A 144,179-nucleotide genomic window follows, 5' to 3' on the forward strand; every position below is an offset into this window, starting at 1 on the left:
ACCTTGAGCCAAAAGGGATCACAAAATATACTAACAAGCACACGAACATAGCAAAAACATAATCAGTTTTCAGACTTGGTGAAAACTGGGACATGCTGAAACATAACTCACGGAGGCATGTTTACGAGCTGGATGCACTCACTACGGTGCAAGTCATGGCAAGACAAGCATACATCCCTTAAGAAGGCACAAAATGCAAGCTAGACATGGCAAGAACAATGGCATAGCATGCACGGAACAACTACAATAACATCGGCAAAATCGCAAACAAGTTGACGATCTGCCCAGATTCACAACGAAGCAAAAGTAGAGCTCGATTGACTCAAGCTAGGGTGCTCCATAATTGCAAACAAAGACATGGATGGATAGAGCACTACAATATTAACAAAACTCCCTTACTGATCATCCTCAAAAGAGGCACGGATCACTAGGAAACAACAAGAACATATGGTATCATGAGATGAACAATCCCAGGACTTAGTGAAATCACAAAGTCCCTGAAAACAGAATTAGCAAGTGCACCACTTTGCAAGCTTGCACAAGTCACCACACACATCCTAAAAATACATGGGTTGCACCTCTGGATAATGAAAAAACCCTTAACAAAACATATGAAGAACTCACGGGCATAGCATGCACACAATAATCATGGCAAAAATGACAAAAGTGCTAAACGGAGTAACAGATCTGACAATTAACTCAAGTAGCCCTCTTCTAACAGCATTTCGGGCATCAAGATGAGCTCAAATGAAAATGATGCAATGGAATGAAATGATGTACTCTCTGAGATGAACATTTTGATATGCTATACGCCCAAATCGGAGCTACGGATGCAAAGTTACGGAGCCTCGAACTGGAGCACTTGAACTAAAAATTCCGGGGACTTGGGAAAAAATCAACCTCCGGATCTGGATCTAGGGTTTGCACGGAAACCGAGGCGCGGCGCGGCACTGTAGCTGTTCGAGGACCGTCGGAAGAAAAAGAGCCGCGGCGGCCGGAGCTCTCGCCGGAGAGGCCGCCGGCGACGAGGAGGCGGGGCGGCGGAGCTTCACGGAGGCGGGGCGCGGGGCAGCCCGGTGACGAGCTTGGCGGCGGGGGCGGCGAGGCGAGGCGGTGGTCGCCCCGCCGGTGCGACGGGGCCGGCAACAGCGCCGGCCACCGGACGTGGGGACGAGGAAGGCGCGAGGGCGCGGGCGGCGCGGGCCGGGGAGGGTCGGCCGCAGGCCGCGTCGGGCTGGCGGTGGAGGCCGCGGGCGCAGCCAACGGGGCGGCGCCACGTGGCGGCGGCGGGCGGTGGCGGACACGTCCGGCCCGAATCGGATGTGTCCGTCGGCAGGAGGAGCAGTTTTAGGGTTTCGGGGAGGACGAAGATCCGAAAACGGAGGGGTGTATGTATAGGCCTAGAGGGAGCTAGGAGAGTCCAAATGAGGTCCGGTTTTCGGCCACGCGATCGTGATCAAACGCTCTAGGACATGGAGCAGAGTTTGGTGGTTTTTGGGCCAAATTGGAGGGATGTTGGGCTGCAACACACACGAGGCCTTTTCGGTCCCTCGGTTAACCGTTGGAGTATCAAACGAAGTCCAAATGGTACGAAACTTGACAGGCGGTCTACGGTAGTAAACCAAGGCCGCTTGGCAAGTCTCGGTCCAATCCGGAAATGTTTAATCCCCACACACGAAAGAAAGCTAGAAATGACCACCGGAGGAGAACGAAGCGCCGGAACGCAAAACGGACAACGGGAAAATGCTCGAATGCATGAGACGAACACGTATGCAAATGCAATGCACATGATGACATGATATGAGATGCATGACAAAGACAACAACACACGGAGACAAAACCGGAACCCGAGGAAATAAATATAACTTAACGCCGGAAACGGCAAGAGTTGGAGTACAAATAGGGAAAGTTACATCCGGGGTGTTACACTTTATATGAGGGAGGGGCCATCTTCTTATTATCACTATCAAAACCCGGCTGGTACTTGTCCACATTGGTGTCATCTCCAAGACTAGTTGCTTGAGGCCGAACTTCGCGGACGCAGGCTAAGAAGTCATCCTGATCAAAAGGAGACCCGTCCTCCTTCACGGTAGGATAGCCCCTTGCCACGTCCGTCGGGTCTAGGTCTGGCACCCAAGGCTTGGAGCGGCTTAGGGCAGTCAAAGCTCCGGCTCGCGCGCAGGAGCGTTTTACTTCTTGGAACCTGGCAGGAAGGATGGATAACTTCTTCAGGACGTCACTGAGCCGGTTAGGTCCTTGATTAGCAGGAGAGATGGCAGCCAGAGCCCGTTGTGCACCGATATACAATTGTTCAACTAAAGTGTATACTGCCTTCAGCTTAATCAACGGGTCTTGGCTCAGATTCTTACTTCGCGGACCTGCATATATTTTTAACAGAGTCAGTTGGCGGATTATACTCCGGTTTGGCAAAAAATATATGAAAGGTCAAATCAGGCAGCTTACCAAAGATAGCAGCGACCATCTGAGACACCCTGCCCTTTAAACTGTTCAGCTCTGTTGAAATTTCTTTCAGAGCTGTTTCGGCTGTCTCAGCTCGTCGGGTCAGAAGTGTTTTCTCATTTTCCCAAGTCTTCTCCTTGGCAGCAAAGCTGGTCTTCAAATTTTCCGTTGCAGAAAGGCTTATTTGCAGTTTGGAGGTGGAAGATTTGATTTCTGACTCCTGACTCGCTAGCCGGGTCTTTGCGTTAGTCAATTGAGAGTTCAATTCAGACAAGGCATTGTGTGAAACGTTCCGATAAGTCAAGACTTGGTTTCAAATTCAAATATCCAAATTCAAGATTCAAGTCTCAAGTACTTTACGAATAAACCACTTGACACTTGGGGGCTAATGTATGCCAAATCAAATTTTTATGACTCTACAAACATATTTAAAGTCCCAAGTCCCTTACAAAGTAACATCACTTGGCACTTGGGGGCTAATGTACGCAGTTCAGCAAGTTTATCAAGGTTAAACTAGAGTGTTAAGTACTTTGAAGACGGTTTTAAATTCTAAAGTACCAATTCATTAATGATCAAAATAAACCGGTCCTTGGGGACTATAGGTGAAGTTTTGTTCTATCAATATCAGGCAAAGATTCAGAGGTAAAAATCTCGGCCTATATTTTAAGTCTACAGGTTATTCCGTTTCTCTTATAATCTGAAGACTTGGGGGCTAAAGGAATATTAGTAAACCAGAAACAACGTACCTCATACTTCAACTGAAGCTGCTTGACCATCTCGATCTCAGACTCATGACTGGAGTGTACATGACTGAGATAGCCGGATAAGATATCACTAGCATTGAGACAGTCATAGTTGGCAACATCAAAGCGAACCTTCTGCCTCTCCAATGCTTCTTGCTTTGCTGTGCACCGAGCCAGCACTGTTGGGTTCCCTGGCTCAACAAAGCGACTCCCAGTAATTTGAACATCTTGAGCAGGTGGAGACGGCGGGTTGGTTGAGCTTGACGGTCCAGCTGTAGAAGGATTCATAATGGCTTCGTCAAAAGTCGGCTCAGGAGGGTTTGCCTCATTATCAATAGGCGGGTGTTCTGGAGCGTTAGCCAATGGAGAAGGCGGCCTAGCCGGTTCAGATGCTAGCACTGGCGGGTCTTCCACTGGTTTAGCCGCCTTCGTCTTCTTGGATTTAGCCTGACCACTAAGGAAAAATATTGCAAGATTGTCAGCATAAAGATACAATTGAGCAACCCGGAAGAAAGGAGGATTTCTGATTACCCAGGAGCATTCTTGAAAGCCGGAAATTGTGTTTGTGATGAGTCTCCTGAAGAACGAGACACCTCTTGAAAGGATAAAATAAAAGAGTTAAAAGAAATACAAGGAGCAGGATTCATTAAAACGAGTTAAAGACAGTAATAAGTAAACCTCGTTCGGGCGTTTCCGAGGGGTCTGTTGAAGGACGACAGCCGGTTCATCTTCAGTCCCAACTTCATGTCGGCTTTCATGTTGCTGCTTTTTCAAATGAAAGTTGGGATCCAAGTGAGCTAAGGGGTTAGAAAACCTTATTTATGGACCACTCGTCGAACTTTGTGTCTTGGTAAGGGATCTGAGTCGGAGGAAATGATAGTTACGTCTGCTTCCCGGCCTGACTGGCCCCAGTGTCATCCTGGTAAGGATCAGTGTCAATAAGATTGTTAAAAAATTGGCCAAGGGAATCAAGGGCTACCTCCGAGTCAGACGTGTCATCAAGTTTCATTAAATCTTCAGCAGTGGTTTTCTTTTTCTTCTTCGATCTCCGGGTCGATTTCTTGGCGTTCATGGCGGCGAGTTTCGCCTTCTTGGCAGCTTCGTGATCATATTTCACTTTCCAAAAGTCAGAGTTGGCCTACAAAGACAAGAGGAAGGATCAGTGATAAACAATACGGCTGGACAAAATACAAAGGAAAAAAGATCAGAATATCCTTACTTCTGGTACCGGATTAAGTTTACAGAAGGGATTTAACCCAACAACACTGCAATCTTCATACTTCACATTCACCAGAAGGTTTGACATTGAGACAATGTCCTCCTCGGTTAGTTGAACCGGGGTATGACGAAGAGAGTCGTCCGGGTCTCCACCATATTCATACATCAATTTTGAACGATGGCTTAATGGAATAATCTGCCATGAGATCCAGCAGCGGGTTAGATCAACTCTGGTTAAACCGTTCCCCAACAAACCATTGATTCTTCTAATAGATGGAAGCAGCTTCTTGCGTTCAGCAATGGTAAGTTTATCTGGCAGTGCGAACTTGGAGTCAAGACGATCGGGGCGGTAACCCGGCAGTGGCTTCTCATTGGCGGGTGAGATGTCCTGACAGTAAAACCAAGTTTGGTTCCAGTCCTTTGGGTGACTTGGTAAAACTATGAGAGGGAAGACAACACCCTGCCGACGCTGAATTGAGATGCCTCCAAGCTCTAAGCTAAGGCCGTTGGTGCACTCGTTCTGCCGGTTCAGATAGAAATATTCTCTAAATAGCTCCACACTCGGCTCTTGCTAAAGATATACCTCACATAGCACTTGGAAGTTACAAATATTGGATATGGAATTGGGCCCAATATCCTGAGGATGGAGTTTGAAAAAGTGAAGAACTTCTCTGAAGAACTTTGAACCGGGCGGTGAGAAGCCACGGTTCATGTGGTTAGTAAAGACGATCACTTCGCCGTCTTTCGGATTGGGTCACTCTTATTCCGGGCCAGGAGCACGATAAGACATGATGCTTTTTGAGGGCAGAAACCCAATGAGGAAGAACTCTTTTAAACCATCCTCGGTTATGGTTGAGGGGGCCCAATTACAGATGATGGGTGTCTTTGACGGTATGATGTGCAAGGAACTGAAAAAGAAATAACAACATGCCGATTCAGTTTACGGTCAGGATAACAGTTAAAGGCCGAAGATGTAAAACAAGTAATGGCGGCTTAACTAAGGGCTAATGACATATAAGGAAAAGAAAGCCGGAGCAGTAAGCCACCATGACTACAATTGTTTTCAGAAAGCAGATTCAGCTAAGTGTTGGCATAAACAAGTTTTACCAACCTGTCATTATTATTTTGGATCAAATGGCCGTTCTGAAAAGAAAAATATTCTAGACCTAAAAATCTAGTACAAATGAGTTCGTCAGCTATAACGAAGCATCTATACAGGAAAAAGGGATCTTCTGCTATAAAAAATGGACGCAAAACAACTACCGCACGAGTTATATCTCCTCTTTGGATCAAGAGAGGCCGCGGAGGAAGAACTACTAAGAAGGTTCATGAAGAACGGTGAAGAACACCGATGAACTCGCAACCCCTAATGGAGATCTAAAAAGTTTGAGAAGATAAGACTTACGGATGCAGATTCGCTGTGGAGGGTCGTCGCCGTTTATCTGGACAGTTCAGGGTGATGCAGCGGCTAGGCTTGAGGACGACGATGAGCGTTGCAGTGGCGGCGGATCTCGAGCATTAGCGGAGATGGCGAGAGGAAGAAGATGAAGAAGAGGGGAGAATGAGAAAAACCGGCCGCATGCCTATTTATAAGGGCAGATGCGAACAGACGGGCGCAAAAATCAAGGGAGAACCAAATAATGATTATCCAGCTATATAGATGCCTCGATTCTCGGGAAGCATTAAAGATAAAAGATCCGTTGGAAGATGACGTCATTAAAGTTTTTTGTGTTTTCAAAAGATGACGTCATGGTGGGTTACAGAGTTTTTCAGACAGAAGATGGATTTCATCGAAGTATTGAAGATTGACCAAGAACAAAGTTCAAAGTCAACCTGGGGCCTAATGTTGGGGATATTACTACCAGTATGACCCGCCCAGGAGGGGCCGGGTCAACCGTAATGGCGGGTTACATAAGAAGCCCAATATACATTCAAGATGATAGTTTATTAAAACATATAGAAGGCCCAAAGGCCTGGGGCCGGCTTAAGGCCCGATATTGTAAACTGCCGTATGTAAGGAAACACTTGTAAAGAAAGGCATGCAAAGGAAGTCACCGAGCCAGACACGGTTATGAGCCGGCCGAGACTCTGTAGGCCACCAGGCGTCAACCCATGTATATAAGGGGACGACCCGATAGCGGCTTAGGGAAAGAAACAACCAAATCGATAACCAAGCCGGCGAGTTGAGCCCCTTGGAGATGGAAACTTCAGCAATACCAATCCCAACTAGATGTAGGCTTTTACCTTCATCGTAAGGGGCCGAACTAGTATAAAAACTCTCTCGTGTGTCCCTTGTCCCGATTAACCCCTTTAAGCTTCCTAGTGCGATGGCCCTACGACTAAGTCCTTGCTCCAGGACATCTGCCGTGTCAACTCCACGACACATTCCGTTAGCTTAGAACTTGATCATTTAGTTAGTTCCTATTGCTTTCTTCATGACTTATACATGTTCCTATGACTATGAGATTGTGTAACTCCCGTTTACCGGAGGAACACTTTGTGTGCTACCAAACGTCACAACGTAACTGGGTGATTATAAAGGTGTTCTACAGGTGTCTCCGAAGGTACTTGTTGGTTTGGCGTATGATAACCCACAAGTATAGGGGATCGCAACAGCTTTCGAGGGTAGAGTATTCAACCCAAATTTATTGATTCGACACAAGGGGAGCCAAAGAATATTCTCAAGTATTAGCAGCTGAGTTGTCAATTCAACCACACCTGGAAACTTAGTGTCTACAGAAAAGTGTTTAGTAGCAAAGTAATATGATAGTGGTGGTAGCGGCAACAAAAGTAAAGACAGCAAAAGTAATGTTTTTGGTATTTTGTAGTGATTGTAATAGTAGCAGCGGGAAAGTAAATAAGCGAGAACCAGTATATGGAAAACTCGTAGGCACCGGATCAGTGATGGATAATTATGCCGGATGCGGTTCATCATGTAACAGTCATAACATAGGGTGACACAGAACTAGCTCCAATTCATCAATGTAATGTAGGCATGTATTTCGTATATAGTCATACGTGCTTATGGAAAAGAACTTGCATGACATCTTTTGTCCTACCCTCCCGTGGCAGCGGGGTCCTATTGGAAACTAAGGGATATTAAGGCCTCCTTTTAATAGAGAACCGGAACAAAGCATTAGCACATAGTGAATACATGAACTCCTCAAACTATGGTCATCACTGGGAGTGGTCCCGATTATTGTCACTTCTGGGTTGCCGGATCATAACACATAGTAGGTGACTATAGACTTGCAAGATAGGATCAAGAACTCACATATATTCATGAAAACATAATAGGTTCAGATCTGAAATCATGGCACTCGGGCCCTAGTGTCAAGCATTAAGCATAGCAAAGTCATAGCAACATCAATCTCAGAACATAATGGATACTAGGGATCAAACCCTAACAAAACAAACTCGATTACATGATAAATCTCATCCAACCCATCACCGTCCAGCAAGCCTACGATGCAATTACTCATGCACATCGATGAGTATCATGAAGTTGGTGATGGAGGATGGTTGATGATCACGACGGCGACGAATCCCCCTCTCTGGAGCCCCGAACGGACTCCAGATCAGCCCTCCCGAGAGGTTTTAGGGCTTGGCGGCGGCTCCGTATCGTAAAATGCAATGATTTCTTCTCTCTGATTTTTTTCTCTCCGAAAGCAAATATATAGAGTTGGAGTTGGCGTTGGAGGGTTTCCAGGGGGCCCACGAGGTAGGGGGGCGCGCCCTAGGGGGGGCGCCCCCACCCTCGTGAGAAGGTGTGGGCCCCCTGGTCTTCATCTTTGGCGAGGATTTTTTATTGTTTTTTTTAAGATGTTCCGTGGAGTTTCAGGTCATTCCGAGAATATTTGTTTTCTGCACATAAAACAACACCATAGCAATTCTGCTGAAAACAGCGTCAGTCCGGGTTAGTTCCATTCAAATCATACAAGTTAGAGTCCAAAACAAGGGCAAAAGTGTTTGGAAAAGTAGCTATGACGGAGACGTATCAGCGTATTTCGAGATTGGGATTTGTCACTCCGATTGTCGGAGAGGTATCTCTGGGCCCACTTGGTAATACACATCACTTAAGCCTTGCAAGCATTGCAACTAATGAGTTAGTTGTGGGATGATGTGTAACGAAACGAGTAAAAAGACTTGCCGGTAACGAGATTGAACTAGGTATTGAGATACCGATGATCGAATCTCGGGCAAGTAACATACCGATGACAAAAGGAACAACGTATGTTGTTATGCGGTTTGACCGATAAAGATCTTCGTAGAATATGCAGGAGCCAATATGAGCATCCAGGTTCCGCTATTGGTTATTGACCGGAGACATGTCTCGGTCATGTCTACATAGTTCTCGAACCCGTAGGGTCCGCACGCTATTGGCGAGGATTTTTTATTGTTTTTTCTAAGATGTTCCGTGGAGTTTCAGGTCATTCCGAGAAAATTTGTTTTCTGCACATAAAACAACACCATAGCAATTCTGCTGAAAACAGCATCAGTCCATGTTAGTTCCATTCAAATCATACAAGTTAGAGTCCAAAACAAGGGCAAAAGTGTTTGGAAAAGTAGATACGACGGAGACGTATCAACTCCCCTAAGCTTAAACCCTTGCTTGTCCTCAAGCAATTCAGTTGACAAACTGAAAGAAAGAAAAACTTTTACAAACTCTGTTTGCTCTTGTTGTTGTAACTATGTCAAGCCAGCATTCAAGTTTTCAGCATAGATCATAACTAACCACATTAGAAATAATTCTCAGGTCTCACAATTACTCATATCAATAGCATAATCAACTAGCAAGTCATAATAATAAATCTCGGATGACAACACTTTCTCAAAACAATCATAATATGATATAACAAGATGGTATCTCACTAGCCCTTTCTGAGACCGCAAAACATAAATGCAGAGCACTTTTAAAGATCAAGGACTGACTAGACATTGTAATTCATGGTAAAAGAGTTCCAATCATAGTCATACCCAATATAAATTAACAGTGATGAATGCAAATGACGGTCGTGCTCTCCAGCTAGTGCTTTTTAATAAGAGGGTGATGACTCAACATAAAAGTAAATGGATAGGCCCTTCGCAGAGGGAAGCAGGGATTTGTAGAGGTGCCAGAGCTCGGTTTTGAAATAGAGATAAATTGTATTTTGAGAGGTATACTTTCATTGCCAACGTAACAACTAAGAGATGGCGATATCTTCCATGCTAAACACATTATAGGCGGTTCCCAAAAACAATGGTAAAGTTTATACTCCCCCTCCACCAACAAGCATCAATCCATGGCTTGCTCAAAACAACGAGTGCCTCCAACATACATCAGGTCCTAGGGGGAGTTCTGTTTGCAATTAATTATGATTTAGTTTGCATAAAGCATGGGACTGGGCATCCCGGTGACCAGCCATTTTCTCGTGAGTGAGGAGCGGAGTCCACTCCTCTTGAGAAGAACCCGCCTAACACGGAAGATAAGGACATCTTTTGTTGATACATGAGCTATTCGAGCATACAAAACAGAATGTTTATTTGAAGGTTTAGAGTTTGGCACATACAAATTTACTTGGAACGGCAGGTAGATACCGCATATAGGAAGGTATGGTGGACTCATCTGGAATAACTTTGGGGTTTAAGGGATTGGATGCACAAGAAGTATTCCCGCTTAGTAACAGTGAAGGCTAGCAAAAGATTGGGAAGCGATCAACTAGAGAGCGACAACAACCATGTACATGCATTAAAATTAATAAACATTGGATGCAAGCATGAGTAGGATATAATCCACCATGAACATAAATATCGTGAAGGCTATGTTGATTTTTTTCAACTACATGCGTGAACATGTGCCAAGTCAAGTCACTTAAACCATTCAAACGAGGATACCACCCCATCATACCACATCATAATCATCTCAATAGCATGTTGGCATACAAGGTAAATCATTATAACTCATAGCTAATCAAGCATGGCACAATCAACCATGATCTCTAATTGTCATTGCAAACATGTTTATTCATAATAAGTTGAATCAAAAACGAGGGACTCATCATATTTACAAAAACAAAAGAGGTCGAGTTCATACCAGCTTTTCTCGTCTCAGTTAGTCCATCATATATCATCATAATTGCCTTTCACTCGCACGACCGAACGGTGTGAATAATAATAAGAGTGTACGTGCATTGGACTAAGCTGGAATCTGCGAGCATTCAATAAACAGGAGAAGACAAGGCAATATGGGCTCTTGGTTAAATCAACAATAATGCATATAAGAGCCACTTCAACAATTTAATTATGGTCTTCTCCTACCGACCCCCAAAGAAAAGAAAAGAAATAAACTATTTACACGGGAAAGCTCCCAACAAGCAAAAGAAGAACGGGAAATATTTTTGGGTTTTCTTTTTAATTATTACTACTACAGCAGAAAAATAAACTACTACGATTTTTTTCTTAAGGTTTAACAAACACACAAGAAGAAAACAGGAAAAAGAAAATAAACTAGCATGGATATTACAGTGAAAAAGTATGAGTACCGACATCTACCAATGAGTGTGTGTGAACATAAATGTAATGTCGGTGAGAAATACGTACTCCCCCAAGCTTAGGCTTTTGGCTTAAGTTGGTCTATGGCCACGGCTGGCCTGGCGGATATCCATAATAATAGTTGTTGGGGTCGTACTATGATGAGGAGGAATAGTTGGGATCATACTGTGTTGAAGAAGAAGACTCTGATTGCCACTGGCTGACAGTCATCTCTGGATCCCAAGAATAAACAGATTGTCGTGGAGGCTCATCTTGTGGCTCCTGTCCCGTGGCTGGTGCAGGATTCTTGTAAGCTTGGACGGCAGCCCATGTGACGAGGTAGGGTCCTACAAAATTAAACAAAGAAGGAGCAGGCAGGGTAATAGTCTCAGGATGATGTTTGTTAAAGAACAATTGATATTTAAGCTCTCCTGCCCTATTCTTAACAATAAAATCATGTGCCACCATACTTTTATGATCTAGATAAACACGGGGCAGCACCTTTTCTTCCTTCTCAGCATGCCTAATAGGTATGTTAAAATGTGCAGCTAGGCGTGTGGCATAGACGCCTCCAAAGATGGGACCCTTAGTACGGTTCATACTTGACCGTCTAGCAATAATACCGCCCATACTAAAAGTGTTATTACTGTATAAACCATGGTGCAAAATAATTATATCAGGGATACTCAGGTTTCCACTGTTTCCGTGTCCAATTAAACAACGACGAGCAAATAATGCAAAGTAGCATAATACAGGAAAATGTATGCTAGTGATTCATGCATCGGAAACCTTTCTAGTTTCTCCTACAGTGATAGTATCAATAAACCCAGTCACATCATCATGATGTGGCTCTTCTGTCTTGCCCTCAAAAGGGATTAGAAAAATCCGACAGAAATCATAAAGTGACATCTCCTAATGCTCATCATATAAATGAAACTCCACCGTAGGTGGTGAGTTCCTAGAATGAAAATGAAAGTTTTGCACGAAAGTATTTGTGAGCAAGAGATACTGATCGCATTGGTCGTGGAGGAAAGCGGTGAGGCCTGCATTGTGAGCCAATTCGTGAAAATCTTCATAGATACCGGCTGCTCTCAAGAAATCTTCAGAAGGTCATTCACACGCCTGAATCTCCGCGGTGCGCGGCAAATTATACTTAGGCTTCGGTACCTTTTCCTTCGAGCTTTGGCTCGACGAGCCCCTCAAAAATCTCCTCATTATTTTTCTGAAACAATCTGAAATTTTTAGTAACTTCAAACAAAAATGAACCAACATCAATAATATTGATAGCAACTACTCCTACAAGTGCCTAGAGCCTATATCAAGCATTAGAACTACTTGGAACCATATAAATTTGACATGCAAGCTCAAGAACATGGTCACCTACGCATCACAAATCTGCAAAGAATAAAGCACTAGAACAAAAACTAATTGGACCAATGGAGGAGTCACTTACCAAGGAACAATCTCCCCAAGTGGTTTTGCGAGAGGTGCTTTGAGCAAGGAGATCGAAAATCGCAGCAAAAGTGGCTGGAACTCGTGTTTGAGTTGGTTTTTCGGGTTTGTGTGAGATAGAGGAAGAAGATGGGTGCTGGCATAAGTGGAGGAGGGCCACCATGGGCCCACGAGGCAGGGGCGCGCCCTAGGGGGGCGCCCACCACCCTCATGGCCAGGTGGCAGCTCCTCCCGCGGTAATTTTTGCACAGTAAATCCTCAAATATTCCTGAAAAATCATATTAAATTGGCATGGCATTCTGAGGACTTTTATTTTCGGGATATTTTTATATTGCATGGATAAGTCAGGAAACAGACAAAAAAAATACTATTTTTACTTTATTTAATATAAATAACAGAAAGTAAAAGTGGGGTATAGAAGTTTGTGCTTCTAGTTTCATCCATCTCATGCTCATCAATAATAATCCACTAACAAGGTTGATCAAGTCTTGTTAACAACTCATTCCGATAATCATGAAACCGGAGAAATTTCGAATAACACTAAGTTACCTCAACGGGGATATGCACATCCCCAATAATAAGAATATCATATTTCTTCTTGACAGTAGGGAGAGGAAATTCAAAACCTCCAAATATAATCGATGGAATTTTCCCAATAGAATTGATACTATGAACTTGAGGTTGTTTCCTCGGAAAGTGTACCGTATGCTCATTACCATTAACAAGAAAAGTGACATTGCCTTTGTTGCAATCAATAACAGCCCCTACAGTATTAAGAAAAGGTCTTCCAAGAATAATAGACATACTATCATCCTTGGGAATATCAAGTATAACAAAGTCCGTTAAAATAGTAACGTTTGCAACCACAACAGGCACATCCTCACAAATACCGACAGGTATAGTAGTTGATTTATCAGCCATTTGCAAAGATATTTCAGTAGGTGTCAGCTTATTCAAGTCAAGCCTACGATATAAAGAGAGAGGCATAACACTAACACTAGCTCCAAGATCACATAAAGCATTTTTAATATAATTTCTTTTAATGGAGCTAGGTATAGTAGGTATTCCGGGATCTCCAAGTTTCTTTGGTATTCCACCCTTAAAAGTATAATTAGCAAGCATGGTGGAAATTTCAGCTTCCAGTATCTTTCTTTTTTTAGTAATGATATCCTTCATATATTTAGCATAAGGATTTGGAGAGAGCACATCAGTTAATCTCATACGCAAAAAGTTAGGCCTAATCATTTCAGCAAAGCGCTCAAAATCCTCATCATCCTTTTTCTTGGATGGTTTTGGAGGAAAAGACATGGGTTTCTGAACCCAAGGTTCCCTTTCTTTACCATGTTTCCTAGCAACAAAGTCTCTTTTATCATAACGTTGATTCTTCGATTGTGGGTTATCAAGATCAACAGCAGGTTCAATTTCTACATCATTATCATTACTAGGTTGAGCATCATCATGAACATCATCATTAATATTCTTACTAGGTTCCTGTTCATTACCAGATTGTGTTTCAGCATCAGACATAGATATATCATTTGGATTATCAGGTGGTTCAGCAATAGGTTCACTAGAAGTTTGCACAATTCTATCATTTTTCTTCTTCTTCTTTTTAGAAGAACTAGGAACATCAATATTATTTCTTTGAGAATCTTGCTCGATTCTCTTAGGGTGGCCTTCAGGATACAAAGGTTCCTGAGTCATTCTACCAGTTCTAGTAGCCACTCTAACAGCATAATCATTTTTCTTACTATTCATTTCATTAAGCACTTCTTTTTGAGCCTTAAGTACTTGTTCTACTTAAGTGGTAACCATAGAAGCATGTTTGCTAACAAGTTTAAGTTCACCTTTAATATCAGCCATATAATCACCCAGGCGTCTAATCATATAAGCATTTTCTTTTAATTGTGTACCAAAATAAGCATTGAAGTCGTCTTGCTTAAACATAAAGTTATCAAACTCATCCAAGCACTGACTAGCAATTTTAGTAGGAGGGACTTCAGCTTTATCATATCTATAGAGAGAATTTACCTTTACTACCCGTGTCGGGATATTGGGATCAGGAGGTTCTTTAGTAAATAAAGAATTGAGATGATATGTTTCTTCAACAGGCGGTATATTAAGACCATGTATTTCTTCAATAGGAGGTAAATTCTTAACGTCTTCAGCTTTAATACTTTTTCTTTCATAGATTTCTTTGCCTCTTGCATATCTTCAGGACTGAGAAATAAAACACCTCTCTTCTTCGGATTTGGTTTAGGAATAGGCTCAGTAATTGGAGCAGGAGTTGGCTCAGGAGCTGGCTCAGGAGGTGCCCAATTATTTTCATTTGTCAACATATTATTCAATAGAATTTCAGCTTCATCCGGTGTTCTTTCCCTGAAAAGAGAACCAGCACAACTATCCAGGTAATCTCTGGAAGCATCGGTTAGTCCATTATAAAAGCTATCAAGTATTTCGGGTTTCTTAAGAGGATGATCAGGCAAAGCATTAAGTAACTTGAGAAGCCTCCCCCAAGCTTGTGGGAGACTCTCTTTTTTAATTTGCACGAAGTTGTATATTTCCCTCAAAGCAGCTTGTTTCTTATGAGCAGGGAAATATTTAGCAGAGAAGTAATAAATCATATCCTGGGGACTACGCACACAACCAGGATCAAGAGAATTAAACCATATCTTAGCATCACCCTTTAATGAGAATGGAAATATTTTGAGTATATAAAAGTAACGCGATCTCTCGTCATTAGTGAACAGGGCAGCTATATCATTTAACTTAGTAAGATGTGCCACAACAGTTTCAGATTCGTAGCCATAAAACAGATCAGATTCAACCAAAGTAATTATATCAGGATCAACAGAGAATTCATAATCCTTATCAGGAACACATATAGGTGAAGTAGCAAAAGCAGGGTCGGGTTTCATTTTATCTCTAAGTGATTCTTTGTTCCATTTAATTAATAACCTCTTAAGCTCATAATCAGATTCAATATTTTCAATCTCTCTAGCCCTAGCAAGTCGTTCTTCTAGAAAATCACTAAGTGGCACAGTAGTATCAGGCATAAAAGTAGTTTCATCATAAGTATCATGCATAGCAGAAGTGGCATCATCAATAACATGCGACATATCAGAACGAATAGCAGAAGAAGGTGTAGGTGTCGCAAACTTACTCATAACAGAAGGTGAATCAAGTGCAGAGCTAGATTATAGTTCCTTACCTCCCCTTGTAGTTGAGGGATAGATCTTGGTTTTTGGATCTCTCAAGTTCTTCATAGTGTCCAGCAGATATAAATCCCAAGTGACTCAGAGAATATAGCTATGCTCCCCGGCAACGGCGCCAGAAATTAGTCTTGATAACCCACAAGTATAGGGGATCGCAACAGCTTTCGACGATAGAGTATTCAACCCAAATTTATTGATTCGACACAAGGGGAGCCAAAAAATATTCTCAAGTATTAGCAGCTGAGTTGTCAATTCAACCACACCTGGAAACTTAGTGTCTACAGAAAAGTGTTTAGTAGCAAAGTAATATGATAGTGGTGGTAGCGGCAACAAAAGTAAAGACAGCAAAAGTAATGTTTTTGGTATTTTGTAGTGATTGTAATAGTAGCAGCGGGAAAGTAAATAAGCGAGAACCAGTATATGGAAAACTCGTAGGCATCGGATCAGTGATGGATAATTATGCCGGATGCGGTTCATCATGTAACAGTCATAACATAGGGTGACACAGAACTAGCTCCAATTCATCAATGTAATGTAGGCATGTATTTCGTATATAGTCATATGTGCTTATGGAAAAGAACTTGCATGACATCTTTTGTCCTACCCACCCGTGGCAGCGGGGTCCTATTGGAAACTAAGCGATATTAAGGCTTCCTTTTAATAGAGAACCGGAACAAAGCATTAGCACATAGTGAATACATGAACTCCTCAAACTATGGTCATCACTGGGAGTGGTCCCGATTATTGTCACTTCTGGGTTGCCGGATCATAACACATAGTAGGTGACTATAGACTTGCAAGATAGGATCAAGAACTCACATATATTCATGAAAACATAATAGGTTCAGATCTGAAATCATGGCACTCGGGCCCTAATGACAAGCATTAAGCATAGCAAAGTCATAGCAGCATCAATCTCAGAACATAATGGATACTAGGGATCAAACCCTAACAAAACAAACTCGATTACATGATAAATCTCATCCAACCCATCACCGTCCAGCAAGCCTACGATGCGATTACTCATGCACATCGATGAGTATCATGAAGTTGGTGATGGAGGATGGTTGATGATCACGACGGCGACGAATCCCCCTCTCTGGAGCCCCGAACGGACTCCAGATCAGCCCTCCCGAGAGGTTTTAGGGCTTGGCGGCGGCTCCGTATCGTAAAATGCAATGATTTCTTCTCTCTGATTTTTTTCTCTCCGAAAGCAAATATATAGAGTTGGAGTTGGCGTTGGAGGGTTTCCAGGGGGCCCACGAGGTAGGGGGCGCGCCCTAGGGGGGGCGCCCCCCACCCTCGTGAGAAGGTGTGGGCCCCCTGGTCTTCATCTTTGGCAAGGATTTTTTATTGTTTTTTCTAAGATGTTCCGTGGAGTTTCAGGTCATTCCGAGAATATTTGTTTTCTGCACATAAAACAACACCATAGCAATTCTGCTGAAAACAGCGTCAGTCCGGGTTAGTTCCATTCAAATCATACAAGTTAGAGTCCAAAACAAGGGCAAAAGTGTTTGGAAAAGTAGCTACGTCGGAGACGTATCAGCGTATTTCGAGATTGGGATTTGTCACTCCGATTGTCGGAGAGGTATCTCTGGGCCCACTTGGTAATACACATCACTTAAGCCTTGCAAGCATTGCAACTAATGAGTTAGTTGTGGGATGATGTGTAACGGAACGAGTAAAGAGACTTGCCGGTAACGAGATTGAACTAGGTATTGAGATACCGATGATCGAATCTCGGGCAAGTAACATACCGATGACAAAAGGAACAACGTATGTTGTTATGTGGTTTGACCAATAAAGATCTTCGTAGAATATGCAGGAGCCAATATGAGCATCCAGGTTCCGCTATTGGTTATTGACCGGAGACGTGTCTCGGTCATGTCTACATAGTTCTCGAACCCGTAGGGTCCGCACGCTTAAAGTTCGATGACAGTTATATTATGAGTTTATGGTTTTTGATGTACCGAAGGGAGTTCAGAGTCTCGGATATGATCACGGACATGACGAGGAGTCTCGAAATGGTCGAGACATAAAGATCGATATATTGGACGACTATGTTCGGACACCAGAATGGTTTCGGGGAGTTTCGGGCATATACCGAAGTACCGGGGGGTTACCGGAACCCCCCAGGGAGACTAATGGGCCTATTGGGCCCTAATGGAGAAGAGGAGGGGCGGCCAAATGGCAGCCGCGCCCCCCTCCCCCCAGTCCGAATTGGACAAGGAGGGGGGCGGCGCCCCCTTTCCTTTCCCCTCTCTCTCCTTCCCTCTCCTCTCCTACTCCCACATGGAAAGGGGGAGTCCTACTCCCGGTGGGAGTAGGACTCCTCATGGGGCGCGCCTAGGGTGGACGACCCCCTCCTCCTCCTCCACTCCTTTATATACGGGGAGGGAGGCACCCCTTGGAGACACAACAATTGATCTCTTTGATCTTTTAGCCGTGTGCGGTGCCCCTCTCCACCATAGTCCACCTCGATAATATCATAGTGGTGCTTAGGCGAAGCCCTGCGATGGTAGAACATCAACATCGTCACCACGCCGTCATGCTGATGGAACTCTCCCTCAAAGCTCGGCTGGATCGGAGTTTGAGGGACGTCATCGAGTTGAACGTGTGCAGAACTCGGAGGTGTCATGCGTTCGTTACTTGATCGGTCGGATCATGAAGATGTACGACTACATCAACCGCATTGTGCTAATGCTTCCGCTTTCGGTCTACGAGGGTACGTGGACACACTCTCCCCTCTCGTTGCTATGCATCACCATGATCTTCCGTGTGCGTAGGAATTTTTTTGAGGTTACTACGTTCCCCAACAGTGGCACCTGAGCCAGGTTTTATGCGTTGATGTTATATGCACGACTAGAACACAAGTGAGTTGTGGGCGATACAAGTCATACTGCTTACCATCATGTCATACTTTGGTTCGGCAGTATTGTTGGATGAAGCGGCCCAGACCGACATTACGTGTACGCTTACGTGAGACTGGTTCTACCGACGTGCTTTGCACACAGGTGGCTGGCGGGTGTCAGTTTCTCCAACTTTAGTTGAACCGAGTGTGGCTGCGCCCGGTCCTTGAGAAGGTTAAAACATCACTAACTTGACGAACTATCGTTGTGGTTTTGATGCGTAGGTAAGAACGGTTCTTGCTCAGCCCGTAGCAGCCACGTAAAACTTGCAACAACAAAGTAGAGGACGTCTAACTTGTTTTTGCTGGGCATGTTGTGATGTGATATGGTCAAGACATGATGCTATATTTTATTGTATGAGATTATCATGTTTTGTAACCGAGTTATCGGCAACTGGCAGGAGCCATGTGGTTGTCGCTTTATTGTATGCAATGCAATCGCCCTGTAATTGCTTTACTTTATCACTAAGCGGTAGCAATAGTCGTAGAAGCAATAGTTGGCAAGACGACAATGATGCTACGATGGAGATCAAGGTGTCGCGTCGGTGACGATGGTGATCATGACGGTGCTTCGGAGATGGAGATCACAAGCATAAGATGATGATGGCCATATCATATCACTTATATTGATTGCATGTGATGTTTATCTTTTATGCATCTTATTTTGCTTTGATTGACGGTAGCATTATAAGATGATCTCTCACTAAATTTCAAGATAAAAGTGTTCACCCTGAGTATGCACCGTTGCCAAAGTTCGTCGTGCCCAAACACCACATGATGATCGGGTGTGATAAGCTCTACGTCCATCTACAACGGGTGCAAGCCAGTTTTGCACACGCAGAATACTCAGGTTAAACTTGACGAGCCTAGCATATGCAGATATGGCCTCGGAACACTGAGACCGAAAGGTCGAGCATGAATCATATAGTAGATATGATCAACATAATGATGTTCACCATTAAAAACTACTCCATTTCACGTGATGATCGGTTATGATTTAGTTGATTTGGGTCCCGTGATCACTTAGATGATTAGAGAGATGTCTATCTAAGTGGGAGTTCTTAAGTAATATGATTAATTGTACTTAAATTTATCATGAACTTAGTACCTGGTAGTATTTTGCATGTCTATGTTTGTTGTAGATAGATGGCTTGTGCTGTTGTTTTGTTGAATTTTAATGCGTTCCTTGAGAAAGAAAAGTTGAAAGATGATTGTAGCAATTAGACGGACTGGGTCCGTAACTTGAGGATTATCCTCATTGCTGCACAGAAGAATTACGTCCTGGAAGCACCGCTGAGTGCCAAACCTGCTGTAGGAGCAACACCAGATGTTATGAACATCTGGCAGAGCAAAGCTGATGACTACTCGATAGTTCAGTGTGCCATGCTTTACGGCTTAGAACCGGGACTTCACCGACGTTTTGAACGTCATGGAGCATATGAGATGTTCTAGGAGTTGAAGTTAATATTTCAAGCAAATGCCCGGATTGAGAGATATGAAGTCTCCAATAAGTTCTATAGCTACAAGATGGAGGAGAATAGTTCTGTCAGTGAGCATATACTCAAAATGTCTGGGTATCATAATCACTTGACTCAACTGGGAGTTAATCTTCCTATTGATAGTGTCATTGACAGAGTTCTTCAATCACTGCCACCAAGCTACAAAAGCTTCATGATGAACTATAATATGCAAGGGATGAATAAGACAACTCCCGAGCTCTTCGCAATGCTAAAGGCTGCGGAGGTAGAAATCAAAAAGGAGCATCAAGTGTTGATGGTCAATAAGACCGCCAGTTTCAAGAAAAAGGGCAAAGGGAAGAAGAAGGGGAACTTCAAGAAGAACAACAAACAAGTTGCTGCTTAGGAGAAGATACCCAAGTCTGGACCTAAGCCTGAGACTGAGTGCTTCTACTGCAAACAGACTGGTCACTGGAAGCGGAACTGCCCCAAGTATTTGGCGGATAAGAAGGATGGCAAGGTCAACAAAGGTATATGTGATATACATGTTATTGATGTGTACCTTACCATAGCTCGCAGTATGTAACACCCACGATGCGGCTATATCTCCCACGTGTCGGAGCACGACTTAGAGGCATAACCGCATAGTAGGCATGTCGCAAGAGGGGTAATCTTTACACATCCCATGTACTGAATAAGAAAGGGATAAAGAGTTGGCTTGCAATCGCCACTTCACACAATACATAAATATAACATTACATCATCCAGAATACAACCAAGGTCCGACTATGGAACCAAATAAAGAAAGACAACCCCAAATGCATAGATCCCTGATCGCCCCAACTGGGCTCCTCTATTGATCGTCCGGAAAGGAAACATAGTAACATCCCGAATCCTCGTCGAACTCCCACTTGAGTTCGGTCGCGTCCCCTGCATCTGGTTTTGGAAGTAATCTAAGAGTCACGGGGACTCAACAATCTCACACCCTCGCGATCAAGACTATTTAAGCTTATGGGTAGGAAAGGTAGTGAAGTGGAGCTGCAGCAAGCACTAGCATATATGGAGGCTAACTTACGCAAATGAGAGCGAGAAGAGAAGCAAGGCACGGTCGAGAAACTATAATGATCAAGAAGTGATCCTGAAACTACTTATGTTCAAGCATAACACGAGACCGTGTTCTCTTCCCGGACTCCGCCGAAAAGAGACCATCACGGCTACACACGCGGTTGATTCATTTTAATTAAGTTAAGTTTCAAGTTCTCTATAGCCGGACATTAACAAATTCCCATCTGCCCATAATCGCGGGCACGGCTTTCGAAAGTTCAATGCAGGGGTGTCCCAACTTAGCCCATCACAAGCTCTCACAGTCAACGAAGGATATTCCTTCTTCCAGGAAGACCCGATCAGACTCGGAATCCCGGTTACAAGACATTTCGACAATGGTAAAACAAGACCAGCAAAGCCGCCCGATGTGCCGACAAATCCCGATAGGAGTCGCACGTATCTGGTTCTCAGGGCACACCGGATGGGCAAGACGTCGGGTTGGCATAGCCCCTGGTTGCCCAGGGGGCACCAGACATCGCCCAGGTTGGACCAACACTTAGAGAAGCACTGGCCCCCAGGGGGGGGGGGGTTAAAATAAAGATGACCCTTGAGTCCACGGAACCCAAGGGAAAAATGCTTAGGTGGCAAATGGTAAAACCAAGGTTGGGCCTTGCTGGAGGAGCTTTATTCAAGGCGAACTGTCAAGGGGTTCCCATTATAACCCAACCGGATAAGGAATGCAAAATCAAGGAACATAACACCGGTATGACGGAAACTAGGGCGGCAAGAGTGGAACAAAACACCAGGCATAAGACCGAGCCTTCCACCATTTACCAAGTATATAGATGCATTAAAGTAAACAAGATATAATAATGATATCCCAACAATAATCATGTTCCAACAAGGAACATACTCCATCTTCACCTGCAACTAGCAACGCTATAAGAGGGGCTGAGCAAAGTGGTAACATAGCCAAACAACTGTTTGCTAGGAAAGGTGGGTTAGAGGCTTGACATGGCAATGTGGGAGGCATGATATAGGAAGTGGTAGGTATCGCAGCATAGCAATAGAGCGAGCAACTAGCAAGCAAAGATAGAAGTGATTTCGAGGGTATGGTCATCTTGCCTGCAAAGTTCTCCGAGTTGACGAAAGCTTGATCCTCGTAAGCTTACTCAACGGGTTCCTCGAACATGCACTCGTCTCCCGGCTCTACCCAAAGCAAGAACATAAGCAAAGGACCAACAATCAAACACAGCGCAATGCACAATCAACATGATGCAAAACATGACATGACATGCGGGATGTGATATGCAATGCATATGCGTGCTCCGGAAGGAAAAATTATGATCAAGGCATCAAATTGGCAAACCAAGTGTTCCTCTAGAAAGATGAGTTGATTTCGGTCGAAATCGATATAAAGATCACCGGAATCGGATGCACGGTTTGCAAATGGCAACCAAAACAATAATGGCACAATTCTGCGATTAACAGCACGATGCCATCTAGAATGCAACAAGAAACTAAGGTACTGCACTCCAACATAGCAACAAAGCACATGGCAGTGATCTACTCAAGATGCTTGACAAAAGATGAACACTGAGCTATGGCTAAATCACACAATAGCAGGTTCAAACAAGCATGGAAAAAGTGCAAAAGATATCAGCATCACAGACTTGGTGAAAATAACATGCCAGGAATTAACATCAGGAAGCAAAGTTTAGAGCAAGATAACAACATGCTACAGGAATAGAACATAGCAAACAAAGGTATGGCATGAATCTACTCAAAGCATATAACAAAAGTCCCTTACTAACCATAAGCCAAAAAGGATCAGAAGATATGATGGCACCCATGTAAACATAGCAAGTTTCGTTAACAGATTCAGACTTAGCAGAAAACTGGACATGGCAAAAACAGATTTATGAAGGCCTCTTTGCGAGCTCGATGCACTGAACACAAGGCATTGCATGACAAGATACGCATAGACCAGCAAGAAGACATGTTCATGAAGCTAAGCAAAGCAAGAACAAACTCATAGCATGCATGGATCAACTACATCAACCTTGGCAAAATTGATTAACATGTAAACAATCTGCCAGAAACATTTTATAGCAAAAGTAGAGCAAGATTGAGTCATGCTAGGGCACTCCATAATTGCAAACAGGGACATGGATGGAGAGAGCACAACCATATGTCCAAATCATCCTTACTGAACATACTCAAAAGAAGCATGGATCTCACTGTAACAACATGAACACATGGCAATAAAATAACAGCAGGGAAATGACTTAGTGAAATTCTAAGTCCCTGAAATCAGCAATATCACGAGAGCTACTTTGCATGCTTGTGCTAGTCACCAAATTGATCAAAAAAATATATGGCATACACCCCTGTAAAGATGGCATGGCATATCCCAAAACACATGTAGAGCTCATGCTCATATGCAGTACACAATAAATGTAGCAAAAATGACAAATGCTCATAATCTGATAAGAATCAGCACCTAACATTTTATAGCACTCTTGCATCAGTCATTTGGGCATCAAGATGGACTCAAACAAGCAGGTCACAATGGAACAAAATGAAGAGCACATCCAGATGAACATTTTGATATATTTCACGCACAAAATGGAGCTACGATCACAGAGTTATGATGCAATGAACATGGGCTGAAAATGCAATATAAATGACTTAGAGGAATTTCGAAGTCAACCCTAGGGTTTGTCTGGACTGGATCTGGATCTGAGCCACGCGGATGACGAGGTTTGCCGGAGAAGGAGATCACCGGAGTCCTCGCGATGGCCGGAGCAGAGGAGGGACTTGCCGGATCCGGGTCGGGGATGGCGAGCTGCGGCGCGGGCGAGGTTTGCCGGAGTGCGGGTGGCGACTGGAGGCGGTGGACGGCGGGCGGACGCTGACAGCGGCGACCGGACTTGCGGTCTCCGGGCGACAGTGCGGATGAGCTCCAGGGCGCGCGGGCGGTGGGGAAGGCCGGTTGGCGCGGACGAGACGCTCCGGGCCTGGAAGGCCCCGCATGGGCCCCGGCGGGCCGGTGCGCGGGTGGCGGCGCGCGGAAGTGGGCGCGTGCAGCGGCGAATCAGGAGGCGACACGTGGCGGCGGCGAGGGAGCTGGACACATCCGTTGGTGGGGGTTTTTGTCCGGCGGCGCGAGGTGGAAGGAGGTTAGGGTTTCATCCGTGAAATTTTCGGAGGGAGACACATATATATAGGTAGAGGGGGGGTAGGAATGTCCAAATGGAGTGCGGTTTTCGGCCACGCGGTCGTGATCGAACGGCCGAGAGGATGGAGGAGGTTTGGATGGGTTATTGGACTGTTTTGGAGGGGTGTTGGGCTGCAACACACACGAGGCCTTTACGGTTCCCCGGTTAACCGTTGGAGTATCAAACGGACTCCAAATGGCACGAAACTTGACAGGTGGTCTACCGGTGGTGTACCAAGGCCGCTTGGCAAATCTCGGTCGATTCCGAGAAAGTTTAACACCCGCACACGAAAAGAGGCAAAAGGGGACGCCGAAGGACATAGGAGTGTCGGATTGCAAAACGGACAACGGGGAAAATGCTCGGATGCATGAGACGAACACGTATGCAAATACGATGCACATGATGACATGATATGAAATGCATGACATGGACAAAAAGCAAAACAAAGATAAGAACCCAACCACAAATATCATAACTTAGTGCCGAAAATGGCAAGAGTTGGAATACAAATATGGAAAGTTGTATCTGGGGCGTTACACAGTAGCACCTGGGTATTTGATACTGGTTCTATTGCGAATATTTGCAACTCGAAACAAGGACTATGGATTAAGCGAACACTGGCTAAGGACGAGGTGACAATGTGCGTGGGAAATGGTTCCAAAGTCGATGTGATCGCCGTCGGCACGCTGCCTCTACATCTACCTTTGGGGTTAGTTTTAGACCTAAATAATTGTTATTTGGTGCCAACGTTAAGCATGAACATTATATCTTGATCTTGTTTAATGCGAGATGGTTATTCATTTAAATCTGAGAATAATGGTTGTTCTATTTATATGTGTAATATCTGTTATGGTCATGCACCCTTAAAGAGTGGTCTATTTTGATGAATCTCGATAGTAGTGATACAGATATTCATAACGTTGAAGCCAAAAGATGTAGAGTTGGCAATGATAGTGCAACTTATTTGTGGCACTGCCGTTTGGGTCATATTGGTATAAAGCGCATGAAGAAACTCCATACTGATGGACTTTTGGAATCACTTGATTATGAATCACTTGGTACTTGCGAACCATGCCTCATGGGCAAGATGACTAAAACGCCATTCTTCGGAACTATGGAGCGAGCAACTGATTTGTTGGAGATCATACATACTGATGTATGTGGTCCAATGAATGTCGAGGCTCGCGGCGGGTATCGTTATTTTCTCACCTTCACAGATGATTTAAGCAGATATGGATATATCTACTTAATGAAACATAAGTCTGAAACATTTGAAAAGTTCAAAGAATTTCAGATTGAAGTTGAAAATCATCGTAACAAGAAAATAAAGTTTCTACGATCTGATCGTGGAGGAGAATATTTGAGTTACGAATTTGGTCTACATTTGAAACAATGCGGAATAGTTTCACAACTCACGCCACCCGGAACACCACAGCGTAATGGTGCGTCCGAACGTCGTAATCGTACTTTACTAGATATGGTGCAATCTATGATGTCTCTTACTAATTTACTGCTATCATTTTGGGGTTATGCTTTAGAGACAGTCACATTCACGTTAAATATGGCACCATCAAAATCCGTTGAGATGACACCTTATGAACTATGGTTTGGCAAGAAACCAAAGTTGTCATTTCTTAAAGTTTGGGGCTGCGACGCTTATGTGAAAAAGCTTCAACCTGATAAGCTCGAACCCAAATCGGAGAAATGTGTCTTCATAGGATACCCAAAGGAAACTGTCGGGTACACCTTCTATCACAGATCCAAAGGCAAGACATTCGTTGCTAAGAATGGATCTTTTCTAGAGAAGTAGTTTCTCTCGAAAGAAGTGAGTGGAAGGAAAGTAGAACTTGATGAGGTAACAGTACCTGCTCCCTTATTGGAAAGTAGTTCATCACAGAAACCAGTTCCTATGACACCTACACCAATTAGTGAGGAAGCAATGATGATGATCATGAAACTTTAGATTAAGTTACTACCGAACCTCGTAGGTCAATCAGAGTAAGATCCGCACTAGAGTGGTACGGTAATCCTATTCTGGAGGTCATGTTACTAGACCATGACGAACCTACAAACTATGAGGAAGCGATGATGAGCCCGGATTCCGCAAAATGGCTTGAGGCCATGAAATCTGAGATGGGATCCATGTATGAGAACAAAGTGTGGACTTTGGTTGACTTGCCCAATGATCGGCAAGCCATCGAGAATAAATGGATCTTCAAGAAGAAGATTGACGTTGATGGTAATGTTACCGTCTATAAAGCTCGACTTGTTGCAAAAGGTTTTCGACAAGTTCAAGGGATTGAATACGATGAGACCTTCTCACCCGTAGCGATTCTTAAGTCTGTCCGAATCATGTTAGCAATTGCCACATTTTATGATTATGAAATTTGGCAAATGGATGTCAAAACTGCATTCCTGAATGGATTTCTGGAAGAAGAATTGTACAAGATGCAACTGGAAGGTTTTGTCGATCCAAAGGGAGCTAACAAAGTGTGCAAGCTCTAGCGATCCATTTATGGACTGGTGCAAGCCTCTCGGAGTTGGAATAAACATTTTGATAGTGTGATCAAAACATATGGTTTTATACAGACTTTTGGAGAAGCCTGTATTTACAAGAAAGTGAGTGGGAGCTCTGTAGTATTTCTAATATTATATGTGGATGACATATTGTTGATTGGAAATGATATAGAATTTCTGGATAGCATAAAAGGATATTTTAATAAGAGTTTTTCAATGAAAGACCTCGGTGAAGCTACTTATATATTGGGCATCAAGATCTATAGAGATAGATCGAGACGCTTAATTGGACTTTCACAAAGCACATACCTTGACAAAGTTTTGAAGAAGTTCAAAATGGATCAAGCAAAGAAAGGGTTCTTGCCTGTGTTACAAGGTGTGAAGTTGAGTAAGACTCAATGCCCGACCACTGCAGAAGATAGAGAGAAAATGAAAGATGTTCCCTATGCTTCAGCCGTAGGCTCTATCATGTATGCAATGCTGTGTACCAAACCTGATGTGTGCCTTGCTATTATTTTAGCCGGGAGGTACCAAAGTAATCCAGGAGTGGATCACTGGACAGCGGTCAAGAACATCCTAAAATACTTGAAAATGACGAAGGATATGTTTCTCGTTTATGGAGGTGACAAAGAGCTCGTCATAAATGGTTACGTTAATGCAAGCTTTGACACTGATCTGGACGATTCTAAATCGCAAATCGGATAAATGTTTTTATTAAACGGTGGAGCTGTCAGTTGGTGCAGTTCTAAACAAAGCGTCGTAGCGGGATCTACATGTGAAGCGGAGTACATAGCTGCTTCGGAAGCAGCAAATGAAGGAGTCTGGATGAAAGAGTTCATATCTGATAAAGGTGTCATAACTAGTGCATTGGGTCCAATGAAAATCATTTGTGACAATACTGGTGCAATTGCTTTGGCAAAGGAGTCCATATTTCACAAGAGAACCAAGCACATCAAAAGACGCTTCAACTCCATCCGGGATCAAGTACAGGTGGGAGACATAGAGATTTGCAAGATACATACGGATCTGAATGTTGCAGACCCATTGACTAAGCCTCTTCCACGAGCAAAACATGATCACCACCAAGGCTCCATTACTGACTCTAGTGCAAGTGGGAGACTGAAGGAAATATGCCCTAGAGGCAATAATAAAGTTATTATTTATTTCCTTATATCATGATAAATGTTTATTATATATGCTAGAATTGTATTAACCAGAAACACAATACATGTGTGAATACATAGACAAACAGAGTGTCACTAGTATGCCTCTACTTGACTAGCTCGTTGAACATAGATGGTTATGTTTCCTGGCCATAGGCAAAGAGTTGTCATTTGATTAACGGGATCACATCATTAGGAGAATGATGTGATTGACTTGACCCATTCCGTTAGCTTAGCACTTGATCATTTAGTTTGTTGCTATTGCTTTCTTCATGACTTATACATGTTCCTATGACTATGAGATTATGCAACTCCCGTTTACCGGAGGAACACTTTGTGTGCTACCAAACGTCACAACGTAACTGGGTGATTATAAAGGTGCTCTACAGGTGTCTCCGAAGGTACTTGTTGGTTTGGCGTATTTCAAGATTGGGATTTGTCACTCCGATTGTCGGAGAGGTATATCTGGGCCCACTCGGTAATACACATCACTTAAGCCTTGCAAGCATTGCAACTAATGAGTTAGTTGCGGGGATGATGTGTTACAGAACGAGTAAAGAGACTTGCCGGTAATGAGATTGAACTCGGTATTGAGATACCGACAATCAAATCTCGGGCAAGTAACATACCGATGACAAAAGGAACTATTGGAAATATGCCCTAGGGGCCATAATAAAATGGTTATTATTATATTTCCTTGTTCATGATAATTGTCTATTGTTCATGCTATAATTGTATTAACCGGAAACCATAATACATGTGTGAATACATAGGTCGTAATATGTCCCTAGTAAGCCTCTAGTTGACTAGCTCGTTGATCAACAGATGGTCATGGTTTCCTGACCATGGACATTGGATGCCATTGACAACGGGATCACATCATTAGGAGAATGATGTGATGGACAAGACCTAATCTTAAGTGTAGCACAAGATCGTGTAGTTCGTTTGCTAAAGCTTTTCTAATGTCAAGTATCATTTCCTTAGACCATGAGATTGTACAACTCCCGGATACCGTAGGAATGCTTTGGGTGTAACAAACGTCACAATGTAACTGGGTGTCTATAAAGGTGCACTACAGGTATCTCCAAAAGTGTCTGTTCGGTTGGCACAAATCAAGACTGGGATTTGTCACTCCATATGACAGAGAGGTATCTCTGGGCCCACTTGGTAATGCATCATCATAATGAGCTCAATGTGACTAAGGAGTTAGCCACGGGATCATGCGTTACGAAACGAGTAAAGTGACTTGCCAGTAACAAGATTGAACGAGGTATTGGGATACCGACGATCGAATCTCGAGCAAGTAACATACCGATTGACAAAAGGAATTGTATACGAGATTGTTTGAATCCCCGACATCGTGGTTCATCCGATGAGATCATCGTGGAACACGTGGGAGCCAATATGGGTATCCAGATCCTACTATTGGTTATTGGCCGGAGAGATGTCTCGGTCATGTCTGCATGGTTCCCGAACCCGTAGGGTCTACACACTTAAGATTCGGTGACGCTAAAGTTGTTATGGGAAATAGTATGTGGTTACCGAAGGTTGTTTGGAGTCCCGGATGAGATCCTGGACGTGATAGGGAGTTCCGGAATGGTCCAAAGGTGAAGATCGACATATTGGACGAAGGGTATTGGAGTCCGGAATTGTTCCGGGGGTACCGGGTGACAACCAGCGTGTCCGAAAGGGGTTTAGGAGGGCCGACAAGCATTGGGGGGCCTTATGGGCCAAGGGGAGGGGGCACATCAGCCCACTAAGGGGCTGAGCTCCCCTCCCACCCCATCTCACGTAACCTAGAGAGGTGGGGGCGCCTCCCCTAGGGCAGCCAGCCCTCCCGGCTTAGGGGCAAGTTTCCTAGGGGTGGGGGCGCCCAAACCCATCTAGGGTTTCTCCTGTGGCTGCCGCCCCTTGTAGGATCGAAAGTATGTCTAGAGGGGGGTGATTAGACTACTTGACCAAATAAAAATCTAGCCTTTTCCCAATTTTTGTTCTTGGCAGATTTTAGCAACTTTGGACAAGTCAAGCAATCTTAACACAATTCAAGCAAGCATGCAAAGAGTATATGAGCAGCGGAAAGTAAAGCATGCAACTTGCAAGAATGTAAAGGGAAGGGTTTGGAGGATTCAAACGCAATTGGAGACACGGATGTTTTTGTCGTGGTTCCGATAGGTGGTGCTATCGTACATCCACGTTGATGGAGACTTCAACCCATGAAGGGTAACGGTTGCGCGAGTCCACGGAGGGCTCCACCCACGAAGGGTCCACTAAGAAGCAACCTTGTCTATCCCACTATGGCCATCTCCCAGAAGGACTTGCCTCACAAGTGGTAGATCTTCATGAAGTAGGTGATCTCCTTGCCCTTACAAACTCCTTGGTTCAACTCCATAATCTTGTCGGAGGCTCCCAAGTGACACATAGGCAATCTAGGAGACACCACTCTCCAAGAAGTAACAAATGGTGTGTTGATGATGAAATCCTTGCTTTTGTGCTTCAAATGATAGTCTCCCCAACACTCAACTCTCTCTCACGGGATTTGGATTTGGTGGAAAGAAGATTTGAGTGGAAAGCAACTTGGGGAAGGCTAGAGATCAAGATTCATATGGTAGGAATGTTGGAAATATGCCCTAGAGGCAATAATAAAATGGTTATTATTATATTTCCTTGTTCATGATAATTGTCTATTGTTCATGCTATAATTGTGTTATCCGAAAATCGTAATACATGTGTGAATACATAGACCACAACATGTCCCTAGTGAGCCTCTAGTTGACTAGCTCATTGATCAACAGATGGTTACGGTTTCCTAACCATGGGCATATGATGTCATTGATAACGGGATCACATCATTAGGATAATGATGTGAAGGACAAGACCCAATCCTAAGCATAGCATAAGATCGTGTAGTTCGTCTGCTAATGCTTTTCTAATGTCAAGTATCCTTTCCTTAGACCATGAGATTGTGCAACTCCTGGATACCGTAAGGGTACTTTGGGTGTGCCAAACGTCACAATGTAACTAGGTGGCTATAAAGGTACACTACGGGTATCCCCGAAAGTATCTGTTGGGTTGGCACGAATCGAGACTGGGATTTGTCACTCCGTATGACGGAGATGTATCTCTGGGCCCACTCGGTAGGACATCATAATAATGAGCTCAATGTGATGAAGGAGTTGTTCACGGGATGATGTGTCATGGGAATGAGTAAAGAGACTTGCCGTAACGAGATTGAACAAGGTATCGGTATACCGGCGATCGAATCTCGGGCAAGTATCATACTAATAGACAAAGGGAATTGTATACGGGATTGATTGAATCCTCGACATCATGGTTCATCCGATGAGATTATCATGGAGCATGTGGGAGCCAACATGGTTATCCAGATCCCGCTATTGGTTATTGACCGGAGAGTTGTCTTGGTCATGTCTATGTGTCTCCCGAACTCGTAGGGTCTACACACTTAAGGTTCAGTGACGCTAGAGTTGTAGAGATATTAGTATGCGGTTAACCGAAAGTTGTTCAGAGTCCTGGATGACATCCCGGACATTATGAGGAGTTCCGGAATGGTCCAGAGGTAAATATTTATATATAGGAAGTCCAGTTTCGGCCACTGGGAGAGTTTCGAGGGTCATCGATATTGTACCGGGACCACCGGAAGGGTCCCGGGGGTCCACCGGGTGGGGCCACCTATCCCGGAGGGCCCCATGGGCTGAAGTGGCGTGGGAACCAGCCCCTGGTGGGCTGGTGCGCCCCACCCAAGGGCCCAAGGCGCCTAGGGTTGGAAACCCTAGGGGGTCGTTGCCCCCGAGGAGGCATGCGCCCCCCTGGTTGGAAACCCTAAGGGGGCCGTTGCCCCCCGAGGGCCCCCCCTCTAGATGGGATCTCCAAGGTGGCATGCGCGCCCCTAGCCCCTATATATAGTGGAGGGGAGGGAGGGCAGCCGTACCCTAAGCCCTGGCGCCTCCCTCTCCCTCCTGTGACACCTCTTTCTCCTCCAGTAGCGCTTGGCGAAGCCCTGCTGGAATCCCGCTACTTCCACCACCACGCCGTCGTGCTGCTGGATCTCCATCAACTTCTCCTCCCCCTTGCTAGATCAAGAAGAAGGAGATGTCTCCGCTCCGTACGTGTGTTGAACATGGAGGTGCCGTCTGTTCGGCGCTAGGATCATCCGTGATTTGGATCACAACGAGTACGACTCCATCAACCCCGTTCTCTTGAACGGTTCCGCTCGCGATCTACAAGGGTATGTAGATGCACTCCTCTCTTGCTCGTTGCTAGATGACTCCATAGATTGATCTTGGTGATGCGTAGAAAATTTTAAATTTCTGCTACGATGCCCAACATCGGCATCATGAGCTAGGTCTATGCGTAGTTTCTATGCACGAGTAGAACACAAGTTGTTGTGGGCGTCGAGTTTTTCAGTTTACTTGCCATTACTAGTCTTATCTTGATTCGGCGGCATCATGGTATGAAGCAGCCCGGACCGACCTTACACGTACACTTACGTGAGACAGGTTCCACTGACTGACATGCACTAGGTGCATAAGGTGGCTAGCGGGTGTCTGTCTCTCCCACTTTAGTCGGATCAGATTCGATGAAAAGGGTCCTTCTGAAGGGTAAATATAAATTGGCATATCACGTTGTGGTTTTGGCGTAGGTAAGAAATGTTCTTACTAGAAACCTATAGCAGCCACGTAAAAATTTGCAACAACAATTAGAGGACACCTAACTTGTTCTTGCAACATATGACGTGTGATGTGATATGGCCAAAAGGATGTGATGAATGATATATGTGATGTATGAGATTGATCATGTTCTTATAATAGGAATCACGACTTGCATGTCGATGAGTATGACAACCGGCAGGAGCCATAGGAGTTGTCTTAATTTATTGTATGACCTGCGTGTCAATGAAAACGCCATGTAATTACTTTACTTTATTTCTAACCGTTAGCTATAGTAGTAGAAGTAATAGTTGGCGAGACAACTTCATGAAGACACGATGATGGAGATCATGATGATGGAGATCATGGTGTCATGCCGGTGACGATGATGATCATGGCGCCCCGAAGATGGAGACCAAAAGGAGAAAAAATGATATTGGTCATATCATGTCACTATTTGATTGCATGTGATGTTTATCATGTTTTTACATCTTATTTGCTTAGAACGACAGTAGCATAAATAAGATGATCCCTCATTAAAATATCAAGAATTGTGTTCCCCCTAACTATGCACCGTTGCTAATGTCCGTTGTTCCGAAGCACCATGTGATGATCGGGTGTGATAGGTTCTAACGTTCGCATACAACGGGTGTAAGCCAGATTTACACACGCAATACACTTAGGTTGACTTGACGAGCCTAGCATGTACAGACATGGCCTCGGAACACGGAAGACCGAAAGGTCGAACATGAATCGTATATAAGATATGATCAACATGAAGACGTTCACCGATGATGACTAGTCTGTCTCACGTGATGATCGGACACGGCCTAGTTGACTCAGATCATATATCACTTAGAGGACTAGAGGGATGTCTATCTGAGTGGGAGTTCATTAAATAATTTGATTTGATGAACTTAATTATCATGAACATAGTCTAAAACTTTGCAATATGTCTTGTAGATCAAATGGCTCATGCTAATGTTGCCCTCAACTTTAACACATTCCTAGAGAAAACCAAGCTGAAAGATGATGGTAGCAACTACACGGACTGGGTCCATAACCTGAGGATTATCCTCATAGCTGCCAAGAAAGCATATGTCCTGGAAGCACCGCTAGGTGATGCACCTTTTTTCCCAGCAACTCAAGACGTTATGAACGCCTGGCAGTCACGTAGTGATGATTACTCCCTGGTCCAGTGCGGCATGCTTTACAGCTTAGAACCGGGGCTCCAAAAGCGTTTTGAGCAGCACGGAGCATATGAGATGTCCCAAGAGCTGAAAATGGTTTTCCAAGCTCATGCTCGGGTCAAGAGATATGAAGTCTCCGACAAGTTCTACAGTTGTAAGATGGAGGAGAATAGTTCTGTCAGCGAGCACATACTCAAAATGTCTGGGTTGCACAACCGCTTATCTCAGTTGGGTTTTAATCTCCCGGATGATGCGATCGTTGACAGAATCCTTCAGTCGCTCCCACCTAGCTACAAGAGCTTTGTGATGAACTTCAATATGCAGGGGATGGAAAAGACCATTCCTGAGGTATATTCAATGCTGAAATCAGCGGAGGTGGAGATCAAAAAGGAACGTCAAGTGTTGATGGTGAATAAAACCACTAAGTTCAAGAAAGGCAAGGGTAAGAAGGACTTCAAGAAGGATGGCAAGGGAGTTGCCGCGCCCGGTAAGCCAGTTGCTGGGAAGAAGCCAAAGCATGGACCCAAGCCTGAGACTGAGTGCTTTTATTGCAAGGAAACAGTCACTGGAAGCGGAACTGCCCCAAGTACTCAGCGGATAAGAAGGCCGGCAATACCAAAGGTATATGTGATATACATGTTATTGATGTGTACCTAACCAGCGCTCGTAGTAGCTCCTGGGTATTTGATACGGTGCAGTTGCTCATATTTGTAACTCAAAACAGGAGATGCGGAATAAGCGGAGACTGGCGAAGGACAAGGTGACGATGCGCGTCGGGAATGGTTCCAAGGTCGATGTGATCGCCGTCGGCATGCTACCTCTACATTTACCTACGGGATTAGTTTTAAACCTCAATAATTGTTATTTAGTACCAGCTTTGAGCATGAACATTGTATCTGGATCTCGTTTAATGCGAGATGGCTACTCATTTAAGTATGAGAATAATGGTTGTTCTATTTATATGAGAGACATGTTTTATGGTCATGCCCCGCTGGTTAATGGTTTATTCTTATTTAATCTCGAGCGTGATGTTACACATATTCATAGTGTGAATGCCAAAAGATGTAAGGTTGATAATGATAGTCCCACATACTTGTGGCACTGCCGCCTTGGTCACATTAGTGTCAAACGCATGAAGAAACTCCATGCAGATGGACTTTTGGAGTCTCTTGATTATGAATCATTTGACACGTGCGAACCATGCCTCATGGGCAAAATGACTGACTCCATTCTCCGGAACAATGGAGCGAGTAACCAACTTATTGGAAATCATACATACTGATGTGTGCGGTCCAATGAGTGTTGAGGCTCGTGGTGGTTATCGTTATGTCCTCACCCTCACTGATGACTTAAGTAGATATGGGTATGTCTACTTGATGAAACACAAGTCTGAGACCTTTGAAAAGTTCAAGGAATTTCAGAGTGAGGTTGAGAATCAACATGACATGAAAATAAAGTTCTTACGATCAGATCATGGAGGGGAATATTGGAGTCACGAATTTGGCACGCACTTAAGGAAATGTGGAATTGTTTCACAACTCACGCCGCCTGGAACACCTCTACATAATGGTGTGTCCGAACATCGTAATCGCACTCTATTGGATATGGTGCGATCTATGATGTCTCTGACCGATCTACCGCTATCATTTTGGGGTTATGCTATAGAGACTGCCGCATTCACTTTAAATAGGGCTCCGTCAAAATCCGTTGAGACGACACCGTATGAATTGTGGTTTGGGAAGAAACCTAAGCTATCGTTTCTGAAAGTTTGGGGATGCGATGCTTATGTCAAGAAACTTCAACCTAAAAAGCTCGAACCCAAATCGGAAAAATGCGTCTTCATAGGATACCCTAAATAAACTATTGGGTATACCTTCTACCTCAGATCCGAAGGCAAGATCTTTGTTGCCAAGAATGGATCCTTTCTATAGAAAGAGTTTCTCTCGAAAGAAGTAAGTGGGAGGAAAGTAGAACTTGATGAAGTATTGCCTCTTGAACCGGAGAGTAGCGCACCTCAAGAAAATGTTTCTGTGGTGCCTGCACCGACTAGAGAGGAAGTTAATGATGATGATCATGAAACTTCAGATCAAGTTGCTACTGAACTTTGTAGTTCCACAAGGACATGTTCCGCACCAGAGTGGTACGACAACCCTGTCCTGGAAATCATGTTGTTAGACAATGGTGAACCTTCAAACTATGAAGAAGCGATGGCGGGCCCGGATTCCGACAAATGGCTTGAAGACATGAAATCCGAGATAGGATCCATGTATGAAAACAAAGTATGGACTTTGACTAACTTGCCCGATGATCGGCGAGCCATAGAAAATAAATGGATCTTTAAGAAGAAGACAGACGCGGATGGTAATGTAACCATCTATAAGGCTCGGCTTGTCACTAAGGGTTATCGACAAGTTCAAGGGGTTGACTATGATGAGACCTTCTCACCCTTAGCGAAGCTAAAGTCTGTCCGCCGCATTCTATGATTATGATATATGGCAAATGGACATCAAAATGACATTCCTTAATGGTTTCCTTGAGGAAGAATTGTATATGATGCAGCCGGAAGATTTTGTCGATCCTAAGAACGCTGACAAGGTATGCAAGCTCCAACGCTCGATCTATTGGCTGGTGCAAGCATCTCGGAGTTGGAACATTCATTTTGATGAGATGATCAAAGCGTTTGGGTTTACGCAGATTTATGGAGAAGCCTGTGTTTACAAGAAAGTGAGTGGGAGCTCTGCAGCATTTCTCATATTATATGTGGATGACATACTATTGATGGGAAATGATATAGAACTCTTGGAAAGCATAAAGGCCTACTTGAATAAGTGTTTTTCAATGAAGGACCTTGGAGAAGCTGCTTACATATTAGGCATCAAGATCTATAGAGATAGATCGAGACGCCTCATTGGTCTTTCACAAAGCACGTACCTTGACAAGATATTGAAGAAGTTCAATATGGATCAGTCCAAGAAGGGGTTCTTGCCTGCATTGCAAGGTGTGAGATTGAGCACGGCTCAATGCCTGACCATGGCAGAAGATAGAGAAAAGATGAGTGTCATCCCCTATGCCTCGGCCATTGGGTCTATTATGTATGCCATGTTGTGTACCAGACCTGATGTAAACCTTGCCATAAGTTTGGTGGGAAGGTACCAAAGTAATCCTGGTATGGAACACTGGACAGCGGTCAAGAATATCCTGAAGTACCTGAAAAGGACTAAGGATATGTTTCTCGTTTATGGAGGTGACGAAGAGCTCGTCGTAAAGGGTTGTGTTGATGCTAGCTTCGACACATATCTGGATGACTCCAAGTCACAAACCGGATACGTGTATATTTTGAATGGTGGGCAGTCACCTGGTGCAGTTGCAAGCAAAGCATCGTGGCAGGATCTACATGTGAAGCGGAGTACATGGCAGCCTCGGAGGCAGCACATGAAGCAATCTGGATGAAGGAGTTCATTACCGACCTAGGAGTTATTCCCAATGCGTCGGGCCCGATGACTCTTTTCTGTGACAACACTGGAGCTATTGCCCTTGCCAAGGAGCCCAGGTTTCACAAGAAGACCAGTCAAATCAAGCGTCACTTCAACTCCATTCGTGAAAATGTTCAAGATGGAGACATAGAGATTTGTAAAGTGCATACAGACCTGAATGTCGCAGATCTGTTGACTAAACCTCTTCCATGTGCAAAGCATGATCAACACCAGAACTCTATGGGTGTTCGATTCATCACAATGTAACTAGGTTATTGACTCTGGTGCAAGTGGGAGACTGTTGGAAATATGCCCTAGAGGCAATAATAAAATGGTTATTATTATATTTCCTTGTTCATGCTATAATTGTGTTATCCGGAAATCATAATACATGTGTGAATACATAGACCACAACATGTCCCTAGTGAGCCTCTAGTTGACTAGCTCGTTGATCAATAGATGGTTACGGTTTCCTAACCATGGACATAGGATGTCAATGATAACGGGATCACATCATTAGGATAATGATGTGATGGACAAGACCCAATCCTAAGCATAGCACAAGATCGTGTAGTTCGTCTGCTAAAGCTTTTCGAATGTCAAGTATCCTTTCCTTAGACCATGAGATTGTGCAACTCCCGGATACCGTAAGGGTACTTTGGGTGTGCCAAACGTCACAACGTAACTGGGTGGCTATAAAGGTACACTACGGGTATCCCCAAAAGTATCTGTTGGGTTGGCACGAATCGAGACTGGGATTTGTCACTCCGTATGACGGAGAGGTATCTCTGGGCCCACTCGGTAGGACATCATCGTAATGAGCTCAATGTGATCAAGGAGTTGTTCACGGGATGATGTGTTACGAGAACGAGTAAAGAGACTTGTCGTAACAAGATTGAACAAGGTATCGGTATACCGACGATCGAATCTCGGGCAAGTATCATATCGATAGACAAAGGGAATTGTATACGGGAATGATTGAATCCTCGACATCGTGGTTCATCCGATGAGATTATCGTGGAGCATGTGGGAGCCAACATGGATATCCAGATCCCGCTGTTGGTTATTGACCGGAGAGTTGTCTCGGTCATGCCTACATGTCTCCCGAACCCGTAGGGTCTACACACTTAAGGTTCGGTGACACTAGAGTTATAGAGATATTAGTATGCGGTTAACCAAAAGTTGTTCGGAGTCCCGGATGAGATCCCGGACATCACGAGAAGTTCCGGAATGGTCCGGAGGTAAATATTTATATATAGGAAGTCTAGTTTCGGCCACCGGGAGAGTTTCTGGGGTCATCGGTATTGTACCGGGACCACCGAAAGGGTCCCGGGGGTCCACCGGGTGGGGCCACCTATCCCGGAGGGCCCCATGGGCTGAAGTGGTATGGGAACCAGCCCCTGGTGGGCTGGTGCGCCCCACCCAAGGGCCCAAGGCGCCTAGGGTTGGAAACCCTAGGGGGTCGTTGTCCCCCGAGGGGGCATGCGCCCCCCTGGTTGGAAACCCTAAGGGGGGCGTTGCCCCCCGAGGGGCCGCCGCCCCCCTATAGATGGTATCTCCAAGGAGGCATGCACCCCCTAGCCCCTATATATAGTGGAGGGGAGGGAGGGCAGCCGCATCCTAAGCCCTGGCGCCTCCCTCTCCCTCCCGTGACACCTCTTCCTCCTCCAGTAGTGCTTGGCGAAGCCCTGCTGGAATCCCGCTGCTTCCACCACCACGCCATCGTGCTACTGGATCTCCATCAACTTCTCCTCCCCCTTGCTGGATCAAGAAGGAGGATATGTCTCCTCTCCGTACGTGTGTTGAACGCGGAGGTGCCGTCCATTCGGCGCTAGGATCATCAGTGAGTTGGATCGCGACGAGTACGACTCCATCAACCCCGTTCTCTTGAACGCTTCCGCTCGCGATCTACAAGGGTATGTAGATGCACTCCTCTCTCCCTCGTTGCTAGATGACTCCATAGATTGATCTTGGTGATGCGCAGAAAATTTTAAATTTCTGCTACGATCCCCAACAAGGAATGGAATTTCTTGGTCTCAACACAAGTGTAGCTGGTTCTCTCTCAGAAAAAGTAAGTTGGAAGTGTAGGTTCGTTCTAATGGCTCTCTCCACGAATGAAGAGGTGGTGGAGGGGTATATATAGCCTCCACACAAAATCTAACCGTTACACATAACTTCCCAAACTCGGTGGGATCGAATGCTTAAACTTGGTCGGACCGATTTAGAAAAGCTAGTGACCGTTAGGGTTTTCGGTGGGACCGACATGCAACTCAGTAGGACCGATATGATTAGGGTTAGGGCATAACATAATCTCGGTGAGACCGATTACACAAACTCGGTAAGACCGATTTTGGTAATAAGCTAACCAAAGAGTTGGTCAGGTAAACTCGGTGGGACCGATTGCTCATTTCGGTGAGACCGAAACGTTACGAAGGGAAAACAGAGAGTTTACATTGCAATCTTGGTGGGATCGATCGCTCATCTCGGTGAGACCAAAATGTTACGAAGGGAAACAGAGAGATTACAACCCCATCTCGGTAAGACCGAGATCCCTATCGGTGAGACCGATTTGCCTAGGGTTTGTGGTAGTGGCTATGACATTTGAAACTCGGTGGCGCCGGATAGGAAGAATCGGTGGGGCTGAGTTTGACTTTTGGTTTAGGTCATATGTGGATGTGAGAAAGTAGTTGAGGGTTTTGGAGCATATCACTAAGCATTTTGAGCAAGAACCTCATTAAGCAACACCTCATCCCTCCTTGATAGTATTGGCTTTTCCTATAGACTCAATGTGATCTTGGATCACTAAAATGGAAAATGTAGAGTCTTGAGCTTTGAGCTTGAGCCAATCCTTTGTCCTTAGCATTTTGAGGGGTCCACTTTTCTCATTCATGTCATGCCAATCATTGAGCTTTCCTGAGATATTAATCTTGAAATAGCATTAGCTCAATGAGCTATATGTTGTTAGGAATTACCAAAACCACCTAGGGATCGTTGCACTTTCAATCTCCCCCTTTTTGGTAATTGATGACAAAATATAGATCAAAGCTTCGACAAATGATAATAAGAGTGAAAAACATTGTCGCTCTGAGAAGTATGTGAAAAGCAAGAGCCCCCCCTAAATTTGTGCATAGTTTAAGATTTGCTTTGGACTGCAAATGCACAAAGAGTTAGTATCATGGGTTACTCTTCCATGTCACATACATCTTGGTGGAGCGCTTAGAATGATAATAATTAAAATATATGCACTCATCACCAAGAAAAGTGAGTGATCATATAAAAGGATAATGTCATCCAACAAGCATTAAGGTAGCATATGATCAAACACATGATGATCTAAGCAAGCACAAAGTATGAAGTATCTCAACCAAGCAAATAATAAAGTTCAACCACCAAGGAGAAACGCAAGAGAGAACAAAAGCAACACTCTCTCTCGAAGCCTACGATCTATACATGTTCTCCCCCTTTGGCAACAAGTTACCAAAAAGTTCATAAAAATGCATAGTGCTAAATCGTCACTCAGGCTTGGTCTTCAGGTGGTGGTGTAGGCATAACTCCAAGGACGAAGGCGTCAGTCGATGTAGATGGAGCTGGTGGAGTAGGTGCTGGAGCTGGTGGCACTAAAGCTGTAGTTGGTGCAGATGAAGTTGCTCTGGTGTCTGTGACAGGCATAGCAGCAGACCTCTGACCTCTGGGCACTCTAGCAAAAGCATCAGTGGTTGTCTTGCCCTTCTTCTCCTGCACTTCCTCCTGAAGTTGCTCAACAACAGACTGTATCTCAGTAACCTTCACATATAAGTCATAGAACTTCTGCTCCACGATCCTCTCCAAGCTCTCCTAGTTTTGAGTCAGGGTAGCCAGTCCCTTCTCAATCCCCAGAGTGGAGGCAATCAAGTAGCCAAGCTGATCTTGCTTGCTCTTCAGAAGATACTGACATGCCTCATCCATGGTTGGCATCTTTGCAGCCTTTTCAGCCCTTGCCTTCTCTTTCCTGGCTTGTGTGTGCACAGAATATGGTTCATTTTCATCCATCACCACAGTGTTGTCCTCAAAGTCTGGGTAGATGGGCAGGTGCTCTTTGTCCAGCAGATATTTGCCAGTGCCCATCTTGGAGTTGATCAGCTCCCGGATCTGTGGGGCATACCCACAACTTCTCTTCTGATCTGTAGCTGTCCTCTTTATGGTTTCCACAATTACGCTCATGACCTTGAACTTTTGAGGAACATAAAAAATGTGCAGCAAGTTGATGGAGTGACCTCTGGTCATCTTGTGATCACCTGACTTTGGCAAGAGAGTGTGCCTGAGGATTCGGTTGATTGTTGGCAAGCCTGACAGAAGGTAATGTACTGATCCAAACTTGTGTGTCTCAAGAGCAACATCTGGGATCTCTTTGTACAGGTGCGCCATGGTGTTGTGATCCTTCTTCTTCTTCTTGGCATAGACATCCAAGTCATCTTCTTGTTCTTCTGGGGCATTGATCAACTGAGCCCATTCTGTAACTGTTGACTGGTACCTAGTGCCTTCAGACATCCAGACAATCCTTCCATCTGGGTAGAAGTGAGCTGTGGAGTAGAACTGCATGATGAGCTCATCATTCCACTTTGTGAGCTTCTGAGCCACAAACTCATCGACTCCACACGCCTTGAAGCTGTCATATACACCAGGGAAGTGATCCTCATTTTCCTCAATGAATTTCTAATCAATCCATCTCATGTCACACACTATGGGCTTCTTGTCAAGTAGGACAATCTCATAGAAGTCCTGTTGTTCCTTGGTATGGAACATGTAGTCCACAGCAGTTCTTCTTCTGGTGGCATATGGATCTGACTCTCTCCATAGCCTCAATCATGAATCCTTACTTATCTTCATGTTCTCAGCTACTAGATGAGCATCATTGTGATGTGGAATTTTTGGCTTCAACTTCCTCAAGACATGTGACTCATCATCTTCTCCTTCCATTGCAGCTTCAGGCACTGGGGCCTTGTTCTTCTCCTCAACAGGGATGTTCCTGGTGCTCCTCTTTGGTTTTGGCTTTGGAGCTGGAGCAGCAGTCTTAGGAGTAGTCTTAGGCTTAGATGGAACAGCCCCTGCCCTTATAGCATCTCCCATAAGCTTTTGAGCTTTGGGTGCTGGTGCTGCATTCTCTTCCTCTTCTTCAGAGTCTTTCATTATTAAAGATCTCCCAAGCACTCTGGCAGTGGTCTTCTTGACCCTCTCTTTCCTTTTATTTTCTGCCACAACCTGCTCTTTGGGTGCAGATCCCACAGTCTCTTGAGTGGATGTTCTGGCTTTTGACATGGGAGCTCTCTTAGTAGGAACCTTTTGCTTCATCCATGGCTTAGTGGCAGAAGCTGTGCCATATTCCTTTTTCAGGACTTTCCTCTTTGAGGTGGCCTCTTCCTCAGCAGCCACATAGTCCTCATCCTCTGAATCTGAGGTTTTCTTCTTTCTGGTCCTGGTGGCTGCCTTAGGCAAGTTACTGGGTGTGCTCCTGCTTCCATCATCTGAGCTACTGGAGGGACTAGTGCCCTCACTTATGTTAACCTGCTCCTCAGATTTTTTTTGACTGTCACTCTGATCTGACATGATGCAAACACTGACAGCTGACCCTGTGAATGGATTATAGATGAGGTAGAGTGGATGAGCATCACACAGTGCAGAGGTTTTTGCAAAAGAATGAATCAAAAACTTAGTTTTAGTTTTCCACAGAAAGCATTTCGGATCTACCGATTTGAAATCTCGGTGACATCGAAGCAGCTGTTGGAACCTAAACTAGTGAACTCGGTCAGACCGAGTCACAGTTCGGTGGCACCGAGACTACTAGGGTTTCACAAAGACTCGAACTCGGTCACACCGATTTGCAATTCTCGGTCAGACCGAGAATCACATGTGCAATGGCCTAAGCCAAATCGGTGTAAGCGATTTCAACAACTCGGTCGGTCCGAGATGGTTTCAGCGGAAACCTAACCCTAAAGTTTCAATCCACAACTAAACTACGGAGTGTTTTCATTGGATAGAGTGATCTCAATCGTGGCAAGATACATGGAAAAATAGTGTGCTGGGGAATCGGAGTGAGAACAACACAAAGATCAAGTCCATACCCTGGTTTGGCGATGGACTTGCTACGGTGGCAACGGCGGAGACGATCCCGTTGACGGCGGCGGAGACCGGCGACTGGAGGCGGCTGGCGATGAGGAGGACGATCCGGAGACCCAGGGAGGCAGAGCAGGCTGAGCACGGGCGAAGAGGTTCGGAAAGTTTTCCAAATTTTGGCCCATGGGTATATATAGCCTGATCCTGTCGGTGTGACCGAGTGGAACAACTCGGTGGCACCGAGATGCATAACTGCAAGCAGTTACTGCAACTCGGTGTGGCCAAAAAGTTCAAATCAGTTGCACCGAGATTAAAAACCTAGATCGACTTAGTGATCTCGGTATGACCGAAATGAATGAATCGGTCAGACCGAAATGCACAAAGAAGTTTTGGAAGTTTAAGTATATGATGAACCGGGGACTCCGAGTGCTCCTCACACAGAGTGGTTTGAATCTGACTTGATCAAACTTTGTGATGCAACATGAATAGAGTTTGAGACGAGAAGAGCATAGATAGCTAGAGAAGGTTCTTAGGCATTCTTGTCCATCCACTTGGTAAGAGAAAAGGAAACCAATCAATCAAAACAACAAGTGGATGCCCTCGAATGAGTAAATTATGCAACCAACATGCTCACACAATAAAATAACAAGTGAAATATGTGGCAAAGCATGCACAAACAATTCTAGCATCTATCAAGCAATTGGCGATGACTAGGTCATCTATATATGAGTATATTGACTTAGGAGTCAAATGAGAACATTTGATCATAGGTCATACTCATCGTTTAAGCACAAGTGGGGTTACCACTTTTACATAAAGCATTGTTGTGTTTACACCATTAGAGTTGCTTTAGCTCAATTCTTAAAGCAAAGCTCCCCCTAGATGTGAGATCCCCCCTAAGAGGGATGAACTAACCTTGGGTTTTGTCGATGATGACTTCATGTAGGTGTTGAAGATGTGGATGCTCTAAGTTGATGTAGATCATTCGGAGCTATCCTTTGGAGTGAGTTGCACTTTCAATACCTACACGGGTTAGTCCCACAAGGAACAAACAAGGATATCCATAGACATAGAGTGATGTACACACAATATGATGTCTATGAGAGCATTGGGTTACCTTGTCCCTTGTCTTACCAACAAGAGGGTTTGTGACTCCTTGAACTAGTGCAAGATGTGGAAGTTGATTGCACTTCTTCTTGCCAAAATTATAAGAGTGAAGTATGTTGGCGGAGTCACCCTCAAGAACTCTCTAGTTCTTCTTCTTCGGGATCCACACCATCTTGATGGGAATCCTCAGAGTTGTAGTTGTACTTGATGAAGTGGAACTTGATGTAGTCTTGGGAACCCACTTGACCAAGGCCTTAGGAGCTTCTTCAAATGCATCAATTTCCTCTTGAAGCTTGTCCTTGCCTTTTTCCTTGTGGTCTTGTGGTGGAAGATCATCTTGAGCTTGTGTCCCTTTGAAACAAGTAGGATCATACTTCTCTTGTTGAGGAACAAATTTCATCTTGGGGTATTGATCTTCTTCCCACACAACTCCATTGGCATTGAACTTTCATTCAAAACCAATACCTTGGTTCTTCCGGTGCATTCCTTGCTTGCGTACAATTTCCTCAAATTGCTTACTCCCGGCAAGGCTATTGTAAGCACCTTTCTCTTTGATTCCCTTCAATAAGCTATTTTCTTGCTCAAGTGTAACTTGGCTAAGAGAACCATTAGTGGAATCAAGAGAACTACTAGAAGCAACAATATTAGATTTAGCATGATTATTGTTACTACTAGAGGAAGAATCCTTCTTGTTCTTGTTACTAGACTTGACTTGAGGCATGTAAGTGGATAAGAGTAAACGCTTGGCAATGTAAGAAGAACTTTTCTTGCGAAGATCATCATTGATTGCCTTTAAGAACTCATGCTCTTGCTCAAGATTGAGCTTCTCAAAACTTATTTTCTCATAAGTCCTTAAAAGTTCTCGATGATCTCCTAAGATAGTTTCATGAGCTAACTTAAGAGTGTTTAGTTCTTTAGTTAGAGACTCAATCTTCTCCTTATCATTGTCATTCGTTTCATCTTGATTAGCATCATTAATTGACGTCTCATCATAGTATTCATCACTAGAGTTGTCAACAAGTAAATCATCATCACCTAACAAGTCATCTTCATCACTATTGAAATCATCATACTCGGGGTGTGATACCTTTGGACCTTTGGCCATGAAGCATCTTCCAATTCCTACATTTGGTGAATCAAATATGTCGTAGGAGTTGGTTGACACAAGTGCTAGACCGGCAACACCTTCATCTTGAGTATATTCGGAGTCGGAGTGATAGCTTCTCTCGGAGTGATTGCCGGAGTCGGAGCCGGATACCCATTCACCAACATGAGCTTGATGTCTTCGTTTTGTGTAGCTCCTTGATGACTTGTCATTCCTTTCCGAATCCTTGCTTCCCCGGGATGTTCTTCGTTCATAACGATCATCTTTACTCCTTCTCTCTCTTGATGGTGATTCTTCTCTTCTACTTCTTCTTTTTGGAGAATCTTCTCTTCTCTTGTAGGGTGCCGTACACTCATTGGAATAGTGTCCAAGTCTTCCACAATTGTAGCAGTTTCGCTCTCGACTAGAGGATCTTTTGTCATTGTAGGACCTTGACTTGGAACTTCTCTCTTTGCTTCTACTCTTGTAGAACTTGTTGAAGTTCTTCACCATTAGGCTCAATTCTTCATTGAAGGTTTGTTTCTCACTTGATGATGTGGGAGCTTCACATGAGGCTTTGTAAGCACCACTTGACTTGTTATGGAGCTCCTCCTTATCCTTGAGTGACATCTCATGAGCAACAATTCTTCCAATGACTTCCGTTGGCTTGAGATCTTTGTAATTTGGCATCATTTGGATCAATGTGCATACGGTATCATATTTTCCATCCAAGGCTCTTAGGATCTTCTTGATGATGAATTTGTCGGTCATCTCTTCACTTCCTAAGCCGACAATCTCATTTGTGATAAGAGCAAGCCTAGAGTACATTTCAGCAACACCTTCACCATCCTTCATTTTGAACTTGTCAAGTTGACTTTGAAGCACATCCAACTTGGATTCCTTGAAAGAGTCTGTACCTTCGTGCATATCAATCAAAGTATCCCAAATTTCCTTTGCATTCTCAAGACGGCTGATTTTGTTGAATTCTTCGGGGCACAATTCCGTTGAAGATGATATCACAAGCTTGCGCATTGTATTGTAGCATCTTCAACTCTTCAGCGGTAGCTTCACGGTTCAGTTCTCTCCCATCAAAGAATTTGCCTTGCAAGCCAACACACACAATAGCCCAAACGATGAGGTTATGTCCAAGAATATGCATTTTCATCTTATGCTTCCAACTAGCAAAATTAGTGCCATCAAAGTAAGGACCTCTACGGTGGTAATTTCCCTCACTAGACGCCATACTCTCCTAGGTTGTGAAACCAAGGCTATGACCACCAAAAGCTATGGAAATCAAAGCAATTGGAGATCAAGGCTCTGATACCACTTGTAGGATCGAAAGTATGCCTAGAGGGGGGTGATTAGACTACTTGACCAAATAAAAATCTAGCCTTTTCCCAATTTTAGTTCTTGGCAGATTTTAGCAACTTTGGACAAGTCAAGCAATCTTAACACAATTCAAGCAAGCATGCAAAGAGTATATGAGCAGCAGAAAGTAAAGCATGCAACTTGCAAGAATGTAAAGGGAAGGGTTTGGAGGATTCAAACACAATTGGAGACACAGATGTTTTTGTCGTGGTTCCGATAGGTGGTGCTATCATACATCCACGTTGATGGAGACTTCAACCTACGAAGGGTAACGTTTGCGCGAGTCCATGGAGGGCTCCACCCACGAAGGGTCCACGAAGAAGCAACCTTGTCTATCCCACCATGGCCATCGCCCACGAAGGACTTGCCTCACTAGCGGTAGATCTTCACGAAGTAGGCGATCTCCTTGCCCTTACAAACTCCTTGGTTCAACTCCACAATCTTGTCGTTGGCTCCCAAGTGACACCTAGCCAATCTAGGAGACACCACTCTCCAAGAAGTAACAAATGGTGTGTTGATGATGAACTCCTTGCTCTTGTGCTTCAAATGATAGTCTCCCCAACACTCAACTCTCTCTCACAGGATTTGGATTTGGTGGAAAGAAGATTTGAGTGGAAAGCAACTTGGGGAAGGCTAGAGATCAAGATTCATATGGTAGGAATTGAATATCTTGGTCTCAACACAAGTGTAGGTGGTTCTCTCTCAGAAAAAGTAAGTTGGAAGTGTAGGTTCGTTCTGATGGCTCTCTCCACGAATGAAGAGGTGGTGGAGGGGTATATATAGCCTCCACACAAAATCTAACCGTTACACATAACTTCCCAAACTCGGTGGGACCGAATGGTTAAACTCGGTCGGACCGATTTAGAAAAGCTAGTGACCGTTAGGGTTTTCGGTGGGACCGACATGCAACTCGGTAGGACCGATATGAGTAGGGTTAGGGCATAATGTAATCTCGGTGAGACAGATTACACAAACTCGGTAAGACCGATTTTGGTAATAAATTAACCAGAGAGTTGGTCAGGTAAACTCGGTGGGACCGATCGCTCATTTCGGTGAGACCGAAACATTGTGAAGGGAAAACAAAGAGTTTACATTGCAATCTCGGTGGGACCGATCGCTCATCTCGGTGAGACCGAAATGTTACAAAGGGAAACAGAGAGATTACAACCCCATCTCGGTGAGACTGAGATCCCTATCAGTGAGACCGATTTGCCTAGGGTTTGTGGCAGTGGCTATGACATTCGAAACTCGGTGGCGCCGGATAGGAAGAATTGGTGGGGCCGAGTTTGACTTTTGGTTTAGGTCATATGTGTATGTGAGAAAGTAGTTGAGGGTTTTGGAGCATATCACTAAGCATTTTGAGCAAGAACCTCATTAAGCAACACCTCATCCCTCCTTGATAGTATTGGCTTTTCCTATAGACTCAATGTGATCTTGGATCACTAAAATGGAAAATGTAGAGTCTTGAGCTTTGAGCTTGACCCAATCCTTTGTCCTTAGCATTTTGAGGGGTCCACTTTTTTCATCCATGCCATGCCAATAATTGAGCTTTCCTGAGATATTAATCTTGAAATAGCATTAGCTCAATGAGCTATATGTTGTTAGGAATTACCAAAACCACCTAGGGATAGTTGCACTTTCACCCCTCCCCTAGGGAAACCTAGGGCGCCTCCTCCACCCCCCTTCCCCCTATATATAGTGAGGGAGAGAGAGGGCAGCCGCACCCTTCCGCTGGCGCAGCCCCTCCCCCTCTCCTATGCCTCCTCCTCCGTAGCGCTTGGCAAAGCCTTGTCGGAGAACCACGAGCTCCATCACCACCACGCCGTCGTGCTGTCGGAGTTCTCCCTCAACTTCTCCTCTCCCCTTACTGGATCAAGAAGGAGGAGACGTCCCCGGGCTGTACATATGTTGAACGCAGAGGCGCCGTTGTTCGACGCTTAGATCGGAATCGACCATGATCTGAATCGATACGTGTATGACTCCACCAACCGCATTCTTGTAACGCTTCCGCATTGCGATCTAAAAGGGTATGAAGATACACCTCCCTCTCTCTCGTTGCTAGTATCTCCTGGATTGATCTTGGTGACACATAGGAAAATTTTGAATTATTGTTACGTTCCCCAACAGTGGCATCATGAGCTAGGTCTATGCGTAGATTCTATGCACGAATAGAACACAAAGCAGTTGTGGGTGATGATTTGTTCAATTTACTTACCGTTACTAGTATTATCTTGATCTGGCAGCATTGTGGGATGAAGTGGCCCAGACCGACCTTACATGTACGCTTACGTGAGACTGCTTCCACCGGCTGACATGCACTTGATGCATAAGGTGGCTAGCGGGTGTCTGTCTCTCCCACTTTAGTCGGATCATATTCGATGAAAAGGGTCCTTATGAAGGGTAAATAGCAATTGGCATATCACCGTTGTGGTTTTGCGTAGGTAAGAAACGTTCTTGCTAGAAACCCGTAGCAGGCACGTAAAACATGCAAGACCAATTAGAGGATGTCTAACTTGTTTTTGCAGGGTATGCTATGTGATGTGATATGGCCACAAGGATGTGATGAATGATATATGTGATGTATGAGATTGATCATGTTCTTGTAATAGGAATCACGACTTACATGTCGATAAGTATGACAACCGGCAGGAGCCATGGGAGTTGTTTTAATTTATTTATGACCTGCGTGTCAATGAAAATGCCATGTAATTACTTTACTTTATTGCTAACCGTTAGCCATAGTAGTAGAAGTAATAGTTGGCGAGACAACTTCATGAAGACACGATGATGGAGATCATGATGATGGAGATCATGGTGTCATGCCGGTGACGATGGTGTTCATGCTGTGCCTCGAAGATGGAGATCAAAGGCGCAATATGATATTGGCCATATCATGTCACTTTATGATTTGCATGTGATGTTTGTCATGTTTACATATTATTTGCTTAGAACGACGGTACCATAAATAAGATGATCCCTCACTAAAATTTCAAGAAAGTGTTCCCCCTAACTGTGCACCGTTACGAAGGTTCGTTGTTTTGAAGCACCACGTGATGATCGGGTGTGATAGATTCTAACATTCGAATACAACAGGTGTAAACCAGATTTACACATGCAAAACACTTAGGTTGACTTGACTAGCCTAGCATGTAAAGACATGGCCTCGGAACACAAGAGACCGAAAGGTCGAACATGAGTCAAATAGTATATACGATCAACATATGGAGATGTTCACCGTTGATGACTAGTCCGTCTCACATGATGATCGGACACGGCCAAGTCGATTCGGATCATGTATCACTTAGATGACTAGAAGGGTGTCTATCTGAGTGGGAGTTCATTGAATAATTTGATTAGATGAACTTAATTATCATGAACATAGTCTAAATTGTCTTTGTAAATTATGTTGTGGATTAATAGCTTTCGCTTTAGCTCTTTGTTTTAATACGTTCCTAGAGAAAGACTAAGTTGAAAGATATTGTAAGCAATTGTGCGGACTAGGGCTGTAGTATGAGGATTGTCCTCACTGCTACACAGAAGGCTTCTATCCTTGATGCACTGCTCGGTGTGCCAACCCCTCTGGCATTGTCTGTGGATGTTGTGAACATCTGGTAGACACGTTCTGATGACTACCTGATAGTTTAGTGCGCCATGCTTTATGGCTTAGAGTCGGGGCTCCAAAAGCGTTTTGAACGCCATAGAACATATGAGATGTTCGAAGAGCTGAAATTGGTATTTCAGGCTCATGCCCGTGTTGAGAGGTTGAGACCACTGACAAGACCTTTGCCTACAAGAGGAGGAGAATAGCTCAGCAAGTGAGCATGTGCTCAGAATGTCTGGGTACTTCAATCACTTGAATGAAGTGGGAGTTAATCTTCCATATAAGAGAGTGATTGACAAAATTTCTCCAGTCGCTATCACCAAGCTACTAGAGTTTCGTGATGAACTATAACATGCAAGGGAAGATAATCCCGGAGCTGTTCGTCATGCTTAAGGCCCTAAAGGTAGAAATCAAGAAGGAACATCAAGTGTTGATGGTAAATAAGAGCACTGGTTTCAAAGAAGGGCAAGGGCAAGAAGGGAAACTTCTTGAATGGAAAGCCAGTTGCCGCTCTAGTGAAGAAACCCAAGAACCCAAACCCGAGACAAAGTGCTTCTATTAGGGGAACGGTCACTGGTAGCGGAACTGCCTCAAATACTTGGTAGATAAGAAGGTTGTCATCTTCAACAAAAGTATATTTGATATATGTGTGTTATTTATGTGTACCTTACTAGTACACCTAGGAGCACCTGGGTATTAGATACCGGTTCAGTTGCTAATATTGGTAACTCGAAACAAAAGCTACAGAATTAACAGAGACTAGCTAAGGGCGAGGTGACGATGTGTGTTGGAAGTGTTTCCAAGGTTGATGTGATCACCATTCCATGCTCCCTCTACCTTCGGGATTAGTGTTGAACCTAGATAAATATTGTTTGCATTGGTGTCTGCATTGAGCATGAACATGATTAGATCATGTTTATTGCAATACGGTTATTCATTTAAGTCGGGGAATAATGGTTATTCTATTTACATGAATAATACCTTCTATGGTCATGCACCCAATGTGAATGGTTTATTGAATCCCGGTCGTAGTTATACACATGTTCATAACATTGATGCCAAAAGATGTAGAGTTGATAATGATAGTACCACTTTCATGTGGCACTACCACTTAGGTCATATTGGTGTAAAGCGCATGAAAGAACCTCCATGCTAATGGAATTCTGAAGTCACTTGATTTTGAATCACTTGACACATGCGAACCATGCCTCTTTGGCAAGATGACTAAAACCCCGTACTTTGGAACAATGGAACGGGCAAGTGACTTGCTGGAAATCATACATGCTGATGTGTGCGGTCCGATGAGTGTTGACGCGCGCGATGGATATCATTATTTTCTCACCTTCACCGGTGAATTGAATAGATATGGGTATATTTACTTAATGAAGCATAAGTCTGAAATGTTTGAAAAGTTCAAGCAATTTCAGAGTGAAGTTGAGAATCATCGTAACAAGAAGATCAAGTTCCTTCGATCTGATCAAAGGGAAAGTATTTGAGTTATGAGTTTGGCAATCACTAAAGACAAGGTGGAATCGTTTCACAGTTGACGCCGTCTGGAACACCATAGCATGATGGTGTGTCCGAACATCGTAATCAAACCTTATTGGATATGGTGTATGATGTCTCTTACCAATCTACCGCTATTTTTGGGGGTTATGCATTAAAGACAATTACATTCACTTTAAATAGGGCACCATCTAAGTCTGTGGAGACGACACCGTATGAACTATGGTTTGGCAAGAAACCAAAGTTGTTGTTTCTTAAGGTTTGGGGCTATGATGCTTATGTCTATACGCTTCGGTCCGAAAAGCTCGAACCCAAAGCGGAAAATTGTATCTTCATAGAATACCCAAACAAGACGATTGGGTATACCTTCTATCTCAGATCTGAGGGCAAAGTGTTTGTCACTAAGAACATGTCCTTTCTCGAGAAAGAGTTTCTCTCGAAAGAATTGAGAAAGATAAAACTTGATGAGGTTGTTGAACCTTCACTTCAGCCAGGGAGTAGCGCAGCACAGAAAGATGTTTTTGTGGCAACTACGTGAGTTGAAGAGAAAGCTAATGATGATGATCATGAAGCTTCAGATCAAATTACTATTGAACCTTGTAGGTCGACAAGGGTGTGTACAACTTCTGAGTGGTAACCCTATCTTAAAGGTCATGTTGTTGGACAACCATGAACCTATGAGCTATGAAGAAGCGATGGTGGGCCCGGATTCCAACAAATGGCTGGAAGCCATGAAATCTGAGATAGGATCCATGTATGAGAACAAAGTATGGACTTTGGTGGACTTTCCCGATGATCTGCAAGCCATTGAGAATAAATGGATCTTTAAGAAGAAGACGGACGCTGATGGTAATGTCACCATTTTTGAAGCTTGACTTGTCTTAAAGAAGTTCCCGACAAGTTCAAGGAGTTGACTATGATGAGACTCTCTCAATCATAGTGATGCTAAAGTCTGTTAGAACTATGTTAGCAGTCGCTGCATTTCCATTTACGAAATCAGGCAGATGGATGTCAAAACAAAGTTTCCTTGACGATTTCTGTGAGGAAAGGTTGTATGTGATACAACCAAAAGGTTTTTGTCAATCCTAAGGATGCTAAAAGGTATGCAAACTCTAGCGATCCTTCTATGGACTGGAGCAAGCTTCTCGGAGTTGGAACATACACTTTGATGAGGCGATCAAAGCATTTGGGTTTATACAAAGTTTGCAAGAAACTTGTATTTGCAAGAAAGTGAGTGGGAGCACTACAACATTTTTGATAGGTATATATGGATGACATATTGTTGATCGTAAATGATGTAGAATTTCTAGAAAGCATAAAGGGTTGTTTGAATAGAGTTATTCAAAGGAAGACCTGTGTAAAACTGCTTACATGTTGGGTATCAAGATCTATAGAGATAGATCAAGACGCCTGATAAGACTTTCACAGAGCACATACCTTGACATGATCTTGAAGGAATTCAAGATGGACCAGTCAAAGAAGGAGTTCTTGCCTGAGTTGTGAGGTGTGAAGTTAAGACTTGAAGCTCAACCACGACAGAAGAAAGAGAAAGGACGAAAGTTGTCCCCTATGCCTTAGCCATATGCTCTATACGATATGCCATGTTGTGTACCGCAATGTGCCTTGCCATGTGTCTGGCAAGGGGGTACAAGAGTGATACAGGAGTGGATCATTGGGCAGTGGTCAAAATTGTCCTTTGAAATAAGGAAATGTTTCTCGTTTATGGAGGTGATAAAGAGTTCGACATAAAAGGTTACGTCGATGCAAGCTTTAACACCTATCCGGATGACTCTGAGTAGCAAATCGGATATGTATAGTGGAGCAACCATTTGGAATAGCTCCAAGTGGACCATAGTAGCAACATCTACAATATGAAATCGAGATTTGCGAAGAACACACGGATTTGAATGTTGCAGACCCGTTTACTGACACTTCTCTCGTAAGCATAACATGATAAAACCCTAGAACTCATTGAGTGTTAATCGCATGGCGATGTGAACTAGATTATTGACTCTAGTAAACTCTTCAGGTGTTAGTCACATGGCGATGTGAATTATGAGTGTTAATCACATAACGATGTGAACTATATTATTGACTCTAGTGCAAGTAGGAGACTGTTGGAAATATGCCCTAGAGGCAATAATAAAATGGTTATTATTATATTTCCTTGTTCATGATAATTGTCTATTGTTCATGCTATAATTGTATTAACCGGAAACTGTAATACATGTGTGAATACATAGAACGTAATATGTCCCTAGTAAGCCTCTAGTTGACTAGCTCGTTGATCAATAGATGGTCATGGTTTCCTGACCATGGACATTGGATGTTGTTAATAATGGGATCACATCATTAGGAGAATGATGTGATGGACAAGACCCAATCTTAAGCGTAGCACAAGATCGTGTAGTTTGTTTGCTAAAGCTTTTCTAATGTCAAGTATCATTTCCTTAGACCATGAGATTGTGCAACTCCCGGATACCGTAGGAATGCTTTGGGTGTACTAAACGTCACAACGTAACTGGGTGGCTATAAAGGTGCACTATAGGTATCTACGAAAGTGTCTGTTGGGCTGGCATGAATCGAGACTGGGATTTGTCACTCCATATGACGGAGAGGTATCTCTGGGCCCACTCAGTAATGCATCATCCTAATGAGCTCAATATGACTAAGGAGTTAGCCACGGGATCATGCGTTACAGAACGAGTAAAGTGACTTGCCGGTAACGAGATTGAACGAGGTATTGGAATACCGACGATCGAATCTCGGGCAAGTAACATACCGATTGACTAAGGGAATTGTATACGAGATTGTTTGAATCCCCGACATCATGGTTCATCCGATGAGATCATCGTGGAACATGTGGGAGCCAATATGGGTATCCAGATACCGCTATTGGTTATTGGCCGGAGAGATGTCTCGGTCATGTCTGCAGGGTTCCCGAACCCGTAGGGTCTACACACTTAAGGTTCGGTGACGCTAGAGTTGTTATGGGAAATAGTATGTGGTTACCGAAGCTTGTTCGGAGTCCCGGATGAGATTCCAGACGTGACGAGGAGTTCCGGAATGGTCCAGAGATGAAGATCGATATATTGGACGAAGGGTATTGGAGACCGGAATTGTTGCGGGGGTACCGGTGACGACCAACGTGTCCGAAAGGGGTTTCGGAGGCCCCGACAAGTGTTGGGGGCCTCATGGGCCAAGGGGAGGGGCACATCAGCCCACTAAGGGGCTGAGCGCCCCTCCCACCCCATCTCACATAACCTAGAGAGGTGGGGCGCCTCCCCTAGGACAGCCACCCCTCCCGGCTTGGGGGCAAGTTTCCTAGGGGTGGGGGCGCCCAAACCCATCTAGGGTTTCCCCTGTGGCCGCCGTCCCTCCCCTAGGGAACCCTAGGGCGCCTCCTCCACCCCCTTCCCCCTATATATAGTGAGGGGGAGAGAGGGCGGCCGCACCCTTCCGCTGGCGCAGCCCCTCCCCCTCTCCTACACCACCTCCTCCTCCGTAGCGCTTGGCGAAGCCTTGTCGGAGAACCACGAGCTCCATCACCACCACGCCGTCGTGCTGTCGGAGTTCTCCCTCAACTTCTCCTCTCCCCTTGCTGGATCAAGAAGGTGGAGATGTCCCCGGGCTGTACGTGTGTTGAACGCGAAGGCGCCGTTGTTCGACGCTTAGATTGGAATCGACCGCGATCTGAATCGCTGCGTGTACGACTCCACCAACCGCGTTCTTGTAACGCTTCCACATTGTGATCTTCAAGGGTATGAAGATACACCTCCCTCTCTCTCATTGCTAGTATCTCCTGGATTGATCTTGGTGACACGTAGAAATTTTTTGAATTATTGCTACGTTCCCCAACAGGAACAACGTATGTTGTTATGCGGTTTCACCGATAAAGATCTTCGTAGAATATGTAGGAGCCAATATGAGCATCCAGGTTCCGCTATTGGTTATTGACCGAAGACGTGTCTCGGTCATGTCTACATAGTTCTCGAACCCGTAGGGTCCGCACGCTTAAAGGCCGATGACGGTTATATTATGAATTTATGGTTTTTGATGTACCGAAGGTAGTTCGGAGTCCCAGATATGATTACAGACATGACGAGGAGTCTCGAAATGGTCGAGACATAAAGATCGATATATTTGACGACTATGTTCAGACACCGGAATGGTTTCGGGGAGTTTCAGGCATATACCGGAGTACCGGGGGTTACCGGGACCCCCCGGGGTGACTAATGGGCCTATTGGGACCTAATGGAGAAGAGAAGGGGCGGCCAAAGGGCAGCCGTGCGCCCCCTCCCCCCAGTCCAAATTGGACAAGGAGGGGGCGGCGCCCTCTTTCCTTTCCCCACTCTCTCCTTCCCTCTCCTCTCCTACTCCCACATGGAAAGGGGAGTCCTACTCCCGGTGGGAGTAGGACTCCTCATGGGGCGCGCCTAGGGTGGCTGGCCCCCTCCTCCTCCTCCACTCCTTTATATACGGGGAGGGAGGCACCCCTTGGAGACACAACAATTGATCTCTTGGATCTTTCAGCCGTGTGCGGTGCCCCTCTCCACCATAGTCCACCTCGATAATATCATAGCCGTGCTTAGGCGAAGCCCTGCGACGGTAGAACATCAACATCGTCACCACGCCATCATGCTGACGAAACTCTCCCTCAAAGCTCAGCTGGATCGGAGTTCGAGGGACGTCATCGAGTTGAACGTGTGCAGAACTCGGAGGTGTCGTGCGTTCGGTACTTGATCGGTCGGACCGTGAAGACGTACGACTACATCAACCGCGTTGTGCTAACGCTTCCGCTTTCGGTCTACGAGGGTACGTGGACACACTCTCCCCTCTTGTTGCCATGCATCACCATGATCTTGCATGTGCGTAGGATTTTTTTTGAAATTACTACATTCCCCAACACGAAGGTCTGAGGTAAACTATTCACACATCATCGGAAGGGCTATGGAGTTGATGTAGAGGCCCTCCATGATCAATGCCCCCTCCGGCGGAGCTCCAGAAAAGGCCCCAAGATGGGATCTCTTGGGTACAGAAGGTTGCGGTGGTGGAATTAGGTTTTCATGGTGCTCCTGGATGTTTGCGGGGTACGTAGATATATATATAGGAGGAAGAAGTACGTCGGTGCAGCAACGAGGGGGCCACGAGGGTGGAGGGCACGCCCAGGGGGGGTAGGGGCGCCCCCCTGCCTCGTGGCCGCCTCGTTGATTTCTTAACGTCCACTCCAAGTCCTCTGGATCACGTTTGTTCCAAAAATCATGCTCCCGAAGGTTTCATTCCGTTTGGATTCCGTTTGATATTCCTTTTCTACGAAACACTGAAATAGGCAAAAAACAACAATTTGGGCTGGGCCTCTGGTTAATAGGTTAGTCCCAAAAATAATATAAAAGTGTAAAATAGAGCCCATTAACATCCAAAATAGATAATATAATAGCATGGAGCAATCAAAAATTATATATATGTTGGAGACGTATCAAGCATCCCCAAGCTTAATTCCTGCTCATCCTCGAGTAGGTGAATGATAAAAACATAATTTTTGATGTGGAATGCTTCCTAACATATTTCTCAATGTAATTTTATTTATTGTGGCATGAATGTTCATATCTGAAATATTAAAGATAAAATTTTAATATTGACATAAAAATAATAATACCTCAAGCATACTAACTAAGCAATCATGTCTTCTCAAAATAACATGGCCAAAGAAAGTTCATCCCTACAAAATGATATAGTTTGGTCATGCTCCATTTTCGTCACACAAGAATGCTCTCATCATGCACAACCCCGATGACAAGCCAATCAATTCTTTCATACTTTAGTAATATCAAACTTTTTTCAACTTTCACTTATACCTCAACTTTTTTCACGCAAGGAGTAATCAATTCTTTTATAGCTCAATGGGCTAGGGAGATGCCCATCAATTGATGTCAATGCAAGGAGTAGGGATTGTCATGCAATGGATGCACTAGAGCTATAAATGTATGAAAGCTCAACAAAAGAAACTAAATGGGTGTGCATCCAACTTGCTTGTTCACGAAGACCTAGGGCACTTGAGGAGGCCCATTGTTGGAATATAAAAGCCAAGTTCTATAATGAAAAATTCCCACTAGTATATGAAGATGACAAAACAAGAGACTCTCTATCATAAAGATCATGGTGCTACTTTGAAGCACAAGTGTGGAAAAAAGGATAGTAGCATTGCCCCTTTTTATTTATATTTTTCGGGACTTTTTTTATTTGGCCTTTCTCCTTTTTTTCCTTTTCTTCTTTTGGTACGATGCTCTATTAATGATGATCATCACACTTCTATTTATTTACAACTCAATGATTACAACTTGATACTAGAACAAGATATGACTCTATATGAATGCCTCCGGCGGTGTACCGGGATGTGCAATGACTCATGAGTGACATGTATGAAAGAATTATGAATGGTGGCTTTGCCACAAATACGATGTCAACTACATGATCATGCAAGGCAATATGACAATGATGATGCATGTCATAATAAACGGAACGGTGGAAAGTTGCATGGCAATATATCTCGGAATGGCTATGGAAATGCCATAATAGGTAGGTATGGTAGCTGTTTTGAGGAAGATATAAGGAGGTTTATGTGTGATAGAGCGTATCGTATCACGGGGTTTGGATGCACCGGCGAAGTATGCACCAACTCTCAAGGTGAGAAAGGGCAATGCACGGTACCGAAGAGGCTAGCAATGATGGAAGGGTGAGAGTGCGTATAATCCATGGACTCAACATTAGTCATAAAGAACTCACATACTTATTGCAAAAATCTACAAGTCATCAAAAACCAAGTATTACACGCATGCTCCTAGGGGGATAGATTGGTAGGAAAAGACCATCGCTCGTCCCCGACCGCCACTCATAAGGAAGACAATCAAATAACACCTCATGTTTCAAATTTGTTACACAACGTTTACCATACGTGCATGCTACGGGACTTGCAAACTTCAACACAAGTATTTCTCAAATTCACAACTACTCAACTAGCACAACTTTAATATCACTATCTCCATATCTCAAAACAATCATCAAGTATCAAACTTCTCTTAGTATTCAATGCACTTATATGAAAGTTTTTATTATGCCTAAAAGAAAATTGCCATGTTGTTATAAAGGACTCTCAAAATAATATAAGTTAAGCATGAGAGATCAACTATTTCTATAAAAAAACCACCATCGTGCTTTAAACGATATAAGTGAAGCACTAGAGCAAAAACTATATAGCTCAAAAGATATAAGTGAAGCACATAGAGTATTCTAATAAATTCTAATTCATGTGTGTCTCTCTCAAAAGGTGTGTATAGAAAGGATGATTGTGGTAAACTAAAAAGCAAATACTCAAATCATACAAGACGCTCCAAGCAAAACACATATCATGTGGCGAATAAAAATATAGCTCCAAGTAAAGTTACCGATGAACGAAGACAAAAGAGGGGATGCCTTCCTGGGCATCCCCAAGCTTAGGCTTTTCGGTGTCCTTGGATTTTACCTTGGGGTTCCTTGGGCATCCACAAGATTAGGCTCTTGCCACTCCTTTTTCCATAATCCATCAAATCTTTACCCAAAACTTGAAAACTTCACAACACAAAACTTAACAGAAGATCTCGTGAGCTCCGTTAGCGAAAGAAAACAAAACACCACTTCAAGGTACTGTAATGAACTCATTATTTATTTATATTGGTGTTAAACCTACTGTATTCCAACTTCTCTATGGTTTATAAACTCTATTACTAGCCATAGATTCATCAAAATAAGCACACAACATACGAAAAACAGAATCTGTCAAAAACAGAACAGTCTGTAGTAATCTGTAACTAACGCAAACTTATGGAACCCCAAAAATTCTAAAATAAATTGTTGGACGTGAGGAATTTATCTATTAATCATCTGAAAAAATAATTAACTAAATATCACTCCAATAAAAAATGGGATCAATTCTCATGAGCGCTAAAGTTTCTGTTTTTTACAGCAAGATTAAAAAGACTTTCCTCAAGTCTTCCCAACGGTTCTACTTGGCGCAAACACTAATTAACCACAAAAAACACAACCAAAACATAGGCTAGATAAATTATTTGTTACTAAACAGGAGCAAAAGGCAAGGAATAAAAATAAAATTGGGTTGCCTCCCAAGAAGCGCTATCGTTTAACGCCCCTAGCTAGGCATAAAAGCGAGGATAGATCTAGTTATTGTCATCTTTGGTAGGCAATCCATAAGTGCTCTCATAATAGATTCATATGGTAATTTAATTTTATTTCTAGGGAAGTGTTCCATACCTTTCCTTAATAGAAATTGGAATCTAATATTCCCTTCCTTCATATCGATAATTGCACCAATCATTCTAAGAAAGGTCTACCAAGAATAATAGGACATGAAGGATTGCAATCTATATCAAGAACAATGATATATATAGGCACATAATTCCTATTTGCAACAATAAGAACATCAGTAATCTTTCCCATAGGTTTCTTAATAGTGGAATCCGCAAGGTGCAAGTTTAAAGAACAATCATCAAATTCATGGAAACTTAGCAAATCACACAAAGTTTTTGGGATCGTGGAAACACTAGCACCCAAATCACACAAAGCATAGCATTCATGATCTTTAATTTTTATTTTTATTGTAGGTTCCCACTCACCATAAAGTTTTCTAGGGATAGAAACTTCCAACTCAAGTTTTTCTTCATAAGATTGCACCAAAGCATCAACGATATGCTTAGTAAAAGCTTTATTTTGACTATAAGCATGAGGAGGATCTTGCACGGATTGCAACAAGGAAATACAATCTATAAAAGAGCAATTATCATAATTAAATTCCTTGAAATCCAAGATAATGGGCTCGTTGCTATCTAAAGTTTTGACCTCTCCAATCCCACTTTTATCAAATTTTGCATCAAGATCTAAAAACTCTGAATTTTTGGGAAGCCTTCTAACTAAAGTTGACTCATCTCCAGTCCCATCATTATCAAGATTCATATTGAAAAACAAAGATTTAATAGTGGACACATCAATAATTTTTAGATCTTCATCATTATTATCATGAAAACTAGAAGAACACGCCTTCACAAAGCAATCTTTTTTAGCACGCATCCTAGCGGTTCTTTCTTTGCACTCATCAATGGAAATTCTCATGGCTTTGAGAGACTCATTGATATCATGCTTAGGTGGAATATATCTAAGTTTCAAAGAATCAACATCAAGAGAAATTCTATGCACGTTCCTAGCCAACTCATCAATCTTAAGCAAATTTTCTTCAATCAAAGCATTGAAACTTGTTTGCGAACTAATAAATTCTTTAGTATTAGAATCAAAATCAGAGGGCATCTTATTATAATTTCCATAAGAATTGTTGTAGGAATTACCATAATTATTAGAGGAATTACTAGGAAACGGACTAGAATTAAAATTACCTCTATACGCGTTGTTACCAAAATTGTTCCTACAAACAAAATTCACATCCATAGATTCATTATTATTCTCAATCAAAGTAGACAAAGGCATATCATTAGGATCTATAGGAGCACTCTTATTAGCAAACAATGTCATAAGTTCATCCATCTTTCCACTCAAAACATTAATCTCTTCAATCGCATGAACTTTTTTACTAGTAGATCTTTTGGTGTGCCATTGAGAATAATTAACCATAATATTATCTAGGAGTTTATTAGCTTCTCCTGAAGTAATTTCCATAAAAGTGCCTCCCGCGGCCGAATTTAAAAGATTTCTAGAAGCAAAATTCAATCCGGCATAATTTTTTTGTATAATCAACCATAAATTCAAACCATGTGTAGGGCAATTACGTATCATTAATTTCATCCTCTCCCAAGATTGTGCAACATGCTCGTGATCAAGTTGCTTAAAATTCATAATATCGTTTCTAAGAGAGATGATCTTAGCGGGAGGAAAATACTTAGAGATAAAAGCATCTTTGCACTTATTCCATGAGTGAATACTATTTTTAGGCAAAGACGAAAACCAAGCTTTAGCACGATCTCTAAGCGAAAACTGAAATAGCTTAAGTTTAACAATATCATTATCCACATCTTTCTTCTTTTGCATATCACACAAATCAACAAAGTTGTTTAGATGGGTAGCGGCATCTTCACTAGGAAGGCCAGAAAACGGATCTTTCATGACAAGATTCAGCAAAGTAGTATTAATTTCACAAGATTCAACATCGGTAAGAGGAGCAATCGGAGTGCTAATAAAATCATTATTGTTGGTATTGGCAAAGTCACACAATTTAGTATTATCTTGAGCCATCGTGACAAGCAAGAAATCCAACACACAAGCAAACAAGAAACAAGCAAAAGAGGCAAACTGGAAAAGAGAAGGGGAACGGAAAGAGAGGGTGAAAGGAAAAGAGGGCGAATAAAACGGCAAGGGTGAAGTGGGGGGGAGGAAAACGAGAGGCAAATGGCAAATAATGTAATGCGAAGGATAAGAATTGTGACGGGTACTTGGTATGTCTTGACTTGGCGTACATCGCCCCGCAACGGCGCCAGAAATCCTTCTTGCTACCTCTTGAGCATTGCGTTGGTTTTCCCTTGAAGAGGAAAGGGTGATGCAGCAAAGTAGTGTAAGTATTTCCCTCAGTTTTTGAGAACCAAGGTATCAATCTAGTAGGAGACCACGCGCGAGTCACCTCGTACCTACTCAAACAAATAAGAACCTCGCAACCAACGCGATAAAGGGGTTGTCAATCCTTTCATGGCCACTTGCAAGAGTGAGATCTAATAAAGATAATAATAATAATAACATAAATATTTTTGGTATTTTTATGATATAGATTGAAAGTAAAGATTGCCAAATAAAATAGATTGGAAACTTGTATGATGGAAAAGAGACCCGGGGGCCATATGTTTCACTAGTGGCTTCTCTCAAGATAGCATAAGTATTACGATGGATGAACAAATTACTGTCGAGCAATTGATAGAAAAGCGAATAATTATGAGAATATCTAGGAATGTCATGTATATAGGCATCACGTCCGTGACAAGTAGACCGACTCCTATCTGCATCTACTACTATTTCTCCACACATCGACCGCTATCCAACATGCATCTAGAGTATTAAGTTCATAAGAACAGAGTAACGCCTTAAGCAAGATGACATGATGTAGAGGGATAAACTCATGCAATATGATGTAAACCCCATCTTTTTATCCTCGATGGTAACAATACAATACGTGTCGTTTCCCTTTCTGTCACTGGGATAGAGCACCACAAGATTGAACCCAAAGCTAAGCACTTCTCCCATTGCAAGAAAGATCAATCTAGTAGGCCAAACCAAACTGATAATTCAAAGAGACTTGAAAAGATAAACCAATCATACATAAAAGAATTCAGAGAAGATTCAAATATTGTTCATAGATAAACTTGATCATAAACCCACAATTCATCGGATCTCGACAAACACACCGCAAAAAGATTTACATCGAATATATCTCCAAGAGAATCGAGGAGAAATTTGTATTGAGATCCAAAGAGAGAGAAGAAGCCATCTAGCTACTAGCTATGGACCCGAAGGTCTGACGAACCTACTCACACATCATCGGAAGGGCCATGGAGTTGATGTAGAGGCCCTCTGTGATCAATGCCCCCTCCGGTGGAGCTTCGGGAAAGGCCCCAAGATGGGATCTCTTGGGTACAGAAGGTTGCGGCGGTGGAATTAGGTTTTCGTGGTGCTCCTGGATGTTTGCGGGGTACATATATATATATATATATATATATATATATATATATATATATATATAGGAGGAAGAAGTAGGTCGGTGGAGCAACGAGGGGCCCACAAGGGTGGAGGGCGCGCCTAGGGGGTAGGCGCGCCCCCTGCCTCGTGGCCGCCTCATTGATTGCTTGACGTCCACTCCAAGTCCTCTGGATCACATTTGTTCCAAAAATCACGCTCCCGAAGGTTTCATTCCGTTTGGACTCTATTTGATATTCCTTTTCTACAAAACACTAAAATAGGCAAAAAATAGCAATTTGGGCTGGGCCTCCGGTTAATAGGTTAGTCCCAAAAATAATATAAAAGTGTAAAATAAAGCCCATTAACATCCAAAATAGATAATATAATAGCATGGAGCAATCAAAAATTATAGATACGTTGGAGACGTATCAATTTTCCAAGCTTGATCTTAAAGCTGGGTATTATGAGATCAGACTAGCACCTGGTGAGGAGTATAAAACAGCATTCCAAACTCATAATGGCCACTATGAATTTACTGTAATGGGCATGGGATTGACAGGGGCCCCAGGGACATTCCAAGGCACAATGAACTTTGATCTTTCTCCTGTGTTAAGAAAATGTGCAGTGGTATTCTTTGATGATATTCTGGTTTTCAGTAAAACATTAAGGGAACACTGGGACCATTTGGATGAGGTATTGTCCATTTTGCATAAGGAGTAGTGGAAGGTAAAAATGTCTAAATGCCAGTTTGCTCAGCCTAAGATAGCATATCTAGGTCATGTTATTTCTGATGAAGGTGTCTCTACAGATCCTGATAAAATTTGGGTTGTTCAACAGTGGCCTGTTCCACAAATTGTTAAGGAAGTGAGGGGTTTCCTTGGGCTGAGTGGATATTACAGAAAGTTCATTAAGCATTATGGAATTATTGCAAGGCCATTGACTGATCTTCTTAAAAAGGGTGTTCCCTTTGTGTGGACTGTTGGGGAGCACAGTATTTCAAAAAAAATCCTACGATCACGCAAGATCTATCTAGGAGATGCATAGCAACGAGAGGGGAGAGTGTCTCTACGTACCCTCGTAGATCGAAAGCAGAAGCGTTAAGAAATGCGGTTGATGTAGTCGAACGTCTTCGCGATTCAACCAATCAAGTACCGAACGCATGGTGTCGGTGTCAAAACCGGCGGATCTCGGGTAGCGGGTCCCAAACTGTGTGTCTAGGATCGATGGTAACAGGAGACGGGAGACATGATGTTTACCCAAGTTCAGGCCCTCTCTATGGAGGTAATACCCTACTTCCTGCTTGATTGATCTTGATGAATATGAGTATTACAAGAGTTGATCTACCTGTTGGGGAACGTAGTAATTTCAAAAAAAATTCCTACGCACACGCAAGATCATGGTGATGCATAGCAACGAGAGGAGAGAGTGTGTCCACATACCCTCGTAGACCGAAAGCGGAAGCATTAGCACAACACGGTTGATGTAGTCCTACGTCTTCACGATCCGACCGATCAAGTACCGAACGCACGACACCTCCAAGTTCTGCACACGTTCAACTCGATGACGTCCCTCGAACTCCGATCCAGCTGAGCTTTGAGGGAGAGTTCCATCAGCACGACAGCGTGGTGACGATGTTGATGTTCTACCGTCGCAGGGCTTCGCCTAAGCACCGCTACGATATTATCGAGGTGGACAATGGTGGAGAGGGGCACCGCACACGGCTAAAAGATCCAAGAGATCAATTGTTGTGTCTCCAAGGGGAGCCTCCCTCCCCGTATATAAATGAGTGGAGGAGGAGGAGGGGGGCGGCCACCCTAGGCGCGCCCCATGAGGATCCCCTTTCCATGTGGGAGTAGGAGAGGAGAGGGAAGGAGAGAGAGGGGAAAGGAAAGGGGGGCGCCGCCCCCCTCCTTGTCCAATTCGGACTGGGGAGAGGGGGCGCGTGGGTGCCCTTTGGCCGCCCCTCCTCTTCTCCATTAGGGCCCAATAGGCCCATTAGTCTCTTGGGGGGGTTCCGGTAACACCCCGGTACTCCAGTATATGCCTGAAACTCCTTGAAACCATTCTGGTGTCCGAACATAGTCGTCCAATATATTGATCTTTATGTCTCGACCATTTCGAGACTCCTCGTCATGTCCGTGATCATATCAGGGACTCCGAACTACCTTCGGTACATCAAAAACCATAAACTCATAATATAACCGTCATCGAACTTTAAGCGTGCGGACCCTACGAGTTCGAGAACTATGTAGACATGACCGAGACACGTCTCCGATCAATAACAAATAGCGGAACCTAGATACTCATATTGGCTCCTACATATTCTACGAAGATCATTATCGGTCAAACCGCATAACAACATATGTTGTTCCTTTTGTCATCGGTATGTTACTTGCCCCAGATTCGATCGTCGGTATCTCAATACCTAGTTCAGTCTCGTTACCGGCAAGTCTCTTTACTCGTTACGTAATACATCATCCTGCAACTAACTCATTAGTCACATTGCTTGCAAGGCTTATAGTGATGTGCATTACCGAGAAGGCCCAGAGATACCTCTCCGACAATCAGAGTGACAAATCCTAATCTCGAAATACGCCAACTCAACAAGTACCTTCGGAGACACCTATAGAGCACCTTTACAATCACCCAGTTACGTTGTGACGTTTGGTAGCACACAAAGTGTTCCTCCGGTAAATGGGAGCTGCATAATCTCATAGTCATAGGAACATGTATAAGTCATGAAGAAAGCAATAGCAACATACTAAACGATCAAGTGCTAAGCTAACAGAATGGGTCAAGTCAATCACATCATTCTCCTAATGATGTGATCCCGTTTATCAAATGACAACTCATGTCTATGGTTAGGAAACTTAACCATCTTTGATTAACGAGCTAGTCAAGTAGAGGCATACTAGTGACACTATGTTTGTCTATGTATTCACACATGTATTATGTTTCCGGTTAATACAATGCTAGCATGAATAATAAACATTTATCATGATATGAGGAAATAAATAATAACTTTATTATTGCCTGTAGGGCATATTTCCTTCAGTCTCCCACTTGCACTAGAGTCAATAATCTAGATCACATCGCCATGTGATTCAACATCAATAGTTCACCTCACCATGTGATTAACACCCATAGTTCACATCAACATGTGACCAACACCCAAAGGGTTTACTAGAGTCAATAATCTAGTTCACATCGCTATGTGATTAACACCCAAAGAGTACTAAGGTGTGATCATGTTTTGCTTGTGAGAGAAATTTAGTCAACGGGCCTGCAACATTCAGATCCGTATGTATTTTGCAAATTTCTATGTCTACAATGCTCTGCACAGAGCTACTGTAGCTAATTTCTCCCACTTTCAATATGTATCCAGATCGAGACTTAGAGTCATCTAGATCGATGTAAAAAGCTTGTATCGATGTAACTCTTTACGACGAACTCTTTTATCACCTCCATAACCGAGAAATAGTTCCTTAGTCCTCTAAGGATAATTTTGACCGTTGTCCAGTGATCTACTCCTAGATACCTATTGCACTCCCTTGCCAGAATCATGCAAAGGTATACAATAGGACTGGTAAACAACATAGCATACTTTATAGAACCTATGACTGAGGCATAGGGAATGACTTTCATTCTCTTTCTATCTTTTGCCATGGTCGGGCTTTGAGTCTTACTCAATTTCACACCTTGTAACACAGGCAACAACTCTTTCTTTGACTGTTCCATTTTGATATACTTCAAAATCTTGTCAAGGTATGTACTCATTGAAAAAACTTATCAAGAACCTCGATCTATCTTTATATATCTTGATGCTCAATATGTAAGCAACTTCACCGAGGTCTTTCTTTGAAAAACTCCTTTCAAATACTCCTTTATGATTTCCATAAAATTCTACATTATTTCCGATCAACAATATGTCATTCACATATACTTATCAGAAATGCTGTAGTGATCCCACTCACTTTCTTGTAAATACAGGCTTCATCGCAAGTCTGTACAAAACTATATGCTTTGATCAACTCATCAAAGCGTATATTTCAACTTCGAGATACTTGCACCAGTCCATAGATGAATCGCTGGAGCTTGCACATTTTGTTAGCACCTTTAGGATCAACAAAAACCTTCTGGTTGCATCATATACAACTCTTCTTAAGAAATCCATTAAGGAATGTAGTTTTGACATCCATTTGCTAGATTTCATAAAATGTGGCAATTTACTAACATGATTCAGACAGACTTAAGCATCGCTACGAGTGAGAAAATCTCATCGTAGTCAACACCTTGAACTTTGTCAAAACCTTTTTAACAAGTCTAGCTTTGTAGATAGTAACACTACTATCAGCGTCCGTCTTCCTCTTGAAGATCCATTTATTTTCTATGGCTTACCGATCATCGAGCAAGTCAACCAAAGTCCACACTTTGTTCTTATACATGGATCCCATCTCAGATTTCATGGCCTCAAGCCATTTCGCGGAATCTGGGCTCATCATCGCTTCCTCATAGTTCGTAGGTTTGTCATGGTCTAGTAACATGACCTCCAGAACAGGATTAGCATACCACTCTGGTGTGGATCTTACTATGGTTGACCTGTGAGGTTCGGTAGAAACTTGATCTGAAGTTTCATGATCATCATCATTAACTTCCTCACTAATTCGTGTAGGCATCACTGTAACTGATTTCAGTGATGAGCTACTTTTTAATTTGAGAGAAGGTACAATTATCTCATCAAGTTCTACTTTCCTCCCACTCACTTCTTTCGAGAGAAACTCCTTCTCTAGAAAGGATCCAAATTTAACAACAAATGTCTTGCCTTCGGATCTGTGATAAAAGGTGTACCCAACTGTCTTCTTTGGGTATCCTATGAAGAAACATTTCTCTGATTTGGGTTTGAGCTTATCAGGATGAAAATTTTCACATAAGCATCGCAACCCCAAACTTTAAGAAACGACAACTTTGGTTTCTTGCCAAACCACGGTTCATATGGTGTTGTCTCAACGGATTTAGATGATGCCCTTTTTAATGTGAATGCAGCTGTCTCTAATGCATCACCCCAAAACGATAGTGGTAAATCGGTAAGAGACATCATAGATTGCACCATATCTAATAAAGTACGGTTACGATGTTCGGACACACCATTACGCTGTGGTGTTCCAGGTGGCGTGAGTTGCGAAACTATTCCACATTGTTTCAAATGAAGACCAAACTCGTAACTCAAATATTCTTCTCCACGATCAGATCGTAGAAACTTTATTTTCTTGTTACGATGATTTTCCACTTCACTCTGAAATTATATGAACTTTTCAAATGTTTCATACTTATGTTTCATCGAGTAGATATACCCATATCTGCTCAAATCATCTATGAAGGTGAGAAAATAACGATACCCGCCACGAGCCTCAATATTCATCGGACCATATACATCAGTATGTATGATTTCCAATAAATCTGTTGCTCACTCCATTGTTCCGGAGAACGGCGTTTTAGTCATCTTGCCCAAGAGGCATGGTTTGCAAGCATCAAGTGATTCATAATCAAGTGATTCCAAAAGCCCATCAGCATGGAGTTTCTTCATGCACTTTACACCAATATGACCTAAATGGCAGTGCCACAAATAAGTTGCACTATCATTATTAACTTTGCATCTTTTGGTTTCAATATTATGAATATGTGTATCACTACGATCGAGATCCAATGAAACATTTTCATTGGGTGTGTAACCATATAAGGTTTTATTCATGTAAACAGAACAACAATTATTCTCTAACTTAAATGAATAATCGTATTGCAATAAACATGATCAAATCATATTCATGCTCAACGCAAACACTAAATAACACTTATTTAGGTTCAACACTAATCCCGAAAGTATAGGGAGTGTGCGGTGAAGATCATATCAATCTTGGAACTACTTCCAACACACATCGTCACCTCGCCCTTAACTAGTTTCTGTTCATTCTGCAACTCCCGTTTTGAGTTACTAATCTTAGCAATTGAACTAGTATCAAACACTGAGGGGTTTCTATAAACACTAGTAAGGTACACATCAATAACATGTATCTCAAATATACCTTTGTTCACTTTGCCATCCTTCTTATCCGCCAAATACTTGGGGCATTTCCGCTTCCAGTGACCAGTCCCTTTGCAGTAGAAGCACTTAGTCTCAGGCTTAGGTACAGACTTGGGCTTCTTCACTTGAGCAGCAACTTGCTTGCCATTCTTCTTGAAGTTCCCCTTCTTCCCTTTGCCCTTTTCTTGAAACTAGTGGTCTTGTCAACCATCAACACTTGATGTTTTTCTTGATTTCTACCTTCGTCGATTTCAGCATCACGAAGAGCTTGGGAATCGTTTCCGTTATCCCTTGCATATTATAGTTCATCACGAAGTTCTAGCAATTTGGTGATAGTGACTAGAGAACTCTGTCAATCACTATCTTATCTGGAAGATTAACTCCCACTTGATTCAAGTGATTGTAGTACTCAGACAATTTGAGCACATGCTCACTGGTTGAGCTATTCTCCTCCATCTTGTAGGCAAAGTAATGTCAGAGGTCTCATACCTCTCGGCATGGGCATGAGTATGAAATACCAATTTCAACTCTTGGAACATCTTATATGCTCCATGGCATTCAAAACATTTTTTAAGTCCCGGTTCTAAGACATAAAGCATGGTGCACTAAACTATCAAGTAGTCATCATACCAAGCTTTTGTCAAAACGTTCATAACGTATGCATCTGCTCTTGCAATAGTTCTGTCACCTAGCGGTGCATCAAGGACATAATTCTTCTGTGCAGCAATGAGGATAATCCTCAAGTTACGGACCCAGTCCGTGTAATTGATACCATCATCTTTCAACTTATTTTTCTCTAGGAACATATCAAAATAAATGGGGAGCTACACCGCGAGCTATTGATCTACAACATAGATATGCTAATACTACCAGGACTAAGTTCATGATAAATTAAAGTTCAATTAATCATATTACTGAAGAACTCCCACTTAGATAGACATCCCTATAATCATCTAAGTGATCACGTGATCCAAATCAACTAAACCATGACCGATCATCACGTGAGATGGAGTAGTTTTCAATGGTGAACATCACTATGTTGATCATATCTATTGTATGATTCACGCTCGACCTTTCGGTCTCAGTGTTCCGAGGCCATATCTGCATATGCTAGGCTCGTCAAGTTTAACCCGAGTATTATGCGTGTGTAAAAACTGTCTTGCACCCGTTGTAGATGAACATAGAGCTTATCACACTCGATCATCACGTGGTGTCTCGGCACGACGAACTTTGGCAACGGTGCATACTCAGGGAGAACACTTTTATCTTGAAATTTAGTGAGAGATCATCTTATAATACTACCGTCGATATAAGCAAAATAAGATGCATAAAAGATAAACATCACATGCAATCAATATAAGTGATATGATATGGCCATGATCGTCTTGTGCTTGTGATCTCCATCTCCGAAGCACCGTCATGATCACCATCGTCACCAGCGCGACACCTTGATCTCCATCGTAGCATCGTTGTCATCTCGCCAACTATTGCTTCTACAACTATCGCTACCGCTTAGTGATAAAGTAAAGCAATTACAAGGCGATTGCATTGCATACAATAAAGCGACAACCATATGGCTCATGCCAGTTGCCGATAACTCGGTTACAAAACATGATCATCTCATACAATAAAATATAGCATCATGTCTTGACCATATCACATCACAACATGCCCTGCAAAAACAAGTTAGACGTCCTCTACTTTGTTGTTGCAAGTTTTACATGGCTGCTACGGGCTTAGCAAGAACCTTTCTTAGCTACGCATCAAAACCACAACGATGGTTTGTCAAGTTAGTGATGTTTTAACCTTCTCAAGGACTGGGCGTAGCCACACTCGGTTCAACTAAAGCTGGAGAAACTGACACCCGCTAGCCACCTGTGTGCAAAGCACGTCGATAGAACCAGTCTCGCATAAGCGTACGCGTAATGTCGGTCCGGGCCGCTTCATCCAACAATACTGCCGAACCAAAGTATGACATGCTGGTAAGCAGTATGACTTGTATTGCCCACAACTCACTTATGTTCTACTCGTGCATATAACATCTACGCATAAAAACTGGCTCTGATGCCACTATTGGGGAACGTAATAATTTCAAAAAAAATCCTACGCACACGCAAGATCATGATGATGCATAGCAATGAGAGGGGAGAGTGTGTCCATGTATCCACGTAGACCGAAAGCGGAAGCGTTAGCACAACGTGGTTGATGTAGTCGTACATCTTCACGATCTGACCGATCAAGTACCGAACGCATGGCACCTTCGAGTTCTGCACACGTTCAACTCGATGACTTCCCTCGAACTCCGATCTAGTTGATCTTTGAGGGAGAGTTCCGTCAGCATGATAGCGTGGTGACGATGTTGATGTTCAACCATCACCGGGCTTCGCCTAAGCACCGCTATGATATTATCAAGGTGGACTATGGTGGAGAGGGGCACCGCACACGGCTAAAAGATCCAAGAGATCAATTGTTGTGTCTCCAAGGGGTGCCTCCCTCCCCGTATATAAAGGAGTGGAGGAGGAGGAGGGGGGCGGCCACCCTAGGCGCACCCCATGAGGAGTCCTACTCCCACCGGGAGTAGGACTCCCCCTTTCCATGTGGGGGTAGGAGAGGAGAGGGAAGGAGAGAGAGGGGAAAGGAAAGGGGGGCGCCCCCCCTCCTTGTCCAATTTGGACTGGGGGGAGGGGCGCGCGGCTGCCCTTTGGCCGCCCCTCCTCTTCACCATTAGGGCCCGATAGGCCCATTAGTCTCCCCGGGGGGTTCCGGTAACCCTCCGGTACTTCGGTATATGCCCGAAACTCCTCGAAACCATTCCGGTGTCCGAACATAGTCGTCCAATATATCGATCTTTATGTCTCAGCCATTTCGAGACTCCTCGTCATGTCCGTGATCATATCCGGGACTCCGAACTACCTTCGATACATCAAAAACCATAAACTCATAATATAACTGTCGTCGAACTTTAAGCGTGCGGACCCTACGGGTTCGAGAACTATGTAGACATGACCGAGACACGTCTCCAGTCAATAACCAATAGCGGAACCTGTATACTCATATTGGCTCCTACATATTCTATGAAGATCTTTATTGGTCAAACCGCATAACAACATATGTTGTTCCTTTTGTCATCGGTATGTTACTTGCCCGAGATTCGATCGTCGGTATCTCAATACCTAGTTCAATATCATTACCGGCAAGTCTCTTTACTCGTTACGTAATACATCATCCCGCAACTAACTCATTATTCACATTGCTTGCAAGGTTTACAGTGATGTGCATTACCGAGAGGGCCCAGAGATACCTCTCCGACAATCGGAGTGACAAATCCTAATCTCGAAATACGCCAACTCAACAAGTACCTTCGGAGACACCTGTAGAGCACCTTTATAATCACCCAGTTATGTTGTGACGTTTGGTAGCACACAAAGTGTTCCTCCGGTAAACGGGAGTCGCATAATCTCATAGTCATAGGAACATGTATAAGTCATGAAGAAAGCAATAGCAACATACTAAATGATCAAGTGCTAAGCTAACGGAATGTGTCAAGTCAATCATATCATTGTCCTAATGATGTGATCCTGTTAATCAAATGACAACTCATGTCTATGGTTAGGAAACTTAACCATCTTTGATTAACGAGCTAGTCGAGTAGAGGCATACTAGTGACACTATGTTTGTCTGTGTATTCACACATGTATTATGTTTCCGGTTAATACAATTCTAGCATGAATAATAAACATTTATCATGATATGAGGAAATAAATAATAACTTTATTATTGCCTCTAGGGCATATTTCCTTCACTACCACAAGATCGTAATGGCTAAACCCTAGAAGTCTAGCCTATATGGGTATGGTAATGAGTATATGTCGTGTCATTTCCGCTATCCCCTTCGGTTTATATAGACACCGAGGGGATCTAGGGTTTACATGGAGTCGGTTACATAAGAAGGAATCTTCGGTCTCCAAGCTTGCCTTTCATGCCAAGTAGAGTCCCATCCGGACATGGTGCAGTCTTCGACCTTCATGTCTTCATAGCCCATCTGTCCGGCCCATGGATAACAGGCCGGACGCCCGAGGACCCCTTAGTCCTGGACTCCCTTAGTAGCCCCTGAACCTGGCTTTCAATGACGAGGAGTCCGGCATGCAGATTGTCTTCGGAATTGCAAGGCGGGTTCCCCTTTCTCCAAACTCAAAGATAGTCTTCGGATGCAATGATAGTATCCTGACCTGTTACGCACACCATACACAACCGCAAAAAGAATATAATATTTGCACGAATCTAATCTATTGACATCTTTTTACAACACGACATTGCGTTTGTTCGGTCATAATTTCGAACCGCTTTTCGTTTGTCGCTCCATGTTTTGAGAAACGGTTGCCATTGGCACGTCTTGTCAAAGCAGAGATCATGTCCCCTTATCACGGGATTCTCATCAATGCGGGCATGGGTAACCCAACCGTGCCATTTATACAACCCTTGGGAATAGGCGAGTTTTTAGGACGAGTGGGGAGGCACTTGATATTCGCGGTCTTTATAAGGGGATAAGAACACTTTCCCTTTACCCACACCCTTCTTCATCTTCAGTCCTTCCATCCTCGAGCTCTAGCGTCCAAGCTTTAGCTTTTCCTCTTTCGAGCAGGCACTCCAATCATGTCCGGATCCGGAGCTGGAGGCAAGTGGATGGCCTCCTCCGTTGAGAAGAAGGACATCACGGAGCTCCGGGAGGCCGGCTATTTAGCCAAGGAGATTGCTCACTGACTCCCGGAAAAAGGGCAAATCGTCCCTACCCCTGAGCCCCATGAGAGGGTTGTGTTTCTCACACACTTCATCCGTGGGCTGGGATTCCCTCTTCATCCATTTGTCCGTAGATTGATGTTTTACTATGGGTTGGACTTCCACGATATGGCCCCCAACTTTATCCTCCATATCTCTGCATTCATAGTTGTGTGCGAAGCCTTTCTCCGCATCCCACCTCACTTTGGCCTATGGCTGGAGACTTTTAATGTAAAGCCAAAGGTGGTGCGCGGCCGATAGGACGAGTGCGGAGGTGCCATGGTGGGCAAGATGCCCAATACCACCTGGCTCGAAGGCTCCTCCATAGAGACAGTGAAGGGATGGCAATCGGGGTGGTTCTATATCACCGAGCCATGCGACACCAACTGGGCGGCGGCTCCCAAATTTTGATCCGGAGTCCCAATGCGGCTTACCTCCTGGCAAGAGAAGGGACTGACCTGGGGATATTTGGAAGAGATCACGGGGCTCCAAACGTGCCTCCAGAATATGATAACCCGGAAGATCAAGCTTGTTGATGTGATCCAGGTCATGCTTGTACGCCGGATCCTTCCATGTCAGCGCTGGACCTGTTATTTGTGGGAGTTCGATTCGGCCGAGCACCAGATGCTGCTAAGGCTTTTCGGCACGACACACGAAGATATCTGGAAGGTGCTCTTCAAGGGCAGCGAGACGCCGCCACCCTTGACCAAAGATCGCGGGCTCAACTCTAAGCATCAGGCCAATTCGGTAAGCCATCAAGGTATAGTCTTTAAGGACACACCTCGAGGAAGGATACTAAGCCTTCTTATCAATTTATTTTTCAGGCCTGGGTTGACCTAGCGGGACAAATTAATAGTCCGGCTCCGCTGCCCGAAGACGAAGAAACCCCACTCCTTGCAGAGATGTTATTTCTAGTGCCTTATGACGTGCCGGAGAAGAAGGTCAAAACCACGGCCAAGGGGACCAGGAGTGGGCTTTGCCAAAGGAGCACCTTGGTCATCTCGTCTGACGATGAGACAGACCCCTCAGCTGCCGACGATGACGACGAGGAGGGAGGCGACTCCCCTCCTACGGGAGGAAGGGAGAAAAGGGAGGCCTCCACGAGTTTGGAGGCGGAGGCGCCCAAGAGGGGGATAGGCTCCCTCATGGATAACTCCGCGTGGGATGTTGATAGCAGTCCGGAGTGACCTCGCCAGACCAAGCCTCGGGCCACCTCGTGAGTACCAAAATCAAGAACATCTGACCTTCTCGGTTTGTAATATTGATACATCTTAAACCTTGTCATTGCAGTCCGGCACGCGATGTCTCCCCGCGATCCTCGACAAAGGATTCGCTGGACTCGAAGGAGATGGCTAGCATGTCTCCACCACCTGCTCATTCCATCTCATCCAAGGGTGATGACGAGGTGGTGTCCAAAAAGACTTTCCCAGGCCAGGGGGAGATTCCGGTGTTGGGGAACATAGCAGAATTTTAAAATTTTCTACGCATCACCAAGATCAATCTATGGAGTCATCTAGCAATGAGGGAGAGGGGAGTGCATCTACATACCCTTGTAGATCGCGAGCGGAAGCGTTCAAGAGAACGGGGTTGATGGAGTCGTACTCATCGTGATCCAAATCACCGATGACCTAGCGCCGAACGGATGGCACCTCCGCGTTCAACACACGTACGGTTGGGAAGACGTCTCCTCCTTCTTGATCCAGCAAGGGGAAGGAGAGATTGATGGAGATCCAGCAGCACGACGGCGTGGTGGTGGAAGCAACGGTGATCTCGGCAAGGCTTCGCCAAGCTCCAACGAGAGAGAGAGAGAGAGGTGTTACATGGGGAGAGGGAGGTGCCAGAGACTTGGTGCGGCTGCCCTCCCCCCCCCCACTATATATAGCGCCCCTAGGGGGGCGCCGGCCCTAGGAGATGGGATCTCCAAGGGGGGCGGCGGCCAAGGGGGGGACTTGCCCCCCAAGCCAAGTGGGGCGCCCCCACCCCTAGGGTTTCCAACCCTAGGCGCAGGGGGAGGCCCATGGGGTGCACCAGCCCACCAGGGGATGGTTCCCCTCCCACTTCAGCCCATGGGGCCCTCCGGGATGAGTGGCCCCACCCGGTGGACCCCCGAGACCCTTCCGGTGGTCCCGGTACAATGCCGATTACCCCCGAAACTTTCCCGATGGCCGAAACTGGACTTCCTATATCTAAATATTCACCTCCGGACCATTCCGGAACTCCTCGTGATGTCCGGGATCTCATCCGAGACTCCGAACAACTTTCGGGTTACCGCACACTAATATCTCTACAACCCTAGCGTCACCGAACCTTAAGTGTGTAGACCCTACGGGTTCGGGATACACGTAGACATGACCGAGACGACTCTCCGGTCAATAACCAACAGCGGGATCTGGATACCCATGTTGGCTCCCACATGTTCCACGATGATCTCATCGGATGAACCACGATGTCGAGGATTCAATCAATCCCGTATACAATTCCCTTTGTCAATCGGTACATTACTTGCCCGAGATTCGATCGTCGGTATCCCAATACCTCGTTCAATCTTACCGGCAAGTCACTTTACTCGTACCGTAATGCATGATCCCGTGACCAAACACTTGGTCACATTGAGCTCATTATGATGATGTATTACCGAGTGGGCCGAGAGATACCTCTCCGTCATACGGAGTGACAAATTCCAGTCTCGATCCATGTCAACCCAATAGATACTTTCGGGGATACCTGTAGTATAACTTTATAGTCACCCAGTTACGTTGTGACGTTTGGTACATCCAAAGCACTCCTACGGCATCCGGGATTTACATGATCTCATGGTCTAAGGAAATGATACTTGACACTAGAAAAGCTCTAGCAAACGAACTACGCGATCTTGTGCTATGCTTAGGATTGGGTCTTGTCCATCACATCATTCTCCTAATGATGTGATCCCATTATCAATGACATCCAATGTCCATAGTCAGGAAACCGTGACTATCTATTGATCAACGAGCTAGTTAACTAGAGGCTTACTAGGGACATGTTATGGTCTATGTATTCACACATGCATTATGATTTCCGAATAACACAATTATAGCATGAACAATAGACAATTATCATGAACAAGGAAATATAATAATAATCATTTTATTATTGCCTCTAGGGCATATTTCCAACAGTCTCCCACTTGCACTAGAGTCAATAATCTAGTTACATTGTGATGAATCGAACACCCATAGAGTTCTGGGGTTGATCATGTTTTGCTCGAGGAAGAGGTTTAGTCAACGGATCTGCGACATTCAGGTCCGTATGCACTTTGCAAATATCTATGTCTCCATTTTGAACATTTTCACGAATGGAGTTGAAGTGACGCTTGATATGCCTGGTCTTCCTGTGAAACCTGGGCTCCTTGGCAAGGGTAATAGCTCCAGTGTTGTCACAGAAGAGAGTCATCGGGCCCGACGCATTGGGAATAACTCCTAAGTCGGTAATGAACTCCTTCACCCAGATTGCTTCTTGTGCTGCCTCCGAGGCTGCCATGTACTCCGCTTCACATGTAGATCCCGACACGACACTTTGCTTGCAACTGCACCAGCTAATTGCCCCGCCATTCAAAATATACACGTATACGGTTTGTGACTTGGAGTCATCCAGATTTGTGTCGAAGCTAGCATCGACGTAACCCTTTACGACGAGCTCTTTGTCACCTCCATACACGAGAAACATATCCTTAGTCCTTTTCAAGTACTTCAGGATATTCTTGACCGTTGTCCAGTGTTCCATGCCGGAATTACTTTGGTACCTTCCTACCAAACTTCCGGCAAGGTTTACATCAGGTCTGGTACACAGCATGGCATACATGATAGACCCTATGGCCGAGGCTTAGGGGACGACACTCATCTTTTCTCTATCTTCTGCCGTGGTCGGGCATTGAGCTGTGCTCAATCTCATACCTTGCAATACAGGCAAGAACCCCTTCTTGGACTGATCCATATTGAACTTCTTCAATATCTTGTCAAGGTATGTACTTTGTGAAAGACTAATGAGGTGTCTCGATCTATCTCTATAGATCTTGATGCCTAATATATAAGCAGCTTTTCCAAGGTCCTTCATTGAAAAACACTTGTTCAAGTAGGCCTTTTATGCTTTCCAAGAATTCTATATCATTTCCCATCAATAGTATGTCATCCACATACAATATGAGAAATGCTACGGAGCTCCCACTCACTTTCTTGTAAACGCAGGCTTCTCCATAAGTCTGCATAAACCCAAATGCTTTGATCATCTCATCAAAACGAATGTTCCAACTCCGAGATGCTTGCACCAGCCCATAGATTGAGCGTTGGAGCTTGCACACCTTGTCAGCATTCTTAGGATCGACAAAACCTTCCGGCTGCATCATATACAATTCTTCCTTGAGGAAAACATTAAGGAATGCCATTTTGATGTCCATTTGCGATATCTCATAATCATAGAATGCGGCAATTGCTAACATGATTCGGACGGACTTCAGCTTCGCTACGGGTGAGAAAGTCTCATCGTAGTCAACCCCTTGAAGTTGTCAATAACCCTTAGCGACAAGCCGAGCTTTATAGATGGCCACATTACCATCCGCGTCTATCTTCTTCTTAAAGATCCATTTATTTTCTATGGCTCGCCGATCAACGGGCAAGTCAGTCAAAGTCCATACTTTGTTTTCATACATGGATCCTATCTCGGATTTCATGGCTTCCAGCCATTTGTCGGAATCTGGGCCCGCCATCGCTTCTTCATAGTTCTAAGGTTCACCATTGTCCAACAACATGATTTCCAGGACAGGGTTGCCGTACCACTCTGGTGAGGAACGCGTCCTTGTGGACCTTCGAAGTTCAGTAGAAACTTGATCTGAAGTTTCATGATCATCATCATTAACTTCCTCCCTAGTCGGTGCAGACACCTCAGGAACAATTTCTTGAGTTGCGTCACTCTCCTGTTCAAGAGGCAATACTTCATCAAGTTCTACTTTCCTCCCACTTACTTCTTTCGAGAGAAACTCTTTCTCTAGAAAGGATCCATTCTTGGCAACAAATGTCTTGCCTTCGGATCTAAGATAGAAGGTATACCCAATAGTTTCTTTAGGGTATCCTATGAAGACGCATTTTTCCGATTTGGGTTCGAGCTTTTCAGGTTGAAGTTTCTTGACATAAGAATCGCATCCCCAAACTTTCAGAAACGACAGCTTAGGTTTCTTGCCAAACCAGAATTCATACGGTGTCGTCTCAACGGATTTCTATGGAGCCCTATTTAAATGAATGCGGCAGTCTCTATAGCATAACCCCAAAATGATAGTGGTAGATCGGTTAGAGACATCATAGATCGCACCATATCCAATAGGGTGCGATTACGATGTTCAGACACACCATTACGCTATGGTGTTCCAGGCAGCGTGAGTTGTGAAACTATTCCACATTTCCTTAAGTGTGTGCCAAATTCGTGACTCAAATATACCCATATCTACTTAAGTCATCGGTGAGGGTGAGGACATAACGATAGCCACCGCGAGCCTCAACGCTCATTGGACCGCACACATCAGTATGTACGATTTCCAATAAGTTGGTTGCTCGCTCCATTGTTCCGGAGAACAGAGTCTTGGTCATTTTACCCATGAGGCATGGTTCGCATGTGTCAAATGATTCATAATCAAGAGACTCCAAAATTCCATCTGCATGGAGTTTCCTCATGCGTTTGACACCAATGTGACCAAGGCGGCAGTGCCACAAGTATGTGGGACTATCATTATCAACCTTACATCTTTTGGCATTCAAACTATGAATGTGTGTAACATCACGTTCGAGATTAAATAAGAATAACCATTGACCAGTGGGGCATGACCATAAAACATGTCTCCCATATAAATAGAACAACCATTATTCTCACATTCAAATGAGTAGCCATCTCGCATTAAACGAGATCCAGATACAATGTTCATGCTCAAAGCTGGTACTAAATAACAATTATTGAGGTTTAAAACTAATCCCGTAGGTAAATGCAGAGGTAGCGTGCTGACGGCGATCACATCGACCTTGGAACCATTCCCGACGCGCATCGTCACCTCGTCCTTCGCTAGTCTCCATTTATTCCGCAGTTCCTGTTTTGAGTTACAAATATGAGCAACTGCACCGGTATCAAATACCCAGGAGCTACTACGAGCGCTGGTAAGGTACACATCAATAACATGTATATCACATATACCTTTGGTATTGCCGGCCTTCTTTTCCGCTAAGTACTTGGGGCAATTCCGCTTCCAGTGACCGTTTCCCTTGCAATAAAAGCACTCAGTCTCAGGCTTGGGTCCATTCTTTGACTTCTTCCCGGCAGCTTGCTTACCGGGCGTGGCAACTCCCTTGTCGTCCTTCTTGAATTTCTTTTTACCCTTGCCTTTCTTGAACTTAGTGGTTTTATTCACCATCAACACTTGATGTTCCTTTTTGATTTCCACCTTCGCGGATTTTAGCATTGAATATACCTCGGGAATGGTCTTCTCCATCCCCTGCATATTGAAGTTCATCACAAAGCTCTTGTAGCTAGGTGGGAGCTACTGAAGGATTCTGTCAACGACCGCATCATCCGGGAGATTAACTCCTAGCTGAGACAAGCGGTTATGCAGCCCAGACATTTTGAGTATGTGCTCGCTGACAGAACTGTTCTCCTCCATCTTACAACTGTAGAACTTGTCAGAGACTTCATATCTCTTGACCCGGGCGTGAGCTTGGAAAACCATTTTCAGCTCTTGGAACATCTCATATGCTCCGTATTGCTCAACACACTTTTGGAGCCCCGGTTCTAAGCTGTAAAGCATGCCGCATTGAACCAGGGAGTAATCATCACTACGTGTCTGCCAAGCGTTCATAATGTCTTATTCTGCAGGGAAACAGGTGCTTCACCTAGCGGTGCATCAAGGACATATGCTTTCCTGGCAGCTATGAGGATAATCCTCAGGTTACGGACCCAGTCCATGTAGTTGCTTCCATCGACTTTCAGCTTGGTTTTCTCTAGGAACGCGTTGAAGTTGAGGGAAACATTAGCGTGGGCCATTTGATCTACAAGACATATTGCAAAGATTTTAGACTAAGTTCATGATAATTAAGTTCATCTAATCAAATTATTTATTGAACTCCCACTCAGATAGACATCCCTCTAGTCATCTAAGTGATACATGATCCGATTCAACTAGGCCGTGTCCGATCATCACGTGAGATGGACTAGTCATCATCGGTGAACATCTTCATGTTGGTCGTATCTTCTATACGACTCATGTTCGACCTTTCGGTCTTCTGTGTTCCGAGGCCATGTCTGTACATGCTAGGCTCGTCAAGTCAACCTAAGTGTGTTGCATGTGTAAATCTGGCTTACACCCATTGTATGCGAACGTTAGAGCCTATCACACCCGATCATCACGTGGTGCTTCAGAACAACGGACCTTAGCAACGGTGCACAGTTAGGGGGAACACTTTCTTGAAATTATTGTGAGGGATCATCTTATTTACTACCGTTGTTCTAAGCAAATAAGAAGCAAAAAACATGATAAACATCACATGCAATCAAATAGTGACATGATATGGCCAATATCATTTGCTCCTTTTGATCTCCATCTTTGGGGCGCCAAGATCATCATCGTCACCGGCATGACACCATGATCTCCATCATCATGATCTCCATCATCGTGTCTTCATGAAGTTATCTCGTCATCTATTACTTCTACTACTATGGCTAACGGTTTAGCAATAAAGTAAAGTAATTACATGACGTTTATGTTGACACGCAGGTCATAAATAAATTAAGACAACTCCTATGGCTCCTATCGGTTGTCATACTCATCGACATGCAAGTCGTGATTCCTATTACAAGAACATGATCAATCTCATACATCACATATATCATTCATCACATCCTTTTGGCCATATCACATCACATGGCACATGCTGCAAAAACAAGTTAGACGTCCTCTAATTGTTGTTGCAAGTTTTTATGTGGCTGCTATAGGTTTCTAGCAAGAACGTTTCTTACCTACGCCAAAACCACAACATGATATGCCAATTTCTATTTACCCTTCATAAGGACCCTTTTCATCGAATCCGATCCGACTAAAGTGGGAGAGACAGACACCCGCTAGCCACCTTATGCAACTAGTGCATGTCAGTCGGTGGAACCAGTCTCACGTAAGCGTACGTGTAAGGTCGGTCCGGGCCGCTTCATCCCACGATGTCGCCGAATCAAGATAAGACTAGTAACGGCAAGTAAATTGACAAAATCAACGCCCACAACAACTTGTGTTCTACTCGTGCATAGAAACGATGCATAGACCTAGCTCATGATGCCACTATTGGGGAACATAGCAGAATTTTAAAATTTTCTGCGCATCACCAAGATCAATCTATGGACTCATCTAGCAACGAGGGAGAGGGGAGTGCATCTACATACCCTTGTAGATCGCGAGCGGAAGCGTTCAAGAGAACGGGGTTGATGGAGTCGTACTCGTCGTGATCCAAATCACCGATGACCTAGCACCGTACGGACGTCACCTCCACGTTCAACACACGTACGGTTGGGAAGACGTCTCCTCCTTCTTGATCCAGCAAGGGGAAGGAGAGGTTGATGGAGATCCAGCAGCACGACAGCGTGGTGGTGGAAGCAACGGTGATCTCGGCAGGGCTTCGCCAAGCTCCAACGAGAGAGAGAGAGAGAGGTGTTACGTGGGGAGAGGGAGGCGCCAGAGACTTGGTGCGGATGACCTCCGTCCCCCCCCACTATATATAGGGCCCCTAGGGGGCACCGGCACTAGGAGATGGGATCTCCAAGGGGGGGCGGCGGCCAAGGGGGGGGGGACTTGCCCCCCAAGCCAAGTGGGGCGCCCCCACCCCTAGGGTTTCCAACCCTAGGCGCAGGGGGAGGCCCATGGGGGCCGCACCAGCCCACCAGGGCCTGGTTCCCCTCCCACTTCAGCCCATGGGGCCCTCCGAGATAGGTGGCCCCACCCGGTGGACCCCCGGGACCCTTCCGGTGGTCCCGGTACAATACCGATTACCCCCGAAACTTTCCCGGTGGCCGAAACTGGACTTCCTATATATAAATCTTAACCTCCGGACCATTCCAGAACTCCTTGTGACATCCAAGATCTCATGCGGGACTCTGAACAACTTTAGGGTTACCGCATACTAATATCTCTACAACACTAGCATCACCGAACCTTAAGTGTGTACACCCTACGGGTACGGGAGACACGTAGACATGACCGAGACGACTCTCCGGTCAATAACCAACAGCGGGATATGGATACCCATGTTGGCTCCCACATGTTCCATGATGATCTCATCAGATAAACCATGATGTCAAGGATTCAATCAATCCCGTATACAATTCCCTTTGTCAATCGGTACGTTACTTGCCCGAGATTCGATCCTCGGTATCCCAATACCTCGTTCAATCTCGTTACCGGCAAGTCACTTTACTCGTAACGTAATGCATGATCCCGTGACCAAACACTTGGTCACATTGAGTTCATTATGATGATGTATTACCGAGTGGGCCCAGAGATACCTCTCCATCATACGGAGTGACAAATTCCAGTCTCGATCCGTGTCAACCCAATAGATACTTTTGGGGATACCTGTAGTATACCTTTATAGTCACCCAGTTATGTTGTGACGTTTGGTACACCCAAAGCACTCCTACGGCATCCGGGAGTTACACGATCTCATGGTCTAAGGAAATGATACTTGACACTGGAAAAGCTCTAGCAAACGAACTACACGATCTTGTGCTATGCTTAGGATTGGGTCTTGTCCATCACATCATTCTCCTAATGATGTGATCCCGTTATCAATGACATCCAATGTCCATAGTCAGGAAACCATGACTATCTATTGATCAACGAGCTAGTTAACTAGAGGCTTACTAGGGACATGTTATGGTCTATGTATTCACACATGCATTATGATTTCCGGATAACACAATTATAGCATGAACAATAGACAATTATCATGAACAAGGAAATATAATAATAATCATTTTATTATTGCCTCTAGGGCATATTTCCAACATCCGGAGACCATCGGGGTGACGTCCCAGGATGACTCCTCGGCCGCCAGACATACGGGGGAAAAAGTCCCCATGGGGACTAGTGACGGGGCCCGAGTTCCCTTCGGGCCTCAGCCGGATACCATTCCGGAGATCTACATGGCTCCGGGGTCTAGCGAACGGCATTCCCCCCAAGGAGGGAATGTGCCTGTTCCACGGTGACCTCTGTCCAACCAGAGGCACCGGATAATCTGCTGGAGGCGCTACGAGGCACCTCTATCGTAGATGAGCATCGTGTCCTTATGGACACGGTAATAGAGAAGGTTTAGTTTGTCAAAAGCAGACTGACCGAAGCCTGCACTAGCTTTGAGGTAAGTAATGTGATTGTAGGAAAAATATCACCATAGAGACAGTTGCCCCTGATGCTCTGTTTGGTGTTCAGGAGGAAAAGCCAAACAGAGGATCGAGAATAAATATCGCAGGAGTCTAACATGAGTTGTCTATGTGAATAAGCAGGTATCACTGCAAGCTGCTGCTGCTCATGCTGCGGAAGTTTCCGGACTGAAGCAGAAACTGGAGAGGGCCAAGGAGGAGCTCGGCCTCGTGAAGAAGCAGCTGGAGGATAGCCAAGGTATGCATGAACCTGTGGGTACATTTCGAAAAAATGAGTAGTCCAACCGGAACTAAGTGTCATAAACTTTATTAGCGGCCACGACCGAGGTGGCGGCCCTTAAGAAGGCACTAGCCGAGGCCGAGGACAAAGCGGCGAAGGAACGCGCCTTGCGCGAGAAGCACAAAGCCCGGGTTGGCGAGGCGCAGCAACAGCTCCAGGGCGCGATGGAGAGGTTTGAGTCCTTGGAGCGCGATTGTAAGGTGCAAGAGTCCGAATTGGCAAAGGCCCGCCAGAGCGCGCAAGATGCACGAGCCGAAGCCCAGAGCGCCCTCCAGGAAATTCAGGCGGCCAAGAAGATTATGGCGGGTAAATCTTTCACCATGCATAGCAAGTGTGTAGAAGAAATGTTCCTTGTACTTATCCTGAATTTGGATTTTTCAGGGGCATTTATAGATCTGCCGCACAGTGTGTCAAATGCTGCCGAGCATTATAGAGCCGAAGAAGGGATGTCACGGAGAAGCTGTCCTGGTCCCAGTATTTGGGATCCGAACATCCGGTGCCCTTCAATGACCAGCTAAAGCAGTTGGTCGAGCTGCATAGGTTGGCAGAGCTAGCCATGAAGGACCTGATAGTCCGGCTGTGGCATGCTGATCCTATACCTAGCAGCTACTTCGGGCTTGTGTAGCGGCTTGTGAGTGCATGTCCGTGGCTCAAAGCCGTGAAGCGGCCGGTCTGTATTGAAGGTGCGTGTATGGCCTTTGCCCGCGTCAAGAAGCATTGGGAAAAGCTGGATGCCAAGAAGCTGATGACCGAGGGACTGCCGGAGGGCAAGGAGCATCGTCGACCCGAGCATTATTTTGAAGGTGTCCTGGAGGGGTCCCGCCTTGTGGCGGAGTAATGTTCGAAGGATATCATATTCCCATGAGAACATGTGTATTACCTTGCTGTGTAATATGGAACAATGGTGTTTATGTAGTATAATGCTTATGATTTAAATTTACCTCCTGTGCGGCCATTTATTAACTCTGAGGGTTGACCACTCATCGGCTTCTGCCCCCACGTAGATAGTACGGGGGTGTTCGGGATAAATCTAAACACTCTTTACTCCACATTCTGGTCCTTAAAGGAGGTGTTTAGCGCAACGAATAAGGCAATCAGACTATGCGGCCTTTACCGCCCTCCCTTAGCCATAGGAGTTTGACAATTAAGAAAGTTGGCGAAGCCCCTGGTATTCGGAAGACCAAACTGGGGGCGCTATGCACGCCTAATTCGGGGAACCGATTCTTCGCAAGAAGCGGAAAAGAATCTCTAACGATTTGGGACCTCTCGAATAGCTGACCGGCTCTCGCCGCATCATGACAGTCAGTTTTCGACTTTCTCTACTGAGGTGCTCGTTCGGAAGAACCGGGACACAATCGCAGTAGTTCTCCCTTTACTACCCTAGCCGATATAGCGAAACATAAGGTAGCAAGCACAGGAGCCGGGCAACCCAACTATTGACAAAAGACATGATTCGGAGCTGATGCATATAATGCTATAAGTTCAGGGTGCTGAACTATACTATAAAAGTGTTCGGACTTTTTATTGTCATAGTGTTGGGTGTAATGAAGCCCCTGGCATAGTAATACATACCATGGTGTACGTGTGCAGTGAGTAATTAATACTGAGGTGAGTAAACGGAAAAATGAAATAATAAGCTAACGCTACCGTGTATTCACCATTGTGATGTAACTAGTACGTCAAGGCGTACTTTGTACAAGTAATGCGATAAGCAAGTAGGGCTATTTAACATGCCGCAACCAAGGGTGAGCTACGTGCGGGTATGAAAAGAAAGTATGGCAATCATTTAGTAGAGACCACTTGGGGATTCCCTTGTAAGCTGGAGCTCCTTGCCTCCTTGGTGTGTTCTGCAAGCGGGTTGTCCACATAGGCCTCCAAAAGAGAAAAAACCCGTAAAAAAAGTAAAAGCGTGCGAATCCCAGGGTCGGTCGAGCCATAGAGTGGATCACAAACGAGTTATGCCTCCGTCAATACCCATGGGGTTTTGAGTGTGTGGTTTATGTACGCGCGGTATTAGTGCCATTGCCTCATCGGGGCTGGGACGGAGGTCAAATTGCTAATTCGGCTCTTAACGAGCCGAGCTGTCCTGCTGCAGTGTGGTCCGGACCCTCTTGATGATGTCCAAGGGCTCGGCAGCAGGATTATAATGCTGCTTGAGAAGGCCACTATGTACTTCTGCTGCTAGGGCGGCAGTGTGCTCCTCTGTACGGAGGGAGCGTTCCGTGTTTCCATTTACTGTAATGATGCCATGTGGGCTGGGCATCTTGAGCTTGAGATAAGCGTAATGTGGCACCGCATTGAATCTAGCGAATGCGGTTCGTCCGAGCAGGGTGTGATAGCCGCTGCGAAATGGGACGATATCGAAGATTAGTTCTTTGCTTCGGAAGTTATTCGGGGAACCGAATACTACCTCCAGTGTTATTGAGCCCGTACAACGAGCCTCTACGCCTGGTATGACTCCTTTAAAGGTAGTCTTCGTGGGCTTGACCCGTGAGGGGTCGACGCTCATTTTACGTACTGTATCCTGATAGAGCAGGTTGAGGTTGCTACCATCGTCCATTAGGACTCGTGTCAGGTGAAATCCATTGATGATTGGGTCGAGGACCAGTGCGGCTGAACTGCCATGGCGAACGCTGGTTGGATGATCTCGGCGGTCAAAGGTGATCGGAAATGACAACCACGGATTGAATTTCGGGGCGACTGGCTCTAACGCATAGACATCCCTAAGTGTGCGCTTGCGCTCCCTTTTGGGGATGTGTGTAGCGTATATTATGTTCACTGTTTTGACTTGAGGGGGGGATTTCTTTTGCTCCCCAGTGTTCGGCTGCCGGGGCTCCTCGTCATCATCCTCGCCCTGTGATTCTCCTTCCTTGTTTCTGCTGTTGACCTTGATTGCTTGTTTAAATACCCGGCAACTCTGTCAGTATGGTTGGCTGGTTTGTCTGGGGTGCCATGTATCTGGCAAGGACGATCAAGTATTCGGTCCAAGCTGGATGGTCCTCCGCTGCTCCTTTTATAGGGCTTCTTTTGCTGGCCGGACTTGGAGCCACTGAATCCGGCGTGAACTATAGTGTCATTGGCGTTATCGCCATTGCTTTGGCGTTTGTGTCTGTTGCACTGGAGCTTGCCGGTGCTATTTTTGGCCTCGGAGGGGCTTGTTTCGTTGGCTGTGTTTGTACTGTGAGCCAGCCAACTATCCTCTCCCGTGCAAAAGCGGGTCATATGTGTCGTGAGGGCTGCCATGGATCTCGGCTTTTCCTGGCCAAGGTGGCGGGCAAGCCATTCGTCCCGGATGCTATGCTTAAAGGCCGCTAGGGCTTCACCGTCCGGACAGTCGATGATCTGGTATTTTTTTGTTAGGAACCTAGTCCAGAATTTTCTGGCTGATTCTCGAGATTGTAGAACTATGTGGCTTAAGTCATCGGCATCAGGTGGCCGGACATATGTACCCTGGAAATTGTCGAGGAAGGCCTCTTCCAAGTCCTCCCAGCTGCCGATGGAGTTCTCAGGCAGACTATTTAGCCAATGTCGAGCTGGTCCTTTGAGCTTTAATGGGAGGTATTTTATGGCATGGAGGTCATCTCCTCGGGCCATGTGTATGTGAAGAATAAAATCGTCGATCCACACTACGGGGTCGGTTGTTCCGTTGTATGATTCAATATTGACAGGCTTGAACCCCTCGGGGAATTCATGATCCAGCACCTCGTCTGTGAAGCAGAGAGGGTGTGCGGTGAAGGAAATATGCCCTAGAGGCAATAATAATGTTATTATTTTATTTCCTTATATCATGATAAATGTTTATTATTCATGCTAGAATTGTATTATCCGGAAACATAATACTTGTTTGAATACATAGACAAACTAAACGTCACTAGTATGCCTCTACTTGACTAGCTCGTTAATCAAAGATGGTTATGTTTCCTAACCATAGACATGTGTTGTCATTTGATTAACAAGATCACATTATTAGGAGAATGATGTGATTGACATGACCCATTCCATTAGCATAGCACCCGATCGTTTAGTATGTTGCTATTGCTTTCTTCATGGCTTATACATGTTCCAATAACTATGAGCTTATGCAACTCCCGTTTGCCGGAGGAACACTTTGTGTGCTACCAAACGTCACAACGTAACTGGGTGATTATAAAGGAGCTCTACAGGTGTCTCCAAAGGTAAATGTTGGGTTGGCGTATTTCGAGATTAGGATTTGTCACTCCGATTGTCGGAGAGGTATCTCTGGGCCCTCTCGGTAATGCACATCACATAAGCCTTGCAAGCATTGCAACTAATGAGTTAGTTGTGAGATGATGTATTACGAAACGAGTAAAGAGACTTGCCGGTAACGAGATTGAACTAGGTATTGAGATACCGACGATCGAATCTCGGGCAAGTAACATACCAATGACAAAGGGAACAACGTATGTTGTTATGCGGTCTGACCGATAAAGATCTTCGTAGAATATGTGGGAGCCAATATGAGCATCCAAGTTCCGCTATTGGTTATTGACCGGAGACATGTCTCGGTCATGTCTACATTGTTCTCGAACCCGTAGGGTCCGCACGCTTAAGGTTTCGATGACAGTTATATTATGAGTTTATGAGTTTTTATGTACCGAAGTTAGTTCGGAGTCCCAGATGTGATCACGGACATGACGAGGAGTCTCGAAATGGTCGAGACATAAAGATTGATATATTGGACGGCTATATTCGGACACCGGAAGTGTTCCGGATGATTTCGGAGAAAACCGGAGTGCCGGAGGGTTACCGGAACCCCCCCGGGAGAAAGTAATGGGCCTTATGGGCCCTAGTGGAGAGAGAGGGGTGGCCAGGGTGGGCCGCGTGCCCCCTCTCTCTCTGGTCCGAATTGGACTAGGAGAGGGGGGCGGCGCCCCCCTTTCCTTCTCCCTCTCCCCCTTCCTTTCCCCCTCCTAGTAGGAGTAGGAAAGAGGGGAGTCCTACTCCTACTAGGAGGAGGACTCCTCCTCCTTGGCGCGCCCTAGGGCCGGCCGGCCTCCTCCCCTTGCTCCTTTATATACGGAGGCAGGGGGCACCCCTAGACACACAAGTTGGTCCACGTGATCGTTTTCTTAGCCGTGTGCGGTGCCCCCTTCCACCATACTCCTCGATAATATTGTAGCAGTGCTTAGGCGAAACCCTGCGACGGTAGAACATCAAAATCGTCACCACGCCGTCATGCTGATGGAACTCTTCCCCGACACTTTGCTGGATCGGTGTCCGGGGATGGTCATCGAGCTAAACGTGTGCTAAAACTCGGAGGTGTCGTAGTTTCGGTGCTTGATCGGTTGGGCCGTGAAGACATACGACTACATCAACCGCGTTGTCATAACGCTTCCGCTGTCGGTCTACGAGGGTACGTAGATCACACTCTCCCCTCTCGTTGCTATGCATCACCATGATCTTGCGTGTGCGTAGGAATTTTTTTGAAATTACTACGTTCCCCAACAGTGGCATCCGAGCCAGGTTTTATGTCTTGATGTTATATGCACGAGTACAACACAAGTGAGTTGTGGGCGATATAAGTCATACTGCTTACCAGCATGTCATACTTTGGTTCGGCGGTATTGTTGGATGAAGCGGCCCGGACCGACATTACGTGTACGCTTAGGCGAGACTGGTTCTACCGATGTGCTTTGCACACAGGTGGCTGGCGGGTGTCAGTTTCTCCAACTTTAGTTGAACCGAGTGTGGCTACGCCCGGTCCTTGCGAAGGTTAAAACAGCACCAACTTGACAAACTATCGTTGTGGTTTTGATGCGTAGGTAAGATTGGTTCTTGCTTAAGCCCGTAGAAGCCACGTAAAACTTGCAAACAACAAAGTAGAAGACGTCTAACTTGTTTTTGCAGGGCATGTTGTGATGTGATATGGTCAAGACATGATGCTAAATTTTATTGTATGAGATGATCATGTTTTGTAACCGAGTTATCGGCAACTGGCAGGAGCCATATGGTTGTCGCTTTATTGTATGCAATGCAATTGCGCTGTAATGCTTTACTTTATCACTAAGCGGTAGCGATAGTCGTGGAAGCATAAGATTGGCGAGACGACAACGATGCTACGATGATGATCAAGGTGTCGCGCCGGTGACAATGGTGATCATGACGGTGCTTCGAAGATGGAGATCACAAGCACAAGATGATGATGGCCATATCATATCACTTATATTGATTGCATGTGATGTTTATCTTTTATGCATCTTATCTTGCTTTGTTTGACGGTAGCATTTTAAGATGATCTCTCACTAATTATCAAGAAGTGTTCTCCCTGAGTATGCACCGTTGCGAAAGTTCTTCGTGCTGAGACACCACGTGATGATCGGGTGTGATAGGCTCTACGTTCAAATACAACGGGTGCAAAACAGTTGCACACGCAGAATACTCAGGTTATACTTGACGAGCCAAGCATATACAGATATGGCCTCGGAACACGGAGACCGAAAGGTCGAGCGTGAATCATATAGTAGATATGATCAACATAGTGATGTTCACCAATGAAACTACTCCATCTCACGTGATGATCGGACATGGTTTAGTTGATTTGGATCACGTAATCACTTAGAGGATTAGAGGGATGTCTATCTAAGTGGGAGTTCTTTAGTAATATGATTAATTGAACTTAAATTTATCATGAACTTAGTACCTGATAGTATCTTGCTTGTTTATGTTTGATTGTAGATAGATGGCCCGTGTTGTTGTTCCGTTGAATTTTAATGCGTTCCTTGAGAAAGCAAAGTTGAAAGATGATGGTAGCAATTACACGGACTGGGTCCGTAACTTGAGGATTATCCTCATTGCTGCATAGAAGAATTATGTCCTGGAAGCACCGCTGGGTGCCAGGCCTGCTGCTGGAGCAACACCAGATGTTATGAACGTCTGGCAGAGCAAAGCTGATGACTACTCGATAGTTCAGTGTGCCATGCTTTACGGCTTAGAATCGGGACTTCAACGACGTTTTGAACGTCATGGAGCATATGAGATGTTCCAGGAGTTGAAGTTAATATTTCAAGCAAATGCCCGGATTGAGAGATATGAAGTCTCCAATAAGTTCTATAGCTGCAAGATGGAGGAGAACAGTTCTGTCAGTGAGCATATACTCAAAATGTCTGGGTATAATAATCACTTGATTCAATTGGGAGTTAATCTTCCAGATGATTGCGTCATTGACAGAATTCTCCAATCACTGCCACCTAGCTACAAGAGCTTCGTGATGAACTATAATATGCAAGGGATGAATAAGACTATTCCCGAGCTCTTCGCAATGCTGAAAGCTGCGGAGGTAGAAATCAAGAAGGAGCATCAAGTGTTGATGGTCAACAAGACCACTAGTTTCAAGAAAAAGGGCAAAGGGAAGAAGAAGGGGAACTTCAAAAAGAACAGCAAGCAAGTTGCTGCTCAAGAGAAGAAACCCAAATCTGGACCTAAGCCTGAAACTGAGTGCTTCTACTGCAAGCAGACTGGTCACTGGAAGCGGAACTGCCCCAAGTATTTGGCGGATAAGAAGGATGGCAAGGTGAACAAAGGTATATGCGATATACATGTTATTGATGTGTACCTTACTAATGCTCGCAGTAGCACCTGGGTATTTGATACTGGTTCTGTTGCTAACATTTGCAACTCGAAACAGGGACTACGGATTAAGCGAAGATTGGCTAAGGACGAGGTGACGATGCGCGTGGGAAATGGTTCCAAAGTCGATGTGATCGCGGTCGGCACGCTACCTCTACATCTACCTTCGGGATTAGTATTAGACCTAAATAATTGTTATTTGGTGCCAGCGTTGAGCATGAACATTATATCTGGATCTTGTTTGATGCGAGACGGTTATTCATTTAAATCAGAGAATAATTGTTGTTATATTTATATGAGTAAAATCTTTTATGGTCATGCACCCATAAAGAATGGTCTATTCTTATTAAATCTCGATAGTAGTGACACACATATTCATAATGTTGAAGCCAAAAGATGCAGAGTTGATAATGATAGTGCAACTTATTTGTGGCACTGCCGTTTAGGTCATATCGGTATAAAGCGCATGAAGAAACTCCATACTGATGGACTTTTGGAATCACTTGATTATGAATCACTTGGTACTTGCGAACCGTGCCTTATGGATAAGATGACAAAAACACCGTTCTCCGATACTATGGAGAGAGCAACAAATTTGTTGGAAATCATACATACAGATGTATGTGGTCCGATGAATGTTGAGGCTCGTGGCGGATATCGTTATTTTCTCACTTTCACAGATGACTTAAGCAGATATGGGTATATCTACTTAATGAAACATAAATCTGAAACATTTGAAAAGTTCAAAGAATTTCAGAGTGAAGTTGAAAATCATCGTAACAAGAAAATAAAATTCCTACGATCTGATCGTGGAGGAGAATATTTGAGTTACGAGTTTGGTGTACATTTGAAACAATGCGGAATAGTTTCGCAACTCATGCCACCCGGAACACCACAGCGTAATGGTGTGTCCGAACGTCGTAATCGTACTTTACTTGATATGGTGCGATCTATGATGTCTCTTACTAATTTACCGCTATCGTTTTGGGGTTATGCTCTAGAGACAGCCGCATTCACGTTAAATAGGGCACCATCAAAATCCGTTGAGACGACGCCTTATGAACTGTGGTTTGGCAAGAAACCAAAGTTGTCGTTTCTGAAAGTTTGGGGCTGCGATGCTTATGTGAAAAAGCTTCAACGTGATAAGCTCGAACCCAAATCGGAGAAATGTGTCTTCATAGGATATCCAAAGGAAACTATTGGATACACCTTCTATCACAGATCCGAAGGCAAGACTTTTGTTGCTAAATTTGGAAACTTTCTAGAGAAGGAGTTTCTCTCGAAAGAAGTGAGTGGGAGGAAAGTAGAACTTGATGAGGTAACTGTACCTGCTCCCTTATTGGAAAGTAGTACATCACAGAAACCAGTTTCTGTGACACCTACACCAATTAGTGAGGAAGCTAATGATGATGATCATGAAACTTCAGAACAAGATACTACTGAACCTCGTAGATCAACCAGAGTAAGATCCGCACCAGAGTGGTACGGTAATCCTGTTCTGGAAGTCATGCTACTAGATCATGATGAACCTACGAACTATGGAGAAGCGATGGTGAGCCCAGATTCCGCAAAATGGCTTGAAGCCATGAAATCTGAGATGGGATCCATGTATGAGAACAAAGTGTGGACTTTGGTTGACTTGCCTAAAGATCGGCAAGCAATTGAGAATAAATGGATCTTAAAGAAGAAGACTGACGCTGACGGTAATGTTACTGTCTACAAAGCTCGACTTGTCGCAAAAGGTTTTCGACAAGTTCAAGGGATTGACTACGATGAGACCTTCTCACCCGTAGTGATGCTTAAGTCTGTCTGAATTATGTTAGCAATTGCCGCATTTCATGATTATGAAATATGGCAGATGGATGTCAAAACTGCATTCTTGAATGGATTTCTGGAAGAAGAGTTGTATATGATGCAGCCGGAAGGTATTGTCGATCCAAAGGGAGCTAACAAAGTGTGCAAGCTCCAGCGATCCATTTATGGACTAGTGCAAGCCTCTCGGAGTTGGAATAAATGCTTTGATAATGTGATCAAAGCATTTGGTTTTGTACAGACTTTTGGAGAAGCCTGTATTTACAAGAAAGTGAGTGGGAGCTCTGTAGCATTTCTGATATTATATGTAGATGACATATTACTAATCGGAAATGATATAGAATTTCTGGATAGCATAAAGGGATACTTGAATAAGAGTTTTTCAATGAAAGACCTCGGTGAAGTTGCTTACATATTGGGCATTAAGATCTATAGAGATAGATCAAGACGCTTAATTGGACTTTCACAAAGCACATACCTTGACAAAATTTTGAAGAAGTTCAAAATGGATCAAGCAAAAAAAGGATTCTTGCCTGTGTTACAAGGTGTGAAATTGAGTAAGACTCAATGCCCGACCAATGCAGAAGATAGAGAGAAAATGAAAGATGTTCCCTATGCTTCAGCCATAGGCTCTATCATGTATGCAATGTTGTGTACCAGACCTGATGTGTGTCTTGCTATAAGTCTAGCAGGGAGGTACCAAAGTAATCCAGGAGTGGATCACTGGACAGCGGTCAAGAACATCCTGAAATACCTGAAAAGGACTAAGGATATGTTTCTCATATATGGAGGTGACAAAGAGCTCATCGTAAATGGTTATGTTGATGCAAGCTTTGCCACTGATTCGGGCGATTCTAAATCTCAAACCGGATATGTGTTTACATTAAACGGTGGAGCTGTTAGTTGGTGCAGTTCTAAACAGAGCATTGTGGCGGGATCTACATGTGAAGCAGAGTACATAGCTGCTTCGGAAGCAGCAAATGAAGGAGTCTGGATGAAGGAGTTCATATCCGATCTAGGTGTCATACCTAGTGCATCGGGTCCAATGAAAATCTTTTGTGACAATACTGGTGCAATTGCCTTGGCAAAGGAATCCAGATTTCACAAGAGAACAAAGCACATCAAGAGACGCTTCAATTCCATCCGGGATCTAGTCCAGGTGGGAGACATAGAGATTTGCAATATACATACGGATCTGAATGTTACAGACCCGTTGACTAAGCCTCTTCCACGAGCAAAACATGATCAGCACCAAAGCTCCATGGGTGTTAGAATCATTACTGTGTAATCTAGATTATTGACTCTAGTACAAGTGGGAGACTGAAGGAAATATGCCCTAGAGGCAATAATAATGTTATTATTTTATTTCCATATATCATGATAAATGTTTATTATTCATGCTAGAATTGTATTATCCGGAAACATAATACTTGTGTGAATACATAGACAAACTAAACATCACTAGTGTACCTCTACTTGACTAGCTCGTTAATCAAAGATGGTTATGTTTCCTAACCATAGACATGTGTTGTCATTTGATTAACGGATCACATTATTAGGAGAATGATGTGATTGACATGACCCATTCCATTAGCTTAGCACCCGATCGTTTAGTATGTTGCTATTGCTTTCTTCATGACTTATACATGTTCCTATGACTATGAGATTATGCAACTCCCGTTTGCCGGAGGAACACTTTGTGTGCTACCAAACGTCACAACGTAACTGGGTGATTATAAAGGAGCTCTACAGGTGTCTCCAAAGGTAAATGTTGGGTTGGCGTATTTCGAGATTAGGATTTGTCACTCCGATTGTCGGAGAGGTATCTCTGGGCCCTCTCGGTAATGCACATCACATAAGCCTTGCAAGCATTGCAACTAATGAGTTAGTTGCGAGATGATGTATTACGAAACGAGTAAAGAGACTTGCCGGTAACGAGATTGAACTAGGTATTGAGATACCGACGATCGAATCTCGGGCAAGTAACATACCGATGACAAAGGGAACAACGTATGTTGTTATGCGGTCTGACCGATAAAGATCTTCGTAGAATATATGGGAGCCAATATGAGCATCCAGGTTCCGCTATTGGTTATTGACCGGAGACATGTCTCGGTCATGTCTACATTGTTCTCGAACCCGTAGGGTCCGCATGCTTAAGGTTTCGATGACAGTTATATTATGAGTTTATGAGTTTTGATGTACCGAAGTTAGTTCGGAGTCCCGAATGTGAACACGGACATGACGAGGAGTCTCGAAATGGTCAAGACATAAAGATTGATATATTGGACGGCTATATTCAGACATCGGAAGTGTTCCGCATGATTTCGGAGAAAACCGGAGTGCCGAAGGGTTACCGGAACCCCCCCCGGGAGAAAGTAATGGGCCTTATGGGCCCTAGTGGAGAGAGAGAGGGGTGGCCAGGGTGGGCCACGCGCCCCCTCCCCCTCTGGTCCGAATTGGACTAGGAGAGGGGGGGTGGCGCCTCCCTTTCCTTCTCCCTCTCCCCCTTCCTTTCCCCCTCCTAGTAGGAGTAGGAAAGAGGGGAGTCCTACTCCTACTAGGAGGAGGACTCCTCCTCCTTGGCGCGCCCTAGGGCCGGCCGGCCTCCTCCCCTTGCTCCTTTATATACGGAGGCAGGGGGCACCCCTAGACACACAAGTTGATCCACGTGATCATTTTCTTAGCCGTGTGCAGTGCCCCCTTCCACCATACTCCTCGATAATATTGTAGCGGTGCTTAGGCGAAGCCCTGCGACGGTAGAACATCAAAATCGTCACCACGCCGTCGTGCTAACGGAACTCTTCCCCGACACTTTGCTGGATCTGAGTCCGGGGATTGTCATCGAGCTGAACGTGCGCTAAAACTCGGAGGTGCCGTAGTTTCGGTGCTTAATCGGTTGGTCCGTGAAGACGTACGACTACATTAACCGCGTTGTCATAACACTTCCGCTGTCGGTCTACGAGGGTACGTAGATCACACTCTCCCCTCTCGTTGCTATGCATCACCATGATCTTGCGTGTGCGTAGGAAATTTTTTGAAATTACTACGTTCCCCAACATGCGGCGCCTCTATAGCGGGCCATGTCACGACGTATCTCCGACGACGTCCGTCTGTGGTTATCGGCCCGGGTGTGATTAAGTTTGTCACGTCCGAATAGGTAGATGTTGTCTTGAGTATGGAAACGTCCTCGTGATCCGTATATAGATCTAGTATGTCCTCCTCTATTGTCCAATTCCTGCCAAAGATCGTATGTATGGCCCCGAGCTGGTCTATCCCTGTTTTTGTGAGGTGGTGGGGCGGGCTGCTGTTTGGTCTGAGTTGCCATTTTATCCCGACCGCGGGGTGGTCGGTCCGCATTGTGCGAGGGAGGTATGGGATCTGTTGCTTCCTCATCGAACTGAGGTAGCAGTCTGCATTTTGGGTACCTCTTGGCTGGGCGCTTGAGGCCGTATTCCTCAGCTGTCAGGACATTAGTCCATCTGTCGATGAGTAGGTCTTGTTCAGCTTGAAGTTGATGTTGTTTCTTTTTCAGGCTTCTTGCAGTGGCTATGAGCTGAAGCTTAAAGCCCTCCTGCTCGAGAGGATCCTCAGACATGATGAAGTCTTCATTGCCAAGGCTTGTCTCGTCCTCGGAGGGTGGATGGTAACTATCATCCTCCGAGTCATCTTCTATGGCATGTTCGTCAGGGTTGTTTTGCCTACTATCGTGTTCCTGTTCGGATGTAGCCCTGACAGGGTCTTCATTGTTTTCGGCGTCGCCCGGAGTACTATTTTCTCTGGTGCCAGTGTTGCTGTCCTTTGAGCGGCAGGGCTTGGGGCGGCGCTTGGGCCACCGGCGCTTGGACTGTGTCTCGGAGGTTTTATTCGCATCTAGCTTTTCTTTATCATCGCCAGATCCTTTAGGTGTATCAACCATGTACACGTTGTATGAAGAGGTAGCCGTCCAACGTCCAGTGAATGGCGGGTCTTGGCCTTGCTCCTTGTCGGCATCGTAGTCCATACCGTCGATGTCTTCGGAGCCATAGTCAAGCACGTCGATTAAGTCATCGACGGTGGCTATGAAGTGGGTGGCGGGTGGGAAGAAATATTCCTCATCATCCGTCTCTAGCTCGAACCGGACATAGTTCGGCTGTGAGTCCTTCTCCAAGGAAAAATTCTTTAAAGATTTTAGCACGTCACACAAAGGCGAGTGCTGGAAAATGTCAGCGGTGCTGAACTCGAAGATCGATAACCGATCTAGCTCGGTGTCCGCGGGCGTACACAATCCGGAACTTATAGCCGGAGATGAGTCCGAAGTTCCGTTAAAGCGAATATTGCAGGGCGTCGAGTCCATGTGCGGCTCCAGTGCCGTGGACTCTGCGGCCTCGGATGGCTCAATCTGCCTTGGCTCTAAGGTCGTTGCAGCCGCAGGGACCATCTCCTGGGTGTGATCCGATGACAGATTTAAGTCACGTTCATCGGGATGAGGGGGAGCGATCGCCGCGGGTTCAAATCCCTCGAAGATCAAGTCTTTATGGATATCCACGATGTAGTTCAAGCTTCTGAATCTGACCTGATGGCCAGGGGCGTAGCTGTCGATCTGCTCCAGATGGCCAAGCGAGTTGGCCCGCAGTACGAAACCACCGAATACGAAGATCTGTCCGGGGAGGAAGGTTCCTCTTTGTATAGCGTCATTATTGACGATTGAAGGGGCCATCAAACCTTTTGTCGACGGCACAGCAGAACACTCAATGAAAGCACCAATGTCGGTGTCAAAACCGGCGGATCTTGGGTAGGGGGTCCCGAACTGTGCGTCTAGGATCGATGGTAATAGGAGACCGGAGACACGATGTTTACCCAGGTTCGGGCCCTCTCTATGGAGGTAATACCCTACTTCCTGCTTGATTGATCTTGATGAATATGAGTATTACAAGGGTTGATCTACCACGAGATCGTAATGGCTAAACCCTAGAAGTCTAGCCTATATGGGTATGGTAATGAGTATATGTCGTGTCCTTTCCGGACTATCCCCTTCGGTTTATATAGACACCGAGGGGATCTAGGGTTTACATGGAGTTGGTTACATAAGAAGGAATCTTCGGTCGCCAAGCTTGCCTTCCATGCCAATTAGAGTCCAATCCGGACACGGTGCAGTCTTCGGCCTTCATGTCTTCACAGCCCATCAGTCCGGCCCATGGATAACAGGCCGAATGCCCGAGGACCCCTTAGTCCTAGACTCCCTCACACGGCACCTCCGTGATCTGAACACGTTCAGCTCGATGACGTCCCTCATACTCTTGATCTAGTTAAGGCCGAGGGAGAGTGTCGTCAGCACGACGGTGTGTTGACGGTGATGATGAAGTTACCGACGCAGGGCTTCGCCTAAGCACTACGACGATATGACCGAGGTGTGTATCTATGGAGGGGGCACCGCACATGGCTAAAACAATTGTCAACTTGTGTGTCTATGGGGTGCCCCCTCCCCCGTATATAAAGGAGGGGAGGAGGGCGACGGCCGGCCTCATGGTGCGCCCCCAAGGGGGGATTCCTCGTCATGTCCTAATAGAAGGGGGAATGAAGGGGAAGAGGAGAAGAAGGAAAGGGGGGCCGGCCCCCCCTCCCAATTCGGATTGGGCTTGGGAGGCGCGCCCCCACCTCTTGGCTGCCTCCTCTCTCTTCCACTAAAGACCATGTAGGCCCATTAAGCCCCCGAGGGGTTCCGGTAACCCCCCCCCCCGGTACTCTGGTATATGCCCGAACTCATCCGAAACCATTCCGGTGTCCAAACGTAACCTTCCAATATATCAATCTTCATGTCTCGACTATTTTGAGACTCCTCGTCATGTCCGTGATCACATCCTGGACTCCGAACTACCTTCGGTACATCCAAACACATAAACTCATAATACCAATCGTCATCGAACGTTAAGCGTGTGGACCCTACAGGTTCGAGAACTATGTAGACACGACCGAGACTCATCTCCGGTCAATAACCAATAGCGGAACCTGGATGCTCATATTGTTTCCTAAATATTATATGAAGATATTTATCGGTCAAACCGCATAACAACATACGTTGTTCCCTTTGTCATTGGTGTGTTACTTGCCCGGGATTCGATAGTCGGTATCATCATACCTAGTTCAATCTCATTATCGACAATTCTATTTACTCGTTCCATAATGCAACATCCCGTAACTAACTCATTAGTCACATTGCTTGCAAGGCTTATAGTGATGTGCATTACCGAGAGGGCCCAGAGATACATGTCTGACAATCAGAGAGACAAATCCTAATCTCGATCTATGCCAACTCAACAAACACCATCGGAGACACCTGTAGAGCATCTTTATAATCACCCAATTACGTTGTGATGTTTGATAGCACACTAAGTGTTCCTCCGGTATTCGGGAATTGCATAATCACATAGTCATAGGAACATGTATAAGTTATGGAGAAAGCAATGGCAATAAACTAAACGATCATAATGCTAAGCTAACGGATGGGTCAAGTCAATCACATCATTCTCTAATGATGTGATCTCGTTCATCAAATGACAACTCATGTCTATGGTTAGAAAACTTAACCATCTTTGATTAACAAGCTAGTCAAGTAGAGGCATACTAGTGACACTCTGTTTGTCTATGTATTCACACATGTACTAAGTTTCCGGTTAATACAATTCTAGCATGAATAATAAACATTTATCATGATATAAGTAAATATAAATAACAACTTTATTATTGCCTCTAGGGCATATTTCCTTCAGTCTCCCACTTGCACTAGAGTCAATAATCTAGTTTACATTGTAATGATTCTAACACCCATGGAGTCTTGGTGCTGATCATGTTTTGCTCGTGAGAGAGGCTTAGTCAACAGGTCTGCAACATTCAGATCCGTATGTATCTTGCAAATCTCTATGTCTCCCTTCTTGATTTGATCGCGGATGGAATTGAAGCGTCTCTTGATGTGTTTGGTTCTCTTGTGAAATCTGGATTCCTTTGCCAATGCAATTGCACCAGTATTGTCACAAAAGATTTTCATTGGACCCGATGCACTAGGTATGACACCTAGATTGGATATGAAATCCTTCATCCATACTCCTTCATTTGCTGCTTCCGAAGCAGCTATGTATTCCGCTTCACATGTATATCCCGCCATGACGCTTTGCTTAGAACTGCACCAACTGATAGTTCCACCATTCAATAAAAATACATACCTTGTTTGTGACTTAGATTCATCCGGATCAGTGTCAAAGCTTGCATCGACGTAACCATTTACGACGAGCTCTTTGTCACCTCCATACACGAGAAACATATTCTTAGTCATTTTCAGGCATTTCAGGATATTCTTGACTACTGTCCAGTGATCCAATCCTGGATTACTTTGGTACCTCCCTGCTAAACCAATAGCAAGGCACACATCAGGTCTGGTCACAACATTGCATACATGATAGAACCTATGGCTAAAGCATAGGGAATGACTTTCATTTTCTCTCTATCTTCTGCAGTGGTCGGGCATTGAGTCTGACTCAACTTCACACCTTGTAACACATGCAAGAATCCTTTCTTTGCTTGATCCATTTTGAAATTCTTCAAAACTTTATCAAGGTATGTGCTTTGTGAAAGTCCAATTAAGCGTCTTGATCTATCTCTATAGATCTGCCCAATATATAAGCAGCTTCACCGAGGTCTTTCATTGAAAAATTCTTATTCAAGTATCCTTTTATGCTATTCAGAAATTCAGTATCATTTCTGATCAACAATATGTCGTCCACATATAATATCAGAAATGCTACAGAGCTCCCACTCACTTTCTTGTAAATACATGCTTCTCCAAATGTCTGTATAAAACCATATGCTTTGGTCACACTATCAAAGCGTATATTCCAACTCGAAGAGGCTTGCACTAGTCCATAAATGGATCGCTGGAGCTTGCACACTTTGTTAGCACCTTTTGGATCGACAAAACCTTCTGGTTGCATCATATACAACTCTTCTTTAAGATATCCATTGAGGAATGCAGTTTTGACATCCATTTGCCAAATTTCATAATCATAAAATGCGACAATTGCTAACATGATTCGGACGGACTTAAGCATCGCTACGGGTGAGAAGGTCTCATCATAGTCAACTCCTTGAACTTGTCAAAAACCTTTCGCAACAAGTCCTTTATAGACAGTAATATTATCGTCAGCTTTATCAAATTCAGTATAAAGAAGGTACAGAAAGCAGTGCGGTCGATGCTTTGTCTAGAAGACCTCCTGATGAATCTCAATTGTTCTCTATTTCTAGTAACCAACCTACATGGTTAGCTGAGATTGTTGAGAGTTATCAACATGTGAGAAAGCTCTGGCAATTATGCAGCAGCTGGCTGTGCAACCAGCTTCTAAACCAGCTTATAGCCTGTTTAATGGTCTGCTGAGGTACAAGCAAAGTATTTGGGTTGGGCCTGTTCCTGAATTACATCATAAGATTTTCTCTGCTTTTCATGATAGTCCTTTGGGAGGTCATTCAGGTTTTCTAGTTACATACAAAATGATTCATGCTCTGTTCACTTCGTATGGGATGACAAAATTCATATTGACACAGGTCCAGTCTTGTTTGATCTGCTAGAGAGCTAAACCTGAAAGGGTTCCTTATCTTGGACTGTTATCTCCCTTGCCAGTACCACACAAGGCCTGGGACACTGTTTCTATGGATTTTATTAATGGCCTTCCTCAGTCATCTCAGTATAACTGCATCTTAGTGATGATTGACAAGTTTTCAAAATATGGTTATTTTATTCCACTTAAACATCCTTTCAATGCCCAGAAGGTGGCTGAGGTGTTCCTGGATAATGTTTACAAGTTGCATGCATGCCTAGTGTGATCATATCTGATATAGATCCACTTTTCACTAGTAATTTCTGGAAACTGTTGATTGCAAAAACAGGAACACAACTGAATATGAGCACATCTAATCATCCTGAAACAGATGGGCAGACTGAAAGATTAAATCAGCAAGTGAAATTCTATTTGAGATGTTTCATCAGTGCTCAAGCCCACAAATGGAGCAAATAGTTGTCTTTATGTGAATTCTGGTACAATTCCAACTGGCACTCTGCTTTGGGGAAATCTCCTTTTGAAGTATTGTATGGATATACTCCCAGGTACTTTGGCATCTCTGAAACTGATACACTTGCTCCTTGGAATTGCAAGACAGGTTAAAATCTTGCTAAGCAGTCATAGAAATAGTTTGACAACATTTGTTAAGGGCACAACGGTGCATGAAAAGTTAGGCTGACAAACACAGGACTGAAAGGGTTTTTGCAGTAGGAGATCAGGTATTTTTTTAAGCTGCAACCATATGCTCAGCTTGAAGAAAATATGCCCTAGAGGCAATAATAAAGTTATTATTTATTTCCTTATATCATGATAAATGTTTTTTATTCGTGATAGAATTGTATTAACCGGAAACTTAGTACATGTGTGAATACATAGACAAACAGAGTGTCACTAGTATGCCTCTACTTGACTAGCTCATTAATCAAAGATGGTTAAGTTTCCTAACCATAGACATGAGTTGTCATTTTATTAACAGGATCACATCATTAGGAGAATGGCGTGATTGACTTAACCCATTCCGTTAGCTTAGCACTTGATCATTTAGTTTGCTGTTATTGCTTTCTTCATGACTCATACATGTTCCTATGACTATGAGGTTATGCAACTCCCGATTACGAGAGGAACACTTTGTGTGCTACCAAACATCACAACATAACTGGGTGATCATAAAGGTGCTCTATAGGTGTCTCCGATGGTACTTGTTGAGTTGGCATAGATCAAGATTAGGATTTGTCACTCCAATTGTCGGAGAGGTAACTCTGGGCCCACTCGGTAATGCACATGACTACAAGCCTTGCAAGCATTGTAACTAATGAGTTAGTTGCGAGATGATGTATTACGGAATGTGTAAAGAGACTTGCCGGTAATGAGATTGAACTAGGTATTGAGATACCGACGATCGAATCTCGGGCAAGTAACATACCTATGACAAAGGGAACAACGTATGTTGTTATGCGGTTTGACCGATAAAGATCTTCGTAGAATACGTAGGAGCCAATATGAGCATCTAGGTTCCACTATTGGTTATTGACCGGAGACGTGTCTCGGTCATGTCTACATAGTTCTCGAACCCGTAGGGTCCGCACGCTTAAAGTTCGGTAACGATCGGTATTATGAGTTTTTGTATTTTGATGTACTAAAGGTAGTTCGGAGTCCCGGATATGATCATGGACATGACGAGGAGTCTCGAAATGGTCAAGACGTAAAGATCGATATATTGGACGACTATACTCGGACACCGGAAGTGTTCCGGGTGGTTTCGGAGAAAAGCGGAGTGCCGGAGGGTTACCGGAACCCCCCGGGAGAAATAGTGGGCCTTATGGGCCTTAGTGGAGAGAGAGAGGGCTGGCCTATGGCAGGCCGCGTGCCCCTCCCCCTCTGGTCCGAATTGGACTAAGAGAGGGGGGCGGCGCCCCCCTTTCCTTCTCCCTCTCCCCCTTCCTTTCCCCCTCCTAGTAGGAAAAGGAAAGAGGGGAGTCCTACTCCTACTAGGAGGAGGACTCCTCCTCCTGGCGCGCCTATAGGAGCCGGCCGGCCTCCCCCTTGCTCCTTTATATACGGGGGCAGGGGCACCTCTAGACACACAAGTTGATCTATTGATCTCTCTCAGCCGTGTGCGGTGCCCCATCCACCATAATCCACCTCGATCATATCGTAGCGGTGCTTAGGCGAAGCCCTGTGTCGATAGAATCATCATCACTGTCATCACGCCGTCATGCTGACAAAACTCTCCAGTGAAGTTCTTCTGGATCGGAGTTCGTGGGACGTCATCGAGCTGAACGTGTGCTGAACTCAGAGGTGTCGTGCGTTCGGTAGTTGGATCGGTCGGATCGTGAAGACGTACGACTACATCAACCGCGTTGTGCTAACGCTTCCGCTTTCGGTCTGCGAGGGTACGTGGACACACTCTCCCCTCTCGTTGCTATGCATCACCATGATCCTGTGTGTGCGTATGATTTTTTTTGAAATTACTACGTTCCCCAACACAGCTGTCATTGTATTCCAGAGCAAATCAGAAACTTGCTTTCAATTACTATGGGCCCTTTTCAAGTTTTGGAACACATTGGAGATCGAGCTTACAAATTAGACCTTCCTAACAGCAGCAAATTGCACCCTGTCTTCCATGTTTCTCAGCTCAAAAGGTTCCTACCCAGGGAGGTTATCATCAGTTAGACATTGCCTACAGTCCGAGCAGCCATACAAGTTCCTCTTTGTGTATTGCAAAAGAGGGTGTGATCTCAAGGTAAACGAACTGTTGCCCAAGGCTTGATTCATTGGTCTGAATCTTCTCCTCCAGATGCTACATGGGAAGATTTAGAGCATCTGAAGCAGCAGTTCCCCCGTGCTCCGGCTTGGGGTCAAGCCGGCTCTCAAGGAGGGAGGAATGTCAGCGCCTCAGGCAGTACCACAGATGATCAGGAAGTAGCAACAACAGGCAAAGACCATGTTCATCACCCGGCAAGCAGAGGAAGGGCGGTAGAGTTCAAATCATCTCGTGAGCCTACGTCACGGCCCACTCGAGTGAAGATGAAGCCCGTCTAGAACGCCGGCCCGGAATGAACGTCCTAGTTTAAATACCCCTTGTAACATTCGAATCGAGTTGGCTTGGATCGGACGGTGGCTTCGGCCGATTGTAACTAGCTGTAGCAGTGAGGGAGGTTGGGAGGATAAACACGCTACCAAATTTCCCCATTTCACCATGAACCCTAGTTTCCTCTCGTAGATCGATCGCGACCCTTACAAGTCTCGTCCCATGAGTGACGGTTCTGTAATGGACAAAGCCATGATCAGAGGTGGATTCGGCAGGGCATTCTCAGCTATTTTCTCTAGCTAGGGTTGATTCAGCCTTTCCGATTCAGTGTCCTAGTGCTTTCCTTGTTGTCCAACTCCATCACTATGCGCTTGTTTCCTTTCTTGCTATCGTCTCCCTCAGGGTCAAGGTGTCGGTTTTTTCTCTCCAGTTCACGATCCCAACACCAACATAAGCCTCTCGCATGTGCTAGGGCACGTGGCCGTAGCCACCCCACCTAGATCGTCTATGAGTGTTCCATGGAGAACATGATTGTCACATGCAGAGAAGAAGGTCATAGGAAGGATTTTTGTTTGCGGACCAACCTGTGGTTAGATGGTTAGGGGAACAGCGGTATCCCAAGCCCAGCAGGGTTCAAGTCCTATACTTGACATTGGTGCTCAAATTATTTTTGGATTTATTTCAAACTTCTGGTGATGTTTGTTCAATGGGAGGAGACGTTCCCGTCGACCGCGAGGCGCCTATTGTGACTTCGTAAAATATGAAAATGCTATGCCGGCTTAGTCTCTCGAATATGCTCACAGGGTAGGGTGTGCATGCGTGTGTTCATAGGGGTGAGATATGCTCGTGTATGTGAGTGACTTCGATAGTACTATGTTCAAAAAAGGAAGTATTGTCGTGTATGAAATGAGACTCAAGGATAAGGAAGATATTCATTGTCAATCATCTCAACACAAAGATTACTGGAGCTTACAAAGTCACATGTCATAACCAGAAGACTCCAAGTGAGGACAACCCCAAGGAGGTCTCTAGTGAAGAAGTTGGTCTTATGAACCGCAACTTCAACAAAATGTACTCCAAAAACAAGTTCAAGACCAACGACCATAACTACTCAAGATCAAGGAATGAGCAACACGAGGTCTAGCCAAAAGGAGAGGCATTGGAATAGTTGTGGACAATCCAGACTCTTCATCGCCAATTGTCGTGAAGCTAACAAGAAGAATGTAGAATCTCCAAGAAGAGAAAGAATGGGAAATGGTGTCATGAAAGAAAGAAGATACCAGATAGACAGGGATGCACAGAGAAAGGAAAATACCCCCAAGATATACTCCAAGTTCAAGTCAAACACAAATGTTGGGGCATGGGTGTCCAACTCCAAATCTGAGTCGAACTACTACATTGGTTTCTTTAGTGATGATGAAGGTGTTGCCGCAATTGCACTCATCACCATCAAGCCTAAGTATTTATTTGACTCTCCAAATGAAGGTGGTGAATCTTCAAGATGCTTCGTGGCCAATGGCCCTAAGGTAACACATCCCCGAGTTCATTGATTTTAATAGTGATGGAGATGATTTGCTTGATGAAGAAGAAGTTGGCATTCTGAGTTACAACACACTTGCTAAAATGTGTGAGAATCAAGAAGAGTTTCTTATAATGCAATGAGAAAAAATGAGGCTCTCACTAGTGATTTTGAAAAAACTCAAGTCAAAATACCAATTCATGCCCATGGTCATAAAGAACCTTTAAAAGATTGAGAGGCCGGACCTCGAGATGCTCAACTTGAAGCAGAATCATGATTGCCTCAAATCCCTTAATGACAATCTTCGACCTATGAGTGCATCTCATATTTCTAAGAAATCCCTAACCACTCAATAGTCAATACACACCACAAGCCTCAACTCAGTCACTTAAAATTGCTCAAACTATGCACCTACTTCATCATCGAACATAATTCCAGACATTTCTACACCCTCACATATCATGGCACCAAATGTGCATGTTTCTATGGATTCACCTAACTCTTGTCTTAACCAAGTTGCTTTGGAGGAAAAATGCTATATTGAAGGGAATCCTAGAAAAGAGATTTTACAAGAGCATCATAGGAAGCCGGAAACTCAATGGGATTTGGTGCAAGCAAGGACAACATCATCGCAATGAAAGTATTGGTTTTGTACGTCGATTCAAGTAAAATGATGCTCCATGGGGTACTGAACAATACCACAAGTCACAATTATGCCTCAAAATTATAAGTATGACCCTCCCACCTTTTAGAGACAAGTGGGAAGAATGACCATGCTACTCATAGATTTGACCCCATGTGCAAGTTCACCAAGAATGAACAAGGGCAACCAATTTCTACATACGTTGGTCCAGCTCAACATCATTGTAATCTATAAGAGAATTTTATTTATTTTGTTCAAGCTTCCGAAACCATATTCATCTTTGCTAGTGAAGCTGAATATCGAATATGAAACAAACAACTATTGTGAATCAACTTTGCGAGTGAAGCCAACTTTGTTGGTGAAACTGGATCTGGAATATGAAACAAACCGCTATTTGGAATTAGATTTGCGAGTGAAGCTGAATCTAGATTCAACCCATTTTCAATGCAATTTGTTGAAGCACCTCAAAGTGTACTTCGGTGGCGAAGCTGATTCCGCGAATCAGATTTTTCACTGAAAAGCGAATCTACAGGTGATTCAAATCCTATCAAAGCCAAAACAAATAAGGAATTATATCACTGTGAATTAGCTTCGGCACTTAAGCGAAACCACGACTGATTGGAATCCAATCAAAGCTGAAAGAAATAGGGCCTATATATATTGTAAAATAAATATCCACAAAAAATCATGTGATGAGAAATTTAGGACATGTAAATTAATATAAATTTCTAAGGGAGAAATGTTTGTAAGCTTTAAAATGAAAACATATATTTAGTTGGGCCAAAAGTCTGCATTGTATATGTGACACCCCATTTATGTCCTAAATAACATCACCATTTGCTTGCATCTAAAAAAGGAATTTGAAGCAAATCTTTTTGGTCGAAGTCGTGTGCTTGGCTCTAACTTAACGAGGCCCCAAATGACTCATGTATATAATATGTTGAAGAAACAATTTACAAGACAATTAACATAGTAAACTAACAACTAAAAGGACATAGAACTTGATTGTCGAGATCCACATCAACAACACAATCCCCAACGGAGCCAAGTTGGATGTTGGTAGTCAAGCCTAAAGGGACGCAAAAGAAAGACCACATATTTTTCCACCATAGAATGGCCATCCCACGTTGTGCTAGCAGCAAAGCTCCCTACTTTCGCCATCCTCAACCTGTCATTGTTTGCCAGAGAAGAACCATATCCTAGGGAAGAAGCTAGGAAAAAAGTTTGCTGGGGTCATGTTTATGGCAGTGGGGTCATCCTCAATAAATAGATAGTGTTTAGTACTAAATTAACGGAGCATTTCCTAATTTCATGGGGTCAATTGACCCCAATGCCTACAAGGGAGCTTCGTCGACCCTGTGATATCCCTTCTTTTCCAGTGATGGTACAAGCCAATAAGGGCCAAAGAGCACTCAAAGATGTAGGTTGGGAGAGACACAGGGGGCCAAGCCACCGTTGTACCCACTGCGTATGACCCTACTCGCTCGCAGACCCTTTGTCTCAAGGAGGATCCTCCAAGGAGGTTACCATGTTGGAGCACTGTTGCCAACCAATCTGAGAAGGACTTTGGGTTTTCACCCCAGAGTCATGGGAGGGGAAAGGGATCTTCGATGGCACCTACAAGAAGAAAAGGGCACCCATTGAGCGTCATAGTCAAAACCCTAGCAACATCACCCTATCCCCTGGGCGCGATCCACCCTAGTCCTTATCCTATATTTGGTGGACAGAAGCACAAATCTGAATCCGTGGAGCAGAAGAGCTCGGTGGAACGATGACCTTCAGATCAAGCACATGAGGACGACGGATCACCACACATGTGGCGACCAATGCCCCTCCCCTTCACCACCTGCACTGCTAATAGGATCAACCAACATCTGCGCACACCATGCATCGCAATGCGAGCACCTCCCTCCTCGCTCGAGGACGCCACCTCAAATGTAAAGGTCCACCATGAGACCACGACGCAAGGAGGTCCCCTCCACCTTTAGTTACGAGCACCAAGGCTTGCTTTCCATTTGCCTCTCGTCGCAACACCCGCGCCGGGGGGGGGGGGGGGGCAACAAGGATGACCTGAGTGCCAAGAGTAGTTTTCATTTGAAAGTGAATTACTCACTCTGCTCCGAATTTATTAAATTTCTAGCTTTGCTCTATGTCAATTTTTTTAGTTTGATATATGGAAATCACACTATACGTTTGGTAAAACTTAAATGTTTGACTTGATATAAATTTAGAACTTTCATCGTGTGAAATTAAGGGAATATTGTTTGTTCACAGTATCATCGTCCTCTCTTAAATAGAAGCCCGAATGCACAAGCCGCCTGAGATCTAATGGTACGTAGTATATGATTTCTTTTAAAATCATGTTTTATTTTTTTGTTTTTATTTCGCAAAGAACATGTTCTAGTGGCCATATTTTAGAAAAACAGTTGTGTTTGAACATCCTCTAGGATTTACGAGGTGCACAACATTTCGATTATGTGTTTTTCAATATAAAAATTTTCTATCTAAACCCTACTATCTGAGAAGGCAGCCTTACAAGCACTCCTAAGAACCAACACATCTCAAGTCAAGTAGCCTCTACAACCGGGCGCCCCATATCCGCCCGAAATGTCCCGACGTCCTGCCTAGTCAGAAATTTGTCACCCAACTGGACCGGGTAAATGCAAACTAAACATCTGGACTGTCCGGCACCCCCCATACCTAGCCCATATGTGGGGCGTATACGGGAAGGCCCAGACACGCCCGACGCATCCGCCACCTAGGTTGTGGCCCGCTATAGCCCACCACGCCCCCGCAAATACCCTATCGTCGGACGAAACCCTACTGAAAATCCACATTCAACCGGTTCACTCTCAATATCCTCCCCTCCATTCCCCTCCTCTCCACGTTGGCTAGCTCCAGCAGCCACTCCGACAACAAATCCGGTCCATCGACTGGGAAGGGCTCTTCAAGGAGGATGGGTCTAGCTGTGCGAGGCTCCATACGACGAGGATCTCACGCTCCGCATTGCCATCGAGCGGTCGCAGGTGGACATTTATGGGAGCTCGAGCTCTGCACCGTCCCCAGTGACCCGACGAGCCATTGCGACCGAGCGCGGCAGCCAATCGCACTGCGCGCCGCCCAAAACCTCAGTCAGGCGTGCCACTCCCCTTCCCCTCCGATCCCAGCTCCTCTCGGGCAGCGTTGGATGCTCGTGCCCGCGCAGAGCCAGTGGGTGAGGATGCTGGAGTCAGAGGCCAAAGCCTCCCGTGGTGAGAGGTAGCGGGCCATGCAGAGGGCGGCGAAGGCCGGCTCCTCCCGCACACGCACGAGATTCACGTTGTTGATCCGGTGGAGCAACTCCGCTATGATGTCCTTGCCGGTTGTCAACGACGACGGAGACGGACGCGAGGCGCCTCTGCCGCAAGAACGCGAAGGCTCTATGGCTTGGCATCGAAGAGTTGGAGTGCCTCACGGTGGAGAAAAAGAGCGCCAAGGTCAAGGTGACACCACTAGTGAAGGAGCATGCTCCCATCGTTCGACGGCTCGCCGACATCATCTCTTCATCGTCGGACAGCGATACGACGAGCACACACCTCCCGCCGTGGACGCCTACATGGAGGACTGATACCATCACTCCGATGACCGCAAGGGGAAGATCCCGACGAGCAAATGATGAAGTCTACCACCCTGCTCCGTTGATCTAGTTTATTTTGTACCTAATTTAATCTGCCCGGCGATGAACTATGTCTCGTGAACTCTATCTAACGAACTCTGTCTTTTGGATATATATATATATATATATATATATATATATATATATATATATATATATATATATATATAGGTAAAATAGATGGGGCACCTAGGTGCCTGGGCACCTTGTTAGTTTTGAAAACTATGATATATTAATTTGTTTTCTAATTATTCTTCATGCAAGACTTTCCATACTTACGTTTTATTTTTGGGTCTAATTATTAGGCATGCAACACTTGCCATACAATAAAATATATTAATGTTGATTTTGTTTGAATTGCTGCAGGTATATAATACACGTATTTTTGTTTTCTAACTATTTAATATGGGTATCTAATACCTACCAACGAAATTATATACATATGCATGTATGTATATATTCAGTAATTTATTTTTTGAACTATTACAATTTTTTCCTAATTATCTAAAATGGGTATCATACTTACTAACGAAAGGTTGTATGTACGTGGGTATGTATATGCACAATAATTTATTTGTTGACTAACTACATTTTATTTTTGTTTCCTAACTATCCAATACGGTTATACAATACCTACTGACGAAAATATTGTAACACCCAATCGACGTATATAAGGATATATGAAAAAGGGTAGGAAAATATTGTACATACCCGATCGATGTATATACCCGGTTATGTGAAAAAATGTAGAAAAATGTTATACATCAAATAATATACTTCAACTGAAAATACCCAAGGTGTCTGCACACTTGTATACCCGGCTGCGCGGAAAAAGCTTGGAAAATATTGTACATATCCAGTGGACATGTGTATCTAAAGTAAAATATGACTATGTATATGCCTGACTACGTGACGTATGGGTATTTAATATATATCCAACATATTTCGAGTATAAAAATATACCTAAGATATTTTAGGTTATATATGTATATACCTAGTAATTTATTTAAGTTATTAGATAGTCGGTGAAAAATAAAGGAGCGCACATAAAAAAATATGACATCCATTATACACAAAAAATATCCAGCTACGTGACGTATGAGACATGCATGGACTTAATTTGGGTGGTTATTAAGTGTCCATATTAAGCAATAATTAGCAATAATTCTTTCCAAATAAAAATCTAACACATTTATGAATTAGTGTTAATAGTAATTACACGTGCACACATCTTAGTGTGATCCAACGGTTTCTAGGCAAGGTGCCTAGGCACCTAGGTGTCCCATATATATATATATATATATATATATATATATATATATATATATATATATATAGTTTTGATCCATGTTGCATTTTTTATTTGCGTAGTTGCATGGATTGTATGGATTTGGAAGACAAACGTTTGAGGAGCATGACTTTGAGCAAGGATAAATGAGGGTGATCAATCACTAACCACGCACTTCACCGAGGCGTTCGTGGACTAGGAGCCACATTTGACAATCCTGGTTGTTTTTTAGGGACGTATAGCATCTTGATTGTTAGAGCATCTATAATCGGACACTTCAAATCATTTCTTATATGGCCGCGAATGCGCCCGGTCAATAACTGGACAGTAAAGAGAAGAAAAAAGGTGACCCAACCTGATCCTTCATATCATCCCTATACGTCCAGACTGTCTGCGAACCCCATATCCATCTCAAATGTAGGGAAAATATGAGGGCTCGCGAACGCGCCTGGGCGCGCCCGGCACGTAGGATGCGGTCCCACCCTAGACCACCTGTTCTCTTTCTTTATTTATTCTTTTCTTTCCGTCTCTTCATCTACATTAATCACGTGCAAGTGATCGGACATATGAGAAAGAAACTGAGAAATGTGACTGCGCGGATAGATAACTAGGGGCTTAAAACGGACACGGGCGGTTATTGACCGGGCGCGTTCGCGGACATATGAAAGGTCGAATTAGGGGTACATGGCTGTAGATGCTGTTAATGCTGGCTACGGTGCTGGAGAAAGAGAGGGGGTTGCTTCCACCGCGGCGGCGTTCCCCTTGCACCAAGCGGCTACGGTCAGCAGCGGCTCAGCCCGATCGAGGTACATCCAAGGGAAAGGGAAAGGTGCGCGTGGACACGAGTGACGCAAGTGCGGACGCAATGAAACACAACCACTGGTGGGTTTCTTTTCCGTCCTTGAGCACGAAGACGCCAAGCCCGGCTGCATGTAGGCCTTGACCGGACCAAATCCAACCTACTCTACTACTGTAGCTGGTTCTACTAACCGTACGTGCGCCAGATCCAGCCATATTAACGTCACATCCTTCACAAGTGTTCCGTGACTCTGGTTGGTCAGAGAAGTTTGTCCAACGTGTCGACAAACAGGAGGAGAGGAGGCTGCTGTAGAGTAGAGTGCTCCTATTTTGTTCCGCCGTGCACGAGGTGCATGCATGAACATCCTATATGGCTATGTACCTCGAGTTTGACTGGTGCAGCCCTAGAACAGGGGCGTTGCTCAGGGTATCTTCAAGGCAGGCCCGCCAACTTTTCGCAACCGTTTGGATGATTGGATCACACAGTTTGAACCGCGGAAGCCATCCACGTCGACATCCATGAAGCGGTCCGGACGCGGGTTCTTCCGTAAACTGAAGAAAAACGTGTGTGTGAGTCTAAAACGATTCCATGTCCGCTTCTGATCGCCCTGGCCCATCCAAATCCCTCCCTCCGCGTCCGCGCGCGTTCCCGCCTTGCATCAGCTGCCCGCATTCATGTTGTCGTAGAGCGGACTTCAAAAACTGTTCTTGGATTTAAAAAATGTTCTTAATTTCCAAAAATTGTTCACGAAATTGACATTTTCCCCGAATGTAAAAAAACAAAGTTCATGAATTTCATGTTTCCCCCAATTTACAAATATTTCGAATTTGAAAGAATGTTCTGAATTAAAAAATGTTCCTGGATTAAAAAAAGTTCATGATTTTGAAAATTGTTCCTGTATTTCAAAAAGTACTCACTATTTAAGAAAATGTCATGAATGTGTAAAATGTTTCCAAATTTCAGAGAAATATTCTCAAATTAAAAAGGGCAGTGCTGCGCGCCGGTGCGCCGGCCCAACCGTTCGGCCGGTCGCACGCCAGCCGCCTGATGCAGCGCGCCTTAGCCGTTCGATCTGCATCTTCTTCGATCTCTTCCCGTGATGGCCCCTCTCGTATAGACCTTCTTCCTCCGCCACCCCCTCACCTAGATCTCCTCGCTCCGTCGCCCTGTGCTACCAGATGCCCTCCTCGCCGCCGCCGTCGTCTCCTGTGTTTCTAGCCGGCTCCGTGCGTGCAACAACTTGTGCCCATGGTTGCAGCTCCCCGCGACAACGGTCGCAACTCCCCGTGACAACGGTCGCAACTCCGGTGGCGCCTGGCACAACTCTGTGTGCGCCGGTTGCAGCACCTCCTACGGCGCCTGGCACAACTCTGCGTGCGCCGGTTGCAGCACCTCCGGCAACGAGCTCGCAAAAAAAATTGTACTCTCCCTCGGTTGCCGGTAGCAGCAAAACAAACGGTCGGTTGTAGCAAAATATGGAATTGCTTCCAAACAAATTGAAGCCCACTGGTGCCGCCTGTCATCGCCATTGTAGCAAAAAGGTTAGCCGATTGTAGCTTTTGTGGTTGCCGTTCGCAGCAAAAACAATGTCGTTGTAGCAAAAATAATATTGTCGTCGGCCCGCCGCTGCGTATGGTGGTAGCAAATCATGTCGCCGATGGTAGCAAAAAACTGCATGGTTTGCAGCAAAAAAAACATTGCCCCTCATCGTCGAGGTTGCATCATCTTCGTGAATGATGTAGCAAAAAAATGGTCGAAGTTTTTTGTAATGCCGGTGGAAGCTTTTGTGACACCTCGTCGAAGCTTTTTCCTGTTGGCAGCAGCCAGCCCTAGCATCGTCGTTCACTAGTTGAAGCTTTTTACAATGTTGATTGAAGCTTTTTATGATGCCGGATGTAGCTTTTTGTTGTCGCAATGGCCGGTTCCAGCATCTGTCGTTCCTGGTTGAAGCTTTTTGCCGCATCGGGTGTAGATTTCCAGAACGGCGGTTGCAACATCAAGGGGTGTCCTTTGGTTTGTGACCCCATAGCAGCTCATGGCCATCCCTCGTCGTCGTCCGCCTGGAGCTTGTAAGCCTCCTGTCGTAGTACCGCCGGTGCTCGCCCCCGTCGCATGCGGCCATGGTGAAGGGCGCAACCATGGCGATGCTACGACCCCGTAGGAGAGAGAAGAATGTAACGTGAGGAAGAAGAGAATCGATCGCGAGAGAAGAAAAAAAGGGAACGGTTGGTCATGGACCCAGAAGATTAGTCAACTACTCGAGGTGCGCGGGGCCGGGGATCTGCGTGGATCCAACGCGTGCTGCGTGTCCGGCGGAAGGTTCGGCCGGCGTGCCGTTCCCAAGCGTTTACCAATTAAAAAGTGCTCACAATTTTAAAATATATTTGTGAATTCAAAAATTACTTGTGATTTCAAAAAATAAATCACGAAAACACAAAAAGAATAAACAAAAGAAAAATGCAGAAAACCACCGGTCTCGGAAGGTTCTAGGACCTTACGAAAAGCGGAAGAGGAGCCTTGCTAAATGGACCAGCTCAATTGTAACTAGTGGGCCACTACAGGTGCGTATTGATCACCATGCCTCTACCTACCCAGGAATGACAGATCGTATTCCCCTACCTACGTGTCGAAGAGCCATGAAACGCGCACCCCTTGTTCCTCCCGCGCACGATTTGGGTCGACCCTGGTGCGGGGAGGGGCGCCCCTAATTTTTATTGGATTTCAAAAAAGTTCTAAAACAATAAAACCTGTTTTTGGTCTCAAAAACAGGTCCAAAATTAAAAAATTGTTCAAACATCCAAAAAGAGTTCATGATTTTAAAATATGTTCACTATTTGCATTTTTAATAGAAAATATAAAATGCTCACGGATTCAAAAACATGATCGAGTTTTTGAAAAAGTCACGTATTAAAATAATGATCGTAAAATTTGATAAATATTCATGAATTCAAAAATGTCCATAATTTTGAACAGATGTTTCAGAAATCAAAAAATGTGAACGGATTGATAAAATGTTTGTGTATTGAAAAAACATTCGTGATTTTGCAAAATGTTCATGAATTCAAAGAATTGTCAGATTTAAAAACAAACTACCAAGATACTCGTGAATTGCACGGAGCACCAAGATGCACTTTTTTTATAAAAAAAATCTGTTGTGATTGACCCATGCAGGAGTAATCTCATGTGTAAAAACTAACAACATTTGCAGGTTTACATAACTTAGCACGTACACCGCTGATGCAGATCCTCTCCGACACTGACAGCGTCGTCTGTGTCCCAACAACTCAGATTGAGCGGAGTGGGGAGAAGAGAAAGATGAGAGATAAGGTGATGAGGAGTGGGGCGTGGTGGTGATAGGTGGTTGGACTGAGCAGAGGCATGGAATGGACGACGCCGGCAGCGGGCACCATGTCAAATTATTCGAGAGGCTTTCCCTTTTAATTGCTCAATAATGAGGTTGTGGAAGATAAGGATGAACGAGAGAAGACCTTATATGCAAATGTGGAGAGGTGAGGGTATATTTTTGCAAAATTGCCATAGTATGCTTTCTATCCATTAGATATAGATCACACGGTCCATATTGCAGGATAGCAGCCACACCATCATCACCAACTCGGGTTTTTATAAGAAAAAATAGAGATGTTGGGGAAATAATTAATTATTCACAGGTTAAAAAATGTTCTTGATTTTGAAAAAAGAGTTCTCATATTCAAAAAGTATATGTGATTTAGTTCTTTTTTGAAAACCCATAAAATGTTGGCGGATGCAAAAACTGTACCTAATTGACAAAAAATATCCGTGTATTCAAAAAATGTTTCCAAATTCAAAATAAGTTCAGGACTTAAAAATATTCACTATTTCAAAAATATTTACAAACTTGGAAAATGTTCGCTAAAATGAAAAAGAAATAGATAGAAAGAAGAAAACAACAGGAAAGGGAAAACAAAATAAAGACATAAGAACAAGAAACACTAAAAAGGAAGAAAATAAAAATAAAAAATAGTTTTTTAGAATTCTCACCAAACTTTATTAATGCATAATATTCATAGGTACAAGGGTAATACCGTATAGATTCCAAACCAAACATGGCGTCCTATGTCTAGATTACATGCAAACTTGGTGAAAGTGTGCACTTCAAAATGAAAATTCCTACACTAGAATGTTTTTTTTCGAGAGTACGCAAATTGCGTACCATAGCTTTTTAGAAGAAGAGAATTGTAAGTACAAGACGACTACCACTCGTTGCGAACAACAAGTGTAGCACAACTCTACACCACGCTAGTCCAAAGGACAGCCATCCACAGACAACACAACAACAACACAAAAGAGCCAACCCAAAACCAAAAACCTCGCCGCGTCTCGATCGATGTCGGTCACCTCCGAAGAACAACTACTCCCAAAAGCTTCTCTCGTCGACGCACCATCCCCCCTTAATGCCTAAAGGAGGTGGCAAGAGGATGGCAGGACTCGATCCGACCTGAGGAAAACACCGTCTCGGAATCACCAGCGACGACCATACATAGCGCCAGAGAAGAACGATTAGGGCAGCGGCGAACACCGGAGGAGCACACCATAGGAACAAGGCTTTCGCCCAGAGACCATAGGAACACTTTCGCCAAGTATGGATTCTTTATGGATTCTTTGTTGGTTCCGCCATCATACCGATCCATCACCGAATCAAGGCTTTCGCCCAGAGACCACTGCCAACACCAAGCAAGGGAGGCAAATGACGACACATTCGACGACGCCTCCAAGGAGGGGAACGACACCCACAGGTGCCATCGCCGCCGGTCCGGCCAAAACCGAACATGATTTTCATCCGTAATGGCGCACAGCTCCACTCCACCCAAGGTTTCAGGCAGCACTATCCAAGATGTCTCACACCGTCGCCGCCGCAGCAATCTGTCGTCGAAGTCGCGCAGCAATGGATCTCCTCCACCCGCACTGCCGAGGGAGCGCAACCAAGACCAACAGCAACAACACGGTCGAAGAGCAACCGCAACCAGCCATGCAGTGCAAGGGCCAAATCAACCGCATCGGCCTTCACCCACACCAGGGACTGCCACCAGATCCGATCTGACCCACACCTCCGAGCACACCCCCGCGCCAGCTCTCCCGAGGCAGCACTGAGCGCCCCTCACATGGAGGCAGCAGCCCGCCCGCTGCCCGCCAGGGCCCTTCCTGGCAGGGCCTCCATGGCGCCGCCGCCCCCATGGCTGAGCATGCGCCGCCGCCGCCAGCAGTGCTGGCGCAACATCCTCGACCACCACCCTGCAGCGCACCTCGCCGGCTCCACCGCCCTGCCTTGCCGCGCTCCCCGCCATGCTCCGGTGATCGTCGCCACGAATCGTGCCGCCGGCCACCTCACCACCATGGCTGCCCGGGGACGTCCCGCTCCGCGCGAAGGGGTGCCGTCGAGGGGCTCAGCCAGCACCCGCCGCCTTCGTCGGCCGGGCGCGGCCGCCGGCGGCGGCGCCGGCCTGGGGAGGGGATCTGAGGAGGGGCTGGGCCTAGGGTTTGGGGAGCCTCCGGAGCCGCACGCGCGTGCGACCCAGGAGGCGAGTGTTGTTTTTCACCACCCCTACACTAGAATGTAAATTTACAAGATTGAAATCCAGCTTTGCACTCCAATATTTCATGTAGAATTGCACTGTGACTTCCTCCGAAACCCTGCTCAATGTCCATCACCACTACCTGGCAATCTGAGGCTTTCGAACCTTTCCAAAACAGGTGGGAAAAAACCCGAACGGGGCCGGCCAATACAACATCCGTACGACCTTTGGGGTACGCGTTCGCTCGGGCACCCCTGTGTCTCGCTTTAAGTGAGACATGAGCGAACTCCTCACTGAATAGAAGCGCCAGTTGGGCCAGCCCACGCGCGCAAGGAAACACCAGCCTGTTTTCTGTTTTGTATTTCTTTTCGTTTTCCCTTCTTTTTTTACTTTTGTTTCTAACTTAAAATATTATATATATATATATATATATATATATATATATATATATATATTAAGAACACTCTTCAAAAAATATTTTAAAATTTTTGAACAACTATTTGAAAAAAATATTGAACAAGTATTTGAAAAAATATTGATCATGTATTTAAAACTCTTGAACAAGTATTGAAATAAATTTTGAATAATTATTTGAAAAATGCTGATCATGTATATAAAAATGTTAAAAATTATTTTAAATTTTTGAACAACTATTTAAAAAATATCAAACAAGTATTTAAAACATATTGAACAAGTATACGAAAATGTTGAAAGAGTATTTGATTTTTTAAATAAGTATTTGAAAAATGTTGAACCAGTATTTGAAAAAAAGTTGATCATGTATATAAGATATAGAATGCAAAACCAAAAGAAACAAAGAATGAAAACAAAAAGAAACCCGGAGAAAAAAAGAGAGAGAGAATGTAGAATGTAAAAAACCATGAAAAAAACAAAGATAAACAAAAAACGAATTGTAATAACAAAAAAAGAAAGCCGGAGAAAGATAAGGAAACCAAGCAAAGAACGAAAGAAATGAAAAAAAGGTAAAGAGAAATAAAAGAAATTTCCGGTCTTTTAGCTCAACTATAGTGCGTCTCCTATATAGAAACGAAGTTAAAAGTGGTGCAGTGGCTATCAGATATACGCAGTATTGAAATGACCCAGAATTGAATCGCCTCGCGCGCTCATTTTCTGCCAATTGTTTTCTATTTCTCTATGGAGGTAGTGGGCCGGCCCGATTAGTGGAAACGCTTCAGCGGGAGAAACTCTCAGGCTCGCCGAATGCGAGAAATAGTCCATGCGTTCGCTATGGGCGCCTTTGTATCTCCCTTCACGGAACAGAGGGAAGCCTCCTGTGAGGCACAATATGGTCCGGCCCAGCCCATGGGAAGGCCCATGGGAGGACACAACATCATTTTTTATTTATTTTTGCGATTTTTGTTTCTTAGCCTTATTTTTTTTACTTTTGTGTATACTCACGAATATTCCCAAAACAAAATATTAAAAAATGTTTTACATAAAATATTCGGATAAATGTTAAATGTGCATACAGAATTTTTTTGACATGTGTAAAAAATTAATACATAAAAATACAATATGTATGAAAAAAAGTTGATATCGTATTTAAAAAATGATATCTAGTATTTGAAATTTTTTAAATAATTATTTGGAAAATATGAATAAAGCATTTGGAAAATGTTAAATGTGTATAGAAAAATGTTGACCATGTATTAAAAAGAATATTAAACAAGTATTTGAAATATATTAAATGTTTACAGAAAAATTGTAGACCATGTATTAAAAAATGTTAATCAAGCATTTGAAAATGTTAAATATGTATAAAAAGATATTTACCTTGTATTAAAAAAATGTTAATCTTGTAGTTGAAAATCTTAATCAAGCATTTGAAAAATGTTTAAAATGTGTATATAAAAATATTGACATGCATTCAAAAATGTTAACTTTGTATTTGGAAATGTTGAACATGTATTAAAAATATTTATTAGATAGATACCAAAAATGTACAAGGTGTATGGAGCAAAGTAGACACTAAAAAATATGTAAGTTTTAAAAAATGGTAATCATGAATTCCAAAATGGTAAACATGTATATAATTTTTTTTCTGATGTATACATAAATGTTGAATGTGTACTAAAAATGTTGACATGTGTTGAAGAAAAAAGAAACCAATGAAAATCAACAAAGAAACTAAGAAAAATGGAGAGACCCACAAAAAAGGAAAAACAAAGAAACCCGAAAAAAGGTAATGAAACCAAAGAAAACAAATGCAAAAGAATGGGAACAGAGAAGCCAATAAAGAAACAAATAAAAACAATGAAAACCAAGAAATATACAAAATAAAACGAAAGAAAGAAGAAAGAAAAGCAAAAAAGAAAACCCATTGAAAACCGAGAGAGAATAAAAGAAGAAAGAAAAATCAATTAAAACCGTGAAGAAAACAAAGAAAGCCAGTGAAAAGACAAAGAAACAAAACCCGATGAAGATGCAGATAAAAATAACAGAAAACATTAAAGAAATGAAAAAAAACTGGATCAAAGCTGTGTGTGCACGGCACCAGACTACAACCAGCGATTGTCGAACGTAGAGCGATCAGAAAAACCTCCGAACAAACTGGCCGGCCCTAGTCACCGACGACCTTGTTCAACCGTCGTCGTGTGCCTTCTCTGTGCCAACCCTAGCCGTCGTCGTGCCCCAACTCGCCAGCGCCCCTGGTCACCGCAGTTCCTAGCTCACCGACGCCCTAGTCGCCGCAGCATGCTGACGAATGGTAACCTCCTTCCTGCGGCTCCTGCTTCCTTTGCTTGCCTCCTTCCTCCTCCTCCTCCACCGTGTTACTCACATTTCTCTCTCCTCCTTTCCGTTCAATAGCAAATGTGTTGTTTGTCCTTTTGTGTAAAATGGCATGCTAAAAATTATTTAGCCACTGTTCTATGATGTATAACAATCGTGTCACTGCTTGTTCTTTAGTATGTACTCCCTCCGTTCCAAAATAGATGACCCAACTTTGTACTAAAGTGAGTACAAAATTAAGTCATCTATTTTGAAACGGAGGGAGTATTTGTTGTTATCATGGATCAAAGTCCACTTATCCACATCATCAGCGCCTAGTCAACACGGGCTGAGGCTGACACGCGGGGCCCGCGTCTCCTTCTTCCTCCATCAGCGCCCGACGGAGACAGAGCAGAGGCTCGACGCCGGCGCTCGTCCCGGCGGCTCGGGCTGACTCAGGCGACGCCCCGGCCACCGAAGTGACCAGCGCGGGGAGGCGCACCCGCCTGGACTCCTCACGCGCGCCGACGAGCGCTGAGAAAGGCAGAACCTCCGCCGCAGCGGACGGTGGCTATGGCCAGTGATGGGCACGGCGCCCTGGTGCACCGGAGGATGACGGAAACGGCATGGGAGGGTCGCCGGAGGTAGAGAGGGGCTCTGGTGGTGGAAGTAGGCAAGGAGGGGGACGACCTCGAGTGAATTTAGCCGAAGACCACCGGCGGCCGTGACGGCAATGGACAGCGAGGAGAGGTACTCGAGCTCGGGGGAGAGGCTCGGTAGGGGTAGTGGAGTGAGGCAAGGGCGATGGTGAGCTCGGGAGGTAGCGGGGCTGGCTATTTATAGCCGCGGGGCGAGGTGCTGAGCCGGTTGCCGCCGTTCGGGTCCGGCCAACACTCTGGCGCGCTCAGCGGTCACGGGGAGGGGTGAGATCACGATGAGGAGGAGCGGACGAAGGTCACGGAGTAGCGCAACACCAAGGAGCAGCAGAGGAAGAAGAGACGAGCGCATTTAAGGCCCTGTCGGCCACTGTACGTCAGTGGGCGCGCGGCGTCTAGCTCCGGCGAGGAGGCTTCGAGAGGGGGCAGGGACACGAGAGCGATGGGAGAGGAAGGGGGAGTCTGGTCGGCACGCCCAGACGCGCGGAAACCGTCGATGTCGAGCTGACCGACGCGTCCCGACGCCCAAAGCGCGTGAAATAACATGCCAAGGGGGCAGTCACCACGGGCACTGGCATGAAAAGGACAAGATAGGTTGCGAGGAGTTCTCTGGTGACTAGTCCCTGCATCACTGAGTCTGAGAGAGGTGATGGATCAAGAGAAAGGGCCAAGGAAAGATGTGAGGCTTCGCTGAAACTTTGTTGTATCAGACTTGTCTGTGCACTAGTGATCAACAGGGAGTTGATTGGGATCAATGTAGCTGTCTTAGAGGTTAGATTAGGAAGAACTATGATCCTGGAGGTTTTGAGGATAAATGGACCAAGGCTTAATATAGTTGGTTTGCAACTGGCCAAAATGGTCCAGAATCAAGATCATGATGGTTCACTCACATGGAGTAACCACTTAAGCTAAAATTGGGCAAGGCATCATTATTTGGACATATAAAGATTCTGTAAAAATTACATACCAATTGGACAAGCCAAAATGATACTTGCTTCACAAATATCCTCTCTGTCCAGGAAATTACAAACATTCTAGAGACATACTGACTTGCTGGATTGATCACAAAATTGGCGGAGAGAGGTTTTATGGTCATGAGAATGCTCTGGTAAATTTTCAGCCAAAATTAAGCAATATAAAATATACTTGCTTCACAACCTGAAAATATTGACAGAAGCAAAGATTTGATCTTGTGATCACATAGTTCAAGGGATGGAGCTGAAATTTGGAGGAGTTGGTTAATATGAGCACATGAAGGAGTGTGCAAAGTTTCAACTCATTTGGATACTCCTAGATGGTACTTTCTTCACAATGGCTTCTGTTTGATAGAAACTTTGAAAAATTTCCGAGGAAGATTGGCTAGGCAAATAAAGTTTAATTTTTGCATGAGGCAATTATTTGGATGATATATCATAGCCAAAATGTTTTGGAGCAAACAATATTGGATAGGTGGCACTTCCTTCATAGAAAGCCACATTGGACAGAAATGAAGAATAATTATTGGGGGATTATTCTTGGGCTAGGACAGGAAAGTTTGGGCATATTTGAGCAACATATTACCCAAAGGAATTATGAGAATTATTTGGAAATTTTGGAGTGACAAAGATATAGGTTGCTTCACAACCTAGGGCAAACATGGTTATTCCTTTAATAGAAAAAAGAATATTCCTGAGAAAAAGAATTTAGGGTTTGGTCAAGCAGTGAAGTGACATGATCTTGAGAAAGTTTATAGGATGATAAGCCACTTGGGAGAGGAAATTATGATGATCTCCCAGGTTGCAAGGCCACATAACCTCTCCAAAAAGAAAATTAGAGCAAAAAAACAATAAATCAAAAAGAAAAAGAAAAGGGCCAAAAACCAGGCTGTTACATCAATTAGGGAGCACAAGTATAGCACTCAACAACAACATTAATTTCTGATGAAAGTGGCAAAATACAGGCCAACGGTTGTGAAATATCCTTATCTTACCTTAATGGGATATTATGGTGCACATACAGATTGGAAGTCTTGTCTCCATCTGTGCAGTTCCTTAAAATCAAGCAACATTACCGTATAAGTAGCACAACATATGAAAGCACACTGCACAATCATGTAAAAGAAGGCTAGTACTGACCTCTCATAATGTGGAATTCAAACAACTCACAAGAAGAAAATCTGAACGAAATTTGCCAACACGGATAGGAAGTCAGATCTCCTCTTGTGCAATTCCACTAAGATCAAGCAATCAAGCAATGTTGTTGGTGTGACATTTTGGTTGAAGCACACAAAGCACTCTTAAAACAAAAGTGTTTTGTGCAGTGTAACAAAACGTCACAATAGCAATGAGGTGAAGTAGATAACCCTGTTTACACAGAGGTGCAAAGGAAACAACTAGTGATCAATAACGGTGGATGACAAAGAAGCCAACAGAAAGAAGCATCTAACTTATCTAAATGGGAAAGAAAGCAAGACAGTAGCATTTCTCAAACGGTGGCATTGATTCATATTAACAGAGAGATTATATTAACAATAAAATTCGTTAAACATGTAATTTGCTTTTAACTGTGGCATTGCATCAATTTTCCAGCGGCATTATTAGAGGGTGTTTTTTTACAGGGACTTTTTGGTGTAGGGACTAAAAGAAGTCCCTTTCAGTCCCATCTAAACCAAATAGGAGGGACTTTTAGGGACTAAAAGTGGACATTTGGGACTAAAGAAAGAAGACCCTGAGGGAGAGTCTTCTTGGGACTTTTTCCAATAGTTGCCCCTGCCTCGCATCACACCTTATCTCTATTAGTTCATTACTAGGGGTAACATGGTATTTTAGCATGCCATTTAATAACCTCTAGGCCATGTTTAGTCCCTGGAACCAATCAGGTAGGGACTAGTGACTTTTTAGTTGGGACTAAAAAAGTCCTAGGACTTTTTAACCAAACAGGGCCTTAGATTAACAACAGCTAAAGAGTTGCACGGGACAGTGGACGCACCAGCACCATGTGCATCTACTGATGTATAAAGGGGTGATGCACAGTTTGTTGCAATAAAGAACAAACAACCAAGGAGCATATTTGTGTTAGTCCCACTTTTGTTATCTTTAGACACCTTTCCCTATGTGAGGGCAACAAATCTAGTCGTGCTCAAACTGTACATCCTTGTCCCCCAAAACAAAAAGATCAGTTCTTACAAATGTGCGTACTGCTTTTGTCATTGCTTTCCCTTTTGGACAAACGTAGGTGCTGGATAGCCAGTCTGTATTACTTCCCCCCTTCCTTTCCTCTTTGAACCACGTCTAGATTCAAGCTATACAACTTTCCCCACTACTTTCCCCCTTCCTTTCCTCTTTGAACTACGTCCTAGATTCATGCTATACAACTTTCCCCACAACTTTCCCCCTTCCTTTCCTCTTTGAACCACGTCCTAGATTCATGATATACAACTTTCCCCACTACTTTCCTGTTTGATCCAACACCTAGATTCGAGTGCAGAAGCGGAAAAATCCCACATGCAGCTAGAGCAATGCATGTGGAATAAGTAAATTATACCTTAAGGTTCTTGGGATGTGGTTCGGTGGGCGGCCGGAGGATGTTCTGCCCACACTATGTACGGCGGTGAGGAAGAAGGGGTCGGAGGCCCTCCCGAGCTGCCGTTGGGTGAAAGAGAACAGCTGCGTCAGTAGTGGATTCCCACCCTCGCCGTCGACGACAGCATTAAGCCTCCTTCCCTTCCCGACGGACGGATCATGCCGGCTCTTTGACCAGCAGTGAGGGGAGAAAGAGAGAGAGAGGCCAATGAAGTCTTGTTTAGATGTGGAGAGGGTGAGATAGTGTGAAGAGAGCAACTACAAGCGCTGAGGCTCCAACATGTATATATATAGTGGAGAGAGAGTGTGAAGAGTGCAAACCCTAGAAAACAAGCGACGAGGCTGCACCGTATACGTGATGAGGTGATTATACAGTCACTGCGAGATCATATAGCTCTGTATCCATCCATTTTGACCAGTCAAAGAATCCTCCTGGCACCACCCCAGATCACTTTCTCTCTCTGTCATGCGGGGCCTACCTATCATTGGGTGGAAGAAAGAAGTCGAACAAAAACAAAATTATGCTCAAGTGTGGTTATCGAACCCGAGACCTCAAGTTTGATGAGCGAATAAGCTAACCAGCTACATGTTGGGTAACATAGCAATAATTCAAAAAAATTCCTACATGTCACCAAGATCAATCTAGGAGATACTAGCAACAAGAGAGAGGGAGTGCATCTTCATACCCTTGAAGATCGCTAAGCGGAAGCGTTACAAGAACGCGGTTGGTGGAGTCGTACACGCAGCGATTCAGATTGCGGTCGATTCTGATCTAAGCGTCGAACAACGACGCCTCCGCGTTCAACACACATACAGCCGGGGACGTCTCCTCCTTCTTGATCCAGCAAGGGAAGAGAAGTTGAGGGAGAACTCCGACAGCACGACGGCGTTGTGGTGATGGAGCTCGTGGTTCTCCGGCAGGGCTTCACCAAGCGCTACGGAGGAGGAGCTGTAGGAGAGGGGGAGGGGCTGCGCCAGGGGAAGGGTGCGGCTGCCCTCTCTCTCCCTCACTATATATAGGGGGAAGGGGTGGAGGAGGGGCCCTAGGGTTCCCTAGGGGAGGGGCGGCGGCCACAGGGGAAACCCTAGATGGGTTTGGGCGCCCCACCCCTAGGAAACTTGCCCCCAAGCCGGGTGGGGTGGCAGCCCTAGGGGAGGCGCCCCCATCTCTCCAAGTTACGTGAGATGGGGTGGGAGGGGCCCTCAGCCCCTTAGTGGGCTGATGTGCCCCCTCCCCTTGGCCCATAACCCCCTCAACACTTGCCGGGGCCTCCGAAACCCCTTTCGGACACGCTGATCGTCACCCGGTACCCCCGGAACAATTCCGGACTCCAATACCCTTCATCCAATATATCGATCTTCACTTCCGGACCATTCCGGAACTCCTCGTCACGTCCGGGATCTCATCCGGGACTCCGAACAACCTTCGATAACCACATACTATTTCCCATAACAATTCTAGCGTCACCGAACCTTAAGTGTGTAGACCCTACGGGTTCGGGAACCATGCAGACATGACCGAGACATCTCTCCGGCCAATAACCAATAGCGGGATCTGGATACCCATATTGGCTCCCACATGTTCCATGATGATCTCATCGGATGAACCACGATGTCGGGGATTCAATCAATCCCGTATACAATTCCCTTTGTCTATCGGTATGTTACTTGCCCGAGATTCGATCATCGGTATCCCCATACCTCGTTCAATCTTGTTACTGGCAAGTCTCTTTACTCGTTCCGTAACGCATGATCCCGTGGCTAACTCCTTAGTCACATTGATCTCCTTATGATGATGCATTATCGAGTGGGCCCAAAGATACCTCTCCGTCATACGGAGTGACAAATCCCAGTCTCGATTCGTGCCAACCCAACAAACACTTTCGGAGATACCTGTAGTGCACCTTTATAGCCACCTAGTTACGTTGTGACGTTTGGTACACCCAAAGCATTCCTACGGTATCCGGGAGTTGCACAATCTCATGGTCTAAGGAAATGATACTTGACATTAGAAAAGCTTTAGCAAACGAACTACACGATCTTGTGCTACGCTTAAGATTGGGTCTTGTCCATCACATCATTCTCCTAATGATGTGATCTCGTTATCAATGACATCCAATGTCCATGGTCAGGAAACCATGACCATCTATTGATCAACGAGCTAGTCAACTAGAGGCTTACTAGGGACATATTACGATCTATGTGTTGACACATGTATTATGGTTTCTGGTTAATACAATTATAACATGAACAATAGACAATTATCATGAACAAGGAAATATAATAATAATCATTTTATTATTGCCTCTAGGGCATATTTCCAACAGTCTCCCACTGGCACTAGAGTCAATAATCTAGTTCACATCGCCATGTGATTAACACTCATAGTTCACATCACCAGGTGACTAATACCCAAAGAGTTTACTAGAGTCAATAATCTAGTTCACATCACCATGTGATTAACACTCAATGAGTTCTAGGGTGTAACGCCCCGGAGTAATGATGCTACAGTAACCCCTGGGGTTAAGTTAATCTTTTTGCTAAACATGTGCCTGATCATTATTGTCTCATGTTCTTTCAAATTCCAGTTGAATTCAAATTCAAATTCTGTGTGAAAATCAAAATGCTTAGACATGAAAACAAAAATGTTCATCATGTGCCAAATATTCCACAACTAATATTGGTGGTAAACCAACATTTTTGCAAAGGGTTTGAGTGGCCTAAACTACTTAAAACAGTGACCTAAGCAATAAATTAAATGCCCTTTTTAATTTACAAAATTGGCAACTATTACAAAAGCCTCCCAACCTTTTGTGGCAGTTCACCTTAATTCTTTGAATTTGTTTTGATCAGTGGCATAATTTTGCAAAGTCATTTTTGACAAAAAGGAAAATGCAAAAGCTGCTGAAAATAAAAAAAAGGAAAAATGTAAAGTGGGAGAGGCCCTCTACCCCTCCCTGGACCGAACCCCCCTGGGCCGGCCCAACTCCCCCCATCCTAGGCGGCCCACCTCCCCCGGTCGCCCTTCCCCCCTCCCTGTTCCTCCGACCGTGCCCACGGTCGCCACCGAGCTGCCTCGTCGGCATCGACGATGAGGGATAAGACCCCCGACGCCTCAGGCTCCCCTCTCCCCTCCCACTTGCCCTGCTGCCCCACTCGCGCCAGTCCCTATCCCCTCTCCCCGCTCGCTTCATCGCCTCGCCTCCTTCTTAGAGCCACCACCCGAGCGCGGTCGCCGCCGTCCTCCGTCGTTGTCGTGGCCACCCGCGGCCCCGCGCCCGCTGACCCTGTCGGTGAGCTCCGCGGGGGTCTACTCCTTCGACCGGTGGCCTTAGCTGGAGCTCGGAGGCGTGGCAGCACCGGATCCCCTTCGTCCCCACCTCCGGCTGTCGTCGTTCATCTTCATCTCCGGCACGCCTGCTGCTGCTACTAAGCCTCTCATTGGCCTCCGTGTGCCGCGCGGTGAGCTCCTCCCTCCCTCCTTTCCTCTCCTCGGCCTCTCCTAGTAGCCGTAGCCGCCGTTCTCGTCGCCGCCCGAATGCAGCTCCGCCGCGAGGCTCGCCGCCAACGTTGTGGTCATTGACCTGCCCTTCCAAGCACTCGAACGTGCTCAGGTCCCCTCACCGCGGCCGCTCGTGCCGCTAGATCCCCTCCCTGTGCCCTTTGTCGCCATTGGCGGAGATGGCTGAACTCCGACGTCCACCTCGCCGTGTGCCGTCGTCGTTTTAGGTCTTACCGAGGCCAACCGTTAGCGCCATGCGACGCGCCTCGCTCCCCTCTTTCGAACGCCACCTCACACGCGCAAAACGGTGGTCGGAGCGCGTTTTCCGACGTGTCCCGAGGCCTCTGCCGCATTTTGGCGTCGCCGGCGTCGAGCCGCCGGCCACCGCCGACGTGGCTGGCCTGGGGCCACCCAAGTGCCACTACCAGTGGGCCCCATGGGCCCCAGTTGACTTGGTTGACCCAGTCAACTGCTGAGTGGGCAGCCCCGTGCCCCTGACAAGCGGGCCCCACCGCACATTTAAGTTAATTAAAACATTTAATAATTAAATCTATTTAGTTAACCTAATCAGTCACTGACTACTGGGGCCCATGCCCCCTAACTAACTCTGTTAGTTTAGTTAAGCTTCTGTTAGACAGAGAGGCTGACAGGTGGGTCCCAACTGTCAGTTTGACTGGTCAACAGAGCTGACGCAGTGCTGACGTCACTGCTGGCGCAATAAACCTTTTCTGCTTTTAAAATAATTCAGAATTTGGTTTAAACTTCGAAATTCCGTAACTTTTAAACCGTAGCTCGGATCGTAAAAGTTTATATATGAAAAACGCCCAAAAAACGAGACGAATCCGAATACGTGGTCCTTTCATCTATCACATGCCCCTAGCATGCTGAACATGGAACACTCCCCCTCCGGTCATCTGTCTGATACAAGTCCGGAATCGGGAATACATTTCCGGTTGAATTTCCCATTCTCCTATATCATGTAGTACTACGTTAGGGCAACCCTAGCTCTGCCTTTCGTCATGTTATGCCTTGTGATGCATTGTTTGCTCTGTATTTACTGTTTCTTCCCCCTCTTCTCTTCGGTAGACCCCGAGGCCGATGATGCCGCTGTGATCGACTACGTCACCGACGACCCCTCCTTCTTGTCTGAGCAACCATGCAAGCAAACCCCCCCTTGAGCATTCCGATATCGCCCATTTCTTTCCTCTCATGCTTGCATTAGAACTACTACTGCTTTATGTATAATCCTACTCTGATGCATAGCCTGTTTTTGTTACCTGCTTTCATACCTTACCTGCTTATTCTAAACTGCTTAGTATAGGTTGGTTAGAGATCCATCAGTGACCCCACCTTGTCCTAGTTGCCTCACTTTATGTTCGATGACTCGATCAACGTGATCGACGTCCAGGCCCCGACACCGCACATCACCTCCCTAGTTGCACGACACTACAGAGTTTCTATCGAGTGCCGAGGGTGAACCTCATACATCACTCCTGATGAGATCTCTGTAGTGTAGCTATTCGGTCGTGATCATCGAGGGTGATTTCCTCCTTAACCACTACCGTTACGGCTCTGTCATGCAACCCCTCAAGTGTGAACCTCGAGGGTGGATCCTCTTACGTTCACCTTGATGACAACATCGAGTGGAATTCACCGGGGGTGATTCCTCGAGTTTTCCCCTTGATGTTTCACACACGGATACTTGGCATTTACAGTTGTTACTTGGATAGGCGGGTCGACCCTAAGGGGTACCCGCGAGTGGAGTCGGGTGGACCTGGAAGGTGCCCGCGAGGTACTTATGAGGCGTGGTCGGGCATTCTTAGCCCTTGCCGCAAGTACTCGAGATGGGGCGACGGGGTCACATCTTTCGTGAGTCTCTGCTTGTTCCCGCGCGTTCCTAATCCACTACGATTTGGATATTTGATCTAAGGGGCCTCTGGCCTGATAGCACTAACCATCACGTGGGCATAGTATGGGCGTTCTACGTCGTATACATCAGTCGAAGCTTAATAGACGTCAGCGACTGAGCGGCGCGCACCGGGTTGGACTGCGTAAGCACCTACCTTTTTGAAGGAGGTAGCTAGGTCCGCTCATCGGCCGCGTTCGCAACATGCAGGAGTTTCCGGGGAGATGCCCCATGACCCCTGGGGGCATAGGTTTAGTCTGGCGTGCTGACCTCTCTATTAAGCCTAGGTCGGGTGGCGGCGTATTGTTTGGCCGAGGCGGGGAATGACCCAGGAAAGTGTGTCCGTCCGGAGTTAATCGAGCGTGGTGGGTAAGTTGGTGCACCCCTGCAGGGAAGAAAACATCTATCGATAGCCTGTCCAAAGGTAACGGACACTTGGAGTTGTATCCCGGTCGATATAATTAGAACTGGATACTTGTGATGAGAAATGGATGGATATGAGACTTGGATATGAGATGATAACTGGATAGTATGGCTCTGGGATTGCTTTCTCGCAGGGAGTCGAGAAAGGATCTCTGGCCGAGGTTGATAACATTACTGCTACTTTACTTTATGCTACTCTACTCCCTACTGTTGCTGCAAGATGGTGGTTTCCAGAAGATGCTAGTCTTCGATAGGCTAGGCTTTCCCCTCCCCTTCTGGCATTCTGTAGTTTAGTCCACAGATACATCCCATTTCCTTTGATACAGATGCATACTTAGTTTAGATCTGATGTAAGTCTTGCGAGTACTTTGGATGAGTACTCACGGTTGCTTTGCTACTTCTTTTCCCCCATACCCGATTGTTGCGACCAGATGTCAGATCCCAGGAGCCAGACGATGCCACTGATGACTACTGCTACCTCGAGGGTGCCTACTACTACGTGACGGCCGCTGATGACTTGGAGTAGTTAAGAGGCTCCCAGGCAGGAGGTCTTGCCTTTTCGATCGATGTTGTTTTTGTGCTAGCCTTCTTAAGGCAAACTTGTCTAACTTATGTCTGTACTCAGATATTGTTGCTTCCGCTGACTCTTGTGTTTTCGAGCTTATGTATTCAAGCCCTCGAGGCCCCTGGCTTGTAATATAAATCTTGTATTATTTTAATTTGTGTCTAGAGTTGTGTTGTGATATCTTCTCGTGAGTCCTTGATCTTGATCGTACATATTTGCATGTATGATTAGTGTACGATTGAATCAAGGGCGTCACAAGTTGGTATCAGAGCCAATTGCCTGTAGGTAGCCCCCTTTCCAACTCCTTGGCCGAAGTCGAGTCTAGTCACTACAAAAACTTTTACTAACATGGCTGTGTGGCTTACGGGCCCACGTCGTCATATGGGTGGTATTAGGATCTTTTATTCCTCGTCTATACTCTGGGACTCTGATCTCTCTTCTATTCGGGTTAAAATGGTTTTACTAACTCTAACATTAGGATCTCGTGACCACATCCACCCCAAAGCTGGATAAGCCATAGTTTTCCTTAGAATAGTGTTCTGGATAGTACACACACCGTTGTGATGACAACGAAATGGTATCCATCGTACCTCTTTCATTATGCATGTTTCATCATGAATGATCCTTGTTTTTGCAAATGCTCAATGCTGAACTACCCCATGTTACTTGTTAGCAGGATGGTTAGACCCGCTGGTCGTGGCCGTGGTGCTAACGATCCACCACCGCCCGAATTCTTTGCTGGAATGATGCAACAGTTTGAGCTGAATCGCCAATTCATGGAAGGAATGATGGCTCAGTTTCCTCGTCCGAACATGAATCAACAGCCAACCCCAGGAACTCTACAGGACTTCATGCGCCTCAACCCAACTATTTACCGCAGCTCAACTCAACCCCTTGATGCTGATGACTGGCTCCGCGACATCACACATGAAATGGAGTCTGCTAGTGTGGCCCCTGCTAGCTATGTCACCTTTGCATCTTTCTTTCTGAAGGGTCCAGCTGCTCAATGGTGGGACAGCCACAGGCGTACCCTGCCTACTGGAATGGTCATCACTTGGCCGGATTTCCAAGCTGCCTTCTATGCCCGCTTCATTCCTCAGGGAATCATGGACAGGAAGAAGCGAGATTTCCGCAACCTCACCCAAGGCAACAAATACTGTAGATGCTTATCAGCGGGAATTTTTGGACTTGTCTCGTTATGCTGAAGAAGACATTGCAACTGATGCTCGTAGGCAAGAAAAGTTTCGTGATGGACTTCACCCTGATATTAAGCTAGCACTGCTCGCTCATGACTTTGCCGACTTTGCCACCTTGGTGAACAAGGCTATTCAGGTTGAGACTGGTCTTCAGGAACACCGGGGATCCCTTAGGCGCAGCTGTGATGCTGGCTCATCTTCGGGCCCGTCAGCGCAGAAGCGTCGGATATGGATTCCCCACAGCATGCATCGACCAGCTGCACCTGCACCAAGACAGACCTATGCCGCACCTTGTCTGCCTCCTCCACCGTAGAGGCAGCCCCTTCAGGCTGTACCACCCCAAGCTTCTGCTCCCAATCCCAATGATGGTCTGTGCTTCAAGTGTGGCCTTCCGGGCCATCGTTCCAAGAATTGCCCTCAGAATCAGAATCAGCTGGCTCTGCCTTCTAATGCTCATGGTATCAATCAACCCCGCAACCACAATGCTAGACCATATGGTCGTGGTCAAGCTAAGCATGTTGATCTGAATGAAGCTCAAGACCAACCTGCCACTGTGATGTGTACTCTGCTCGTTAATTCAGTACCAGCATCTGTTTTATTTGATTCAGGAGCATCGCATTCTTTCATATCAGAAGAGTTTGCATTCATGCATGGCATTAAATACGAAGGGATGCACACTCCACTAGTGGTAAAAACCCCTGCGGGCCAATGCCAAACCTCCATGGTTAGTCACAATGTTTCAGTTGAAATCGAAGGGTTGGAATTTTTTGCATCCCCCATTATTCTGAAGTCTTCCAATATTGACCTCATCCTAGGAATAGATTGGTTGAAAGCACATACGACTTCTATCGTTTGCGCCACTAAAACCGTCCACCTTCTGCACCCTTCAGATGAGATAGTAAGCTACCACGCTCAGATTGTTCAAAACACTGAAGCATGACTTTATGCTTTGAATGCGTTGAATGCGGCACCTCTTGAGGGAATTGAAAAGATCCCAGTTGTTCGCGACTTCCTAGACATCTTTCTAGAAGAACTTCCAGGAATACCTCCTACTCGGGCTGTCGAGTTTGTCATCGACTTGAAACCAGACACCGTTCCTATTGACAAACGACCCTACAAGATGCCGCCTCATGAACTCCTTGAACTTAAGGAGGAAATCGACAAATCTCTTCGCAGTGGTTTCATTCGTCCAAGTTCCTTAGCTTGGGGAGCACCTTCTCTCTTTGTAAAGAAGAAGGATGGAACGAACCGTTTGGTCCAAGACTATCGTCCTATCAACCAAGCTACAATTCAGAACAAATATCCGCTTCCTCGGATCAATGATCTGTATGATCAACTGGCTGGTTCATCAATATTCTCTAAACTCGACTTGAGGTTGGGTTACCACCAGATCCGTGTTCGTGAAGAGGATATTCCAAAGACCGCCTTCGTCACTCGTCATGGTTCTTACGAGTACACCGTCATGTCATTCGGTTTGACCAATGCTCCAGCCACATTCTCTTGTCTGATGAACTACATATTCATGGATTACCTCGACAAGTTCATCGTAGTCTATCTAGATGATATCCTGGTATATTCGAAGAACAAAGAAGAACATGCTGAGCATCTCCGACTTGTTCTAGAGAAGCTTCGAGAACATCAACTTTATGCCAAGTATTCCAAGTGCGAATTTTGGTTACCCGAAGTGACCTACCTTGGGCATGTCATCTCCAAGGATGGTATTGCCGTCAACCCAGAGCGCGTTCAGGCTATTCTTGACTGGACCCCTCCGAAGACTGTCAAGCAAGTCAGAAGCTTTCTCGGTCTTGCCAGCTATTGTCGCCGCTTTGTCGAGAACTTCTCCAAGATTGCCAAGCCACTGACCAATCTGCTTCACAAAGGCGTTAAGTTCGATTGGACAGACAAATGTCAGGAAAGTTTCCAGGCACTCAAAGACAAGCTGACATCTTCCCCAGTGCTTGCTCCCCCTGATTCTCGCAAGGACTTTATTGTCTATTGCGATGCTTCACGTCAAGGATTAGGCTGTGTCCTAATGCAAGAGCGCAGAGTGATTGCTTATGCCTCTCGTCAAGTGCGTCCTCATGAAGAGAACTACCCAGTTCATGACCTCGAGTTTGCTGCGGTTATCTATGCACTGAAGCTATGGCGATAGTACCTTCTCGGTAATCATTGCGAGATCTTCACTGATCATCAGAGTCTGAAGTATTTGTTTACTCAGCCAGATCTGAACCTCCGTCAGCAGCGATGGATGGAAGCTATTGCTGACTACAACTGCGGTATATCTTATACACCTGGCAAGGCTAATGTAATGGCCGATGCCCTGAGCCGTAAGTCTTATTGCAATAATCACATGGTCTTCAAAGATCAACCCCGCCTTTATGAAGATCTATGCAAGCTGAACCTTCAACTAGTTCCACAAGGTTCTCTGAATAACCTTGTCCTGGAACCAACTCTGCTGAAAGCAATTAAGTCTGCTCATGCCAAAGATGCTCACCTGGATTTGATGAAAAAGGATCTTGCCTTAGAGAAATCCAGAGATTTCTCACTTGGTGAAGATGGAACCTTATACTTCAGAGATCGCATTGTCGTACCCCGGTTCGAGCTTATGACAGAGAAGGTGATGAAAGAAGCGCATGATACCCCTCTCTCTATTCATCCGGGAAGTACCAAGATGTATCTAGACATCCGTCAGAAGTACTGGTGGTCTAATATGAAGCAAGACATTGCTCGATATATTGAAGAATGTGACGTTTGTCGTCGCGTCAAAGCAGAACATCAGAAACTGGCTGGACTTCTACAACCGCTTCCGATTCCTGAATGGAAGTGGGATAAGATCCAAATGGACTTCGTCACTGGCCTTCCCAAGTCTCAGAAAGGTAATGATGCTATCTTTGTCGTCATCGACCAATTCTCGAAGGTTGCTCACTTTCTGCCAGTCAAGGAGACTATCACTGCTAGTCAATTAGCAAACTTGTATATCTCCAGAATTGTCTCACTCCACGGCATTCCGAAGGAGATCAGTTCAGACCGTGGCAGTATTTTCACTTCAAAGTTCTCGGATAGTTTCCAAGAGGCAATGGGAACTCATATTACCTGGAGCACTGCTTATCATCCCCAATCCCAAGGCCAAGTCGAGCGAGTCAATCAAATTCTTGAAGACATGCTTCGAGCTTGTGTTATTTCTTTCGGCAAGAAGTGGGAAGAATCTCTCCCTTATGCGGAGTTCTCTTATAACAACAGCTATCAAGCCAGCTTGAAGATGGCACCCTTTGAAGTGCTTTATGGACGTAAGTGCCGAACCCCTCTGAATTGGTCAGAAACTGGGGAACGGACGCTCATTGGTCCAGACATTATTCAACAAGCTGAAGAGCAGGTTCGCATTGTCCGGGATAATCTCAAGGCGGCCCAGTCCCGTCAGAAGAGCAACTATGACCGGAAACACTGGGGTTCAACTTATCAACCTGGTGAACAAGCTTATCTGCGTGTCACTCCTTTGAGAGGCACTCATCGGTTCGGAGTGAAGGGCAAGCTAGCTCCGCGCTACATTGGTCCCTTCCGCATCCTCGCCCGTTGTGGACTGGTGGCTTATCAATTGGAGTTGCCACCTCAATTCTATCACGTCCATGACGTCTTCCACCTGTCGCAACTTCGTCATTTCTTCAAGGATCCGGAACGTGTAGTGGATCCGGAATTGATTGAAGTTCAAGATGATCTCACATACAAGGAGCATCCGATCTGCATTCTTTAAGAAGCTGAACGTCGAACACGCCAGAAGGTTACCAAGTTCCACAAGGTGCAATGGTCAAATCATTATAAAGATGAAGCCACTTGGGAACGCGAGGATAACCTCCGTGCTGAATACCCCGACCTGTTCCCTTCTACCTCTTAATTCTCGGGACGAGAATTTCTTTTAGAGGAGGAGAGTTGTAACACCCCGGAGTAATGATGCTACAGTAACCCCTGGGGTTAAGTTAATCTTTTTGCTAAACATGTGCCTGATCATTATTGTCTCATGTTCTTTCAAATTCCAGTTGAATTCAAATTCCGTGTGAATTTCAAAATGCTCAGACATGAAAACAAAAATGTTCATCATGTGCCAAATATTCCACAACTAATATTGGTGGTGAACCAACATTTTTGCAAAGGGTTTGAGTGGCCTAAACTACTTAAAATAGTGACCTAAGCAATAAATTAAATGCCCTTTTTAATTTATAAAATTGGCAACTATTCCAAAGGCCTCCCAACCTTTTGTGGCAGTTCACCTTAATTCTTTGAATTTGTTTTGATCAGTGGCATAATTTTGCAAAGTCATTTTTGAAAAAAGGAAAAAGCAAAAGCTGCTAAAAAGGAAAAAGGTAAAGTGGGAGAGGCCCTCTACCCCCTCCCTGGACCGAACCCCCTGGGCCAGCCCAACTCCCCCCCATCCTAGGCAGCCCACCTCCCCCGGCCGTCCTTCCCCCCTCCCTGTTCCTTCGACCATGCCCACGGTCTTCACCGAGCTGCCTCATCGGCGTCGACGACGAGGGATAAGACCCCCGACGCCTCGGGCTCCCCTCTCCCCTCCCACTTGCCCTGCCGCCCCACTCGCGCCAGTCCCTATCCCCTCTCTCCGCTTGCTCCGTCGCCTGGCCTCCTTCTCAGAGCCACCACCCGAGCACGGTCGCCGCCGTCCTCCGTCATTGTCGCGGCCACCCGCGGCCCCGCGCCCGCTGACCTTGTCGGTGAGCTCCGCGGGGGTCTACTCCTTCGACCGGTGGCCTCAGCTGGAGCTCGGAGGCATGGCAGCACCGGATCCCCTTCGTCCCCACCTCCGGCTACCGTCGTTCTTCTTCATCTCCGGCGATGCCTGCTGCTGCTACTAAGCCTCTCACCGGCCTCCGTGTGCCGTGCGGTGAGCTCCTCCCTCCCTCCTTTCCTCTCCTCGGCCTCTCCTAGTAGCCGTAGCCACTGTTCCCGTCGCCGCCCAAACGTAGCTCCGCCGTGATGCTCGCCGCCGACGTTGTGGTCATTGACCTGCTCGTCCGAGCACTCGAACGTGCTCAGGTCCCCTCACCACGGCCGCTCGTGCCGCTAGATCCCCTCCCCGTTCCCTCTGTCGCCGTTGGCGGAGATGACCGAACTCCGGCGTCCGCCTCGCCGCGTGCCGTCGTCGTTTTAGGTCTCCCCGAGGCCAACCATTAGCGCCACGCGACACGCCTCGCTCGCCTCTTTCGAACGCCACCTCAGGCACGCAAAACGGTGGCCGGAGCGCGTTTTCTGACGAGTGCCGAGGCCTCCACCGCATTTTGGCGTCACCGGCGTCGAGCCGCCGGTCACCGCCGACGTGGCTGGCCTGGGGCCACCCCAGTGCCACTGCCAGTGGGCCCCATGGGCCCCAGTTGACTGGGTTGACCTAGTCAACTACTGACTTGGTAGCCCCGTGCCCCTGACAAGCGGGCCCCACCGCACATTTAAGTTAATTAAAACATTTAATAATTAAATCTATTTAGTTAACCTAATCAGTCACTGACTGCTGGGGCCCATGCCCCCTAACTAACCCTGTTAGTTTAGTTAAGCCTCTATTAGACAGAGAGGCTGACAGGTGGGTCCCACCTGTCAGTTTGACTGGTCAGCAGAGCTGATGCAGTGCTGACATCACTGCTGACGCAAGAAACCTTTTCTGCTTTTTAAATAAATCAGAATTTGGTTTAAACTTCGAAATTCCATAACTTTTAAACCATAGCTCGGATCGTAAAAGTTTATATATGAAAAACGCCCAGAAAAACGAGATGAATCCGAATACGTGGTCCTTTCATCTGTCACATGCCCCTAGCATGCTCAACATGGAACATTCCCCCTCCGGCCATCTGTCTGATACAGGTCCAGAACCGGGAATACATTTCCGGTTGAATTTCCCCTTCTCCTATATCATGTAGTACTACGTTAGGGCAACCCTAGCTCTGCCTTTCGCCATGTTATGCCTTGTGATGCATTGTTTGCTCTGTATTTACTGTTTCTTCCCCCTTTTCTCTCATGCTTGCATTAGAACTGCTACTGCTTTATGTATGATCCTACTCTGATGCATAGCCTGTTTTTGTTACCTGCTTTCATACCTTACCTACTTATTTTAATCTGCTTAGTATAGGTTGGTTAGAGATCCATCAATGACCCCACCTTGTCCCAATTACCTCGCTTTATGTTCGATGACTCGATCAACGTGATCGACGTCTAGGCCCCAACACCGCACATCACCCCCCTAGTTGTACGACACTACAGAGTTTCTATTGAGTGCCGAGGGTGAACCTCATACATCACTCCTGATGAGATCTCTGTAGTGTAGCTATTTAGTCATGATCATCGAGGGTGATTTCCTCCTTAACCAATTCTGTTACGGCTCTGTCGTGCAACCCCTCAAGTGTGAACCTCGAGGGTGGATCCTCTTACGTTCACCTTGACGACAACATCGAGTGGAATTCACCGGGGGTGATTCCTCGGATTTTCCCCTTGATGTTTGCACACACGGATACTTGGACTTTACAATTGTTACTTGGATAGGCGGGTCGACCCTGAGGGGTACCCGCGAGTGATGTGGAGTCGAGTGGACCTGGAAGGTGCTCGCGAGATACTTACGAGGCATGGCCGGGCATTCTTAGCCCTTGCCGCAAGTACTCGAGACGGGGCGACGGGGTCACATCTTTCGTGAGTTTTTGCTTGTTACCCGCGCGTTCCTAATCCACTACGATTTGGATATTTGATCCGAGGGGCCTCTGGCCTGATAGCACGAACCATCACGTGGGCATAGTATGGGCGTTTTGCGTCGTACACATCAGCCGAAGCTTAATAGACGTCAGTGACTGAGCGGCGCGCGCAGGGTTGGACTGCGTAAGCTCCTGCCTTTTTGAAGGAGGTAGCTAGGTCTGTTCACCGGCCATGTTCGCAACATGCAGGAGTTTCCGGGGAGATGGCCCATGACCCCTGGGGGCATAGGTTTAGTCCGGCGTGCTGACCTTTCTATTAAGCCTAGGTCGGATTGTGGCGTATTGTTTGGCCGAGGCCGGGCATGACCCAGGAAAGTGTGTCCGATCGGAGTTAATCGAGCGTGGTGGGTAAGTTGGTGCACCTCTGCAGGGAAGAAAACATCTATCGATAGCATGTCCTACGGTAACGGACACTTGGAGTTGTATCCCGATCGATACAACTAGAACTGGATACTTGTGATGAGAAATGGATGGATATGAGACTTGGATATGAGATGATAACTGGATAGTATGGCTCTGGGATTGTTTTCTCGCAGGGAGTCGACAAAGGATCTCTGGCCGAGGTTGATAACATTACTGCTACTTTACTTTATGCTACTCTACTCCCTACTGTTGCTGCAAGATGGTGGTTTCCAGAAGATGCTAGTCTTCGGTAGGCTAGGCTTTCCCCTCCCCTTCTGGCATTCTGCAGTTTAGTCCACAGATACAGCCCATTTCCTTTGATACAGATGCATACTTAGTTTAGATCTGATGTAAGTCTTGCGAGTACTTTGGATGAGTTCTCATGGTTGCTTTGCTACTTCTTTTCCCCCATACCCGATTGTTGTGACCAGATGACGGATCCCAGGAGCCAGACAACGCCACTGATGACTACTGCTACCCCGAGGGTGCCTACTACTACGTGATGGCCGCTGATGACTTGGAGTAGTTAGGAGGCTCCCAGGCAGGAGGCCTTGCCTTTTCGATCGATGTTGTTTTTGTGCTAGCCTTCTTAAGGCAAACTTGTCTAACTTATGTCTGTACTCAGATATTGTTGCTTCCGCTGACTCTTGTGTTTTCGAGCTTATGTATTCGAGCCCTCGAGGCCCCTAGCTTGTAATATAAAGCTTGTATTATTTTAATTTGTGTCTAGAGTTGTGTTGTGATATCTTCCCGTGAGTCCTTGATCTTGATCGTACATATTTGCGTGTATGATTAGTGTATGATTGAATCGAGGGCGTCACATAGGGTTTGATCATGTTATGCTTACGAGAGAGGTTTTAGTCAACGGGTCTGCAACATTCAGATCCCTGGGTTCTTCGCAAATCTCGATTTCATATTGTAGATGTTGCTACTATGCTCCACTTGGAGGTATTCCTAATGGTTGCTCCACTATTCGTATCTGGTTTGCTACTCAGAGTCATCCGGATAGGTGTTAAACCTTGCATCGACGTAACCCTTTACGCTGAACTCTTTATCACCTCCATAAACGAGAAACATTTCCTTATTCCTAAGGACAATTTTGACCGCTGTCCAATGATCCACTCCTGGATCACTCTTGTACTCCCTTGCCAGACACGTGGCAAGGCACATCACGGTACACAACATGGCATATCGTATAGAGTCTATGGCTAAGTCATAGGGGACGACTTTCGTCCTTTCTCTTTCTTCTGCCGTGGTCGAGCTTCAAGTCTTAATTTCACACCTCACAACTCAGGCAAGAACTCCTTCTTTGACTGATCCATCTTGAACTCCTTTGAGATCATGTCGAGGTATGTGCTCTGTGAAATTCTTATCAGGCGTCTTGATCTATCTCTATAGATCTTGATACCCAACATGCAAGCAGTTTTACACAGGTCTTCCTTTGAAAAACTCCATTCAAACAACCCTTTATGCTTTCCAGAAACTCTACATCATTTCCGATCAACAATATGTCATCCATATATACCTATCAGAAATGTTGTAGTGCTCCCACTCACTTTCTTGCAAACTTTGTATAAACCCAAATGCTATGATCGCCTCAAAAGCGTATGTCCAACTCCGAGATGCTTGCTCTAGTCCATAGAAAGATCGCTGAAGTTTGCATACCTTTTAGCATCCTTAGGATTGACAAAAACCTTTTGGTTGCATCACATACAACCTTTCCTCACAGAAACCGTCAAGGAAACTTTGTTTTGACATCCATCTGCCTGATTTCGTAAATGAAAATGCAGCAACTGCTAACATAGTTATAACAGACTTTAGCATCGCTATGATTGAGAGAGTCTCATCATAGTCAACTCCTTGAACTTGTCGGAAACTTCTTTGAGACAAGTCGAGCTTCACAAATGGTGACATTACCATCAGAGTATGTCTTCTTCTTAAAGATCCATTTATTCTCAATGGCTTGCCGTTCATCAGGAAAGTCCACCAAAGTCCATACTTTGTTCTCATACATGGATCCTATCTCGGATTTCATGCTTCTAGCCATTTGTTAGAATCCGGGCCCACCATCACTTCGTCATAGCTCATAGGTTCATCGTTGTCCAACAACATGACCTTTAAGAGAGGGTTACCACTGAGAAGTTGTACACACCCTTGTCAACCTACGAGGTTCGATAGTAATTTGATCTGAAGCTTCATGATCATCATCATTAGCTTTCTCTTCAACTGACATAGTTGCCATAGAAACATCTTTCTGTGCTGCGCTACTCTCTGGTCGAAGTGAAGGTTTAACAACCTCATCAATTTCTATCTTCCTCCCACTCAATTCTTTCGAGAGAAACTCTTTCTCGAGAAAGGACATGTTCTTAGCGACAAACACTTTGCCCTCAGATCTAAGATAGAAGGTATACCCAATTGTCTTGTTTGGGTATTCTATGAAGATACAATTTTCTGCTTTGGGTTCGAGCTTTTCTGACCGAAGCCTATCGACATAAGCATCATAGCCCCAAACCTTAAGAAACTACACCTTTGGTTTCTTGCCAAACCATAGTTCATATAGTGTCGTCTCCACGGACTTATATGGTGCCCTATTTAAAGTGAATATAATTGTCTTTAATGCATAACCCCAAAAAATAGCGGTAGATTGGTAAGAGACATCATACACCATATCCAATAAGGTTTGATTACGATATTCGGACAAACCATCATGTTATGGTGTTCCAGGCGGCGTCAACTATGAAACGATTCCACCTTGTCTT

This window comes from Triticum aestivum, chromosome 3A, assembly GCF_018294505.1.
Source record: "Triticum aestivum cultivar Chinese Spring chromosome 3A, IWGSC CS RefSeq v2.1, whole genome shotgun sequence".
In the NCBI taxonomy this organism is placed as follows: domain Eukaryota; kingdom Viridiplantae; phylum Streptophyta; class Magnoliopsida; order Poales; family Poaceae; genus Triticum; species Triticum aestivum.